This window comes from Chenopodium album, chromosome 18, assembly GCF_948465745.1.
Source record: "Chenopodium album chromosome 18, dcCheAlbu1.1, whole genome shotgun sequence".
NCBI lineage: Eukaryota > Viridiplantae > Streptophyta > Magnoliopsida > Caryophyllales > Amaranthaceae > Chenopodium > Chenopodium album.
The window spans coordinates 8,469,729-8,612,145 of record NC_137851.1 but is presented as its reverse complement, the minus strand read 5'-3'; the positions used below and the strand labels follow the sequence as shown (position 1 = coordinate 8,612,145).

The 142,417-nt window shown below is 34.1% G+C and overlaps 16 protein-coding genes, 1 long non-coding RNA gene, 1 other non-coding gene and 3 pseudogenes across 20 annotated transcripts; 10 read left to right on the top strand and 11 right to left on the bottom strand.

The window, feature by feature from the left end:
• Nucleotides 1-11,591: 11,591 nt before the first annotated feature.
• LOC145592986 (GATA transcription factor 12-like) lies at nt 11,592-14,131 on the top strand. The gene is made up of 2 exons (XM_081649501.1): nt 11,592-12,191; nt 13,014-14,131. Exons 1-2 carry the CDS (start codon nt 11,793-11,795, stop codon nt 13,782-13,784), a joined length of 1,170 nt encoding a protein of 389 aa, XP_081505627.1. The 5' UTR covers nt 11,592-11,792; the 3' UTR covers nt 13,785-14,131.
• A 10,275-nt stretch (nt 14,132-24,406) lies between these two features.
• LOC145592985 (protein NONRESPONDING TO OXYLIPINS 2, mitochondrial-like) lies at nt 24,407-28,352 on the bottom strand. The gene is made up of 3 exons (XM_081649500.1): nt 28,109-28,352; nt 27,888-28,006; nt 24,407-24,891 (listed from the first exon to the last, which is right to left on the bottom strand). The coding sequence occupies exons 1-3, from the start codon at nt 28,234-28,236 to the stop codon at nt 24,866-24,868; spliced, it is 273 nt and encodes a 90-aa protein (XP_081505626.1). The 5' UTR covers nt 28,237-28,352; the 3' UTR covers nt 24,407-24,865.
• A 4,399-nt stretch (nt 28,353-32,751) lies between these two features.
• Nucleotides 32,752-37,622, bottom strand: LOC145592984 (3-dehydrosphinganine reductase TSC10A-like). The gene is made up of 4 exons (XM_081649499.1): nt 36,994-37,622; nt 35,454-35,601; nt 34,192-34,482; nt 32,752-33,222 (listed from the first exon to the last, which is right to left on the bottom strand). Exons 1-4 carry the CDS (start codon nt 37,528-37,530, stop codon nt 33,215-33,217), a joined length of 984 nt encoding a protein of 327 aa, XP_081505625.1. The 5' UTR covers nt 37,531-37,622; the 3' UTR covers nt 32,752-33,214.
• Nucleotides 37,623-38,281: 659 nt separating this feature from the next.
• LOC145592983 (uncharacterized) lies at nt 38,282-42,681 on the bottom strand. Of its 2 annotated transcripts, none has more exons than XM_081649497.1 (8): nt 42,578-42,681; nt 42,299-42,493; nt 41,444-41,504; nt 41,314-41,350; nt 40,716-40,793; nt 40,568-40,640; nt 39,120-39,159; nt 38,282-38,722 (listed from the first exon to the last, which is right to left on the bottom strand). In XM_081649497.1, the coding sequence occupies exons 1-8, from the start codon at nt 42,602-42,604 to the stop codon at nt 38,673-38,675; spliced, it is 561 nt and encodes a 186-aa protein (XP_081505623.1). In that variant the 5' UTR covers nt 42,605-42,681; the 3' UTR covers nt 38,282-38,672. The 2 variants fall into 2 exon arrangements, with proteins under 2 accessions (XP_081505623.1, XP_081505624.1); XM_081649498.1 differs by having other exon boundaries at nt 42,299-42,490; nt 42,578-42,674.
• A 76-nt stretch (nt 42,682-42,757) lies between these two features.
• On the top strand, nt 42,758-42,830 carry TRNAE-CUC (transfer RNA glutamic acid (anticodon CUC)). The gene has a single exon. It is a non-coding gene; the product is annotated as a tRNA-Glu (tRNA).
• A 2,125-nt stretch (nt 42,831-44,955) lies between these two features.
• Nucleotides 44,956-46,486, top strand: LOC145592982 (uncharacterized). Its single transcript, XM_081649496.1, has one exon. The coding sequence runs from the start codon at nt 45,034-45,036 to the stop codon at nt 45,772-45,774; it is 741 nt and encodes a 246-aa protein (XP_081505622.1). The 5' UTR covers nt 44,956-45,033; the 3' UTR covers nt 45,775-46,486.
• A 2,044-nt stretch (nt 46,487-48,530) lies between these two features.
• On the top strand, nt 48,531-49,610 carry LOC145591729 (uncharacterized). The gene has a single exon (XM_081648233.1). The coding sequence runs from the start codon at nt 48,531-48,533 to the stop codon at nt 49,608-49,610; it is 1,080 nt and encodes a 359-aa protein (XP_081504359.1).
• Nucleotides 49,611-52,574: 2,964 nt separating this feature from the next.
• LOC145591728 (F-box/kelch-repeat protein At3g06240-like) lies at nt 52,575-56,920 on the top strand. Its single transcript, XM_081648231.1, has 6 exons — nt 52,575-52,613; nt 52,756-52,829; nt 54,184-55,344; nt 55,519-55,528; nt 55,635-55,697; nt 56,873-56,920. The coding sequence occupies exons 1-6, from the start codon at nt 52,575-52,577 to the stop codon at nt 56,918-56,920; spliced, it is 1,395 nt and encodes a 464-aa protein (XP_081504357.1).
• A 96-nt stretch (nt 56,921-57,016) lies between these two features.
• LOC145591727 (F-box/kelch-repeat protein At3g06240-like) lies at nt 57,017-58,147 on the top strand. Its single transcript, XM_081648230.1, has one exon. It carries the CDS (start codon nt 57,017-57,019, stop codon nt 58,145-58,147), a length of 1,131 nt encoding a protein of 376 aa, XP_081504356.1.
• Nucleotides 58,148-60,892: 2,745 nt separating this feature from the next.
• On the top strand, nt 60,893-66,992 carry LOC145591726 (putative disease resistance protein RGA4; annotated as a pseudogene).
• A 1,269-nt stretch (nt 66,993-68,261) lies between these two features.
• LOC145592981 (putative disease resistance protein At1g50180) lies at nt 68,262-72,547 on the bottom strand (annotated as a pseudogene).
• An 8,051-nt stretch (nt 72,548-80,598) lies between these two features.
• On the bottom strand, nt 80,599-82,567 carry LOC145591724 (replication protein A 70 kDa DNA-binding subunit E-like). The gene is made up of 8 exons (XM_081648229.1): nt 82,309-82,567; nt 82,101-82,203; nt 81,877-82,004; nt 81,699-81,777; nt 81,265-81,274; nt 80,996-81,174; nt 80,783-80,903; nt 80,599-80,703 (listed from the first exon to the last, which is right to left on the bottom strand). The coding sequence occupies exons 1-8, from the start codon at nt 82,565-82,567 to the stop codon at nt 80,599-80,601; spliced, it is 984 nt and encodes a 327-aa protein (XP_081504355.1).
• Nucleotides 82,568-88,179: 5,612 nt separating this feature from the next.
• LOC145591723 (uncharacterized) lies at nt 88,180-88,839 on the bottom strand. The gene is made up of 2 exons (XM_081648228.1): nt 88,519-88,839; nt 88,180-88,431 (listed from the first exon to the last, which is right to left on the bottom strand). Exons 1-2 carry the CDS (start codon nt 88,837-88,839, stop codon nt 88,180-88,182), a joined length of 573 nt encoding a protein of 190 aa, XP_081504354.1.
• Nucleotides 88,840-88,908: 69 nt separating this feature from the next.
• LOC145591722 (uncharacterized) lies at nt 88,909-90,600 on the bottom strand. Its single transcript, XM_081648227.1, has one exon. It carries the CDS (start codon nt 90,598-90,600, stop codon nt 88,909-88,911), a length of 1,692 nt encoding a protein of 563 aa, XP_081504353.1.
• Nucleotides 90,601-99,022: 8,422 nt separating this feature from the next.
• Nucleotides 99,023-102,740, top strand: LOC145592980 (ultraviolet-B receptor UVR8-like). Its single transcript, XM_081649494.1, has 6 exons — nt 99,023-99,341; nt 99,451-99,630; nt 100,669-100,704; nt 100,809-100,933; nt 101,027-101,504; nt 101,632-102,740. Exons 1-6 carry the CDS (start codon nt 99,242-99,244, stop codon nt 102,423-102,425), a joined length of 1,713 nt encoding a protein of 570 aa, XP_081505620.1. The 5' UTR covers nt 99,023-99,241; the 3' UTR covers nt 102,426-102,740.
• An 826-nt stretch (nt 102,741-103,566) lies between these two features.
• LOC145592979 (carboxylesterase 20 pseudogene) lies at nt 103,567-104,892 on the top strand (annotated as a pseudogene).
• Nucleotides 104,893-107,530: 2,638 nt separating this feature from the next.
• LOC145592978 (nuclear pore complex protein NUP85-like) lies at nt 107,531-116,387 on the top strand. Its single transcript, XM_081649493.1, has 18 exons — nt 107,531-108,031; nt 109,220-109,322; nt 109,492-109,602; nt 109,714-109,797; nt 110,036-110,107; nt 110,186-110,242; nt 111,960-112,079; nt 112,178-112,378; nt 112,475-112,585; nt 112,945-112,982; nt 113,254-113,410; nt 113,942-114,040; nt 114,117-114,173; nt 114,331-114,477; nt 114,611-114,681; nt 114,814-114,901; nt 115,351-115,407; nt 115,613-116,387. Exons 2-18 carry the CDS (start codon nt 109,281-109,283, stop codon nt 115,808-115,810), a joined length of 1,710 nt encoding a protein of 569 aa, XP_081505619.1. The 5' UTR covers nt 107,531-108,031; nt 109,220-109,280; the 3' UTR covers nt 115,811-116,387.
• Nucleotides 116,388-116,831: 444 nt separating this feature from the next.
• On the bottom strand, nt 116,832-123,442 carry LOC145591400 (protein unc-13 homolog). Its single transcript, XM_081647843.1, has 5 exons — nt 122,830-123,442; nt 120,478-121,344; nt 119,484-119,939; nt 118,137-118,326; nt 116,832-118,058 (listed from the first exon to the last, which is right to left on the bottom strand). Exons 1-5 carry the CDS (start codon nt 123,379-123,381, stop codon nt 117,124-117,126), a joined length of 3,000 nt encoding a protein of 999 aa, XP_081503969.1. The 5' UTR covers nt 123,382-123,442; the 3' UTR covers nt 116,832-117,123.
• A 3,831-nt stretch (nt 123,443-127,273) lies between these two features.
• LOC145592976 (putative disease resistance protein RGA3) lies at nt 127,274-131,543 on the bottom strand. Its single transcript, XM_081649492.1, has 2 exons — nt 128,074-131,543; nt 127,274-127,936 (listed from the first exon to the last, which is right to left on the bottom strand). Exons 1-2 carry the CDS (start codon nt 131,448-131,450, stop codon nt 127,870-127,872), a joined length of 3,444 nt encoding a protein of 1,147 aa, XP_081505618.1. The 5' UTR covers nt 131,451-131,543; the 3' UTR covers nt 127,274-127,869.
• A 527-nt stretch (nt 131,544-132,070) lies between these two features.
• LOC145592975 (uncharacterized) lies at nt 132,071-134,656 on the bottom strand. Of its 2 annotated transcripts, XR_014102511.1 has the most exons (4): nt 134,338-134,656; nt 133,679-133,793; nt 133,445-133,542; nt 132,071-133,079 (listed from the first exon to the last, which is right to left on the bottom strand). It is a non-coding gene; the product is annotated as an uncharacterized LOC145592975 (long non-coding RNA). The 2 variants fall into 2 exon arrangements; XR_014102510.1 differs by having other exon boundaries at nt 132,071-133,542.
• A 3,708-nt stretch (nt 134,657-138,364) lies between these two features.
• On the bottom strand, nt 138,365-140,287 carry LOC145591721 (putative disease resistance protein RGA3). Its single transcript, XM_081648226.1, has one exon. It carries the CDS (start codon nt 140,285-140,287, stop codon nt 138,365-138,367), a length of 1,923 nt encoding a protein of 640 aa, XP_081504352.1.
• Nucleotides 140,288-142,417: the final 2,130 nt, after the last annotated feature.

Genomic DNA, 142,417 nt, shown 5'->3' with positions numbered 1-142,417 from the left:
TCTTAACACTTTTAATTTCGGACCTTTTTACATTTAATGAATTGAGTTGAACTGAACTGATTGGAGCTGAACTGAACTGAATTGAACAAAACTGATTGGAGCTGAATTAAACTGAACTGAAATTAAGCTGAATTGAACAAGTCCTTCATTGGTCCTTTTATAAGCAAGTTAGGTATTTTGGAGTAGGGAAGAAGGCAATTAAGGTAAGCAATGTCTAAACCCAAGCATTTTCACTTAGCTTGATAGGTTTCAAATCTCAAATATCAAATTCGAGGTAAAACTTTTATCAATTGAGCCAAATCTTTCTTAATATAGAGTACAATTTAACTTAATTATATCATGTTTAAAAATTGATACGAGTACAATATAGTAATATACGCTTTTCCAAAAAGAGGGATATATATAGTATAAGAAATTAAGAAGTGCACAAAACGTATGAAGGTCAAAAGAAATTAAAGGGAGACAATAAGAGTATCGGAATAACATCTACGACTTCCACCGACGTGCGGGTCACAAGATACGCTAGTACGAGTATATGAACATAACAAAAAAAATAAAATAAAATAAAACGAAAAAAAAAACACACATCACGTGACAGCGTGGCACGTGGGCTCACGTTATATCGATCAAACCCTTCCAGATCAGAAGGTGAAAGAAAACAGAAAAGAAAAAGGAAAAAAAGGACCCACTGGTTCTTGCCACGTGGCATTGACCACCGTTAGATTTGGCTTTTTGACGGTATCTAAGACACTCCCTCACATGTGGGTGACCTTAACTGACAGTATTCTACTATTCTTAGCCTAATCACGTGCCGTTTGGTATTGGTACCCATCCTCCCTTCCTTTTTTAGTCCCTTCTTAAAATAAAAAGGGAAAAAAGTGCTATTTAATCAAAAATCATAACTCATCATTATTCCATAAACTTAAATTAATAAAGTGTATTATTATTTGATCTTATGTTTTTTCTCAAAAATTAAACCCTCTTCTCTAAGCAACTATCAATGGGAACCCTACGTTTGGTTCCTTTTAGTTTAAGCTAGGTCCATCATACTAAATTTATCAACTACCTCTCGTTTTTAAATATTTGCTCCACTTTTTATATTCGGTCGTTTTTAAATACTTGCTCCAATTCCTTATTTGAAAAGTTTTTACAATATTTAATTTATTTTTCAACTAATGGACTCAACATAAATCATATTTTATTAATTTCATATTCTCTCTCTTCCAATTTTTTCAACTATTTTTGCTTTTTACAATTTTTTATTCCTCCTCAAATCACACTACCTCTATATTTAACTACTTTCTCCAATTTCTTCTAAATCTCCGCGAATGGAGAAAAACACAAGTATTTAGAAACGATGGGAGTAATTCAAATGGAGATTGTGCTAATGCTTAATTTATATATACTATCGGCTCATTTGTTACTAAAATTTCTTTTTATTTTTTTTACAGGGTCATGTATACTATTGAAGTAATACATAATAAAATAATTAGAAAGAAATTTAGAAGAGATAAATAAAAAATAATAGTAATAAATAAAAAAAGATAGAAATTGAAGGAATTTAGAAAGGATAAAAAATTAATAGTGGTTTTAACTTTAGTAATAGATATGAATTGGATTATTTGATATTAAGTGTTAGCTTAATTGAATGGTTGTATTTTCTATTCAAAAAAATAAATAAAATTGAATGGTTGTATTTTAGGTCATTTTCCCAACTGAAACAACTTCGCAATGAGGAAGTCCCTTCAAGATTACAAATTTCCAATAGATGATTTAATTTTAAATTTCTTTCTTCTTTCCAAGTTTTAGGTCGTGGAAGAAGCAAAAGGCATATCATGAGAAACATAATTTTTCTTTAAAGAGAAAACATACTAAAAAAAAATAAAAAAATATCAGCATCTCTAGATTTTTATACATTAATCTATCATTCAAGCATAACCAACAAATATATCATCAAAAGTTTTAAGTTCAAGATTTTCTCGTTTGGAAGAAGGTAAACCAACTTTAGCAAGACACTCTCATACTTTCAAATAGTTAAGGTTAGGAGCGGCATAGCCTCTCCATAAGGCATTAGTTCTTAGGGGGTTATATCAACTATCAAGTACCAGTAGCTTTTTGTGGGCACTTTGTTCAACACATAAGTACAGTCATCACTTCAACCTTACATATTACTTATTATTACTCCCCCGTCCATTAACTACGTGTCTATTTCTCTTTATTATATGAGTAATAAATATTAAAAATAGACACGTAGTTAAGGGACGGAGGGAGTATTAGACAAGCGGGAACTAATTAACATTATTACATTTATCATCTTCTTAAGAGCTCTATTCTTCTTCAGCAAGCAATGCCATTTTGTTGGGGAGCTGAGTAGACTGTGTAGAGAGTTCATGATATAGATAATTCCATTTTTCTCACAAAGTTCTTATAAAAAGGTGCTTCCTACCCCCCCCCCCCCCCTCAGCCCCCTTACCAAGGCAGCAAGGCCTAAGGCTTTACTCACTCTGTTCCTAAATAATTGACATACTTTCCTTTTTCTGCCTTTTTTCAATAATTGACACATTACTAAAAATGGCAATAAACCACTATTATTTCGGTACCCATTTTACATTTCAATGTGTTAATTAACTGGGAATAGAGAGAGTCTATCGTATAAAGAATTAAAGATGGATCATTATTGGCAACTTGCAATTGAAAGCCTAACTGCATCAACTATATTGATCATTGTGTTTAGGCAAATCCTAATTTTATCGAGCTAGACACAACATGCTCATTGATCATCAAGCGTTGCGATCTCATGATTGTCCTTCACTCTCTATACAATTTTGTCCTTTTAAAACTTTTAAATGTATATATATCATGCTTAGCTTATGGAAAATAATTAAATTTTATACAAATATCCTCATAAACAATAATATCATCGCAAGTAGATATTTGTCTTTATGTTGCTTTCTTTTCAAAGCTTGCAATTAGTAATTGTGTAAAGTTAACTTTCAAACTTAGGCATTGTACATTTGTACTCTAATCTTCTCTCCCTTTGTTACCCATGCTTCCTACGTTTAGTCGCTAGTTTGTTGACTTTTAAACTATTTATATGCCTTCAATAACCTATTAATCGGGTTGAGTTCGGGTCGGGTCGCTCCGAGTCATGGGTCATTTCAGGTTGGGTCACGGATCGAGAAATGCTCAACCCTAACCCAAAATTTTAGGTTTGGGTCAACCTGGCGGGTTTTTCAAGCTCACTTTGCTTTTTTTTTAAAAAAAAAATTTTAATCGAACATATTCACCATATTATTTTTAGCCATTAAATACATTGTACATAATTTAAATCACCACCATTTCACTAAAGCTCATCAATTTCTAACTAATAAAAAATGATTATAAACTTAAATATAAAACTGTTAAACATCCCAGTATTTAAGTAAGAGACCAACATAATTATATACGTGGAGTATAATTTATATCTTTTGACATAATATCAGCACACCGTACCTGTCGATCGGTGGTATGACGGTGATGTGGGTTATACGGATGTAATTAATTAATATGGGTCGATAATTGGTGTAGGAGGTGATTGGTATGGATTTGAGCAAGTATTATATGAGATAGGTAAATGAAAAAGAGATAAAATGAATGTCCGATGGTCGATAAATAATCAATAAACTAATATTAATTTTCAAATCAATGTATTTGTTAAAAAAAACCATAAAATCGGATCGTCGGGTCGGGTTTGACCCACAAATTTACGAGTTAAGCGGGTTCGGATTATATCGGGTTACGAGTCAAAAAACTTTGTTGAAGACCCAGAAAAACGAGTGGGGTTCGGGTCGGATCGAAAATTGATAGGTCTAGCCTTCATATATATATATATATATATATATATATATATATATATATATATATATATATATATATATATATAAGTAAATGATAATAACTTGTAAAAGAGTGTTAAAGTATATATCTTTCATATATGTGATCAATTATATTATTTATTTATTTGGTCAAATAAAGTAATTCTCAGTTTCTCACTGCTAGTGTAAAAGTCAAACTGTTGTAATTAAAAAAAAAATAGAGTGAATATCAAAAATATGAGAAGGTTTTGCGTGAGACCGTTTCACGTGAGTCCGGTTTATAATACATACACTCATTTCCCACCCACTGCCATTGCCACTACCTAGTCACTTGTCGGCGGCCAGCAACCACCCTCCCCCTCCCATCCCTCGGTGCCGACGACCTTTCCCCATCCATTCCCCGACGTCGGCGACCCCACCCCCCTCCCTCTCCGTGTTTATGGTTGTTCAGGACATTGATGGAATGGGTATTTCTTCGAGAGGCTGCAATTGCTTCAACCTCAAGTTCTACTACTTTTGGGGAAGTTGGACCTGCAAGCACAGGAGATAGAGCTATGAAGAAAAATAAAGGGCCAACTCTTGCATCAATGTTGCGAAAGAAAGTGACAACAAAAGATAGATTAGCTCCCTATTTCAAATATTCTGATCAATAATATCTGATATTTATAAACTAATATCTAACTATTATAATCTAATTTTTGACACTTTTAATCTAAAAACTGATAATTATAATATAATTTCCAACAATTACAATCTAATATTTGATAATTATAACTAATATCGGACTATTATAATCTAATTTCTGATAATTAAAACCTAATACCTGACACTTATAATCTAATATCTGATAATTATAATTTAATACTTGACCATTATTATCTAATTTCTGACATTTTTAATCTAAATCTGATATTTATAACTTAATATCTGACCATTATTATCTAATTTCTGACATTTAAGAATTTTTTTTTCTGCTTGTATGACTGGACTCACGTGAGTCTATTCTACACAATACTTTCATCGAAAGTATAAACAAATTAATTAAAAAGCTTACCAATAATTATATCTTACTTACAAGTAAATACGCGCATGTGATCATCAACTGTCAACTAATTTACGATTAAGGGAGAATTACAATGTTTTCACTAATTAACTATTCATTATACGTGAATAAGCTTTGTTTACAAAATCAATAAGCTAATTAATTTTCTCATTTCATACATGCTACGGACTTACGGAGTGCATCGCATACACACAGCAAAAGATAATTCTTGAATCTTTTTACTAAAATGATTGGCGTGACATTAGTTGAATTTAGTAGCCAACATTACTAAATCATTATTGACAATTACAAGGAGTGAGCTTGCTAGATGCATGTATCTTCTTATGCCTTTTTATGATTTTGGTGTCACAATTGTTGAATAGGAACTTCAATTGGGTATTATTGAAGGTATTTGCTTGCAAATTTGGTGGCACTAGGGTCACTTGTGGCCTATGGCTACCAACCTCAATAAAATTTCTATCAAATGTGTTTTTGAAGGAGGAATCGTCATTAGATCGATCAAGGCTCAAATTAAGTTATCAATGCATAGCCTTATAGCAAAACAATCTGATGTATTGCTATAGTTATTAACCAACGTAGGTGCCAACTAACTTAGTTGATTCACTTGATTAAAATTTTGAGATTAAATTTATAAGCATCATTTGTTCTTTAATATAAGAAATTTAGTCGTACAAATCATACCAAATAAAGGTAAAACAGTAGTATATTCGAGACATAAAAAATGATAATAACCTTGTGAGGTTGCTCCAAACAAAAGGAAAAAAAGATTTCATAAAATATTGGGAATTGGGATCATATCCATCCCAAATTAAAAGGATTTTTTACATGTTCATGAAGTGAGTTGGATGCAATTAGTAATGAGTAGGTTGAATGTGTTTGCACTACACATTATGTTACCACTTAACACAAAACTATATACTAATCTTTTTCTTTTATTTTTTATTTTTATTTTTTGGGGAATTACTATTATTACATTTCCTTGTGTTATTAATGAGTAGCATACTCAGATTATTCCTTAAGATTATCCACATATTCTATACCTCGGGATTGACACTACATTGAAGGTCCCACTCACCTAGTCCATATCTAATCAGGTACTACCACGTGTCAGCTAATCCACTTATATAAAAATGTACTTTTTTCCTAGACATAAATTAACGTAATCAGTTAAATGTAAGTAAATATTAGTTAAGCCAATCATTGAATGACACGTCAGTGACGTCCCAACTGTTAATTTTTATAACATGGTGAGCTGTAACATCGTGCTTATTAAGTGGGGTAGAGCTTGAGATAATCCTAATTAATTAATTAACAAAAAAAATCAATTATTAAATGGATAATCAGACAAATTAAAAAAAATTGTAAAAAAGTAAAAAAAAAAAAAGATAAAAAAAAGGCACAGTTCCCTAAATAAAGGGAAATAAAAAGAAAAAAAATTAAAGATTAAAAAAATAAAAAATAAAAAAAAAGTAAAGGGGGAGAGAATCCGGCTGTAAACTTGGACGCTAATGCACGAGTCGCAGCGACAAACCTGCTAGATCGATTCCTAAGGAGTTGAATTTAAGATCAATTTTAGTCTTTTATTTTGTTATTTATAAAAATATAATTAAGAATTCGTAATCATCTTATAATTATCTAATTAAAAATAAAAAGAATAATGTCATAAGAACATGTACATTGTACGGTAGTCAGCCATTGGAAGTGATCCCAATATTACCGCTATTCCATTTATGTTACTTTTTGTTTGAAGATGGTTGGAAGTAGAGTTGGAATGTGGTTATATGAAACTTATTTTAAAGTATGGAGTACTCTCTCCGTTTTTTTTTTTAAATGCATTACTTGAGAATTTGCACTATTTATATATATATTTGACTTAATTTTTTCACTACTATATAATTTATAAACATGGTCATGTAATATATTGTTGGATTTGTTATAATGTCTAATATCATAATATAATTTTGTTATAATTTTTACTAATATCTAATTAAAGATATTAATGGTCAAAGTTATGTCTCGACAAGTGTGAAAACTCAAGTGATGTATTTTTTTAAAAAAAACAGAGGGAGTATTTTCTAGATACAAAACTTATGATGTAAAAATTGCGAATTATATTTATATGAAAATTATAGAAATTTACAAATTCCTATGTGATCAATTATACTTGATGGTGTGGCGGCTTGACATACAAGGCAATCAATTGAGTAGTGAGGGTTATAGCAATGTTCAAATTATGGGATTACTCAGGGTTAGATGGTTATATTATTTAACGAGAAATTATGAGCAAGTGGAGCTTTTAATTGTCAAAATAAAAGAAAATATATATATATATATATATATATATATATATATATATATTTTATGAACAATAATGGGATTTTACCTTTTTTTTAACTAATGTTTCTCATATAATGAATTATTAGGTTACTCTTATAAACAAAATAAGTTTCTCTTATCAAAGAATAAAAGGTTGCTCCTATAAATTAATTAAACAAATATGTTCATATCATGTAGCTAGCTAACCACACACAAGACTTGATGTACTTTATTTCATATATGTAAGATATTAAAACCTTAAAGTCTAGCACCATTTATATCCTTTAAAAATCTCTTCCAAATTTTGCTTATTTGGTATAATGTGTGTTATGCTAATGCTTATTTGACGTTGTATCATACACGACACTTGATGAAATACCGGAATTCCAAGTGTTATTGTCGCGTGGAGTAAAATAGCTCAACTTTATATATTAGAGTTCGTTTGACATCACTGTGGTTTTCCGTTTTTTGGTTTTTTGTTTTTTAAAATCATATGTATATGTCATATAATGAATAAAAAAAATTGGTCAAATTTATTAAACTCATAGTACTTTTGAAAACTGACAACAAAAAAGTGAAAATACCTTTTTCTTGTTTTCTGTTTTTGGTTTTTTGTTTTCAAAAAAACAGAAAACTGAAAACAAAAAACGATGCCAAACAAGTTCTTAGTTATTAGTTTAGCTTTATGTCTGATCAATTATATGATATTTAGGTCAACATGTTAAAGTCTTAAGCAAGATAGAAGTTCGAGACTTAAGAGTAACTGGTTAGCTTTACAAAGTTCATCAAATTCATTTTACATGAAAATTTTTGACGTACTCAATATTTAACAATTCTCCCTCTGTTCCAATTTACATACTTGCAACAAATGTTTTTATTTATTTATTTTTGTAATAACTTTTTAGTTATTTTCATCTCTCTTTATCACATACCAATGCATTTTTCTTTCTCCATTTACCACTCACAAACAAAATTTATCATAAGTGAATATCATATCAGGGCAAATTAAAATGGAGGCAGTAATAATATTATTATATGTATAATAATAAGTAACATTATTATAGAACATATCATGATCTGCTGGGGAGACTTTAGCATAGATAATTTGATGCAATTATATGTTTTGCTACAAAATTTTTAGGATACCTAATAAGGAAAATAAGTTAAACAGAAAAAGGTCATAAATTAAATATTTGCCAAATCTTTCACTCTAATTCACTCTGATTTCTAATAATCCATTTAATATTGTGAATTAATAGGTTTCACGCATCAATATTAAGATTAATATTAATAAACTTAGCACAATTAACATATACTAAAAGCGAACCTAAAATGACACTTGTCATAATATCATTAACAATTTTCCCGCCCATTTTACTTTCCGTTTTTACGAAGATTCTTTAAGAAAATCATTTTATAATAATGAAAAATATCTTTCTTCCAGTTTAAATTCTTAACAATAATAACTCTCCATATAAACCCAACTAATATATTTTTATATTTACTTTTGAATTAATATTATGAGTATAATTTTTTACAATAATAACTCTATAAAAAAAAATTAATAACAACCGTGCATTGCACGGGATTTAAACTAGTATTTACCTATAACATTTCATCTCCAAAATGTTTTTCGATCACTCAGAGTGAAGTCATGTCAAGGGTTTTTTTCGGCAACGGAGAGCATTTAACATTCTGTTTGTTTCATCTCTCAACAATTTCAATCGCGAATTGGCTTATGTGTTGAACTTAATGTCCATATTGAGGTTTTTAGGCTCCGAAATAAATGGAGGGACAAATGTTGTTTGTGGGTTTGTTTAGGTCATATTTTATACCGAAAAATTAAAGATTATCGCATATAACAATTTTAATATTGTTGAAAATACATGATGTATTTTTTTAGAGCATAAATAATTTGATATAACTGTATGTTTTCATACAAATAAAATTTCAACTAGCTATATAAGTTATTGATAATTATTGTTCAATTGCATTAAATGATTAATTAATATAGATAAAATTGCATGCACCACACGCACAATAACGATGCAATTCAAATTACACAAATAAATTAGTATAAATTATTTGTATTTATCTGAATTTGCACTTGTACATTAAGAAAACTAGTCCAACCCATATGATATCTACTATCAAATAGATTAGCCAATTTTCATTTTGGGTACGGTGTCTCAATTTAGTTGCCCTATCTTCTTTTCCTTTCTCTTGAATTAAGCTTCGCATTCCCCAACCTATTTTTTCCTCTACTATTTCTCGAAGTTGGACTCACTTGCTATTTATGTGGTCAAAATAAATAAACTTTGACCACATTATGATTCATACAATAGGAATAACTTAGCATGTATAATCTTATTAGATTTTCCTTATTATAGATTTTTCGTGTATCAACTTTTTATATTTTTGACCTATACATAGTCGAAAATATTCATGGTCAAAGATGTTTAATTGTTAGAGACAACACAATTGCAAAGTGGGTCGAACTTTCAGACCGGATAAAGTACATGCATATAACAGTAGGGCAAGTAAAAAGGATTAAAAGTATTATTAGTAGTAAAAAAGGTAGTTGTTTAGGCAAAGTCCATTGTCTTAAGCCCAATGACCTAAAATTACGAAAATACCCCTCTATGATCCAGCCCATCATTAATCATTGCAAAGTACAGATTCCCCCTAATCTGTCCACCTAAGTACAACTTTACCACCTAGAAGTATAACTATAAATAGCTCTCCAATCATTAATGATGGTAACTTCTTTCTAATTCTCTCTCTAGAAAGTACTCTTGCCGACTTAAGCATCGGAGGGGCTTTCCCGGGTTACATCCCCGAGGCATAAGGATGTCAATGGGGCGGGGCGGAGCGGGGCGGATGTTGGCCTTCCCATCCCCATCCCCATCCCCGCGGCGGGTCCAATTTTCATCCCCATCCCCGCCCCACCGGGTACAACTCCAAAACCATCCCCGCCCCACCTTATCCCCACCAAAGACCCGCCTAATCCCCATCCAAGATCCACCTAATCTCCGTATCTCAAATAAACAATCTTACATAATTAATACGAATTATAAAATAAAACATTCTACACACATTTTTGTGTTATAATATAAGTGTCATACAAAGTATTATAATTAATATTGTATTTCACGTAATTATTTTATAAATAGTATAAAAGTATGTAATTTTGCTTTAAAAGATATATAGATGTGGGTATGAGGTGGGGATGGGACGGGGTATGAAGTGGGGCGGGTGGGGCGGGGATGGGGCGGGTACAACTTAAAATCCACCCCCGCCCCATCACCCATGGCGGGTATGGTTTTTATCCCCACCACCCGCCAAACCGAGACCCATCCCCACCCCAGTGGGGCGGGTCTCCTACTTGACCCGTCCCACTGACATCCCTACCGGGGCAGTTAACCTTACTTGTTTTGCAGGCCGAGCTCTCAGACGTACAAGCGGAGCCCTCGGACTTACCTTAGCAAAGCAGAGCTAAATGACATTTGGGCAATCGAACACTAGCTTTAGGGCATCTTGATAAACCTTATAATATCCTAACACGCTTAGGAGGAGTCTGTTTTTAGAAACAATAACCACTATTATACTGGTTAAAATTAGTATGCAACAAAGGCATTATGCATACCAAAGGACATCTTACGTGTTAATTATGTTCAATTGTATAAGAGTAAAAGTTATATAATATATAAAAATAAAAGTTTATATTGTGAAAATTATGTATTGAGATGAATAGAATGGTAAATAGTGTAAAAATTCAAGGTATGGTTGCAATATTAGGAATATAGAGAAATACAAGTATTAAGACAATCGAAAACCGTTAAAAAAAATATGAATTTTATATTTCTTGCACAAAAAAATATGCTATCAAGAATTAAAGCTAGGCACGCACTCACATACAATATTTTTATTACAAAAAAATTAAAAAAATTGGAAGCAACAATACCTACTTGAAACTCAAGTTAACCCCTATTACTAGCTGTAAAGATAAACAAAAAAAATATGGTATTATGGTCCACTCTTTAACTATCAAAAGTACAACGTCTTAAAAATTAAAAAAAGTGTCAAAATTGAGACAAAAACTGGTAAAACAAGCAACCCTCCTCTCACTAAAAAGCACTTAAAAATGAAAAGGGCATCAAAGTATTTTCCCCCACTTTATTTTAAATAAACCTAATTAATTAACTAATCAAAATTCATTTATTAATTTAATTAATTCATATTGTAAGAAAAAAAAAATGTTATATTTATAGTAGAAATAAAGGAAAATGGAAGTAATATAGAGCAGCTGTCCACAAGTCCCTTTGAAACGCCAATTCACTCTCTTCTCTCTTCTCTCTTCTCTCCACTCCATAAGTCTCTCCTCACCACTTCAATTCTTTCTCTCTCCTCTTTTTCTCTCTTCCACAACTCTTGCCCTTTTTTTTCCCAACACATTTTACACACTTCCCTTCTACTTTCTCTTCTTTTGCTCTAATAAACCTCTCTACTACTATACACCACACCATTATTATCATTTTGTGTCGTCAATAACAACAACAATGGAAGCGTCTTCGGGTTCCGAATTCAGCCATTTCACCCCTTCTCACCACCACCTTATTAACACGCCCGAGAGGCGACTCTCTTGTAGTGGTGACCCTTTTATTGTTGAGGACCTTCTTGATTTTTCTAATGATGATAATAATATTAATGGTGGTGTGGTTCTTCATGATACTAATAATAACAATATTAGTAATAATAATAATGTTAATAATGATAATACTAATGTTAATGCCTCTTTTGATAATCTTCATCTTCATCATCACTCTAATAATTCCGATGATTCTACCGTTGTCACCCCCGTTGATAGCTGCAATTCTTCCTTCTCCGGTAATAATGACTCCATTTTTCCTCCTGCCGGGGATATTGGGTCTCACTTCTCCGGCGAGCTCGGTGTTCCGGTACGTTTTATAATTTACTCTTATATACAAGTTTGTTTTGTTTTTTCTTTTCAGACGGAGTTTTTTTAAAGAGGTGTATGAGTCATGTAGAATGGTACCCGCCCTGGAGTTCTTTTAGCCAGAACTCCAGGGCCGGCATTATAAGAAATTTTAAGAGTTCTAGTCATTATAACATGTTTAATTTTTATTTTTATTTTTTTTATTTAGTTATTTCACTTAAGTAATTAGTAATATGGAGTATAATTTATGAATTTCATAAAAGGGGTTTTTTTTCTGAAAAAAAAAATTAAATTAAAAATGATGAATCTTAGCTGATGTGAGGGATTATATAGCTAAGAATTAAGATTTGAGTTTGGAATCTTGTTTGTTTTAATTGGTAAAGTATATAGTGTTATATGGTTTAGACATTGACATTAAGGGGTTAATAATCGTGAATTCTTTAATGTTGGGAAATTTGGTTCTTTTTTGCTTTTATGATGAGAAATTTGAAATTAAGGAATTTTACAAGCTAGTTTTGTTCTTTGTGCCAATTTCTTTTGAAAAATTGATGAATTTTTCTTGTCCTTTAACGTCTTTATCTAGAAAAGGGTGGGGGTGAAGAGAGTCAGTGAATGCATTATGAATGAAGTAATCGTCGTGGGTCCATCGATTTTGTACTCCATGAATAAAGGGAGAAAAAGCCAACGAATAAATCAATACATGAAGCCAAAATTTTGATTATATGATGATCAATTTATACTGTAGTATTGCTTGTTTTTATCAATTTTAAGTAGTATTTTATTTACTATCAACTTAATTTATCTTTTGTTTTTGTTTGGGCAGTATGACGATTTAGCTGAGCTAGAATGGCTCTCAAATTTTGTGGAGGAATCATTTTCGAGTGAAGACTTGCACAAATTCCACCTCATTCCTGCCATGTCAGCAATGAAGACCCGAACCGATGATGTCTCGGAAACCCGTTATTACCCGACTGAACCAACCCGGGCAGCACCGCTCCCGACAAGCCCTATTTTTAGCCCGGAGATGGCCGTGCCCGGGAAAGCTCGAAGCAAGCGCTCCCGTGCTGCCCCGTGCAATTGGGCCTCGCGCCTCCTTGTCCTTGCCCCGGGTGGTAACGAGCAAGTCCCGGTCACAAAGCCGGCAAAGTCTGCCGGTTCGAAAAAGAAAGGGTCGAGTTTGGGTGGGGTTGGGTCCATGGTGGACCCGACCTCTGGGGGTGAGGTGAGGAAGTGTTTGCATTGTGCGACCGACAAAACACCACAATGGCGTACCGGGCCTATGGGCCCGAAGACGCTTTGTAACGCTTGCGGAGTCAGGTACAAATCAGGTCGGTTGGTGCCTGAGTACCGACCCGCTGCAAGCCCGACCTTCATGCTAACAAAGCATTCGAACTCCCACCGAAAGGTGATTGAGCTCCGAAGACAAAAGGAACTAATGAGGCAACAACAAATGCAACAACAACACCACCAATATCAACAACAACTCATTCATCATAATCCAAATACTAGTAGCAATATGATGTTCGACCCTTCTAATGGTGATGATTATTTGATCCACCAACATATCGGGCCGGACTATAGGCAACTCATATAGTCGAGTGATCAAATTATGCTAGCTAGCTAGGGAGGGGTAACAAAGAGGACTTAAAATTTTAATCTTAGACAAGTTTGGTAATAGTAGCTAGCATTTGTCTAGGTTTTTCTTCCTATTTTTTTCAAGAAACAATTTTTCCAAGTTTAAATTTCTTTGGTTCTTTTTGAAATTTTTTGAAAGCAACATTCGAGCAAGGGATTAAACCCTAGCTCAAAGAGCATAGAAGGAAAAAAAAAAATAGTCAGGGAGCGCATTGCTGTTTGCAAATTAATCGTTGGTGTAGCCTCTGTTTTTTGCCACATAATTATAATTCATAATCCTTTATTTCTCCTTGCCAAATTTGGCAAATTTTAGAAACATTATTTTCCATGTATTGGCAACTTTGTTCTCCGTTTAATTGATTCGATCATGAGCTTGACTAATCTTTGGACGTGCATGAGCATTAACATGTCAAGTGTTGCCACTTTCCCTTTTTTTTTTTTGTTCTTTATTTTATTTTTATTTTTTTTTGGGGGGTGGGGGGGGGGGGGTTATTTAGTAAATTAAAAAATAAAAGGAAAAAAAAATAGTGTGCTTCCACTAAGCATCACATGATCACTAAACCTAACCTAATAAAGAAAGCAATCTTTGATGAAGCACAACTTGAATTGCTAATTTAATTCTCTCAAGTTCTAAACTAGCGGGTAATTGACTTGCCAACTAAGCCCCTTGTGATTTCCAATTAACACTAGTCATAGTACTATAGCCTTTAACTAATCTTGTGAACAAGTGGTTGGTACATTATTGACACTATAAATCGTCAAAGTTTTATTGATAAAAGTACTCGTAGTTTTCAAAATTTTCTCACAAAGCATTACTATCATCTAACTTGTGCACAACACATGTCGGTACATGTTCCACCTTATCAGTAACAGAGTTACACATGCGTTAGATATTATTGCGTAATAATTTACTTTTAATAATTCGACCCGAGCATGTGAGATATGCAAATCCTATCACCTTACATATAATTTGAGGTTCATGCGCATAAGATATAATTTATAAATTAAATATCGTCGGCAAAGAATTGGTAGCTTAAAAAAATGAAAAGAGAAAAAAGAAAGATGGATGGTAGTGCAACACCTATCCATCCACATTCCGTTATGGTGACTTAAAGGGGTGATGGTAGAATCAGAGGGCAGAGCAGGGTGAAAGGGGCCCTTGTTAAGGGCGCATTGAAGCGACATCATGTGCATCTTCTTTAAATTACAAGGAAGTGTCCCTAAAGAAGTAAGTGCAAAGGGGACCTGCCCCCTCCCATTAATTATTATTTTTAAGTTTGAGATATTAACGGTTTTTCTTTATTTTCAACCACTTTCTTCGTTTCATAATACATGTATTATTTTAACTTTTTACTGTATTGATTTAAATGTATTTTATAAGTAATAATACAAAATAAATGTCACTAATTTAGGTGTTAACGAGTTAATTAATCTTGGTGTATATTTTCACACTTTATATCACACTTTAACCTGTATATAATTAATGTAATAAATAGTTTAAATTATGTGGCAACGTGAAAGTCAAAGTCACCGTGGAAGATGGCTAAATTAAATAGGGGAGGTATATATAAGTTGATTAGATTACAAGTCCAAAGATTTGTGGTCTTTTTATATTAGATTGGAATTAAGATATTATATATTTTACATTATTATTGTGAAAGAAAAGCATATGTTTAAAAGTACATTAAAGTGCCCCTTAAATAAGTGATGGTGATTAAAGAGGTTGCGCTTATTTAAACTTCAGAGGTGCTACTTGAGTAATTAAGTAACACTTTTTGTTTTGTAGACGTAGAATTGTACATTTGTTAAAAAAAAAAAAGCGTATTTCAATGTTTTTCGACTACCAAAATATGCATTATACAAAGTACTATTTGATAAAAAAAAGTACTATTTGAACTAGAAAATTGAAATGAGCGGGAGTTCTATTATAAAAATATTGGGTTTAGAAATTCGTGCCTAAGGTAGAGGTCATATCCTTATACTTTGGCAAAGTTGAAAACAAAAGTGAATGCAGTGAAAGGCATTAAGAAATTTTCTCTATGGTAAAGGTTTAATTTTTCTCACCCTAGAGTCCAAGTATTCTTAAACATGGTCATTGTACCTTTCTTAACACTAGAAAGGGAAAAAAAGAAATAAAAGGGACAAAGACATGTACCAAATGATTTGTCAATTCAATTGCTTGGTATTTTAATTAGAAGCAAGGGTTGGCGAAGAGAGTGCAAAAGAATTAAGGTTAGAAGTTCTTTTTCAAGGGTTTTAAGCTAATTAGCCAAAATTATTGCATGAAAGTGATGCATAAACTCCTGCAATCATGAAAATAGTTTGTAGTTAAGAATTGGTAGAAAGATATGCGAGACCTGCCTCTTGTAGCCGACTAAATTTGTTGAAAAATTAAACAAAACTGCTCCGTATATACATTATCCTCAAAACAAGTTTTTGGGGTCCCTCGTTTTTTGTAAACTAAACACTTTTTTTTATACTCCTTGAACTTTTAATATACTCCGTATTTATATTATTAAAAGTTATGATAAAAATAAAAAAAAACCTTCAAATATCAATATTTGATGATCATATGAGTGACAATTTTCGAACAAAGATTTCAAACCTTGACTTTAAAAAGTTAAAAGTAACCATATTTTTTTGTCAAACGAAAAGATTTGGTTTGAATACACCTTGAATCAGTTAGACTTAATTATTATACTAGCTACGATTTTATGTTTTTTGGCCTGTTTTCAACCTAATACTCTCTTAGGATTTTAACCTAGTAGTTTTGTAGTATATGGTTATGTTAAAGGTCAATAAAACTCTCCTCTCACCTATCAGTGAACATAGCTAACTTGTTTTTAGTGAATCATGTAAAATTTACGTCTTTTTATTATTTTTGTTAATCTTTCTTACATTCATCATGATAGGAAGAACAAGTAAGAATTGATGGTGTATATCATTCGATCATTAAACTAAGTACTAGTAGAACAATAAACGAAGCTATATGATGAAATATTGAAATAAATATTGTGATATAGGAACATATTTATCGATATGTGTAGACATATTGTTAGAGTACCATCACATCAAATAAAGTGTACGGAATCATACAATCGTACCGAGAAGTAACCGACTGATGCTTTAGAAGACCTAAAGGTTGTGATTGAGCTGATAAGTGGAGTGATATCACTTTATTCAAACAAAAATGATATACGCATAAACGGCATAATATATTGCCACATGATTGACCCTCAACACTTTACGGCATGTACTATCTCCCTCTCAAAATATCTTCATATTCAATTGTATTTTTTTTTTTAAATTAAAAAAAAAATTAACTGAGAGTAGGGTTGAATTCAATATAAGGTTTGAGCTACCACTAAAAAAAAAAAAAAAAAAAAAAAACCCTGATTATATTTGTTTGAGAATTAGTTGTTTGACATATCACTTATTCAACTACATGAGTAAAGAATTGTGTGTATTGATGGTTTAACTTGGTTATATGAGTTTGGTAGTAGGAATGGATATGTGTATAAACTCCAATGATATATGGTATACTCAAATGTTAGCTATTAGGGCGTGCTCTGATTTACTGAATTGAGCTGAACTGGACTGAACTAAACTGATTGGAGTTGAATTGAAATAAAATGAACTGAATATTTTATGAGAGAAGGAAATTAGAAACTGAACTGAGTTGAAAATAAGCTGAAGAGAATAGGCCCTTAGTTGAACTAAAAAAACTAGCACAAAATCCCGTTTTATGATGATTTTTCACTTTAACTGTACATGTTTGCCAATATATGCATTTTTTTATCATGAATATCTTTAACATAGCTAATTGCTCTTGCCAACTCACTTTTTTCGCCTCACTTTTAACTCTCTCCCTAAACTACCCTTAAAACCTTATACCTTAAACTTCATAGCTAGTAGAGTATATTCTAAAATAGAGGGAATATTAATTTTCCACACTATAATTACTACATTATAGTAATATGTCCTATTCTATATAATGTTAATATAGTCCATTTACAAAACATTTGAGTGATATAAAAACTGTCGGTGTAATTAATAAAATTAAAAGAAGTACATTGGAAAACTAACCCAATAATTTGTACATAGTAGAAAAACAAATAAAAATAAACTAGGAAAAAATAAAAATTGACCAATAATCACCTAGATGATGATTGATAAAAAAAAATCAGAGTTTTACCCCATGAGTTCAGAGAATGTTAGTAGCAGAGTTATTCATGATTAACCTCTGTTTTTAACATTGTTTTCCGCTTTCCAAATCAAGCTGCCCCAGTTGTTAGCATGATTAACCTCTTTACTTAGTTTACACACTTTTCGAGGTACATTATATAATTAATTTTAATTAAATTAAAGAGAGAATCAAATTAATTAATTAAATTAAGTTAGATTAATATTGGCAAATGCATGAGATGATGTGAGAAAGAGGAATATAATTGCACTCTGCACGGTCAGATTAATAATATAGTTTAATGTTAAAATCATATGACCATATCATGTTATAATCGTTACAGGATCCTAGGCAACAGCTACACTGATCCATAGGCTAATTCTTTATTAAGTATGTATAACTAGCTAATTTCAATTCTTTATTTTTATAGCTTTGTTATTATGTGGAACGTTTGTAGCTTCTTGTTTCTTGCTGCTTCATATATGTTTGTCCATATGATATACCAAGATGTTAAGTTGTTTGTTTTGTTTCAATGATTCCTAATGGAGCGGGTTATATTCATCTAGATTGCACTTATCTGAATTCAACTTATTAAAGTTTAAGTTTTCATTTGGAAAGAAGTTGATTATTATGTTGGGCTGTGGAGAATTTTTTAACGAAGATGGAGTCACTAGGGTTGAGTCGCATCAATTGGAGCAGAGCACTGTGATTGTCAAAACGAGAATGCAATCTAAGAAGAGGATGTAGTGTTGAAAGTAGGTCATACGTGATCCAGATTCATTTATAGGCCATAGAATAAAAATTCACCTTTGAGCTTCACGTTCGTGATCATTAAGCCACGCCACTTTCATTATCAATCGATCTGTCACGTACATGATTAATTTATCATGTCTAAAGTGACTCAACGATATGTTCGATCCACAAACCTTGACTTATCAATTACTATTGTCTTAGTCATTTTCCTCGTGATAAATACATGTTTAAGGGCATGTTTTGATTTACTAAATTGGGCTGAATTGAACTGAACTGAATAAAGCTGAAATGAATTGTTTATGAGAAGGAAATTAGAAATCGAACTGAACTGAACTGAAATTAAGCTAAAGAGAACAGACCCTAAATCGTTTAAAATATCAAACATAGTTTTCATATTATAGAGGTTAGAAAAACTTCCAAGAGAAAATTGAAGTGTTTTAAGTGATAATAAGCACCAAGCTTTAGACTCGAGAAACCTTGAATACATCGTCATTATCTTATTTATATATTCAAATTTCAATTACAGGGATAGATTTTTCCGTTCTTTTAAAAGAGAGATTTTCATGTAAAACGTCTATATTATAAGCTCCTTATTATTTGCTCTATGTTTTTGTATGTTATCTTCATTCGCATTATTATATCGTTGTCTCGTTGACACATAAAACGTACCCTCACCATAAATTGTAAACCATGCCATAAATAGTAGTCTCCATACGCGTATTACAAATCCTTCTATTATTTTACATGACCTTATTTTGTTTACTAAGACATACTCTTACCTTCTGAGCTGTTAATAACTCGTAAACTTTGATTGGTCATTGGCATTATATTGTAAAGTAATAAATTTTCTAACCTTAGATTTGTTTTTTAAAATTAATTTTTTGGGTGAAAATTTGGGTTGGGCGGGCGGGCCTGTCATATAGCATGTTCAATAAAAATTTCATAATATATTTTATAAATTAAAATATATATATATAAAAAAAAAATAATTAGGGGTGGCTGAAAATAAACGTAGATAAGTCAAAATTAATTAAATAATTAAAAAAATAATGCGTAGTTAGGCAGCAGACTTAACGGAGATTATCACATGGTCTTCACTGCATGCACCCATGTTCTCGTCACCAGTACTATCATGTTATTGCCTTAATTTTGCCCTTTACCATTCAAACTCAAACAACTAATACCTAAATTTAAAGCAAAGAATATTAAGTTTCAATGTTTTTTTTTTTTTATTATTTTTTATTTTTTATATAGAAGTAGATAAAATCTTTTACTCTTGAATATTTATATATTTCTGTTGATTTTTTTAGGTTTTTGTTTACTGATGATATGAATTTATTACAATTTGATGTAAGACATTATTGCATAGAATATATTCTTTACTAGCTTAGCTCCCTCTTAGGTACAAAGAATATCATTCTTGATACAATCGAGGTATGGAGAAAGATTGCGACCCTTGAAGTAAATACGATCTAATATTCCCTTTGACTAGGTACACCTTTGATCATTAATATTTTTTAATTTAATTACACAAATTAGTACTAGATTATACAAAGTTTATGTACTGAATACATATATGTATCATCTTGCAACACATTATTTTTACAGCTTCATATATGCAAGTATTAGTACCTCTTTAAAACTTATAAATCCAAAAAATCAGCTACATACCGAGTATGTAGGTATACTTCCTCCGTCACAGCTAAATGTTGGACTTTTTTCATTATTCATATATTAGCTTTGACCATAATTTTTAAATAACATAATAACAACATATTTTACTATAAATTATGTTGTTAGATAGATATTAACATAAAGTTTCATAATATACTTTTTAAAATAATTTTCATTAATATTTAATTATATAAAAATAAAGTCAAACTTGTACATTGACATGTGTGTAATGTTGACTGTGTCGGATATCATGAACGAAGGGAAATATATTTTATGATTGTTGGCACTTTTCTTTTTTAATTGGAAACCTTACTCTCATAGTCTATTGATGCCTTTTAGATGCTTCCTAAGGTTTGGGATACTCTTACTATTTTAGTTTGAAGTTTAATTCTAGTTTCTACTCTCCGTTTTTGGAAAAATATACCTCGACTGCTTTCTTTGGGATGACTCCATATATTTATGCTTGGTTCATTTCAGGAAATTATAAATTATCACACGACTTTATTTACCTACTTTTTTTTTCTTTTAAAATGTCACAGCTTTCCATTCATTAGTCTATACCAAGTACTTGTATTTTTAACTGTCTAAATGCATGTTCAACCTAAGGGTTTGAGAAAGTAACAAGCAGACGCACGCACACACAAACACACAATATCTCTATCTTAGAGTGTAGATAAAATTCAATGTTTAGACACTAAAGATTGATATTGTAAGTCTGTAGAGAGTAAAGCATAGATCAAGTGATTAGAGCTTTCCTCCCGATCTCAGAAAATCTTGGGATCGATTCTCATCACCTGTCCTTATGACTCTATCAACACCAAACAAAAAATATTCTCAGTCAGTAATAATGGGTTTGTAATAAAATTTTGATATATTGTACTATGAAAAGAGTTTGACCATAATACATGAGAAGTTTTAATAATTTCAAATTTAGTTTATATTAGAGTGGCTAATTAGTGTAGATTAATGAAGATTCATACATACAAGTATATACTTAGGTTTTTGCTTCTCAAATGATTATTCACTCCGTTATATCATCAATCTCAATTATCAAATATTCCGAGGGTAAGAGGCTTTTTTTTAAAAAAAAATTTTAAATTTTTTATTATTGGGGTTAGAGTTTAATCTATTTAACTTATGTTAATTTTTTATTTTACACAAACTTATTTTAATTAATCTAAAATTGTCTGAAAATAGTTAAAATAAGTTGGACTAATAACATGTAGAAGTGGGTTAAAAAAAAAAATGTAAAAGTCATGATAAGTCACGACTTACAAAATATAACATCTATAATGCATGAATATGATCGATCTTAAATGCAATTCGAAACTAAAAATGGTCTCTATCTCTCTTTGTAGATGGGTTTCCATGCATGGAGGATTCTTCCACGTTCATTGTAAAGAGTCTGTCCGTTATTTACATACATTTTTATTTCAAAAAATTATAAATTTTATTGGCTTAACATGTGCTCCATTATGCTAATTAAGGAGTAAGGACCCACTTAAATTTTCTTTGTAGAATAAAAGTACGGTATTATTCTTCCCATTCTTAATCAAAACTTATAATGCACGATAAATGTACATATGCAAATTGTCAGAATCAGAATACGGAGTACTACTCTACATTGATTGGGCTATTTAGGATCGGGTTGTTAAGTTTTCATCTATCTACTCTATATTTTATATCAAGCTTGTTTGGTATAGTTAATTAGGAATTCACCTTATATCTTTAAGCTCATAAGACCGAATCCTCTAATTGTACATAGTTCTTGGGGGGTGGGGGTGATAAACTGATAATCCCTTATCCTATCTCCTTACTTTTAAGTTTCTAGATCACGAACAATATATCAAAAAAATCATGAGACTTGTGGCTAAAGTGATATTTTTTTTTAAAAAAAATTGTCATTATTGTTGGATCAGGTTTTTGGATTGTAATATATATAGTATAAAAATCCCAGCCTGCACTTGTTAACATGTGTGTCTTGGTAGGAATGTAGGATCGTAATATCCTACTCTAGTTAAGATTAATTTATAATCAAGATTAGTCATGTAACTTGAATAATTTAGATTTTAAGCTTCTAATTAATATCCAATCGCAATTCTAAAAACTATACTGAGTAAAACATAAAATGAACCATTAAGGGCCTGTTCACATTTACTTAATTTCAGTTCAGTTCAGTTCAGCTCCAATCAGTTCAGTTCAGTTCCAATCAGTTCAGTTCAGTTCACTTCAGTTCAGCTCTTAATTTCCCTCTCACATAAAATATTCATTTCAGCTCAATTCAGTTCAGTTCAGTTCCAATCAGTTCAGTTCAGCTCCAATCAGTTCAGTTCAGTTCAGCTCAGCTCAGTTCAGTGAATATGAACAGGCCCTAAATGTACTTTAAGAGCCTGTTTTGTTCACCTTATTTACATTTATTTTAGGTCTAATGAGTTCAATTTAAGGAGAAATAAGTTATGATAAGGGTTATCCAAGTTTAAATTAAAACTAAAATAAGTTTTAATAAGTTTAGATAGTAAAAATCAGGTGAATAGATTACAACTTAAATTGACTTTTTAAGATTATTGCCACTAAAAAAGTGCATAAAAAATGGTTGAAATCCATAGACTAAAACACCCATCAAAGTAAAGCAACTTTGAATTAATAATACAAATGTGAATGACCAAAGATTGATGGCATAAAGATACATAAAAACACGTGGGGTACGTAGCAAGTATATCCGTACAAATTATGACATAAATAACGTATAAAATAAGGTATAGATACAAAGTATAAATACTTAGTACTCAATACATAACATGTGAGAGACATGAAAACGATGATAAAAGAGAGGAGGTTGTTGCTTTTATTAGAAAAAGATAAGGAGACAAATATTATCTCAATCAACCAAAAAACACATCAATACACTCGCTCTCTCTCACGTGCATTTCTCGTCTTCTTTAAGATACCTAACTACTCACTACACTCTATTCTCTCTAACTTCCCTTATTCCTTACCCCTTCTTTTTGGAGATCTTTTTGGGGGGAGTATCAATTGTATTTACTTCTATTCATCTTATTTATAATCCCAAGAAAGTATTTGACTTTACGGTTTACGAACTTAATGATTTACGACACGACTATACCATGTTAGCGATGCAACTCTTTCGTAACCCACATATCTTAGGGTATTGAATAAAATAGAATGATGATATCTTACCTTAGTTTTCTAATTCGCCGCGCTATACTTTGTACGTACTCCGTAATAAACATGTCCATGGAGGATTGGCAAAACTGGCTAACAAGAGCACAAATACCAATGCTAACTAAATGTTGTTAGGTACACTTGACATTTCAAAAATTAGTGGTTTAACATGTTTCTATGAAAATATTTTGATAGAATATAATAAGCTTGGTTTTCTTAACTTTCTTGTGAAAAGTACATGTCAACTTGCTAACTACTCCGTAGTGACTAAATTATGATTTAACTCAGTCAGCTGATGAGCCTCTTGGTCGTGCGAAAATGGGCCAGATCGTGCTACACTCTAAATTAATAACCAACTTATTGGGCCACACAACCAATAACCAAACCAACTCGTGCTACCCTCTACACCATGAAATGGTCCAACTTTCTGAATATAATTTTGCTAAACATCAATTACTTAGGGAAATAGATTAATCCTTATTTGTACTATGTTGTTGAAAAAAAAAATTGCTTTGTACTCCGTAATAAGATTACAAGCACTCAACAAAATCTACATCACACCCAAACATACCTAAAGATGGTACACCAGCCAATGTGCAACTGAGCATAAAGCGTAGGTGAAGCATTCGCCTTACTGCGGACAGTCACACAGAGGCTCTTGTTGTGCACTAATGACCAGTCACCATCGGTAAATGCAAGTGTATGACAGGTGCAGAAATCTCAAGTAAGTGCAGAAATCCACAGTAATTGCTAAGGAGTACTATTTGTTGTACCAAAAATCAGTTGTGTTACAAGACTGTCTAATCAGGAAGGTAAGAACTAGCAATTAGTTTATGAAAACTGAAAACTTCAAAAAACAAATTTATGACCAAGGAAATGCAGAACTCCTACAAACAATTAAGAATGCAATTTGACTAAATTGCTTATCCAGCAAAAGTGACTGAGTCAAAAGACTCTGTCACAAATATTTTACTTCCACATGAATACTTCAATTGGCCGAAAATTAAATGGCTGAGAAGAAGTTTTATTGATTAAAAAAATCACTCAACAGCTTTTCATCTGTTATGATGAAACAAAATTTGTCCGAGCAATAAACTTCATATCCACAACATATGATAACATTAAAGCATGGCAGGGTTTCATACAGAACTTGTCAGATCAAGCTTTGCAATGGTGAGGAGAAATGTGAAGGGCCATGCTGCAGCAACTTGTTGAAGTATGCTCTAGTTCCAAACTATGATCCATTCTCATCGAGGCACACTAAGACCAAGCTCTGCATACAATGATATGATCATCAGAAAATAAGCATTTTTGAAGTTTTGGAGATTAGCTAGCTAATGCATTAATTAAGGGACAAAGTGTCCGAGTAGAAGTTTTGGAGATTTGATTAATCACTTGAAAAGGCATTTAAATAAATGAACATGATGGAAATACTTTTACCAATGCCATCATAATCAACTAAATAAGCAACTAATTTTCATGTCTCCAGAACAATATGTTCACACTTCACAAGCCAACAAGAAGTAAAAATTTCAACAACAAAGCCGAAAAATGAAACTATCAAATGCATTGAATTTAATAAGCAGCTCAAGCCAGAAGCAACCAAGTTTCATAGGAGCACAAGAACACAATATTAAGCAAGATACATTCAGTAAGCTTCTTTCAAAGTAGGCAAATAAGAATTACAACATGAAATATCACAGCCAATGGAAAAACAGAGCCTAGCCTTTTAAAACCCAAATATGCATAGAATCCTAGCACCAAAGACTGCAATATGAAAAAAAGAGTGAAATTAAGGTGTGGTTTGCTAGGTTCAATACAGTGCCTCAAGCCCTCAATCATAGAGTAAATCTAAGGTGTGGTATGCTAGGTTCGCCCTTAGGTCAAGGGATCACTGCAGTGACATTACTAATGAAGTTTAACAATAATAATTTCCCTTTGGGAAAAATTGACTGAAACTGAAGCATGTACGAGTAATATTAAGTTGGACAACCAATTTTCCGCATTTAGACGAATTATGTCTATACCTATAATCTATCAGGGTATGAAGAATCTAACGTAGACAATAGAGCTCAAATGCAATATGAGAAACATATAGGTGCAGAACTACATTCAGGGGCATTTGGCTTAGGGTTTTTAATCACAATGGCTCATTACCTTGTGGTAGGACAATTTAATCACTCCTTTTACCCTCATCATTCCCCCAAAGTCTTTTTACCCCCCCCCCCCCTATCTCTCCCCACAAGGGTTGAATATTCCCTTTCCTCAAGCGTCCTACACTACAGACAACACCACTACAACGCCAACCACCACCATCCTATAACAAACCCACCACCACTTACCTATAACCAAATCCTCCACCACCACCCTAAACCCTAGCCAACCCTCAACCACCCAAAAGCTACCCTAAAACAAACACACACACACACACACACACACACCTACACCTGAAATCAACCCCCATCCAACCTGAAATTCGCCCCACCAACTTGAAAAGTCACTTCACCACCCCGAAAACCAATCTATTCATCCCCATAAACAACCCTAGTTATCGTAAAATTACTGAACTATAAAAAATAACCACCAAGCAACCAGATCTAGAAGATTTTTCAAAAAAAACCACTAGTTACCCTTTACATAATGAGCACTCACTTCGCGAACTGAAATATATATGCTCCAACAATGCTTTATTTTCTCAAGATCTCTTTATTTTAATTTTTTTTGATCCGACAAGAAATCCTCTCAAGATTGATGCAACACATTAAGTTTGCTCAGTATTTCACACAACAGGATTTATTTGACAAATATATTAGTTGCGTCTAAACTATTAATTTCTTCTCAAGCTTATTGAAATTTCTTCTACTATATTGTTTCCAATTTAGCTTTGATTGATTTCACTTTAGAAAAACTTGATAATGCAGCTATGCTCACTTCAACTGAAATAAGGTGTTCAAACATGATTATTCTAAGGTCTAGTCTGAATATTTTTGGCCTGGTACTTTCTAATTTTACCGTTTGTAAAATAATATAAGGTGAATAGAATATAGCCTCAACACTCCCTTTGTCATATCTCAGGAGCAAGTTCAGAGCTATATAATCGAGAAAATAAAAACCAAGACTTTTAGTAGCTATCGTATTAAAGCCTAGAGGTTTGAAAGAAGCAATGTCTAGTAGGCAGGTCCTGTTGTTCAGGTTTCATAAATGTAAAAAACTGGGCATAACATATGGCATTCAGTCTATCTTCCAAATCCACACATTATTCTCACTTGGGACATGAGACACTTAGAGGTAATAAGGAGAATTGGCTAAACTAAAGCATCACGATCTGTCTCATTAACGGTGTGTTTGGATAAAGAAAGAGGAAGGAAAAGAAGGGGAGGGAGGAGAAGAGGAGGGGAGGGAAAGGGAGGGGAGAGAAGAATGGTGAGTTTTCCTTCCAAATCTCTCCATTGTCGGAGGGATCATTTTCCTAGACTTTAATCCCTCCATTTCTCTCCCCTCTAATTCCCTTACTTCCTCATTTTGTTATCCAAATGAAAGATATTACATCTCTCCAATTCCCTCCACTTCTTTTTCCTCCATTTCCTTCCATCCAAATACACCATATATTTCTTCCACTGTCACCACCCTTGCATTGTTGACTTGTAAGTTATAAAACCCGTATCTAATCCAACCGCCAATTCAAGTTGAGTACATAGTGTAACACTGTATCCTTAGTCAAAACTCAAAACCCGTGAATGACTACTAACACTTCATCTAAAACTTCCAATATGTCAAAAAAGTACTCTTTCTGGCTACTGCCTTCCCTAATCCCTCCATATTTCCATGTTACACTACACCAACCAAATTATCCCCTTTACCTCATCTTTTAACAAGATGCATTACTAATTGACAAGGAACACAACAGAATCGGTCCATTTCATTCAATGCAACGTTGCTATCAATTATAAACATGTCCTATCTGCTCAGGAAAGTTTTAAATTGTTACCCCACATACAAGAGGAAGTCTCTTTGATACAAAGAACCTAAGATATTGAAACAAAGCCACAAAGGTCACAAAATTAATGCACAGATGATGATACCACAACAAACTAACAATAAATTCAGGGATCTTTGTTCTTATAATGCAATGCAAATTGATTGATGAAACAAAGAAAGAACTTAAACATGGCAAAGATCAAGTGCTTACAAGATGAATTGAAAAAAACAGATAATTTTTGGAGAGAGAATATATCTATCAAACTCCTGGGTTGGCACTGCAGATCATACCCTGAGACAACGACCTAGAACTGCTTGAATCTATGCCAAGACATGATGTGAGACGAGCTGATGACACTGCTGAGTGAAGTGGGAGAAGTGATTGCATTGCACCCATTTGAGATAATACCCTGAAAATTCAAAATCAATTGTCAAATTACACAATTTCTACGAAAAGATTCAAACTTGATAGAAAATTGAAGTGGAGTTTTCTTGATTTGAGAGGAAATTACCTGGGAAATGAAGGGGAGGAGAGAGAAGCACGAACAGAAGGGATGGAATTAGAAGTGGGTTTTTGGGAAAATGTAGTTTTGAGAAGATTGATTGTTGGTCTTGAGAGGGATCGATAACGGGAAGCCATTGGAAAGAAGGGAGAAGGTGGAACAAGGGTTGATGATGGATTTCTAGGGTTTATGTTTTATCGCAATTTGAGTGAGGGTTTATCAAGAGAGTACGCGTTTGTTGGGAAAAAAAATGTAATCCATAACTTCATTGTCTTTTAATCTTCCTCGTGTTTTTAGATGCATCACTTGAAATATTCTAAAGTTACAACTTAAAAAAAATCAAAAGTAGTATTCATAAATGCATAATCACAAGGATCCACATTAGGTTGCACATACTTACAGGAAAGACAACTATTCAGTGAATTGGTTGGCCAACTGCGATGTCATTCATGACTCTCGTTTTTCGATTTTAAATTCTGTCTATATTGAATTTAATCATATTTTAGAAGAAGATACAGGGGTGTGTCTTTTCCACGTCTAGTCCTTCCGTAATATTGTAATTTGTTTGTGTTTTTTGTTTTCTTTTCATTAGCTTGTTCCTATTCTGAATCAAAAAACAAAAAAGAAAAAAAATTGTGTTGCATTAAAGCACATTATGTGTTATATTTAGGGCACCAACGTTCATGGGTTACATACTTACATTTATATGTATTTGTTCCTACCCGTTTGATAATTTACATTGATGCAAACTAGGTTGGTTATCGCGACAAGTGTTATTTGACTTTAGGTTAGTGTTGTTTTCTTAGTAACAATCTTATTTCTTACTTCCTCCGTTTTTTTTTTTTTTTTTTTTTTTTTTTTTTTTTTTTTAGTTGCAACAGTTTGACTTTTACAGTTTTATACTATTCATGTGTTTTACTTTGACGGTTTATACTTAAGTAAAAATATAGTCATGTGAGATCTTGTTAGATTCGTCTCGGTTTATACAATTTTAATATCAAATGTTTATAATTTTTACATATTAATAATTAAAGATATTAACGATTGAAAACATACATCGTCAAGCGTGAAAAGAAAAGTGTTGCAACTATATAAAAAAAAAACAGAGGAAGTAGTTATTTAAATGTCACCCTACTTTATCGAAATCAAGTGCAGACCTTGAATATATCAAGGCATCACAACATTGTATTTGAGGCTTGTTAGCTACGACACAATGTCTTACTTGAGTTTTATTGTCCTCTTTCACAAGCCTACTTTAGTTTTTGTAAGTGACAATGCAATTTATATTTACTAGTTTAGGTCCCGTGCAATGCACGGGGATTACTAATAAAATATTTGAAAATAAAATAAGTTTTATTTCAGGTGTCATTTAACCTGATTTTGTCTATCTAATTTTTCAAGAAAATAGACTAGTAACTTACAAATCAAAATAGACCATTGAATTTAATTTGTCAAAAATGGAAAAAAAGACTATTGAAATTTATTACTTTTCAATGATTTTATTATTTCAATATATAAATAAGATCTTTAAAATTTGTATGCATAAGATATACTACCTTCGTTTTTTTTTAAGTTGACACCGTTTGACTTTTACACTATTCACACACTATCTGACTCGTTTTTGTGATTTATAGATACGATAAAATATAGTCGTGTGGGATCTTGTTTGAATCGTCTCAATGTATATTTTATTAATATCCACTTTTTATAATTTTACAATGTTGATAATTAGAGATATTAAGCGTTAAAAACATGTGTTGGCAAGCGTAATAATAGAAATGTGTCAACTAAAAAAAAAATGGAGGTAGTATATGTTTGTTTCCATCCGTCATTCTCATAAAACTGTTTTCACAAGCAAATACAACTAAAACTTGAATAACAAAGAATGTTAACAATTGATTTTATCATGCCACCCAAATACATAAAATGAGAAAATTATATACTTATAGTGGTTCAATTTAAATAATATATTATTATTTCATAGTAATAACAAAAAATGTTAACAATTGATTGTATCATGCCACCCCATACATAAAATGAGAAGATATTAGTAATACTAAAAATATTCTTGTAGCGGTTCAATTTCAATTAGATTATCTAAAAAAAAATCTTAGTTATTTTTCGCAGATATTCCGTACCATATACAAATACGATAAATATGAAAATATATTGTTGAGTTGTTATGGAAGAAATATGGTTGCAAAGTAGCGCTATTTGTTAAGTACAAAGTATTTTCTAAGGAGTCTTGACCCAAATAAATTGTGTGAAAAGATATGTCTAAATTCATAATTTGTACAATACATTTTTTCCAAATATATATCATATTATTTAATATAAATGATGTGAATAATATAAAAGAATATTAGTTTAATATATATGGATAAATTATATATGTCTGTAAAAAGAAATATAATATTATGTGTATATATGTAGAATATTTTCTTAGAAAACTCGACAAAATAAGATATTTCTTGTCGATTTTTAAGGAATAGTTACTATATTTTTAGGTTCTCTAATATTTGTATGTCTAATAAAAAAAAAACTAAAGACACATCAGGAGATGACACGTGTCATTGCTGGTGTGTCTTTTAGTATATAATTATTGATTGATGATTGATTGATTATTGATAGTAACCCATGTCAACATTAACGCACCATCACATGTGGAGATGAATTTTCATCTTGTTCGAGAAAATGTTGCATTGAGTTAAGTTCGAGTCCTACTACATGATATCAATTTGGATACTTTCACTGAACTACGAAGGCGGTAAGGCCTTCCAAACCTCCTTTTGGACTTCAAGTCTAGGCTTAGCATATGTCCTCTATCTAACAAGTAATTTACTTCATATTTATTTTCCACAATTATCAAATTTGAATTTTACTCCCTCCGTATTTTATTACTTGCTCCACTTTTCTTTTGCGGCCGTATTTTATTACTTGCCCCATTTTCTTTATTGTAACTTTTAGTAATATAATCATTCCTAAAACAAATATTTGATATATCTTTCTACATTTTTTTTGTCAAGTTTTCAAAGAAAATATTCTGCATACAATATTATATTACTTTTTTTTTTTTTTTTTTTTTTTTTTTTTTTTGCAAACACACACATATATATAAAGCTAAACTTTTAGCCAGGTCACGAGGCAGCGATACTTGGCGTTCTAACTTTTCGCTAAGTGTCGCGCCACGTCGGATAGATTTAAATAGGTTTCATAAGATAAAAAAGTTAGTTTAGAATTCTATTTGGATAGAATTTTACGATAAAATTGTTAATTTAGAGTTTTATTTTCGATAAAATACCAATATTTCAGAGGTACAAATTGAATTATAATTTTATTCAAAAAAATTATTAAATTATATTCTAAAAGATTATCATATAAATTTATTTTTTATATCATAATATTTTTTTTGGAGCGAAAGAAGTAGTTCAAAGCATAAAACATCCATTTATAATATATATACTAATCGGTTAAAATAATATACTTCACAATCTAATACAAGTAGAATTTTATAACTATGTAGACCTGTCAATTAGGGTCGGGTTATGAGTCATCTCGGATTGGGTCATTTCAGGTTACGAGTCAAGAAATGTTCAACCCTTACCCAAAGTTTTGGCTTCGGGTCAACCCAACGGGCGGGCATTGAACATTTATTTTATTTTATTTATTTATTGCTAATTTTTTTTTATTTTTTTTAATGTATTAAATCGAACATTTTCTCAAACATTATTATTAGTCATTACTTGCCTACTAGATAGAAAATCGTCACAAAAGCACATCAATTCCTAACTAATTTTGTATCAACGATATATTTTAAAATTTAACAGATTAAAATTTTATCTTAAAATTCAATAAACAACCCGGGCATCGCACGGGGCATAAAACTAGTATATATATATATATATTCTTCATCCATATATTTTCAATTAAATATTTTATAACTAGTATGATATATTTTTGCAGATAAAAAACAAGTACAAATTATGATTATGACATATATTTCACGATTTTTTGTCAAGACTTCTTAGAAACACTTCGTATGTATCCGCTATTTCATATAATTTTATTCCATATTACTTTGCAACCATATTTCTTCCATAAAAATTCAACTACATAATCCTTTCGTGTTAGGCCATGTTCACTTCACCTTAAAAAAATAATATTCAGTAAAAATAATTTCACTTCAGTAAAATTAAGTTCAGTTCAGTAAAAATAAGTTCAGTTCAGTAAAAATAATTTCAGTTCAGTAAAAATCAGTAAACTTAAAGAAGAAATATAATAGAAAATCAGAAAAAATAATTTCAGTTTAGTAAAAATAATTTCAGTAAAATAATTTAAGTTCAACAAAAATAATTTCAATTCAGTAAAAATAATTTCAATTCAGCAAAAATAAGGTGAAATGAACGGACCTAAGTAAATAAAAGAAGAGATGCTGGCAAAGTACATGCTTTTGAGCTTTTCAATTGCAGTTATGTGCATATAGAACAGATATAAGGTAGTGACAAGCAAAAAAATTGCCTATTACATGCTTTACTCGATTGCTTTGTGATAGAACAATGGAAAGCAGAGGACTGAAACCATTTGTCAGAAAAAATGGGCTTGAACTTTTGTTGGAAGATAAATAAAAGAAGAGATGCTTGCAAAGTACATGCTTTTCAATTGCAGTTGTAGGCCATAACATTATCGATTAATCTCTATGTCTGGATAAAAATTTTGTTACAAAATTACATTATAAGCTACATCAACTACAAGCTTGAATTCTTTGAGAGAGAACTGTAAACATTAACAAGAATACAATTCATACACACAACTCTGGCCTAACATGAATATTCTGAAGCTCTCTGGACAGAGCTCACATACTCTGCATCTCTTGAAAGCATGAATGCCCAGGAGCTAATCACTGGATCTATTACCCGAGTTACTTGCATAATCAAAACACCAGAAAAGTAGTTGCAACAATTTGTACAGCCTGACAATGCCAAGATGTTTGGGTAATGGCAAAACTCTAATACATTACCAATTCTTCATCAAGGAATAAAATATTAATTAACTTCAGCTTCGAACTTTTTGTCTTGAGCATACTCTCCATCCGCTCTAATGGATCAATTTCTAACTTCATGTCCCTGAAGCAAGAGAGCATAGGATTAAAAAACAAGATTTTACAATTAGTGGCAAAAGCAGTGCATCAGATAGGATGATAAGGATGAGTGAGCAGAACAATGTGACAAAACACTTCTGCCCGTGTGTTCTCCATTCTACCCAACTTTTCAGTTTCATACAATGGCAAAGATTAAGAATCCCCCTTAGAATACATCATACATAAAACTGCAGTAGACAAATACAAAGGAACCTAAATCAACCACCCTCCTTTTCTGATTGGTAGGCACGGAGGGCCCCTAGTCCAGCTATTTTGGCAAAATTGAGCTGACCCAAAAGGAGTAAGTCACACGGTGTGGTATTTGTTAAATCTCTCACAGGTAACAAAATATGTGATTTTGGCACCAAAAACATCTGGTGCAAAAACCACATATTTTGGTACCAAAAAAATTTGGTACATTTATGTGATTTTCTAGGTATTTTGGTACCAAAATTATACTTCCAAATCTCACACAGTGTGCCGCTAGGAGTCCCCGACCCAAAAGAACTTGACCTTGACCTAGATCTAATCCTATTCCTTTTCCTATTCCTAATCCCAAAGTGTACCCAAAACTAGGTATCTTGATTTTGACCAGAATTAAGCCAAGCCTTCGGTTTGGCAAAGGTTGGACCTTACAAGATATAGATTCCAGAAAACACAACATGTTTTCTTCAGAGCCATATGATATAGCTATATAAAAATCTCAAGGCTCCAGAAGAGAAATTTGGATTTGGACTTAAGTTGTGAGAGTGGAACTTGACACACAAGCATACAAATCAAATACTACGTAGATATGATACAGTATTCAAGTACCAAAAATTTAGGTAAATCAGAAAATATTTATAAATATTGATTAATATATAATTTCATACAGTCAATTACATTTTTTTAATGATTTGTACTCCACCAATTCAAGGGCAGATGTTAAGAATAAGACAAAACACAGCATACTTACTATTTTTTTTGGAGTTCCATTTTTCTATGCTTCCATACCAATTCCATTGAAAAAACAGACCAAGAAGGCGTACAGGACTAGCAGCAATAACTTCTAGAAATGCCATCAAATATGATCTCTGTGGAGACAGACCAGCAGTAGCTATAGACAATAATTCACCCTCAATGTTGCAAGGGATAATAAAACTGCCTTTTTTAATGCCATCTATGGTTTTCTTTGCAACTTCATCAGCTTTCATCATTCCTGAAGAACCTGCTATTATGCTTGTCAGCTCAGGCTTCCTTCTGTTTTCTGCAACAGAATTTGAGGTGCAAGGAAGGTGAGTCGTTAGACATACAGCTGTCGATTTGTCCAATAATGGAACTATAGTGTGTTTTTAGACATGAAAGGCCTTCTTACCAAATATATTCTTGAATGCTACTTAAAGACTGGGGGATTATATAAGCAAATGACAGTCTTATACTTTGGATTTCACAAGTGATGGAAATTCACCACCAAGTGCTTGCACAGCATATGAAACCTAACTCCAATGTAGTTTTTAGGGATGCTAGGGATCCAAAGTTTAAAGGAAACCAAAATTTTCAACAAAAGTCAAAACACTTGCTGGACTCAGTGAATAACTAAAAGTCCAAAACTATAGAACAAATGCCCAAGATATGATGCCATCTTGGAGTTGGACACGGAAGAAGTATCTCTTAACATCATGTTCAGGCATTATTTACGTTAAACGAAAAAAAGAGGTCACCAAACTGCACACCATTATCTTGTAAAGTGGAGCATGAGGCTGACCAAAATGCATACATGCAAGATACTAGGTCCAAGGATGTAGAAGCATAATGCCATAATCTAACTATTTTTGCACGCACTGCACTATATTTTGTAAGGATTGGATATGGAACAGATAACAAGATGGAAGGTATTTTATAATATAAATTGAAAAATAATCTTAGGAGGTTGAGACGCGTGCGCACACAAGTGTGGCAACAAAGTCAAATGTGCCTACCGTTTCACAAAAATAAAATAGCAAAGAATATTCAGCAATACTTGAGGTGAGTCCGTGATGCAAAGAAGCACGATGATTATGGATCATGACAACAAAATATTATCAAGAGATTCTTCACAAAATTACAGAGGATTATTGGATAGAACGTTTTAGTTATCAATAACAAACTAATTCTGTAAACCTTAATTTCTGAAACAAGAGAGAACTGATTTCAGCAAAATATCTGAAAAATTGAAGCAGAAAATAAAACTCTTCATACCTTCTTCCAAACCAGGAGTGTCAGTGTCTGGAGGAAAGATCAGTGACACATGTATATCATCTGCAATCACTTCATGCTGCAGTGCTTCTGCCAGGCCCCGGAGTGCAAATTTACTAGCCGAGTAAGCCGTGTAACCATAAATACCCACCTAGATGAAAAAATAATAACAAACTTAAAACAAGCATGAGCCATTTTGAACTTCAATATGTCACAACCATAATGCAAGAATATAATTGACCTAGAAACAAAGCAAAAGCAAGATGACAAGTACAAGTTATCAAGTCTTAAAAAAGAAGTATATTTATCAAAGGCTATACTTCACACCAGAGTGTTTATGCTGCTACTACTCAGAAGCTGGATTTATCGCATCCTCTGGAAGATAATCTTGCCCACACACCTAGTTTTTTTAAAGCTAATATTTGCCAACGTGATCAGCTTCCATAATAATACTGGTGGATGGATTGTGCCAAGCTAATATTGGCCAGGAGTTGTTTGGGTTTTCTGTCAACCAGACGAGAGTCAAAACAAGAAAGGGGTCACCATTGCCTTGCTCAATCTGCTCATTATGCTGAAGTTTGGCTCAATCTATGGCAAATACCTAGGTTCAAAATTATAAGCTGTTTAGGAATGATGTTTCAGGGGAATGTGAACAAAGATGTCTGCTTGCACCAGCGGAGGAGGTCAAAGTCAAACGCATTGGCAAGATCTTCTAATGGTGTGTTGTGCTAAAAGTGGATAGAGCTGAAGTTAGGAAGGTTCATGTTGTAACTAATACATCCCGCTCTACCCTAATAATCTAACATTGTTTTTGAAATCTATATACTAGCTTGTTCTCCCTTATCTAAAAAAAAGGGATAACTTCATCAGTCAATTTCTGGTGTTACAGGCAGAATAAGGCTTACAAAATTACTTCGAAGTCTTACAAAACAGATTACACTATGCACCTGGAAAAGGTCAACAGTAACAACGCCACTAATAGATTGCTTTGCAGAGCTTCAAATCACTAAGACAAGGAAATAAAATCAATAATGTGCGAGTATAACCATGAAAATTAACAATCAATGTCAATTGTTAATTTCTTATGTACTTATATACAGCATTTGTATGCAGTGATTACATGATACCATCTAGCTTAGTCAGTTAAGTCTAGGGGCAAGTATCAAATCTCGTCTACATCGTTACCCTTTTCCAAACTAATTTTTCATTGAAAGTCTAGGGGCAAGTATCAAACCCACATTTTACCAAAGCTGAATTTTTTCACTGTCATTATCACTTTTATGACAGTAAATTGTAAATCTGATTCGAATTATAATCCCTGCACCTCAAATTACTATTACACTACACAACACTATCAGTCTATCAACTTCAATTATCTTGCAATTACACCCAACAAACAACATCAAATAAAAGAAACATAACACCAATAGACACATGATGTTCTCATAAACTCCTAAAGTCGAAACATATACTAATTGGAACTGGTACCATTTTAGGAAATATATTTAATGCTTATAAAATCGGCCCGAAAAGATAATCTAACCTGACCAGCTTGGGACGACATGATAGCAATCGAAGCCGGACCACGAGACTTACGATCTTTCTTCATCAATGGCAAAGCAGCTTTAATCAAATGAAAAGTCCCCATTACATTAACATCAAACATAAACTTAATTTCATCCAAACTCTGAAATTCCAACTCCTGAGGATAAAAAATCCCCTGATTACACACCAAAACATCAATTGGTCCCGCATCTTCAACCGCCTTCTTGACGGCATCGAAATCCCTGACGTCAGCACTAAAGATGCTGACGTCAACGCCGGTGGAGAGCTGGATCGCCTCCTTCGCGGATTCGAGCTTACGGTGGTCGCGCGCTAAGATGGAGACACGTGCACCGTGGGATGCGAAGTGGTGAGCTAGGGATAAGCCGATGCCGCTAGATCCGCCGGTGATGAAGACGTGGCGGTTTTTGATTGGGATTGTGATTGTGCGAGGGCGGACGATGAGGTAGAGGATGAGGAGGAGAGAGAATGGGAGGAGGAAGAGGAGAGAGAAGAGGATTGTTGTTTGATCCGCCATTGTTGGAAAGCTTTCTTTTGCTGATAGTGTGCTTTACTGCTTATGGAACTTCTATTAACTCTTGTTTTGAAATATGGTGGCTTGAGTTTTTCAATGGGAGCCCCGGTCTATCATATAAAATCGGCATAAATTGACACGAGCAGTCCTAACAATCGATTAATTCAAAACGATATCCTATTAACTTTTAGCCGATTTGACCCGTTAATAGTGCCACGTGTGATGTGTTATGTTTCCGTTTGTTAAAAAAAAAAAAAAAAAATCTTTCACGACTCTAAATTCCCTCCCGTTGGTTCTCTTTACCCTAAAACAATAATGTACAGTAAAATAGACCAATAAACATTCAACACGTGGCAATTTTAATCGGTTAACCCGATCATTATAAGTTAGGGATTGTTTTAAGGACCCTCCAAAGTTGAGATTGGTCATCAATTAATCGATATTTGAGACTCTTTAAAGAAAGAAGTTCATAATTAGGACCGGTAGAGCCAATTTTTCCGGTTTTAGGGCAAAAATGGGTAAAACGGCTAGTTCTTTCCAAGGGATAAAATCAGTATATTTCAAGTGCCAATTTTACCACTTGAGATAAACTTGGATTTTTTTTTTTTTTTTTTTTTTTTAATCACGATAAATATTCTAAGATTACAGCGTGTCAAGCAAAAACTAAGATTAGTTGTCTATTTAATTGTGCGATGGATATCATACTCTGTTTGCTATTGCATCATGTTTTGTAGAACTGGACATAAAGATAAAGTAAAATGAAATTCTGCACTTCCAAATCAACAGAATTAAGCTTTCAATTCAATTGAATACTGCTTATGATCATTGTATTAAGCATGGCATTAATTACATTGTAAAAAGGTCTGTGACGCCTTAATCGACTACAATCAGAATGAGAAAGGTAAACAAATGAGTTTCCATGCAATCTTCACCAAAAGACTCTCCTCCTATGCTGACTATTGGCTTCTATCTGATCTACAATTAAAATTAACGGAAGCATAATCATCGGAATCATGACATGCACAAGCTTTTGCCAAGAAAAACTCATACTCGAGATAAAACCCTGATAGATTCCTTGTTTATCTGAAGGTAAGGCAGCCTCTTGATTGAAAGCTAAGCAGTAAAACTTTTGGCATGCTAAACAGTCAAAGAAGTCTTTGTTTTCCAGTGACGGAATCTACAGAATCTTTTTGTCCTGCAAATTGATACAAATAAAGGTCCTGTAAGTCTAAAGTCCAAAATTTTCAACTGAAAGCTCCTTCCATCCTGAAATATTTTTGCAATTCCAACTGCAGTGCATTTTACAGAGATAGTATTCTTGGATGTTTAATAAAGGGGCAAACTAGAAAAGATAATCATCAGAACATTTGGCCTAGCTTCTGTGTGTTTAATTTGAGTTTAATGTAAATCAAGCACTCAGGTACTATTGCCAAGAAACCGTGGTTTAATGTTAAGTAGTTTATGAAGAATTTCTCTATTCTCTAATTACTGAAGTGCAGATATGCATAGATAGCAGCCACACTTATTGTGGGAATGAAATAGCTTTCAAGAAAAGCAGTGAAAAACTCAAAATTAGAGGATATCAAACATACCAGGTCCAATTGCAAGTACTGTTTTTGAACCAGCTGCAACCTTCAGCAAAAAGTAATCAAAATTTTAGTGACACATGAAGCTATCATTCTAAGTCTTAGCTATTGTCTTAGAGGAAGTCAAAATGAAATTATCTGCTCAAAGAAAAAATCCAGAGAAGATGAAAAGAACAGGAGACTCCGATATTCCGCACAAAATGAAGATACCTTCAGAATATATGTGCTGAGTAATCTATCACAGAAAATTACACTCTATTACCTTTCCCTTCTCTCTTATCTTCTCTATGGATTCCCCCCCCCCCCCCCCCCCCCCCCCCCCCCCTTCTTTAATGTAGTGAACTAGTGACATTAGTTCAGAACTTCAGAACCAGGGAAGCATCAAGAATAGGTTACTATGAACAGGAAAATCGATGAATTGGATGTATATCTACTACTATTCTAAAAGACTGTTTTTGTTAATGACGCCTTCAGTTTTAACAAGGACACAAAAAAAAAAAAAAAAAAAAAAAAGGAAAAAAGGAGTACTACCTTTCTCAATTTTAGCAAGCTTCAGGTATGAAATGTTACATTACTGAGCAACATGACAGGCAACTTATCCAGTTCCAAGATAATGAGGAGATAGGCTTATATAATGGTCCCTCGGATTTCAGTAACTTAGACTACATATATCAAGTGTAGAGTGGGCATCTACCTTATATTGCAACAGAAATGAAGAAGGTTATAAAAAGATGAAGGTTTAGACTGGAAAGGCCATTAATAATGAAAGGGCTTGGGAGAGGAATCCTAAAAATCATCTCTCTATACGAAAAGTTCATCACCATTTGAGTTTCATTACATTTAAACTAAAAGTCAAAACCTTTAGAAATTAAATTTTTTTAATGTTTGCAGCAATACTAAAATGGTGATAAACTTTATGAGTACCCTCTATATTGGATTCTTATTGCCTAATTTCTATCTCTTCATGGATACCTAATTTTCTCCTTAAAATCCATGTCGAAAGCCACTGCAACTTAATCAAATTAATGCCTTTCCTGTTTTAAACTCAGAATGCTGCAATTAAAGTAAATTCTAGTGATGCAACTACTTACATGCTTCTAATACTAAAAAAGCCTTCACCGTAAATAACTAAATATCGTAAGTCATCAGAAAATCAGTCCAGAAAATTGACAGCTGAAGCCACAAAGTGGCATAAGGATAGATTGGCAAAAAAAAAAGGGAATGAAGAGGAAGTCGTAAGAAAGGTTGAAGTATATAATCAAGCTAAGCTCCTCGCGTCAATAAATATTACAATAGGAAAGAAGTGATAAGAAGAGGACAAGGAGGACCAAATACTGGGAACTGTTTCTTCAAGCAATATTATAACTGAATGGATTACAAAACAATAACTAACAAAAGAACTATAACATTAAGAATATTCATAGTAGCCTATAATGCTTACAGAAGAGGCATACCTGTGTGCGCCCGGCATCTGCAACAACAAAAGTTGGAAGGCCAATGTTCTCAGCATCTTGCTGCAACTTATTCCTAAATCAAGATACAAAATTTGTAAATGCTGCTGAGACAATGAAAGCCTGACAAAGAATAACAACAAATACTTACATTTCTTTTTGATTTTTGCATGTCACTACTATTTTAGCCTGCCCACATTGCTCCCACTGCCTCAATAGGGAACGCTGACTACAATAGATATAGTTAGTGCCCACTTTTGAGAATAATAGCATCAAAGCTTAAAGAACTACACTATAGCATTAAAGCATTGCTTATATCTTCCTGATCAATAGAGAACTAGGAAAATTCACCTTGCAACAAGCAGCCCGAAGTACAAAGTACACCAAAATAAATTCACAATTTCATATTATGTAAATAATCATACATATTGCTCTGAGAGGCCAAACAAATGCAGCTCACAAATTTAATAGAAACTAACATATGTCAAGTTACTCTTATAAGATGTGAAAAAACTATTGCAGGTCAAGATGCTCTTAATTCTCTTCGGTTTGCAGTGAATTAGGTTTAAAAGAAAAGGTAACATTCTGATAACATGTGCAATTGATTTTATATAGGAGATGATAACAGGATAGGGAATTATGGCGAAAAGGAAATGAAAGTACATCAGAAAGTTAAACAACACAGTCTATAAAACTTTCTGCTGAAGAAGGATGTTAGTCAGCTGAGAATTTGAGATAGCGGACAGTACCTTTGCATCAGCTCAGCATACATGCCTGTAGCAGCATCTGAAATTACAGAATCTTATCAGGAGACGACAAAGGCAAAAAAGGAAGAAAGTAGGTTGATCTCCAGTTACAATTAAAAAGATATAATCTTACGAGCACATTGAGCTGCAATCTTTCCATGTCCCATTTTCAGATCTTGTCTTACCACCAGAACCTGTAATCAACATCCTCAACATAAAATTAACACACACATATTACAAAACAAACATAATATAGCACCCATACTAGCTGTTTCATGGTCTCTAAAACATATTAAATGTAAAATGCCAGGATATCATGGAAGATGTATAATTAAGCCTAGTGATTAGTAGATTACCCTCCTACAAGGAATCTCTATCAAATCAACCGAAGCAGAAAATAAGTCTATAACAATACCATGAAGAATCACATATCAAAAAATTGACTACAATAGGATACTGAAACTGTAATTGAATAGTAACCAAAAAATTTCATACTCTATTCTACAGAAAATATCATATACGTAGTATTTACATATGGAAAATAAAGTCCATGACATTCTTCCTAAATTCACCTCCCATGTTAAACTATCCAGGAAAATCTGTTGAATAATTCATGAATTTTAACACACAACCTTTAAACCCCTATTCAAGTATTCTGTACACATCAAGCGCTATCCTTTCTGCTAAACTTGCCCAAATTCTCTTTAATCACAAATTTAATCACAAAAAGGGCTAAATAGAAAATCTTCATGATTAGCAAACAAAATAAAGGACCCAAAAAGACATGCTATATGAAAAATTGATAACACAAACCAACATTTCATCCTATTACATTATAAGAGCTGGCAAAAATTGACATGACACGATAACTCAACCCGAACCTAACCCGAATACTGAAATACCTCTACAACTTGAAACTAGGATATAACATAACAATCACAATTCACAATTTCATTTTAACAAGAAATTAAAGTATTCTGGAAAGTACCATCTTAAATTCTTCATCTGGGTTGGCTGAAGTTAAGGAATTCTTGGTTTGGTGAAAAGATTTAGGCGGGATTTTGGAGGGTTTAGCTAAATCAAGAAGAAACCCAAAAATGAAACCAATAACAACACCTGGGATGAAGTTTTCTGGCCTGAAACTCACTCCTATCCCTTCTTTCTCCTCTCTATCATTTTGCTGCTGCCATTAATTACACAATTTGTTAGTAAAAATAAATTTCAATTATAGATTAAAATAATTAATGGGAAATTGAAATTTTCTTACTTTTCCGAGAGGAATTGAAAAATTCATATGCACAATTAGTTTTTTGCAGGTTCAATTTCAGGGTGTGAGTGAGGAAGATTGAGTGAAGAAAAAACTGAAATTTAGCGTAAAAACAAAATATAAGAAAGACAGTAATTTTAAAGGATTTTATTCTTTCATTAAGAATACCATATCAACAAATCCGTTGTAGTCTAGTTGGTCAGGATACTCGGCTCTCACCCGAGAGACCCGGGTTCAAGTCCCGGCAACGGAATTTTTGTTTTGTTGGCCTTTTTTTTTTTTTGGTATGACTATTGCCTTTTGGAGGCTCTATTCAACTTTCAGAGTCATGTAAAGTTGTTAATCAATAAACCAAAATACCCTCAATATTAAAAGTCTAAGTCATAGACTATAGTTGATCAAGTTGTAATTTTTTTTCGTATATAAATTCGTGAATCTTTAACAGTATGGGTGTAGATAAATTAGGTTTAGATCGGGTGGAGCATCAGGTCATCAACCCCCGTCCATTTAAAACCCAAAGAAGTCACCACACACCATCTATCTATTCATTAAAGCATTGGTGATTTATCAGGTCAAAAAAGCCTTAACAATATTTTAAAATCTATAACTATAACTAAAGAAAAAACCGCTTATATCACCTGTGTATACATGTCATTTTATCATTAAAAAATTTCTCTTCAATTTGCTTATGACATCATCATTTTTTTCCCCTATTTTTGTCTTTCGAAATTCAAAATTGGAAAAAATAATTTTTAAAAATAAATAAAAGTGTGAACATCAATTAATCAAAAACATATTAATGATTTTTCTCTTTTCAAAAACTCTTATTTTGTGATTAATTATTTTACGCTCTCTTATTGATTTTTTTTTTAATTAGTTAAATAGTGTATCGCACGAGTACTAATCTAGTAATAGGAAAAAAGAATAACCAAACATGCTAGAAATAGAAAATTTGGATTAGTAGTCATAGATAATAGATGAATATAATCACTTGTACATGATAATGTTATCAATGAGAATTCACGTCATAATCTTAATTTCGTATAGATTTTGACATTTAGGAAATCTAATATATATAAAGTAGGCATTTTTCGGGAGCATTTGGCGCGCCACATAAGAAAATGTATTATTTTGTCCAATGAAAAATTAGATTAATAATTTATTTTAGAATTAAAAAATCTACTTGCCACCTAAGCAAAAGTGACGAATAAGATTTAAGAATTTTGACACATAGGTAAAAACAACGAATAGAGAATAGTTAAAATTTAAATTATTTTTAAAAACCAATAATTATCTTCTCAAAAAAAAAAATTTATCTTTTTTACATATATGGATGCAAATTTTTTTATCGCAAATATCTTTAATCTCTCCATAACAAATATTATAAAAGTTTGATTTTAATAATATACTAATCGAGAATAAAACTATATCTCATATGACTAATTTCCCATAATTTTTAATAGTTAAACGATTATAAATAAGACTAACCTTTTAAACCGAACAAGTATATTAAATAAACGCGTAGGCAAAAGACTTATTTTGATCAATAAAAAAACGAGATTTGTCATTTCTTTTTTGAATTAAAAATTTAAATTGTCACATAAGCAAAATTAGTGAATAAGGTTTGGGATTTTAAATTTAAGCATCACATAAAATAAATAAAACAACAAAAGATAACTTTGGGGTTAAAATTAAAAAAATTATCTTATGATATTAGGAATTTTATCCATATATTTAATGAATGATCTTCATAAATTTACAAAATTTTAAATTAAATAAAATGATTTACTAGAACCGTGCATCGCACGGGCTTACATCTAGTATAATTTAAAGAAGGATATATTCATATTGCAACTGAGTACTGACACCTTTTGAATTAAATTTAATTAGAAGTTGATAATTTTCTATTAGTTAAACTTAATCATATATTTAAAAATCCAAAAAAAAGAAAAGACAGAAAAAATTAAAAGAACTTAATGGCACATTTTCGTTAAAAATATTAAACTTAATCTTAGACGAGTATGAAAAAAATATTATGTGGATCATCTTCTTGGTTTAAATTCAAAAGTTAAACAAATACAAATGGAATCATAGAAGTTTCCAGAAAATCTTGTTCAAAACTCTACTACTAGATTTAATTGGGAATGAACTTCTTATGCAAAGGGTTTAGGGAAGTTAAACGTGCCGTAAGGTTAACTTCATTATTAACACACACAAGACAAAGTTCAGAATTTTCCCAACCCAATTACTTGTTTATTACTTGTTCATAGTATTACTATTTTGCACTTTATCCCTTACCTTACCCTTAAGTAATTCCAACCACATGCTCTCCCAAACTATCCAAAGTATCTCTTTCACAACAAAACATAACAAGTCTTCAAAAACTCCCTTTATATTCTTTTGCCTCATTTGCATATCTCTATAGGTAAGACAATCTTCTTGAAATTGCCCTACCCATGGAGCCAAGTCAGCCACCACCGGCGGCACCACTACGACAACATGACAATCACCAAGAAAGGCGGTCCACCCCACGATTCCATCCCTCACAGGGTTTTGCAGATAGAGTCTTAAGGGCTCTTGGGCATCGTCTGCTCCTCCTTCATAGGTCGGACCCAAATTTCTACATCCTTGGTGCCACAGGAAATGTGTACATTGTTAACGTGTCAACAACTCTTGCGTGCACGTGTCCAGATCGGACAACCCCTTGTAAACACATTTTATTTGTGCTTATCAGGGTCCTAGGAGTCTCCTTAGATGATCCTTTTCTAAGGAGACGGACCCTGAGGTCTAGTCAGGTGACTCGTCTCTTGGCTAACCCAACCTCAAGTGATTCCCTTGCAGGCCCAACCCTTCGTGAGAGGTTCCATCGAGCATTCCTCCAGAGGGATGTTGGTGGGGCTGCCCAAGCCCAACACAATGTCGTTGAAGAGGGTGCTATGTGTCCTATCTGCCTTGAAGAGATGGGAAACTCAGGGGAAAAGTTGGTGGCTTGTGCAACTTGTCGAAACTTCTTGCATGAAGAGTGCTTAATGACTTGGAAAAGGACTCAGCGAAGAAGATCTGTAAGTTGTGTGATCTGTAGATCAAGATGGAAAGATAGGGCGGATCAAGAGAAGTATTTAAATTTGGCTGCCTATGTCGGCGAAAATGATCATATGGCTCCTGAAAGTGCAAGAGGAACTATTTGTCGCGAATAATGACATACTGCTCAAATTTGGATATTCATCTAGATCACCCCTTGAAAGTTTCATGATTGTTGATGCAGACCTGCATTATAAGTTGTACAAAGAAGTGTACTGTTAGATATCTTCATTCTTTTCTACTGAAAATATTTAGGTTGATCGTTTGTTTTAGAAACACTTGGGTTCATGCTACAGAAGTACGCAGTAGTATTTAGCCTTTACTCTTGAATGATATTACAGTAGAAGATTTGACTGTTAATGCTATAATTATCCTTAATCAGACGTGCATTTCATTGATTTCAATATAGTTAATCAACTTATCATATATAGGACCCAATTTACCTCATGGTAGAACAGAGGAGTTTAGTTGTTGTCTTGTTGGTTATCACTCTTGCATTAATCAATGCGAAACAGTCAGCTGCAGATGAACCTGCATAAGCGTTAACCTGCAGAGATGACAGTACGATGCTCGGCCGTGCTTGTAGCCTTCAAGAGCTATATATAGATATGTACAGTATAGTTTCAATGAAAAGGCTAAATTAAGGACGCCGGTATCTGTAGCTGAGAATTCAATGGATATGAAGGTTAAGTTATAGTATGTATTTTTCAGTTGCCTGTAAAAGACTATTCTTAGGCTCTCAGCTATGAAATACAGTATACTAAAAGCTACTTGTACATTTCTAGTGATGTTTACATGTATCCAGAAATTCTGGAATGGGTTCAGGGATAAAATTATGTGTTGCAAATTAAGTGAAATTGTAGACAAGAAATTTGTATTAATCCAGTTTTAGTATTTTACTAGGTAAGTCTCCCAATAATACTATCCTTAGCAATTCATCTTTAAAAGTAAAAAAATAACAAAAATCAAAGTAATTAGGGATGATTATGAATCTCATATTCAGGTTCAATTGGTTACAAATGAAATCTTATGATATGATATATATATAAATTGATTTAATTCTTGTTTTATTTTCTGTATTCGTACGTGTGTCAGAAAATAAAACAAGAATTAAATCAATTTATCAATCAAATTAAACTATTATAAAAGTAAATCCTTAATAAGCTAATCAGATTGAATTATAGAGCTTGAAATTGAAATCAAAATTCATTAAATTCAGATGAATCGATCTTTAACAAATTAGCTAATCAGATTCAATTATAAATTGCTAAAATTAAAAGTGAAAATTGAAAAAAAATACCGTGAGACTTCAATCTCTGATTTGCTTAATTGCTTAGCCTTGCTGGCTATTTTCCGTGAATTAAAACTTCCTTCAAAGTTTGAACCTTTAAAAACACTGGAGTTTTTTTCACGGAGGGAGGCGGAATGAATATTTAATTGTTTAGTAAAGAACATACAATTATTTTGTAAAGAACATCTAGCTATTTTATAAAGAACATCACATATAGTTGTATTGTAACGAACACATAGTTGTTTTGTAAATAACATATAGTTGTTTTATAAAGAACATATAACTATTTTGTAATAAAAAACTTTCAACTTTATGTTATTTATATATATCTAAAGAACATCTGTAATATTAATAAAGAACATAATAGCTAGAGGTGATTAACTTCGGCCGGCCCGATTCGACCCGAAAATAGGGCGGGTTTGGACAAGCTTAAAAATGCATTTTTAGTTAAAAATCCAAACCCAGCCCAAAAAGCCCACTACATTTTTCGGGTTTGGGCACGAGATATTATGTTAAGGCCCGGCCCGATTCGAATTTTTGATCACCTCTAATGATAATATAATAATGAACATTATTTTTCTTCAAAAAAAAAAAAAAATAATAAACATTATTTTTATTCAACCACCATAATCTAAAGACAAAATTCAAAGAACATTTCAAAATAAACAATTAACATTATGTCACAAATAAAAGTACATTATACTGACAATTAAAGAACATGAAGATAAAGAACATTATTTAATGACATGTTATGTTTTTTACAATTCTATAATATGTTCTTTTCACTTTAAATGAATGTTCTTTACAATTTTATAACATGTTCTTTTCACTTTAACTAAATGTTCTTTATATTTCTATATAATGTTCTTTCCACATTTTTTTTTTTTTTTTTTTTTTTTTGAAAGGATGCACCATGCGGATCGTGCATCCACCTGCAGGAACCACGCATTGTAAAAACACTACTACTACTTCGTATTAGGTTTTTTTTTTTTTTTTTTTTTTTTTTTTTTTTTTTTTATTGAATTTGACTTTTATTAACTTATATAAATCATGAATTATTTTTCCTCTTCAGTTTTAAAATATACAAATATATATATGCACTTATGCAAAATTCAACTCCAATCCAACAAACTATTGGATTTTCATCCCCAGACTCCAACCCTATACGACTCCAATTTTATTTTGACCCTATCATCAATAGAAACCAATATATAATCAATGTCATGGAGCAATAAATCCATGAAATGAATTTCCATCCATAACCCCCCTAGAATTTCCAACGCCTCATAGCTTAAACCTACTACAGTCTGTCTATTGTGTGGCTGGCCACATTATGTGGTCACTTGTTAAAAAGAGTAATAACTCTTATAACATCCGGGATACAACACTGACCGATTAACCCTGTAAACAAGTAACACTAATAACAAAGTAACCCATGATAGATTTCAAATTATTATTAGATATGCATGCTTTTCAAATCAATATGATAGATTAGTAAGCCTCAACTATTCAAGTAAGCAAGCTTTAGTATTGAAAAAACTTAAAAACCCTAAAGTTCTACTCCAACAAACCGTATCAAAGATGGAGAAACTCGAATTTTCCGAGAAACATCGCATAATTCCAGATGATATTTGGTGTTTTCCCTATGATATAACCTTACATATCTTACTCTTACTTCCTCTAAAATCACTAGCAAAAATGAAACTACTCTCCAAAACCTGGTATTTCCAAATCTCTTGCCCTAAATTTGCAAATTTTCTTATTCAATTCTCAAACTTTGTTAACCCTCAAACACTAATCTTTCAATCCAAGAATTGTATCTCTTCATTAAAAGCCGAAGATTTAAACAAATTAGAAATAAACACCACTCTTTTAAATCATCCATTTCCTGATTCACGAACAGGAGTTTATTACTATTGTGCTGGATCTTATAATGGGGTTGTTTGTATCCATATTACTACACCTGATTTGCAAGAACAACTCATTGTTTTGAACCCGATTACGCAGGAATGCAGGCCTATTCCACTGCCTCCTGCTCGCGTTGATGATCCACCTATTACACCAGTTTCGTGTCGTCACAAAAGATATTGGTTCGGTTTTGTCTATTTGTTGGACGATGTTATCTTTCACTTGAAGAGAAAACGGAGTTACTTGTACTCGATGAAGGATACTTCATGGAGGGAATTAATGTATTCGAATCGATTTATTATCGAATATGAGACTATACCTTGTAGGAGTCTTGGAACTAGATTTGTTCTTAAAGACGGAGTGTTACATTATGCTGTTGGTCTCTATACGATATTTAAATTTGATTTGGTCAATGACACATTATCAAGTGTACGTCACGTAAAACAACGTCCTGATGTCGACAACAATGTTTATCGTATCATTGATGTTGCACTTGGTGTCACACAAGAAAATAATCTGTGTTCGGGTCGGGTCTTTCAACATTGGAGGAAGGAGAAGTGGGTTTTGGAGATATGGAACTTGATTGAACGTACAAATTCGAGTTCATGGAAAAAGTTGTATAGGATTTCTTTGGGTGAAGAAACACCCCGCCCATACCCTTGGGTAATTGGATTTACATATCAAGCAGGGCCGTTTCAGAAATTTCGGTGGCCCGGGGCGAAGACAAAAATTGGGGCCCTAATTCACATATAGAATTTTAAAATAAAATAAAATTTGGGTGGGCAAAAAAATACATGTTTTATTACGCATAATAATCTTTAATAACATCAAAATATCAAATTTCCTATAGATAAAACATTGAAATCAAAGCCTAAGCGTTCATATGAAAATATTTCTACGAGCCTTTCTAGAAGCAAAGTCACTAATAATAGTTTCTACATTGATATGTTCTAATATATTTTTTTCAATACATAAAGTAGCTAAACCATTCAACCTTTCTTGTGACATTGAAGATCTCAAGTAGGTTTTTAGTAACTTCTTAGTATAATAAGCATATGAAAAATGCCTTAATTTGTTATCAATTGGAAACACAAGGTTCAAATCTCTAATAGGTCCTTTTTCTATCAAAATATCCCTTCCTTTAATGTCAAGATTACCCTAATTTTTAGGATCATAAATATCTAAAGGAGGGACTACTTGATCATTGCCAACATCATTAACATCGGATGTATTTGGTACATTCGTTTGTTCATTCATATTAGTCGCATCCTCATTAGGCTCATTTGCCTCATTATCAATATTTTCATTATTTATATTCTCATTGAATTGTTCATGATTTTCATCTTCACCCAATTCATTAGAAGACTCTTCTACTTGTACTACTTTAGTAAAAAATTTGTCAATGGAACCCTTAAGAGATTCTCTTAACTCTTCTGTCCGTTTTCTTCTTTTCCTCTTATCATTACCAGATAAATATTTTCTGGGCAACATTCTTTCAAACAAAACCAATAATAAATTAATAAGTATAGAATAGAACAAAAACACCTGATTATTGAAGCAATTGAACAAAAGACTTAGTACGCTCAATTTGCACTCCAAACAAATGTTATTTCAAGTAATCAAATCTGAAAAATACAAAACAATTGAAACAAAAAAAAATTAGTAAAATTAACCAAATAAAAATAAAATTACATAATTACATTATGATTTAAGAATGAAAAAGTACAAAATTAAAAAGTTAGATAAGAAATTACCTTAGCAAACTACTCCAGTACTCCGTAGCATTGAATGATGAACTCGTAGGCCGTAGCTCTCGTCAAACGAGTCGAAGCAATTAGCCAATTAGCACAATTAATTGAATTAAACAACCAATTCAACCAGACAAGTAGACAACACCAATCAATGACTTAATATTTTTCCCCCAATGGTACAGATGAAAACTTAATAGAAAGAAAAGATTTAGATGAATAAAGTAGAGTTTACAAAGAGAATTATATATAAATTTCCTTTGAAAATTGAAGGATAAAATTACCGTTTATCATAATTATGTAGAAGAAGGGATTAATCTGACCGAAAATTGGATTGAGATACATATTGAAAAATAAATTTACCAACAAAAGGGGATAAAATTAAATTTATGGCAGTTTTTTTTTTTTTTTTGGATAAATCAAATTCACTTAGGAAAGTGAATATTTTGGGAGAAAAATTAGGGAGGAAGAAGGTTGAACAACGAAAAATATGGAGATTGAATTTCTGAAACTCACGCTTCTTCCTTAGTTTTTCTTTTTATTTTTTATTTTTTTTATACATAATTATTTTGGGGCCTTTTCTTAAACAGAAGTTGGGCTTTTGGTTCGGGGGCCCAGGGCGGTCGCCCCACCTGCCCTGGCCATGCTACGGCCCTGATATCAAGGAAAAATATTTGTTGGAGGAGAAAAGCTCGTAATTGTTGGTCCAAATCGGGTTGCTAGTGATAATATGCAAGAAGTTAAAACGAAACATACTGCCATTTACACTATGAGTTATGTTGAAACTCTTTTATCGCCTTATTCACTTCATAATTTAGAGTATTTGTGAAATAATCAATTTACTACGAAGTAGCTTTGTGTTTGGGTAAATCTTGTATTTTTTTTTATTTTTTTTTTTTATTTTTTTTTTTTATTGATTTTTGAATAAGCCTCTGAACATCTTACCATGTTGGACCTCAACTAGTCAACTATATCTAAATTTTCTTTAACTACTACGGAGTAGTATGTATATAATTGTGTTTTTTTAATTTAGCGTTTTTGTAATTGTTGAAAAAAAATTTAATGTTATACGTTCTTTTATCTCAAAACATTGTTTAATTTGACTTCTTATGATTAGAGTTTGCTAATAAGGTGCTATTAATGTGTTTTAAGCTAAGATTTTGTATTTGACGAAATTATAAACTTGTAATCATGAGTTGTGTGTTAATGTGTATTATTTCCTGGTTGAATTTGATCTATTTTTTAAAGGAAAATATAAACCGCCAAATATGAGGTAAAATTGATCAACTTAAAGCCATAAACAAACATATCCTTTATTTATTTTTATTTTTTTTAATGTATCAGTTTGACTTTTACATTATTCACATGTCATATTTGACTTAAATTTTTTGCTATCATAAAAATTAACAAATGTTATTATATAATATATCATTAGATTAGTCACAATGTCTACCTTCATAATATAATTTTGTTACAATTTTTAGGAAAATTTGCAAATTGCAGTAATTTAAAGTTCGTATTTTGCAAATTGCAGTCATTTAAAAAAAAAATTGCAAATTGCAGCCTAAAAGTTCGTATAAATTGTAAATTGCAGCCCGATTCAATTATTTCATCGGTTTACATGTTGAAAAATCTTCGTTTAAGGTTTTAGGGGTCATTTTAGCCTTAAGGGCCCGAATTGAGCTCTGAATTAATAAAAAAATAACGTGTCTCATTTTTACAGTTTCCCACAAATCGATACATTTTTATTACGCAAAACGAGACACTTGCGTTATTTTTTTGCTAATTCCAAGCTCAATTCGAACCCCTAAGAACTAAAATGGCCCCTAAAACCTTAATAGAAGATTTTTCGACTTGTAAACCGATGAAAAAGTTGAATTGGGCTGCAATTTACAATTTATACGAACTTTTGGGCTGCAATTTGCAATTTTCTTTTAAATGGCTGCAATTTGCAAAATACGAACTTTAAATGGCTGCAATTTGCAAATTTTCCCAATTTTTACATAAGGTATTGATGATCAAAGTTACGTCTTGACAGATGTGCCAGTCAAACTGATGCATTAAAAAAAAAAAGGAGTAGTCTAGAAAGACAAATGCACAAGGCCATGACATTGTTGTTATGAAATTGTTAGCTCCACACCTCCACATAGGTAACAACTAACAAGGATCCTTTCATCCTTTACCTCTTCACTATTATTGCCTGCTTCGACTTTGCTAGCTCACGGTAAAGCTAACAACTTCCTCGCACTAAAGCCACAAAGTTGGAGGATTTTTATTTAGATCAAAAAGGAAAACTTCCCCATCATAGCTAGGTTTACATAAGGATCTTGCCAGATTTCATAAACCCGAAAGAAAAAATTAAGCTCGAATACTTATGATTGATCTCACAAATGATGAAGCATCAAGCTTAGCTTGAACAATATATAGGTCATTGGACTTGAATTAAATTAAGTACTTTCTCAAACTACTACTAGTGCAACATATCAATGTATGTCATTGGACTTGAATTAAATTAAGTACTTTCTCAAACTACTACTAGTGCAACATATCAATGTATGTCATTGTAAAAGCATGAATCATAGACAACGATATGAAAGAGGTATACAACATTATTATCTAATCTCATTAACAATGACCGTGGTGAATAGTACGTAGGGAGTAGAAATAATGATTTATATAAGGTAATTGGAAAAGTGAACGTCAATGAATCCCGAAAAGTTGAAATTAAGCTTTGTATTTCATGAAGTGAGTAGAACTACTTGAAACTAAGTAGCATATTATTAAAGCAGCTAACGTTCTCATTTCTAACAAATTACAATACTGCCTACATTTTAATACGGAGTATATGAAAATACCTATGTACCCCTCTGTATAATCTTTCAGTTTCATGATAATCACAACATAATATAATGTAAATATACTTAATGATTAATTGAAGAATATTTTACAAGTGTTATGATTATTATGAAACGGTAGAAAACAAATCCAAGCCATTCACATTTATCAACTTGATATTTCTCAACCCAACAGTCCAACCCAACAAGAATTAGAGAGGTTTTTTTTTTTGGAAAATTCCGAGAGTTTTTTTTAAGGAAAATTACGAGAGGTTTTTACAACCAAATGCATCAAAAGATTCAAAACAATTCAAAATTACCAAAAATATAGTTGGCTTCCATGAGAAGCTTTTTATTGTCTTCTTCATCAAATCACTTTCTTTTTTCAACTTTTCGTCTTTTCTTTCCAATTTCCATCACACATTCGTAGTTAAAGGTATAATCTTTCTAAAGACCTTTTGTATTTTACTCTAATGGACTTCTTACTTTGCCTTTTTGTTTATTTTCTTATTATATAACTGTATTCTCTTCAATTTCTCTTAATTAGGGTTTTCTTTCAATCTTTAGTCTGTTCTTCGTATAATTGCTTCAGTTTTGGTTATTTCTACATATTTTCATGTCAGATTATATACCCTTTTCGAATATGTTGTGGTAAATTGTAATAGGAACTTGTATTAAATTGTTTTTGTTTTATGAGTTGTTTTGTGTTGTTTTTGATGTAGTAATTTCAATTTTGTTCTGCAGATTCTTTAATAAACCTAATATGAAACGCTCTAAAAATGAAGAGTGCCCTTTTTTGAGGTTATCTGAGAAATTGATCATTGAAATTCTGTGTCGATTGCCCGTAAAATCGTTAGGAAAGTGCAAATTAGTCTGCAAATCATGGAATGCCTTAATCTCAGACCCTGAATTTGCCATGTCACATCTTGAATTTTCGAAGAGTAATAATCAACCTTTGACACTAATTTTGCAAAAGAATAATATCTTGTCTCAACTAAAGTTTCGTGATTTGACGGATATTAGTAAGGGTGTAACCTTAGCCCCATTGAGGCACCGGTTCCTCGAGGATGATGTGTTTGACCCTAGGTACTATTTTATAGTCGGGTCTAGTGATGGTCTTATTTGTGTTTATGTTAAGGAGATGGGTAAGAAGAGACGTCGTGATGATTCGATGTCTCTTTGGAATCCTTGCACCACTGAGGAGTTGGAAATCTCATTGCCTGTTGAAAGGGGTTCGTTTTATGTTCATATTGAATCTAGTTGGTTCGGATGTGTTCCTTCCTGTGATGATGACTATAAGATTTTCTTAGTCTATACGATGCATAAGCAATCTCATGGAACGTGTATGTATCTGTACTCGTTAAGGTTTGATAGATGGAAAAGTGTACATGTTTCTGATGAAGATTATGAGCGCATTTCTGAAGTTGACTCTGTATACTTGGATGAGGCGTTGCATTACCTTGTACGTCGCAAATGGATTGTTATATTTGATTTGGTTTCAGAAACCTTTAAGAAGGTGCCCTTCTCAGTTGAGGCTGACCAATTACCAGACTATCATCAGCTATCGCTTGGTGTGATTGGAGAATATGATTGTCTATGTGGTATGTTTGTACATCGCTCTGAGGAATGGATGGTCGAGCTGTGGACCTTGGAGGAGTATGATGATTGGGATTCTTGGGAAAAGATGTATCGAATTGAATTGAAGGAAAATATTGTCATAAACTGCATGAAATTTTTGGGGTTCACTTACAGTGGTAATCTTTGCATTCAACAAGCAAATGGACTTGTGCTGGTTGACACGGATGATGATCCTCCTTCACATGTCGTGGCTCGAAATCCCTCTTTTGAAAAGGTCTACAAGGTGATGGATTATGTGGAGAGCCTTGTGTCTCCTGATTCTATTCCGTAAGTTAACTTTGGTGGCAGTCGAACCATAAGAGCATTACAAGGGACCATGTCAAGGACGCGAACAATTCTAGCTGGCTAGGTGTATAAGGTTTTGAGATGTGGGTTGATGATGAAGAATTGAAACTGTGATGTTTGATTACTACTAGTAATAATCCTTTTGTTGACAATCAGAATTGAAACTGTGATGTTTTATTACTACTAGTAATAATGAGAATCAACTTAACCAAAAGTTTAAGTTAATGGCTGAGATTCAAGAATATGTTTAATACTCTATCATTTATTAACAGGATTTGGTTAATATGTTGAAAGCAGATAGGGATGAAGAACTGAAGAAGAATACTAGAAAGACGGTTAGTTTTATCTTAACCACGTTAATGGCCGTCTTTGTGCCGTTACCCAAGTCATAAGGCCAAAATACAACTTACCCACATGGTTTAATATATTGCCTCCGTTTTTTTTAGTTGACACGTTTTGACTTTAACACTATTCACATACTTTCCTTTGACCATATTTTGTGATTTATATGTAATATAAAATATAGTCATGTGGGGTTTTGTTAGATTCGTCACAATATATGTTTTCAAAATATCAACTTTTTATAATTTTTGCTTATCGAAAATTAAAGATATTAACGTCTGAATTTATGCATTGGCAAACGTGATTAAATAAACGTGTCAAATAAAAAGAAACGAAATTACTAAACTAGAGTAGTATAAACTTGGAATTCCACGAGTAAAAAAGAGAGGAATTATTACTGTAACCCACAACTATTAAAACAAGACTTCAATAGTTGAATCAATCAATTCACACAGTAAAAAACTACTCCTACTCCGTAAAATACGATTTGTTATCTTCCATGAGAAGCAAAACATTTGTAAAATCACCATCAATTTTTTTCTTCAACCTTTTGTCTTTCCTTTCCTTTCCCATCATACTTGCTCATCTCCTCTAAAGGTATGATCTTTACAATTTCCCTTTATTGTTTTCTTTATATATGTTGATTTCCTCCCTCTTTAGTTGTAATTCTCTTCTTTTTTAATTTTCTTTAAACTTTACTCTGTTGATAATTTTATTACATTGTGTTATTTACCTATTTTGAACTAATTTTTACAATTTTTGATAATTTGCTTTTATAGGATGTGTGTGTTTTTTTTTCTTTTTTGGAGGAAAGTTCAATTATATAGGTCTAATAAGTTCAATCAGATTTAATATGTTTCTATTTTAGATAATGTGCACTTTTATAGGATTTCAACTAGATTAGTTGGTTCTGTAAATTTTTTTTTTTTTTTTTAAAAAAAAAAAAAACTAGATTAGTTGGTTAAATTACCCAAGATATGACATCAAATCACGTTCGCATTAGCAACAAAAATTCCTAATCAGGGCCAATAACTTCCAATCAAGGCTAAAAAGTACTCGTATGGTTTAATAAGTCGAAAAGAACACACCCTTACTTTGGTTTTGATTTTGAAGTGAGAAATTGTAGTAAGAGATTATGAGCTTGTTAGAGAATTGTTCTTTCTAACAGTGGGATGTTAGCAAGTATGTTGATTATGTTCTTAATAGTTACAAGTAGGTGTTAATGATTGTATTAGTTGAAACTTGAAATTGGGTTTATAATGTAGTAACATCAGATTTGTTTTGCAGTGAAAACTTGAAAGCCTAATCTAATATGAGCCGATTCAAATATGAAGATGACCCTTTTTTGGGGTTAAACGAAGAATTAATACTAGATATTCTGTATCGACTGCCTGCAAAATCATTAGGAAAATGCAAACTAGTATGCAAATCATGGCTTACCCTCATCTCAGACCCTAAATTTGCAAGATCACATTTCGATTATTCGAACATTGATGATCAACCCTTGACCCTCATTGTTCAAAAATTCAATACCCTTTCCACCCTGAAGTTTTCCAATACTACTGAGGGTGTAACCTCAGACATGTTGAACAATCAATTCCTTAATAGCTTTGTATCCAGTTATTATTATTGTTTCATTGTCGGGTCAAATGATGGCCTTATATGTGTTTATGTCAAGCAAATGGAGAGGGGTAGACGCGGTCAAGATTCATTGCATCTTTGGAATCCTTGCACCACTAAAGCAAGGGAGATCTCATTGCCTGTTAAAAGGGATTATTCATCTTATGTTCATATAGACTCGAGTTGGTTTGGTCGTGTTCCCTCCTCCGATGACTACAAAATCTTCTTAGTGTATTCGGAGTATTGGCCCCATGAAAAGGGCATGTATCTATACTCGTTAAGGTCTGGTAGATGGAGAAGAATACAGGTCTCTGATGAAGATACGAGCTTAGTCTCAGAAGCCGATTCTGTTTTCTTAAATGAAGCGTTACACTACATTGTACCTGACGAAAGGATAGTTATAGTATTTGATTTGGCAGCAGAGACCTTTAAGAAGGTGCCCTTCTCAATTAAACCTGATCAAGCACCAAAACATGATAAGCTTTTGCTTGGTGTCATTGGAAAATATCACCGCCTATGTGCTATGTTTTTAAATAGCCTTGGGGAACGGATGTTCGAGCTGTGGACCCTGGAGGAGTATGATAATTGGGATTCTTGGAAAAAGCTGTATCGAATTGACCTGCGGAAGTATATACTCAGAAATCGTATCCAATTTGTAGGGTTCACATACAATGGTTATCTATGCATTGAAGCAGATGGGGTTGTGGTCATTGACCCAGATGATGATCCACCTTCACATGTCGTTACTCAATGTCCCAGTGTACAGGTTTACAAGTTTATGGATTATGTGGAGAGTCTTGTCTTCCCAAATTCTATCCCATAATTTAATTTGGTGGTAATCGAAACAATATAGAAGGGTGGGTGTCAAGGGACCTTGTCAAGGTCACAAACAAAGCTGGCTATGGTTCTGAGATGTGGGTTGATGAAAATGTGATGTTATAACTACTGCTCGTAATAGTAATCCTTTTGTTGACAACCAAAGTTCATATTGTATGAATTTGTGGTTTGCAAAGCTAGTGGCTTCTATGCGGCTATGCATGTAATTCTGTATATTTAACTGTTGGTGCTATGCTCTGTGCCTCTGTATTTATGTACTAATCTACAATGAGTTGTAATATGCGTTATTTTGGATCAACTATGCAAATGTGGAAATTAATCTTTTATATTCTGCAGTTGATATATTCTACAGGGGTGGTTACATATGTTTGTATTCTTATTAGTTAGTCTTTTATGAGCCTCAAGAAATGGCTCTTTCAACTCTGTAATTGTGTATCAAGCATAGCTTGGTCTAGTAGTCAAGTTTATATTTCACAACCAAGAGGTTGTGGAATCAAACCCAATAAGAGACACTTTGGGGGTGGGGATTCCCTTACCCTTCCCCCTCACTTCCAAAGTGTCTAGCCTGCTAACTCGGATTGGGAGGATCTGTGAGATTTCAACCCGGTATGGCCCTTCTCCTTACCAACCAAAAAAAAAAAAAAAAAAAAAAAAAAAAAAAAAAAAAAAAAAAAAAAAAAAAAACTCTTTAATTGTGCAAAATTTCCCTCCATCTCTTGATCATCACACTGCTCAAAATAGTCAGAGGCCTAAAATTTTTCAGGTGATCAGGTCAGTCTTATTTTCCTTATCAATGAACTGATGCGTTATATGATGAAATCAACTAATGGATACTAGAGGTACCATAATATTTAAATTTAACATGTTCATACAATACAATTTTTATTGTTGATTAAAAGAGGAAAAGCGAATGATAATAAGCCGGACCAGTCCTATTGAAACCAGGTTTTTCATCCTTATGCATGCAGCTGGGAATTTAGAAATTATGGATAGGCTAGGCTAGAATTAAATACTTGGATTTCCTCATAAAAAAATCTTTAATACTTTGTTACTATGATTTATCACTTTATCATTAAACTAGTTTTTGGCCTTGGACGAGTCCGGATCATTGCTTGTATTTTGCTTGTATTATCATTATAGTTAATTTTTTTTTTTTAAAAAAAATTCAATATTGAATGTTTAATTTGTCAATTTGATTAAACATTAGACTATTCGAGGGAGGAGACTAAGAATGTTAATTGTGGGAATATTTGATGCCCATCAACAGTTACAAAATTTTAATAGTGAATTAAGGTTGAAATTAATAAATGAATTTATGTTAGCTTATTAATTGAATATTAAATAATAGAACAATAATGTATTGAGTATCTCATACTCCGTATAAAGTTGCAAAATAAAGAGGGTTGTCAAATTAGAAAGCTATAAGGTGTAAGTTAAATCATTCTATTAAGCACAATAAGTGTTAAGAACATTATTGATAGTTTGATGGTAAATGTGAAATGTCGTCCTTAAGTTTAGTGGTTCTAATTATAACTCAATCATAAATTATTAAATTTGCATTATTGTATTGATTTTTGGTACTCCCTTTGTTTCATAATGTTAGTCCATATACTATTTTGGGCGTTTCAAAAAGATATACTCATATTGAATATATTTTATTTATAACTTGATTTTTTTTTTTGGAATTAATAAGTTATGGATTGATGACATGGCTCTAAGTAAGGAAATCTATACCTTAAATTATGCAATTATGACTTGTACTTTCCTAATAAAAATAAAAAAAGTTAAATAAGGTAAACTAATTATGAATTATGTTGTACTTTAATGTTAAATTCCAAATATATTTCTTTTCTTATTTTATGTGATTGATTCCATATGAGACTAACATTATAAAATTGAGGGAGTATTTACTATAGATGAATTGGTCTTGATCTGTCATTAACATTGCTCATGTGTCGCCAAATATATTAAAGGAAGAGTGACACATGTCGATATCATACTATGTATCCTTTTGACGTTTAAAAATATTATAGATTTTGAGAGATATTTATTTTATTTTTTTTAAGAACTTAGGTAGTGATTTGAAAAAAGCTTTAATGAAAATTTGTGTATGTTAAACGAGTAGGTTGATGAGGAATTTTCCTTAGGATGCTAGCGTAGACTCGTCACTCGTGAAATGCGTGATTGAACACATTGCATTATTGCAAGGGTTTTGGTAGGTCAAATTGTCAAAGTCAATAATAATACCAAAGAAAAGAGGGAAAAAAGAAAAAAAGAAGAAAGAAATTTTAAGAAATTACTCCATAAGTGATTAATGGCCGGATAATAAATTTGAAATAAAATGGCAGATGTCACTGCTAATCTGCTATAGTACATAACTACGTATAAAAATAGAATAAATGAATTGACTAAAAAAAGAGTGGACCTATAGTTTTACTTGTATAGTTTTATACTCCCCTTTTAATTATAAGTTTAAGAGATCTCGAGGTTGTCATAATTAAAGCCTTGTTTTGGCCACTTTCTCCTTAAATTAAACCAATAAATAAACACATTCACTCATTGTGTAATACCAACCATTGTTACTGTCTTACTGATAAGCATTGGTGGCCGATACTACATCACATAACTGGTCCAAAACACAAGTTCCCTAGTACATACCGATAACAATTACATTCCATTATCGTATTTCACCCTACGTTACTTGCGTAACTGTGAGCGTGCACGGTGCACCATGGAAGCTTATCCGTTCGCGGGTGCATTGACCTCGGCCTTTTCGAGCATGTTATCGACTAGCATTCAAGATGGTCTAAGGCAAGCCGGGGCTTCGAAGGCTCAACTCCAAACCATGACAAAGAAAATCATTTCCATCCAAGAGTTTTTGGAAGATGTACGCAACACAAGGCAAGCAAGGGGTGAACACTGAATGTATCACCCTCCAACTAAATCATTGGTGTAAAAAAGTCAACGATTTGACTTTTTTTGTTGAGAATACTATCGATAATATGAGACCGTTCGTAGGAATAATCGATCATCGTTCAAGAAGACGGCTTTGTTATCTCTTGCTTTTTGTATGTCTCGTAGGATTAGCAAGATCCTCTCTTTGTTGGATGAGCTCGTAAAGGAGACTACTAAGATGAATACAATGAGGGGCCGCACAGTTAATGTAACGACCCCTCGTTATAGTCGTAACGGCAGTGATCCATTGGATCAAACTTTCGTGTTTGAAGGAAGGAAAACCGATGAAGAAACAATTGTAAACAAATTGCTTAGTTCAAACGACGCTGGAGGTTACTTTTTCACGATCGCAATAGTCGGAATGGGAGGTAATTCTTTTATTTGCGTACTCATGATTCATGAAACACGTGGTCCTACGTTAGTTTTTAAATAAGTACTGTTCTTATTTTAGACTTAGAGCAAGTTTAGCCCCAATACTTAGGGTAACATCATCATCTTGAATCTTATGACTTATGTTTAAAACTTTTCCTATTTTTCTTCATAAATCTCAAGTAAGTCTCAAGTTGAGTCTTGAAATTGCAAAACTCAACTTAAGACTTGAGATTGAGACCCACCTCACTTTTATTTTTATTATCCTTTTTTTTTTTTTTTTTTTTTACACTTTTCTATGTATGTCATATATGTGAGTCTTAGGGCTAAAGTGATAAATTTGTACAAGTCTTAGTGAGACTTAACAAGAATTTAATGACATCATTTTTAATGGGAACTGCCAAAAATGATGTCACATCCAAGTATTAAGAGTTTGGGCTAAATTTACTCTTAACTCTGCTATGTTCTTTTCTAAGTTATTTTTGTTCAACGAAAATTTAATAATATCAATTACTTCGTTTCACAAAAAAAAAAAAAAAAAAAAGCTGATAATAATACTCAGTATATTTTTCTACTTAGGTTATTAGCAAAATAATCTCTATTATATGAGTTAAAGAGGCGAGGAGAGATTTTTACTTAAATTTAAAATTCTCTGTTTTTGCAAATGATCATGCAATTAAAAAAAAAAAAAAAAAAAAAAAAAAAAAAAAAAAAAAAAAAAAAAAAAAAAAAAAAAATTACATATCATTATTTGACAAATTAAAAATATATATACTTCCTCCATTATGAATTACTCACAACAAAGGGGTATTATTTGTGAGACATAAAATATTCCTTTGTTGCGAGTAATATGTAAGGGAGGGAGTATATAAAAAAGTAAATATAGTCCAAAATCATGAACCCAAAATAAGTCATAATTGATTAATTAATAAAGCAAAGCATCAAAACAAAAAGGTAAATATATATACAAAAAGGCAAAAGCTAATAAACGCCCCCGGACGTTAGATAAGAGAATTAAAATGGAAATATTAAAGCAAAATTAACATTAATTACACCAAACAACGCGTGATTTTGCCATGCATTCCTAACTTAATACCATTTCAACCAATATAATTATTCTTTATCTAACGCCTCAGGGCGCTCGTTAGCAAGATCCATGCAAAAATTACCAAAAATATACAAGAAAACATTAATCAGACAATTGTGATTGATGATCCTTTAATAAGCTCTATTTTATTAAAAATGTTAAGGTTGGTGAGCGCACACAATGGATGCAAATTAAAGATGTAGAGATTAAGTAGTAACAATAAAGAAGAATAAATAAAAGCAAGGAAAATAGAAAAAAGAGCCTACCGTAGGAAATATTAACTCTGATCTATTTTATTGAAAATGTTAGGGTTGGTGAGTGTACACAATAAATTAAAGTTGTAGAGATTAAGTAGTAACAATAAAGAAGAATAAATAAAAGCAAGGAAAATAGTAAAAGGAACCTATACGGTAGGAAATATTAACTCTAATCTATTTTATTAAAATGTTAGTGTTGGTGAATGCAGATAGTGTATATAATAATTTTGATCATAATACTCTGTAATGAATAACTTTTGGTTTGCTTGACACATGCAAAATGAGGCATTTTCGATAATTTTTTGTCAAATTTGTCCTCATATCGTATTCAAAAGCGAAGGAAATAAATGACCCCAAAACCTCTACAAAGCATGTGGTGATTTTTTTTTTTTCTTTTCCTTTTTGCTAGTTTGAGGGTATTTTAAAATAAAATTTTATATGGAGGGTAATTTCAAAAAGTGGGTTATTTGTGAGTGGTGAAATACAAAATTTCTTAAAGGAACAATGCATATATGTGTGTCCTTTTTAAATTTAAAAAAATGCATGTATGTAATATGTTGTGTGGCCACTTGAAAATTAAAATATTGTTGTATGTACTGAAAATGATAGTGGTTATATCATTATATGCGACTAGACGACTAGTCATTCTCCAATACTTCTACATCAATTTTGGTAATCACAAGGCATTCATGTGACCTTTTGGAATTCATGCTTGCAGGTATTGGAAAAACTTCCCTTGCTAAAAAGGTATATGAAGATCAAAGAATTCTGGATCATTTCGCGAAGAAGTTTTGGGTAACAGTAGGTGAAATTTTCGATGCAACAAAGATTTTGAAGGAGATGTTGCAGTCTGTTGTACAAGCTCCTAGGCAGGAAGAGGATTCAACAGACACCGAGGTGTTTGTTGATTTCATGAAGGGAGAAGAAACTCTGATTGTACTGGATAATGTCTGGTCTGTGAAGCGCGAGCAGTTACATAAACTGTATGGATTGCATAGCGGAGGCAATAAGATCAGTATTCTGGTAACAACCAGGAGAAAAGAAGCTGCAAGGACTATTAGTGCTTCCTATGTTCATAATTTGGAAAGATTAAAGGATGAGGAGAGTTGGGAGTTGTTTAAGCTGGTTGCAGCTGCCGCAGAGCCGATGGAGGAGGACTGCGACTTTGAGACATATGGCAGGGAGATTGTATCAAAGTGTCATGGTGTTCCCCTCATTATTCGGAACATGGGAGGGTTGTTGCAGAGGAAAGCGAATGTGCTGCAGTGGAAGACAGTTGCAGAAACTAGATTAAGGGACTTGCCCAGCTTGGAGATTTTGTCAGCTTTGTCAATGACTTATGAACACTTGCCAAACGCTGTAAAACAATGTTTTGCTTACTGTTCTATATTTCCGAAAGGTGCCACTATTCTGAAATCTGATTTGATAAGGCTCTGGCTTGCCCAAGGCTTCCTGTCTGCGGAAGCTGCAGAGAAATACTTTGACATTTTGTTGAACGAGTTACTTCTCCAAGTGTCTAAGCAGGATGAGGATGGTCATGCCATAGAATGCACAATACTAGACTTGAATCATGACTTGGCAGTGCATGTTTCTAGACACGAAGGGTTGGTTTTCGATGGCCAAGAAGAAAATCAACCGAGTAGTGTTTCCAGTGTCCAGCATTTACTGATTTCACCAGGAGTAATGGAAGAAGCAGGGGAAAGTCATTTTAGACTACGAACAATGTACTCAATGGTTGAATTCAATGCAGTGCAGGAGAATTTACTCAGTCAAGCAAGATATATGTATGTATTGAAATTAGATGGCATTGGTCTGAAAGAAGTGCCAAAGAGTATTGGAAAGCTGAAATATTTACGATATCTTGATCTGTCAAATAATCCAATCAGATACTTGCCAGAAACAATCACACATCTCTACCTTTTGCAAACTCTACTGCTTGTTAACTGTGAGGGTTTGGAGCAGCCCCAGGGGCTACAAAATTTGATCAACTTGAAACTTGTCGATGCTAGACCGTTACAGTTACCTAACCAGATTGTACCCCCTACTGCTCGCAGAATACAACCCCCTATAAAGCTGAATGAAGTAGGGGGGTCCAAAAAGATTTCTGATCTGGGAAGTCTCAATGATATATCTGGTCCTTTATTTATTAGTGGCCTTGAATACATAAATGACAGAGAAGCCGCCCAGGAAGCCAAGATAGGGGTGAAACACGGTCTTTCAGCTTTGGAACTGCATTGGAATAGAGAAAGACTAGAGACGGGTGACAGCCAGCAAAGTCCGAATGACCAAATTCTAGATGGTCTTCAGCCTCACCCAAATATTCAAAGGCTTAAGCTGATTAACTACGACAGCCAGCAATTTCCAGAGTGGGTGAAGAAGATGAAGGGTGAAGGCAATGAGAGACTTAATAAATTAGTGAAGATCGAATTAGTTGATTGCAAAAGATGCCTGCAACTCCCAACACTCGGGCAATTACCAAATCTTTGGACTCTGATTGTTGGTGGCATGGACAACATTGAGACAATAGGTCAAGAGTTTTACAGTAATGTCGATGATAGTGAAGAGGAGGATATGCTGGAAGTATATTTTCCTTTCCTGAGAAGGCTAGAATTGCGAAATTTCAGTAGGCTGATAAACTGGTTGCCTTCCACCACAGGTCAGATGATAGATAATAATATTTGTCAAGCATTTCCGAGGCTTGAGACATTGAAAGTTGTCGATTGTCCCAAGTTGACGAGCATACCTACTGATTTCCCACAGCTGAAAAATTTAATGATCCAAGGGATTACATGGGGTAGTTGGTTGAAAACTATCATAACAGACAGCTGCAAGAATCACAGACTAACTTCTCTCGTCTTGTGTGAGATGGTGTCCGAACCAGATTGTTTTTGTAACGAGCTATTCTGGTGTACATCTCTTGAAGAACTCAGCTTACAAAAGTGCAAAAGGCTGGCGAAATGGCCAGCTAAACCATGGAACCTCACTTCCCTCAAGGAATTGTGCATAAATGACTGCCCTCTACTCACATATCTTCCACGTGTTGATGATCTTACTGCTCTGAAAACATTAGTCATTAGAGGATGTGATCGCTTAGCAGGACCTCCAAAATATCTGGAAATGTGCTCATCTCTCACTAAATTGGCAATCACTGACTGCAAATTACTGACAAAAATTCCAGATTTACAGCAGCTGACTAGCCTTGAAGAACTAGATATATTAGACTGTGTGAGATTAAGAAATCTACCTCCAGGGCTTGATAAACTTACTAGCCTTCGAACTGTGAGGATTGGTGAGGTATATGACAGCTTTATGCAATTTCCAGAATGCAGCTCCCTGAAAAACCTCGAAAGAGTCTGGTTAAAGGGCACCTCAAACATGAAAGATCTTCCTGAGAAACTAAAATGTCTCCCTCAACTGAAAGTATTAAGAATTTGGAGATTTTCATCCCTGGAAATAGTTCCTGCTTGGATTTGTGACCTTAAGGACCTGGAGATCATGATATTTGAAGAATGTGACACTTTGAAGGAGCTTCCTTCACGGAGAGAGATGCTAAAACTTAAGAAGCTACGATGCTTGCGTATTGAGAAGTGTGCCAATTTAGAGGAAAAGGGTCTTGAATGGGAAAATATTCGCCATGTATCGCATATAAAAATCAAAGGCCGCTGGTATCAGGAAGATAGAAGTTCATTATTGCAGGTATGCATGTTTAATTTTACAGTATTATTATTGAAACTACTTTGCTTAGCATAGTTCTGTTTTTTTTTATTTTTATAAGTATATGGTTATCCATGTGTTGCAAAGGAAAACTAATTACTACATATGTACCTTAAATATTTCTAACAGAAACTGGAAATTGGAAATGGCAGGAAATTACTGAACCTGAAATTGATCATTATCCTACAAATTCAGATGATGAAGAACCAAATGACGGGAATAGATATTATGATGCTGAAGAAGATCCAGGAAGAAAAGTCCCTAATTTCAACATCCTGGTCAGTCTATGGAGAAATTTAATAATTTACTTACGAAGATTCTTGAACTATCTGCAAGCGAAGCTAGATGCAGCTTCACCCAAGTAACATCTGTAGGGCGTGCAGTTATATGTTCTTATGCAGTGTTTCAGTAAAGTTGAGCACTTGAGCTCTCTAGTTGATTCCACTTGAATATGCATATATGTATATAATTAATTGGTTCGTCCCTTGGAGCAAAATGTCAATCTTAAATATCTCAATTTTATATTTGCCAAACCACCAGCCAATGTATACTGACTGCAGATATTCAGCTCCAGATATATCTTGATCTGTACATTTTTCTTTACTGTGATAGTAGTTCATCATCATCAGCATAGCTTAAGGACTTGGCAGTTTGTATAATATATATATTTTTTTAATTCATATTATTAAAATTTCAAGTTGATGATGTACAACCATGCCAATGAAAAAAAATAAAAATAAAGTAAAATCTACATGTTAAATTTAGAAACAATATGAAATGAGTCTGGGCAACCCGAATAAGGAGGAGGAGAGTTAGGTCCACAAACAAGGCTTTGGAGCTTCCATACTAAAACCAATTGGCAATAGTAGGAGTTACTCCTCTACCTTATAAAGTGGAACCACCTTTCCTCTTTCTCCAATGTGGGACACTCACAAGTGATACACATTGGGTTCCAACACTCCCCCTCACTTGTGAGTGTCCTTAGAATTAGAGCACACCAGAAGGTACATTATAAATCCTCTTTGGGAATGAACATCCAATAGAGGCCCCTTAACCAGTGGCTTGACAAATACCCAGTTATAAACGGCCCAACAAACCTGGGCTCTGATACCATGTTAAATTTAGAAACAATATGAAATGAGCCTGGGCAACCCGAATAAGGAGGAGGAGAGTTAGGTCCACAAACAAGGCTTTGGAGCTTCCATACTAAAACCAATTGGCAATAGGAGTTACTCCTCTACCTTATAAAGTGGAACCACCTTTCCTCTTTCTCCAATGTGGGACACTCACAAGTGATACACATTGGGTTCCAGGCCCATTTCATATTGTTTCTAAATTTAACATGGTATCATAGCCCGGGTTGCGGGTTTCTTCTAAACTGGGTATTTAATCGCTACTGGATAAGGATTTACCTCGACAGGATGTCCAGCCCCTAAGAGGATTATTGATCTGGCCTTATCCAGTTAGCTTTGAAGTTCTAAGGACACTCATAAGTAAGGGGGAGTGTTGAATCCCATTGTAGCCCACTTATGAGTGTCCCACATTGGAGAAAGAGGAGAGATGGTTTCACTTTATAAGGTAGAGGAATACCTCCTACTATTGCCAATTGGTTTTAGTATGGAAGCTCCAAAGCCTTGTTTGTGGACCTAACTCTCCTCCTCCTTGTTCGGGTTGCCCAGGCCCATTTCATATTGTTTCTAAATTTAACAAAAGGGATTCTTTCTCGTGGGTTAAGCTAGGGGAAAAAAAATACAGTACACGCAAGGGATTCTTTCTCGTGGGGCTAAGCAGGATTCATGAAAGATACTTGTTGCATTGTCGGGTAGCCAAGTCTTCATCATCATCATCCACAAGCGCAACTTTAATGAAAGGACAGGTAAAGTACTTGTCAGTTCCTTCCACACAAGGTTTGCAGACAACTTCAACTGATGTAGGCAATCCATCAGGTATCATTTGTAGCTTATTGCAGTTGTATATCTGCAGGCGGTGAAGTTTAGGCATGGATCCTCCTACTGCCCTCCAATTCTCTAAGATGTCTATATTACTGAGCTTCAGATCAACGAGCTCCTCAAAACCTCCCTCTGTGCATTCCATAGAGGTTCCTGAGAATGAGACTGTGTCCAGGGAAAGACTTCTTAGGTTAAAGAGGTGCTTGAATTTTTGCATAGGATCAGCACACATTAGTTCACAGTTTTTGATAACTAAGATCGTCATGCTTTCTGGAAATTTAATGCTTCCTAGCTTCAGTTCTGTCATCTCTGAATTCGTACCTGTCATTTCCAGAGTACGAAGGCAACTACAGGTTGACAAAATTTCCGTTTCTTCATTAAGGCACCGTGAATCTTAAGGGACAGATGCACAAGATTTTGACTTTTTATTCACTTTTATGCACAAGACCGTGAATCCATAATGGTCTTAAGAGTTTCGGTCTGGGATACCACATTCTTGACGGAAAGTTTCCTCAAATCTCCCAATTTCAGTAGGTCTTTGACTTGAGATCTGCTTGTGTCAAAGTTCTTGAGTATCTCCAAGTTGCTTAAACCTTTGGTCCGTAATTTTTGAAGGTAATGAAACCACTTGACTTTGTAGGCATGTGAAGGGAGATACAACTGCTTTAGTCTTTTCATCCTCCACAAGACATTTGGTATTCTCATAACACAATTGTCTGGAAGACATACGCGTAGATCAAGAGTTTGAAGGCACCTTAGGTTGCCTATGGATGATGACAACTTTCTTACTGGAGTTCCCATGATGCTCAAATATCTCAAGTGAATCAAGTTGCCAAGCATTTTAGGCACCTCATTGATGCCAGTAATTTCAAGAAGCAATACACGAAGCAGCTTGAGGTCACTTACCAATGTTTTCAACCAACTTTGATCATTATTGTGAACTGGACCACTTCTAAAGAACATCAGAGATCTAAGGTGTGAAGCCTTGTCAAATCGGGAGGGAAATTTATTCAGCTGACTCTGCCCAAAATGAATGGCAACACGATGCAGTTTTCTATCTTTAAATGTAGAAGCATTGATGTATTCCACATTTGTATTCTCTTGACGAACTATGGAGAGAAAATTTTCCTCTTTTGCCTTAGAAGTACACATCTCCCACATTAAGTCATGAAGGCGACATGTTTTTATCTTTCCTGCTGGCCCTATTCTTCCAACTTGAACAATACATCTTTGCACCAATTCCCTCAAGTAGCTATTAGCAATGTTCTCCAAATTCACAGGATAATCATCACTTGGTACAACAATACCTTCAGCAATCCACATACGATACAACTTTTTGGTAGGTATTTCGAAACCTTCTGGGAAATTTCCTAGATGAAGGAAACAAGGTCTTAAGTGATAGGGTAGATCTGTGTAGCTCAACTCCAACACATCTGTCACTCCGATTTTATCATTGCTGTTGACTGTTAAATATTTTTCGACATTCCTTTGAACACTTTTCCATTCCTCTCTTGTTTTTTTTAAGAGCTAGAAGTCCTCCTAGGACAACTATTGCCAAAGGCAGGCCCTTGCATTGAACAACCATTTGATCTCCTAGTATCTTCATATCCTTTAACAATTGCTGCGCTTTAGGGTCTGCACACGAAGATACAGTAAGATCCTAAATCAGGCATGACAAGATTTTAATCTACAGTCAAAAGTCATGGGTATATTATACAAAGCAGAGAAGATCATAGCAATGTTGGTCAGAAGATATTTATCCAAGCCTTAAGACTCTACTATAAGAATACAGATTTGTCTGTCTCTTAATCTGTTTGAAGCTTAAAGATCAGTTGTGTACAGCAAGTGCATATTGCTGACATAAATTGACCCTAGGTAAAGATGGAAATGAGTTCATGACCATAACTTAATGTGTTAAATTTGTAGACCATGTGAGTACAGAACTCCAGGATAGGGGAAGGGTCAAGGTGTTAGTTATGCGGTTGAGTATGGACTCGGTTCAGAGTTTTCAAGACCTACGACCCTACTGTGGACTAACCAAACTTAGATTCACAAAAAGTCAAAAATTCAAAATTAACAACACAGCAATATGCACTACTCATCAAAGTATGTCAGTATTACACAAAACATTAGAATGTCATCATTTCACTTTGCCCAAATCAGACATTCATACTCAGACCTTAGTCACCTATCAAAAATATACGTTGTACAAATAAAATCAAATTATGTGTATGGTTTTACACGATCCTAGTCATTGCCATTTTTATCCCAAGGCAATTGCTTTACATTATCTGCAATTAATAACCATGTGTTTGGAAAATAAACTTTAATGAAATTTTGGTAAAACTTCGAAATTTTTAGACTTTGTTGTCATAATGATAGTAAGAATGAAAATTGTTGAAAAAGTACTTCCTCAATTGTTTTAAAGTGATACACTAACCTTATTAAGCCAATTAAGGCATTTTATTTAAGAGACAAACTTCCACTTTAGTAATAATACTTCCTCTGTTTTTTTTACTTGACACCTTTCTATTATCATGCTTGTCAACGCATATTTTTAACAATTAATACCTCTATTTATCAACATTGTAAAATTATAAAAAGTAAATATTAATAAAATATACATTGAAACGATTCAAACAAGATCCCACATGAATGTGTTTTATCGTATCTATAAACCACAAAAGCGAGTCAAAGCGTGTTGTGTGAATAATATAAAAGTCAAACAGTGTCAACTAAAAAAAAACGGAAGACCTCCGATAATAACACGATATAATTGGATCATATTGCTGCGGTGATGAATAATTATATGAAGATAAATTTATTGTTCTCTTCACTTGCACTATAGTCTACACCGCTATACGGAATAATATAGTTAATCATTTATTTTCTAATAAGAACTGATTTTGAATAATACATAAATAAGAAGGTACCTCTAGTTCTGGTATCTTTGCCAAGAAATGCTTTCTTGTAGAACAGCTCCAAGCTCTCAGATTCATCAAGAGGTTCAAGTTGACGAGAATATCCTTGAGGATCAACATGTAAGATCAAATCCTTGTTGCGTGTAGTGAACAACAATTTGCTGCGAGAATCACTGGGTTTTGGAAAACCATCCTTCAAAAAATTCCAATCACTTACTTTCCATAAATCATCAAGAACCACCAGGCACTTCTTCTTCTGTAAGACTCTATAAAGTCTTCCTTCTAGCCGTTCTTCAATTTTTCGGACATTTTCCCTCTCTGTTTGATCATCAACTAGCCTAAGCAAAATTAATTTAATAATATCCCTTGAATCGAACTTCTGAGAGACATAAATCCAAGGACACTTATCAAACTGACGCCCTTTCACTTCCTGATATACTTTCCTAGCAAGTGTGGTCTTACCAGATCCTGCCATCCCACTTATGGCAATCACTTTGGTTTCTTTGTTCATCAGCTGTTCCAATAAAAGTTTTGAGTCTTCTGTCAACCCAACTATGTCATCCACCGGGAGGTGGGAATGAGTGCGTCTCAGCTCTGCCTTTTTCGACTGCAACAATGAACCTGAACTTTCCTTTTCTTCTCCGTAGCTGGCAGGCTTGACTCCATAGGTAACCATTCGTGTCGATAACTTTGAGATCTTATTGGTTAGGACATCAATCTCAGACCCAACTTGATGAGTTGACGTTACATCTTTATTAGCACAACAAAAAGTCCATTTAACCAAACTCCAAAAGATTATCCCTTCTTTTTTTCTAAAATCATACGATACTTTGAGGAGGTACTTCTCAAGAATGTCCTCAGCTTCATATGAAAAATCGTTGATTTCAGATATCCATTTTTTAATCACTTCATCATCTCTTTTCTTCTCGTCAGCACTTCGTAGGAAGCATTGAATCCATTCGAGCTCACTTTGGAGCCCCTCAACCTTGTCTTTCACAGCATCTAAGTATTTTGCTTCTTCCACCATCCATTTTCCTAGCTGTTGAGCAGCTGATTTCAGCAACGCCGCTGCCTCCATTTTAACTAATAATTTTGTTTCTTCTTCGTTTTAAAATATATTTAAGTGGGTGATGATCAAAATTAACCTTCAGGGAAATCAAAGTAGAGATTTGTCTAGTGTAAGTTGTGTAACAAAGGATTGATTACTGCTGCACAGCAAAAGATTTTGTTTATGTTTTTCAATACTAGAGTATTGGTTGAGAGGAAGGTAATAAGTACCATCTTTAATTAATTTTTTATATGCTAAAGATATATGATTTAGATATATTTAATGGTCTCATATATTTTAAACTGTCAGCTAACAGTCTTCCATTGAAGTCTATTCACCAAACTTCTTGAATTTGGGGTTGGGTTAGGGCCCAAAGACTCCCATGCCTTTCTTGGTCGGACCAACCCAACCGGTGATTTCGGGGGAGGTTACAGTCTTTGTTCTATTGTACTCCTTAATATGTGCATTATTGTCTTGGAGTCTTTGTTTTAAGAAGGAAAAAAAGTCTTATATATCTAGGCGATTTCGAGATCTGATATAATACTAAAAAAATTACATAGATAGAAGTCTTTGAGGGTGTTGCCGAAAGTTTTGGATCATATTCCTTCTAGGAGTGGATCATCTAACTATTTTAAATAGATATAAGTTTTTTAATATAGTTACATATGGGGAACTATTGATTTATATATTTCGTATTTGTTAAAATATTCACGTAACTTCGTAAGAAACACCACCAGATCAATTGGAGATGCTGCCAAACCCCAAAATAATATAGAGAATTGAAGACTGAAGTGAACATTGCAATAATGGACAGCATTCAGTTGACTGGGAAAAAAAATAGCTAATTATTTTATTCCCTAAACCTTAATTAACGGGATATTAACCTGTTAATGAATTAATGGTGTTATTTATACTGTTATTATTGGGACGGAGTATATAATTGAGCAAATAATATAATCCCAAAGAAATCATTATACGTACTGTTTAATAAAGGTTACATTTCCAAACAAAAAAATTCCCCTGTTTGAGAGTATTAATTGCCCTTATAGTGGGATTAGTAGTGTATGTAAAATTTATTAAAACATAGTCTGACGACTCATCAGAAAATTTGATAAAATTTGCACAAAAATAAAGAAAATAATAAAAAAATTAAATAAATAAAAAAAAAAAATCATACAATCAAGTCCTTTAAATATTTACTCAAACTTATAAAACAGAGAGTTTTTTTTTTAATTTTTTATTTTATTAATAAAAAAAACTGAGTTAACCGTAGATTACCAAAGTGAGCACTAATGTCAAACCCTTAAGGCAACAAATTGGCTTACTAAACTACATTGCATAAAAATGATAAAAGCTTAAAACTTGGGACACACTTGTGTAAAATTGAGTTGTTTTAAAAAGCATAATGAATTATAGCCCTAAGGTAAGTTCTATGGAGAAACAGTTGATGGTTTCCCTGTTAAGTATTTTATATATACTGAGAGGTTAAGCAACAAAGGTCTCCGGGGACATGCTCGTTATTTTTAGCCTAGATCGAAGACTAGAGTAGATAGTACTGTGATTCCTATAGCTGTATCAGAATCTCTGAGAAGGGTTGCACAACTGAGGCTCTTCATCATATGCAAAAAGTTACCACTATTGTTCTAATGTTGTAAACCAATAGCTATCTATTCTCGGAAATGGAAACAAGCTTAATAGCATCATCAGCTACTCATTTAAAGAGTATGGTCTTGTCCTATTGATCTTTACCAATGTTGCCATGGTCTAAATCAGCTTAAATTTTCCTTACACAACTCAATTATACAATGATATTAATCTTTTTGCATTGATGACAATTGCATAAGTTTACATACTTCTCTAGAAACTTCATAAGAGAACCTACATGTTAATTTAACTTTAATAATTAATTATTCATAGTCTTTTGCAAATAAATAGCAAGGGATGGAACAGAACTATATAAGCACATATGCATGATGCAAGTAGTTTACTCATAACTAACATCAACATTCCACATGATGTGCAAGCATAGAACTTCAATGTACACTCGTGTCCACGATTAGGATACTTAAATCATACAAAAGCGCAATAGGGTCTAATCCTATTTTGTACCAGTCTTATATGTTAGTCATTCGTATGCTCCGTGTATGTGAGATTGTGAGGTAACTAGTTTCAACTCGCACAAAGGGGCTTTAATATTTCTTCTACACATGTTGTCATGGTGATGATAGTAAAAAATGATAATTGGCAAGTCATATTAAAAACATAGGAGAGGTTTTGGGAACGTACAGCAAATTTACCATAATTCCAATGTGTTAGATTTGCTTCATTGCTTGTACACCAAGCTTCACTTCATCACTTGCCCAAAAAAGCTGATCGTCTTCTGGTCGAATGAGAACGAGCAAAGGCATGGAATGACATAATTGACGCAGCAGCAAATGATGTCCTTGTCTAAATCAGTAGAAAGACAAGAGGGTATCTGCCGTATGCAAGTATGCTGTTAGCTTGGCATAGTCAATATTACTTCAGTGGGGCATTTCGTCGAACACTTTGCGTGCATTCAATATTAAACACGACCCATGTATAATCAAGGGCAAATTCAACAAATGCAACCTCAAAATCCATGAAACTTTGAAGATTTCTTATCTTGGAGTTGCATCTTATCTTTTTTTTTTTTTTTTTTTTTCGACTTTTTTAGAGATAATGCTCTGCTCTGGCTCATTCTGTTTGTTTTTTCGTGGGATTTTTATCTGCATTTTTCGGATTAACTGTAGCATCTGTGCTCTATATAGGCAATATAGCTGATAGATATTGGGATTGTCTAGGCTTTGTGTCCCTAATTTCTTGGACTTGCTAATGAAATTTTTACAATTTTTGGGATTGTCCTTGCCAGTTGCGGTTAGGGATATTTGATGGGTGATCTAAAATATGATTGCAGTTTGAGTTGTTCACTGTTTGACATGGATAGGGGCTTTTTTTTCTTGTTTTTTTGGTTGTTGTTGTTGTTGTTGATGCCCGGAATAAATGATACTAGTATTTAGCCCACGGATTAAATTTTTTGCTAAAATGTTTATTAGTACGGATTTAATTGTACATTGAGAATGCTCTTTAGTTGGAATTAAACTAAAATGTTTATGAATACAAAAATGGTATATAGTAGTAAAATAATGAAAGATTAGTAGTAGTAAAAATAATGATGTTATTTCATATTTTCAATTTTATATTTTTTCACGTAAAAAAGATACATGAAGAGATACTTAATAAGAATTAACTATCTCCTACTCCATATAAGAAGTTGATAGAACCAACCAAGAGACGAGAGTGAACGATTATTTTTAAAAGAAACTAACTTCATTAGTTGAAGAAGATAATTACAAAATAAAATTGACTCTTTAGTGAAATGGCATACAATAAATGAAGGAATAAAAAATTAAAAGAAAAAAATAAAAATAAAAGTGTACCAATAAGAATGTGACACGTGACAGTGTATATTGTTTGCAAAAGTTCATGTTATTAAATATTAGTATAGATGTACGAGGTATAACCGTATAGAATTGGAATGAGTAAAATTATACGGAGTACGCAATGTTTGTTTAAGTAAGTTTCACTTAATAAACTCATGAGAGTACCAAGTATAGCTTGGTCTAGTGGTAAGCTTTGCAACTTTACATCTCACAATTATAAGGTTGTGGAATCAAACCCCATTAGAGGTACTTTGAAGTGATGATTCCCTTACCCTTTCCCCTTACTCTCAAAGTGCCTAGTTCGCTAATCCTCTTGGCCAAAAGTACTTGGTACCATTGGCGGATCTATGTGGCCACCAAGGGGAGCACTTGCATCCCCTTTATTTTTGCAAGAGAATTATGAAATTTAAGGTGTGTTAAAAAAAATCTATTTCATATTGTAGTTTTTGCTCTCCCATTCTAAAATGTTGATTTCTTAAAAGATAAATCATACATTATTTCTCCACATAAAATTGCAAATTATATATTATTTTCGGATTTAAAATATTGCAACGTTTGTGCTTTCCCATTCTAATTCTATATGATTTATACATAAGGAAAAATAATCACTTGGGGTTATTGTTATTGTTACATACTCGTAATTAAAGTTTTTTTTAAAGGTTAAAATCCATACTAATATATTAAAAGGCGCTCCTAAAAACGTTGACGTGCCACATAGTTTTTATTTTGTTGCACCACGTCATCTTCCCATCATCTCATGATGTCACATTATCACTCAAACAATGCCACATCACCCAAGCAACTAACATTAGTCCATATAAAAACATAAGGATAAGGAGGTTCGAACCCTCAACCTCTAATAACACATATAACTATTTAACCATCTAAGCCAATATCAACTATATTATTTGTATGGAAAAAAATTCGTATAAGTACAAATCTCTAATAACTCAATTTTGGTTTGGCAGTGATAATTGCAGTTTTAAAAAGCCTTTTAAAAAAATTACCGATTGTACGTCTACAACAATAGCAACCCAGGGCAACGCCTGGGGTCATTCACTAGTTGTGTATTTAAAAAATGAAAAGAGTGATTACTACCCCCATGTTGCAAGGTTAAAGGAACAAAAGATGTATGTAAACTTACAGGCTAAAGATGAATTAGAAAGTAAAAACATTAGCAAAATTGAAACATTAATAATATCAATGTTTCCAATTTTTTGGGTTACTAGTTGTGCCATCGCGCGCGATGCACGTGATAGCCCAATTCACACGTATTGGATTGAGATAAATCGAAGGTTTCAAAGGATATGGATTAAGGAGTTCTGGTGTTTGGTACCATAGATGGGTGCGGTTGTTGCTATCTAACATAACATTTGGTAAGAAGAAAATGTTAAAATTGATGGACAGTTTTGCAATTGCCACAATAAAATTGTAGTCATTATAATTTTTCAATCTGTACCTTTAAAATTTGGTATTAAATCTTGACCATTCATAAAATTTAACTACAGTACATAATTATTAAAATGATATATTTGTATACAATAAAAAATAAATAGTTTTATTTGAAATTAAATTAACGATGATAATGGATATCACTTTTTAAAAAGTCGATCTTAAAATTTGTTTTCAAATCCTTTCTTCCATTGATTTGTTTGATACCAAAACTCGATTTCCGTAGGATGTATTTCGTATGACAATAGTGTTAGGTTATATTTATTTTTGTGGAAAAGATGATACGGAGTTAAGGATAGAATGTCTAATATTTTGATTCTTGATGAGTATACAAATTTAACAATGGTAGTATGTTGTTGTACCATTAATGGAGATTGAGAGATTTGCTTGGTAGAGGAAACGAAATTGCTTGATTTGGCGACAAAAAGAGGATTTTTTTTTTAAACTTTTTTTTATAAAAAATAAAACAGTTTTATTATTCAGTCAAATATTTCATCAGTCAAATAAATAAATAAATAGGATTTACCCTTAAAATTTTAAAGGTTGAGATTGAAAACAATTACAATGGCTACATTTTTATTTTAGCCATTGAATAGCCTTCCTAGAATTGATATGGAACACAATCATTAGGTAAGTGGTTATTCGGTTAGATTATGTCCTATTTTGTCTTTGGGTTATCTAATACTTAATAAAATTAGGTTTAGTAATTGAGTATTATCTTTTTAAAAATTTTAAATTTTTGTAAGTCGTGTCAAAAAAAATGATAACTCGGTAAAATTATAAAACTAACTCGGTAAAATTACAAAACTGTTTAGACGATTGACATATGTGTATAAATGTCGTGCATATAAGGAAGATTATGAAAAGCCATTTTCTATTTTTAGAATTTTTTAACGCACGTACACTAAAGCTGTACTTTGGAAGTCTTAAGGTCTATATTCTTCAACATTTTGTCATGATTGTTGAATTTCCTACTTGATTGGTCAATTGAAGTACTTGGATTGCGTGGTCCATAAATTGTGTTATGCCTTTCTTGTCTGCCTTTCATGCTCTTTTTTTTCTTTCCTTTTTTCTCTACAAAGCTATTTTCTTTCTGTGCAACAATGGCTAGCACTGACAGCACTGCCACTTTTGGAAGGGTATTTGCACCGCCAATTTGGAGATCGAATGAGTCAAGATCTCAGGAAGAGAATGCTGCAAGCTTTCGTGTGTATGTGACGGATATGACGAAGAAGATGAACAGTCACCTGCAATTTTTGGAACAAGGAATTTCAAGAGTGGAGAAAGGCAAAAAAGAAAAAGGCGAATCAAGCAAGAAAAGAAAAAGAGGAGTTGAAAGGGATGGCTGCGGAGAATGGCCAGTCATCATTACTGATTCAGAGAGTGACAAAATGCAAAACAATCAAACGGATGGAGGTGAGACAGAAGGGAAAGGGGAGGATGCTAAAGAAGAAAATGAGGCTGAAAAAGCTGTTGAGGAAAAAGCAGATGAGTCAGAAGAGGAAGAGGAGGATACTGCAGAAGAAGAGGAGACGGAGGAAGATGAGGAGACTGATGAGAATGCTGAAAGCGATCTGAATTCCGAGTCCGGAACTCGTAGCGAGGAAAAGATTGTTGTAGAGTCAGATGCATCATTCGAGTCAGAGAGTTCTGACTACGACGACGATGATGATGATAGTGGTGCAAAGTCTAACTCTGGGAATTATCACGAAGCAAATGAAGAAACAAGTAAAGACTCTTCCATGTTTGCTATGAAAATTCCTGATTAAAAATTGGCCATGAAGAGTTAAACATTACTGGTGTTTTTTGTTTGTTGATGGTGGGGTGGTTTTTGGATGAATTTTAGAAGTTTTAGGTGATTTAAAGTCTGTTAGGGGGTTTTTTTGAATGATAGTCTATGGTAAGTCTATTAGGGGTTAGTGTCTTGTAAATGTAATAGGTAAGCAAGTAAGTAGGTTGTAATGATATATTATCTAATAAAATCTGAAAGCATGATGTATTTTGAAATGCTGATGCTATTTCCTTACTTGCTCAAAATTGAACAGTAAAGAAGAAAAACACTTGAAGTTTTCAACTAATGATAATAATTATGGACATCAAAGAAGAAAAACACTTGAAGTTTTCACTAACCATAATAATATTTTGCATTATATTTACATAAAAAGCCTGAATTTATTAGGTACAATACTGCAGTAGTAGTAGTTGGTTTTTTCATAAGTACATAATGCCTGATTAATTGTTGAAGTTCATCTAATAACCAGACTGCAAAAGCTAACTAATTACACCAACTTTCTAATTTTATAATCTATAAGAAGTGGTGTTACATAGGAACATGTACTATGATGGAACTTGTTCCTATTCAAAACCACATTTTTCCAAATGGCTTAATGATAATGCATACTCGTTTAGCTGAGATTGCACTATCTACTAAGAAGTAGTTTAAGAATATCTATTTTTGATGTAAGCCATAGGATGCAAAAGATATAAACTTCTCATCTAAGATGGAAGTAACATGATCCAAAAAATTTAACCTTGAAGGCTAGCCGCAATGAGTAGATATATTAGGAAACATTTAATAGATGAAGCTGTTACCCAACTGATCTGCCATATATATGGTTTATTGCTTCTTATATGTCTTCATCAGACTCATCATCTTGAAAGACGAGGGCTCGACGCATGGTCTGCTTTTCCTGCTTAATGACTTGTGCTTTCTCTGGAACAGCTGCTTCTCCCTGGATGCTAACAGCTTTCCCCTTAAGAACTGCACGAGCGACTTTTTCTGCTTCCTTAGCTTTGATGGGGTCTGGAATTTTCTCTGTTGTTTCAATGACATCCTTTGCTGGTGTGGTAATGGCAGTTTCATTGTCAACATCAGATCTCTTTCTTTTGTGTCCAGAGTCTCCACTCTAAGATTGAGCAGGTTGATTTGATGCAACCACTGTTTCTGCTAAAATGCAGGCATCTTCCTCTTCCTGACTGAAGGCTAATAGATCAAGAGCCTGAATAGTCTCTTTCTTGATGGTTTTGCTTAAAACCTCTGCATCAATTGATTTATTGGTAGCACTTGTGTCAGTCTGAGCATGTGCAGCATCACTTGTTGGCCCTGCAACTTTGGTTGTAGGTGCAGCAACATTAGCTGCAAGTGTACCAGGGTTGGCTGTAGAGCTGCTCCCTGCACCAGCATCTATGTTGGTGTCTTCCATTACAACACCTTTCAGACCCCACTAGAGAACCTTATTCTGTTCCAAAGCAGTAGTAGGGCCAATCTTAATAAAAAAGTAAGTTGTTGCTAGTTTTGAAGCAATTTCGCTAAACCTGTCGGTTTCTTCCTGCAATAGAAATAATATTGCCTTGGTCTCAAAAAGAATTGCATATGCTAGCAGGATTCAAAGGTGGTTAATTATTTACCAGTATCTTTATCTGATAAAGATCCTCAGCTGACACTCCAAGTAATGGAATGCAGTTTTCAGTAAATGCAGTAAGCTGCAGGGTCCCCGTTCCATCTGAGACATTGAAAGTGATTGTTGCCCTGCAAGAATTTATAAGTTAGTGTATGGTTGCTATGGTTATAGAAGCTTAACATTACAATAGTTTAGTAGTGAAGGTCTCCCTTTTTTTTACCGGTGTGTGGCAGATACTTCATTTCGTCCACAAGCTATGCAGTTAAAACTTTCCCCAACAATCAAGTGTGTGTGCTTCCCACAGTGAGAACATCCAATGTATGTCCTGAGCCTTTCAAATGCAAGGTCTGGTGCTACAACTCTCAGCCAGTAGATTTCTTGTGGAAGGGTTGTTGTTGCCTACATTATGATATAAGTGATTACATTGTTGTGTGCACATGGGCCAGTTTCTTGTGAAATTCAAAGTGTTTAAATGCAGGGAATGTTTACAATCTGGAAACTACAGGGAATACAAAAACATGCTCATTATTGAGTGAAAATGATTTTTGCCAATACATGATTTTCAATTTAAAGGTGTTAATGTGTAATTCAAATATTTTACTTCAAGGCTAGCTATGACATGCAACTAATCTAAAGCCTCTACTACATTGACAGTGTAAAATCAAATGATATTACTTGTATATTACCAGGATAATTTAGAAGAACAATAATATGTATACCTTCTTTGTTCTGATGCGATCTATGGTTGTTAAAATTCTTTCGGTAGGTGGATTCCACGCAGCTGTAACTCTATTTTGCTAATCAATTAACACACATCGATGTTTCCTTGCTCTATTATTAAAACGTATGATACTTATTATTGAAAATATCATTATAAGATTTTAAATGAAATTTTGAATCTAAAAAGGTTTGAATTGGTATACCACTCGGCCAATGCAGCTGCTTTTTCACCTTCGGGATCCCTGATTATCTCAGTAGACGTGGTTGACTCAATCTGAAAGCCTGTAATTTTGATATATTATTAAGTGTATATCATGTTATTGATAGTGTCTAAATTAAGACAGTTACGGCAAACACATTGCAAGCTATATCATGAGTTACCTTTGCAAGTGATAGGACGTAGGGCTGTTATTCCTATAACCTTAAAGAGGTCACTGTCTGATACCAGTGTTTCACATTCTGGTCCAGACAAATCATTCCATGTACAGACTTTCACTGGCTGATCAGTGCTGAAAATACATGGATAGATATATAATTTTTTGAATATTAGGATAAGTGACTGTGGAATATTCAAGCTTATTTATCTAAATAGTAGATGCAATTACCTATGATCTATCACCATTAAGTCGCGTACAAAAGACTCCTTATTCATAGTTGTCACAATCTTCCTTGGTTCTCTAGCAACATACAGCACAATAACAAGTATATCTACAACAAGTGTAAGTAGCTTTTAGGTGCCAAGCACAATATATATATATATATATATATATAATTGTATATGGATTGAAAAAGCAGTTGAAATTTGTTGAATACCATGTCTAGCATCATCATTAGCAACTCTTGGAATAGAAGCAAGTGATTGGTACTTTGGAAAGACTATTTCTTCTTCAGGATCTAAGGATTGGATGACAGTTCTACTACCTAATACCATCTGAAATTGAAGATCTGATTCTTTCTGCCTATATTGTGGATCAAGTGGTCTGATCAAGGCATTAGCAATGTCATAATTGCCTCTAAACAGAATCACATTTTTATATGCCTCAACTTGATCACCAAAGAGCGTGAGCTTCATGCGATTTTTCTATCATATTATATAAAACACAATAAGAATATGAGATCATATATCTACACATAATGATTTATAGAAGACATAATTTGCATTTGCATATGACATGTTTAGAATATACCTTGTCATCCTATAATATTATATACTGGTATATGATCTTTTTTTTCAGATTTTTGTGGCCGACTTTTTTCAGCAATATTGACCTTTACTTTATACGATTTACTCGATGCATTGAGTTCATTAAGAAACCTTCGTTGGGGTGCCATAATAGAACTGGCTATTTCAAAAAGACTAATTAGGTATAAAAAATTGAAAGAAACAAAACTTTTTTACAACTTTACAGAAGGATTACTAATAGTTAAGTAAAATGCATGTGGTACAAAGATTACTACAGAATCACAACCAGCTTAGGCATAACAATAGGCTTAAAATTACCACAAAGACTAATCCGTGTTAATAATTAGAAAAATTGGCTTGCTTAGCAACTATAACAATAATAATGCTCATATTTTACACAAAAGTTGATTTGTTTATAATAATTAGTTATAAATATCCCCTTGTTTTTTTTTTTCTGGTTATTGTATCTACTCTATAGCAAAGCAATTTAGCACACTGATCACAAAACCTAACTCCTAGCTTCTTAAAATAATCTAGCCTTTAAAATTTTCCTTGCTTTTTAACAATGACAAAGAGGAGCTTAGCATTATTCATCTTGAAAGTAACACAGAAATGGTGGACAAATTGGTAATAATATGTTTCATAGGCAATACTATTTGAACACACTGGCCATTTGTACTGAAATAATTAGTAATTCAATTCAATTTGGCAAGCATAATACAACAATTAAGCTAGTAATTCATGGAAAAACCAAGACTGATCATCACAATAATTAGATCAGTGTTAATGGGTAAAGATATGAATTTAATAAAATCAAAGTTTAATTATAAAGGTATTTGTAGTATTACATGTAGAACATTGGTAAATCAATTTACATATATCTAAATTAATTCATCCTATATACTACCATTTTCCATACCAATACAGAACTAATTTTCTATTGCAAATTTTAGAGTTTTAGAGTTTTGTAATAAACTAATTATTGTCTAAATACATGGTGTATGTAATTTGGAATTCCAATTGATAAGTAACAATAACATTTTCGGTTAAAGCATAGGCAATATTAACAATGAAATCACATAAACAGCTTGTATTCTGACAAAAAATGCCTTTTTCCTACTTATAGTATCTAGTGTTCTATAATAAATGCTATCATGTTTATAAATGTGTAGATTGGTATTTAGCTACCATAATATTTGGTTCTCAATTTGACTATAAATTTCAAACAAGGAAATTGAAAAGTAAATAGAGTTTTCATACCTGACAGCAAACAGAGTCAAAGAATGTGACAGCAACGTTGGTGTTGGAGAATTGATTATACTACTGAGTTCCTTCTTCTTGCCTCTTTCCTTTTTTTTTTTATAAAAAAGGAAAAGTTGCTTTAGATTAGATTATTACTCTAGCTTATGATGTTAATATGAGCTCAATTGTAGCAATGAATTTATAGGGGCTGGAATCTAGAGGAAGCTTAGCAAAGATAAGTGTATTCAAAGTTACTGTGTGTGTAAATAGTGGTCTTCTTTATTTTTTTGCTTAAAATCAGCATTCCATACTCCTAGAGTGACTAATATGATACTCTATGGATGAGTAGTATGTACTTTAACTGAATATTTTACCATGTACTTCTGTGTATTTTGTTTAGGCTATTTACATCAAAAAATTATATCTTAGAGTAAGTTACATTTAATCTATATTATTAATGTGTTGTGTTTTAAAATACACAACTCGCTATGAGCATACGTTAATTAGTAAATCTCGATTTATAATTCTAGTTGCCCTTAATTTAAAATTTACCATGATTAAATGTATAAAATTTATGCTAATCATTTACACGTATTTCATGTTATTACTTTATCGTAAAAAAATAGGAAGCTTAGCAAAGATAACTGTATTGAAAGTTACTATGTGTGTAAATAGTGGTCTGCTATATTTTTTTGCTTAAAATCAACATTCCATACTCCTAGAGTGACTAATATGATACTCTATGGATGAGTAGTATGTACTTTAATTGAATATTTTACTATGTACTTCTATATATTTTCTTTAGGCTATTTACATCAAAAAAATTATATTTTAGAGTAAGTTACATTTAATCTATATTGTTTGTGTGTTGTGTTTTAAAATACACAACTCGCTATGAGCATACGTTAATTAGTAAATCTCGATTTATAATCCTAGTTGCCCCTAATTTAAAATTTACCATGATTAAATGTATAAAATTTATGCTAATCATTTACATGCATTTCATGTTATTACTTTATCGTAAAAAATGATATCACTTTATCGGACTATACAAACACTATCAAAAATTTTAAACTATGCTTGTACATGACCACAAACCTGATAAGGTCATTTTTATTAAATTTTATTGCAATTAATCAAATTGTATTTTTATTTTTTCAAGGGTACCTTAAAAGTTCATAGTCAAGTGGTTTCCCTTAATCTCCTCTCATTCACTTATATTGTCTTTTAAGAAAATCTTATAGATGTTTGTCAGTAGATTGCACTTCAGTGAAATTTATTCTTCCTTTTCTTTCCATTTTTCTTTTTTCTATTTCTTTGAAAACCATGTAGCCTTATGTGAGCATGCCACTTAGAAACTTTGTCACCACATTATTAGGTGAGACATGTAGCATGGTTAGAACAAACCAACATTATCACAGCTATACTAAAATAAGAGCTATGCACTTATAATAGGAAAGTCTTAAAACAAACTCATATGTGTGTACATTTATCTAATACAAGCAGCTACTATTAATTTTTTCAGCAGGCTATTTGCTGTTACATAAGAACAAAAGATCATGTTGTTTTGCCATTCTAGAATCGTAAATTGGTTGCTGTGCCACTGTAGATTAGATAAATACTCCGATCCAGCTTGATCAATTTCAGAATCATCAACTCCTTGCTGTAACGCAGAAATTTAGATATACACTCTAGCTTGAGAAATACATTACTACAAAGCTGTAAATGAATCTAAGAAATTTGGCCAAAAGAGAAAAATAGTGTATTTCCCCCCCCCCCTTAACTCTGAAACTATTATAGCATACCCTCTTTTTAGCATGATTATATGATAGCATATTGTAGGAAAATCTTTTTTAAAAAAGAAAAAAAGAAAAAGAAAAAAAAAAACCCAGGCTACAAATGGCATGGTATTGTATCAGACAGGGCTTAGGATGGGAATGATTAGACTTATAACAGATTGAATGTTGGCAAAGGGAATAAATACCAGTAGTATGGTAAAATATAAGGAGTCAGTGTCTGATTTCCTGATTATATAGCTGATTAAGTGCAAGCAATCTAAGTATGTTACTATAATGGGAGCAGAAAGTGCAAAACAGGATATGTCAGAAAAATTCCCCTGAATTCTTTATATGAATCATTCATTTATATTTGGAAATTATATCTCAATTGAATCTGAAGTTTTATAAAGTGGCGAATAACGCCAAAACATAAAAACCAGGCAGCCTTGAATGATTGTCCTATTATATCAGTAAAGATTATGCTATTTATTGTTGTATCTACATACTATATAGTATATAATGAAGGGCATAAATACTGTAATTAGGACACAATAGAAGATATATTATTCATTACCTGCTGTAGGGAATATTTCAAGCACTATGATCCCAAACTTGAACCCCACTGTGATCATACACTAAAGTACGGTGGCGTTCCAAAGGGAAAGAAAAAAGAGCAAAAGAGTCGCCAACAAGTTTTAGGAACTTGTAAACCCAAAAGACAATCCAAAAGGACCATCAACTCCATAAGGTCTTGAACCAAACAGGGTCCGGGGATGAGGGTACGAATCCAATCTACAAAAGAAAGGACCCGCCCTATAAAATAGGCCTCTACTTTGTTCTGCTCGTATTCATGCGCGCTTTTCGAATAACATACAAACATTATATTAAACCTACCCTGTTTATCTATGTTGGTTGAATATTAATGCACAAATAAGACTATTATTGGCGATCACTTGAGTTAAAATCACATTAGCCTAAACCAAATTAATAAATTATCTTATTAAGCGTGATTTCAAGTACAAATTCCCTTTAACAACCATAAAAGGTGTGATCAAGCAATGACAATATAATATATATCAAGCAACATAATAATAAACAATAACAATGATAATAGCATGATAAGGCATAATAAAGCTTGAACATAATAGCAAGATCCTAGGCATGATACTAACAAGATTAATAACAAACCATAGCATGTCACTAAGCAATAAAGATCAAAGCTTTAAACCTAACATGGTACTAACATGATATTAGAAAGAGTAAAGGCACCCTAAACATGATACTAGAAAGCATTAAAAACATCCTAACATGATACTAGGAATTAATCAACATGCTTTCTACATTGAAAGAGAGTAATAAAATTACATACTTTGAAGCCTCGTACCTCTTTCTAATAACAAAATACACAAGTTAGTAAACTTCAATGAAAATAATAAAGAACAATTAAAGAATTAAATTGAAATCAAATTAAATAAAGTTTTGACTAGTTTTGGACCAAACCCTCAGAAATTATCAAACCTTGCACGTCTAGGGTGAAGGCAACTTCGAACTTGGCTAAGAGACTCTAAGTCTTGTGAATGCGGAATATTGTGTGTAAAAAGCTAGTTTAGAAAGAGAGGGAGAAAGAAAGAATATATTGCTCAAGAGAGAATAGAGAGAATTGAGGAAGAATTGATGATAATTGATACAGAGAATTGATGATGAGAGTTGATTCTGAAAACAGGGATTCGGACCCTTTTTATAATGAAAATAGTCCGGAAAAACATAGAATCCGATAAGGAATAAAACTACACGCTGTCGCCAGGAATCGACTCTGTCGCGACGCGTCAATGTCTGTCGCGCGGCGACAGACTTGTCGTTTGGCGACAACCTGTATTAGCGCGTTTTCTTCACGCGTAATCCGATCTTTAATCAACTTGATCTACGGAATCCGTACAGAAGATAAAATACGTATTTTTAAGATAATAAAATAATATTTTACTCCAAATAAAAGTCTATTTTAAAATAATTAATTATTAAATCTAATAATATTAGAATTAAAAAGAATCTTCTAGAAACTTCCAGGAAATTATAATTAATCCTAATAATTTTAGGAATAATAATTAACATTGGGCCCTCCTCTAGATCATTGGGCCGTATTTAAATAATTAACCGGGTCCAGTTTAGTATATTGGCCATAACTTCCTCAATATTCATCGGAATCGGGCTTACAATATATCGTTGGAAAGGTCTTTTCGAGCCCCATCCAACTACACTATTATTAGACCTTAATTATGGACCAAACTAAACTAGTTTGGCTATTTTCAAATAAACAGAGTTATTTTCAAAAACAGAGAGAAGAGAATTTTAATTAAAACTAAACCGCAACACTTGACTTTCAACCACTTTCACCTTATTCGATTATGGTTCGACGTGAAAGGCATTCATCACTGGGTTTGGTTTTGGGGAGACACAAATGGGTGTCTACACCTGCTGATGTGGCTATACAATGCCAGCCATTCTGAGAATGTCATAAGATATGACATTTTTGACCTGACCAGAATGTTGCTGATCATAATGTGGTTCAATGACTACACTAACATTAGCTGCCTGTTGAGCCCGCGAAAGTGCAACATACAGTTGTCCATGTGAAAAGCATGATCGGGGGAGATAAATTGCAACCTTACTAAGTGTTTGTCCTTGTGCTTTGTTAATTGTCATTGCAAAACTAAGTTTCAAGGGAAACTGTTTTCGCTGAAATTGAAAAGGATATTATGAAGATGCAGAAGGTCTTAAGTTTATTCTCGGTATTAACACATGCTCTCCTTTGTTATGCCCAACATCAATCACACACTCAATGAGATTAGGAAAGAAGCGCTTGCATAATAATCGTGTTCCATTGCACAGGCCTGATGATGGCAAAATGTTTCGCAGCAAAATCACTGGACTATTTATCTTTAGCACAAGTTCGTGGGGACTCATACCTCCAGGACAAAGCTTATTTATAAATTCAACAGGATAGATAGAACAATTGTCATCAATCACTGAATCATAGCTTCTATATGTGACTGCTTCACTTGGAAATTTATCAATCAACACTGCATTTATAGCATCTGAAGCTCTTGTCGTAAAAATATCTTCATTGAATGGAGGCATATCCATTTCTGGAAAAGCAGCTGAAGTCGGTTGCACATTCTGTGGTACAGCAGCATCACAAGGCTGGATAATTTTTTATGGCAACTCAACAAATTCATTTTCACTTTCTTGCAGCTGACCATTTCCAAGAGCCAATAAAAAAGAAGCATATGTTGGATCATGCCTAGCTCGGATATTTTCTGTTAGCTTGAATTTCATTAGCTTTGGCCACAAATTAGAACAAACTAAGCTGGCTGCAACTGCTTCCCGTTGGGTTTTTTGTGGCACAACAGGTAAAACCTGCCTGAAATCTCCCCCAAATACAACAATTTTGCCACCAAACAGCAATTCTGGGTTGCATATATCCCTTAGCAACACATCAAGAGACTCAACATTCTCTTTTTTTGCCATCGAGGCTTCATCCCAAATGATAAGCGTTGTTTCTCTGAGTAATGCAGCAAGGCTTCCCTGCTTAGGCACATTGCATGCAAGAGATTCATTGGTATCCAGGGGGATTTTAAAGCGCGAATGTGCAGTCCTTCCTGAAGGAATGTTGGCTGCAGCTATACCCGAGGTTGCTGTTGGTAGGACAATCTTATTCATGAGTCTTATTTCTGCATACAGAACATTATATAAAAAGGTTTTTCCAGTTCCACCAGGTCCATCAATAAAGAATGCTCCAGGCTTTTGTTTTATAACATAATCCATGATGACATCAAATGCTTCTAATTGAGCCTGGTTCAATTTATCTTTACATTCTAAACACTGCTGCGGTATTGGAGCATTTAGTGCATCCTCAATATCTTTTGTCCTGCGTATCTCATCATCATCTGGTTCTAGTAACTGGTCTAATCCAAATACAGCAAGAGAACTACCCATTGACTCTATAAACCATTCAAGCGATTTTACAGTAAGATGTTTTACTTTAGCTGGATTAGAGGCATGCTTGTGTCTAAAATCTTCAGACAAGAAACTATAGTATTTCATCCATAAAGAAAGAGGGTCGCTAGGCTGACAAAAGATGAGTATAGTAGCAAAAAGCTTGCGAATTGCATGAGGCATCTGAATGGCACAACCTTCCTGTAAACATCGATCAACTGAATCATCTTCCTCCAACAGTCCTAGTTTCAATGCAGCTTGTTGAAATGTGCTACATAAATGGCCATTTACTGTTCGCAGTGCTTCAAATGATGTAGGACCCTTAACATTGTGCAGCAACAACCTCAAAAAATATCTCTCACCTTCAGATGGCCCAACAAATGCCAATCTTCCAACGCAAATCTTTTTGTTCTGTCTTTTCTTCCAGCGCTTAGCTGATGCATCCCATACATAATGTTCACAGAACTCATTATACAACCAAGTTGCTCCAGAACCTAGCTTAATATTCATCTGGAAAAATTCTGTTAGGCAAGTTCTTGAACGCCTATCATCTGACACCACTGATGTTAACCGCTCATGAGCCCTGACACTGACAGTCTGTGAGTTAGGTAGATGTATAGGAAGAGGCAAAACCGGAGGATGCATCTCATACAGATCAAAACCAAATAACCGCCAAGCAGCTTCACAAGGAGAAACCCATCTACCAGACTGATACTGCTGTATTTCATCATGAAGAGGTATGTCATCTCCGGACTGCACAACATTAAAGGATATCTTATCATGCCCCTTATAAACATACTTATATAGGTACTTAACTGCTGATATTGTAGAGCAGACCTCAACATTTAAATGGCAATCAAAGTAGGATAATAAATAGGGATTATATGGAATCACCCATCTATCATCCATAGGAGTTTTTCTAACAGTGACAATCTGTCCTGAATTCTGTCTTCAATACATTGGAAACCCATCTGAGTTATTTCTCGTTTCATCAGAGAATTTCTTAGGATAACCATACTTGCAATGACCCGGGCTCTCTTTGTGTTTCATACAAGGACACTCTGGATTGAGGTGACCACAAGGACCGTGCATCATATGCTTGAGCACAGTTTTCCTAAGATAACTATTGCTAACAGGAGGTATCTCAGCACACACAAACTTGTAAAAGTCAGCAGGGCATTTGATCTTATAGTCTGACTTTAAAATAATGAGAAAATGGGCATGAGGTAAGCCCCTTTTTTAAAACTCAATAACATGGATCAGTGCAACTACTTCTCCAAACACCATTTTTTTCTTAATCAAGTGTTTCAAAGCAAGCACTTTTGCTCTAAAGACTCTTGCAACAATATCCGGTCTATCTTGTGCATCTTCTCCTACAGCAAGCTGTTGCCTAATCTCATACCAATTAGCATTACATGTCATTGTCACAAATAAATCTGGCTTCCCAAATCTCTGAACTAATGACATAGCGTTTAGATATCTCTTTTTTAGATCCCGAGGACCACCAATAAATGTTAGAGGTAATATCACTCTACGACCAACATTTGCTGCACAATTTTCCCCAGATTTAATAGTATCAAGTATTCCTTGATAAAGATCAGCTCTTATGGTTTGCTGATTTTTACGAAAAAAAATCCAAACGTGTATTTTCTACCTTAACATACATATCGACAATATACTGTTGGAAGCACCTCCCTGCTCTAAGTAGCATATTATTGGGACGACACTAAAGCTTGTACGCATAATATTCCCTAGCTGAAATCTGCCTATCAGATTTTGATGAGCCTCCATTGGCACCTATACACAAAATAGCAATAAACAAGACAAGGAATATATAATCTCAATATATACCTTCCATTGTTGCATTTCATGTAACGACCTTTCATTGACTTAAGGTGATTCATCTCTTACCTAACATATAGTATTCCTATAAAAGGCAAACATCTAGCATTCTTATAAAAGGCATCAGTTGTAGAAGGCACTTACGTCTAGCCTCCTCTTCCAACAAATCCTCAGTGGAATGCACAATGCATGAAGAGACATGATCTGGCTGAGTTTGCAGCTGTTGTGCTCCACCCTTAGACATTTTTTTAAGACCCTGAGTCCAACCACAGTCACCATACGGAAAAAGCAGTGGATATTGCAATGGATCGTAGCATCCATAATAATGCATAATCCTATGTGATGAATTTTTTTCCCCTGTAACCAGAATGTGAAGACTTTCTGACTCACTCGAAGAAGTGTTCTCTGGCCAGATGACAGCAACTTCATCAGTGGAAGAAGCATTGTAGACGCGCTAATCTGGTACTGTTGTCTTATTCAGCATAATCTCTGTAGATTCAGTAATTGAAATGTCTTTTAATGATCAAAAAAATCTAGCATAGGGATTTAACTCGGTGACTTTCATAAGAACAGCCAAGACATCTTCCCTTAGTTCTGGAAAACAACGCAGACATTTTTCAGCTTCCACCTGACCATCATAGAAATAAAGCTGCATATATTTTGGCCCTTCATCCCCAGGAATTAAACCTGAAAGGTTATGATAAATTTGGCCATGCAACTTAAACACATAGATTCCCTTTTTTTTCCTGGCATCCGTTTTTCCACCCAATGATATGAAAGCAAACGTGTTGTTATACAACCGTATATATCTTCTGAAATGCTTTGCATCTTCATCCATAGAGGTGAAAAGCCTCACCAACTCAGGAGGGTACTCATTTGTTGCAATCTTAACCTCACCATCACAGCAGCAGAAATGTAGTGTCTCAAAGGCAAACTTAAGTGCCCCACACTTGCAACACTGAGTAGGCTGGGGAAGCTGGTAGGCCTCTACAGGAAGTTTCTGGCCAATCACAGCATCAGGGACCTCTGTTTACCATACCATATTTAGAAATAATCATATATGTACTCATGAATTTGAAAGGCAAATATTTAGGCAAGACTGTAAAACTGATATTAACTGCAATTACTTGTGATAGGATGCCTGGTATGCGGTATCTTTGCACGCTTAGAAGCAGGTTGTGTGTGAATCCTAGAAAAAGTAATTCATATGATTAGAATCATTTCTTTACTTGTGAATAACTTACATCACTCACTTTACACAACTCATAATTCAGATGAAGCTATCTATGATACTGCATACCTTGTTTACATAGTCCTAAATAAATATAGAACCTATAGAGAGTTATTCAATTTCAAGACTAAAGGATATGGACCAGTTAATGATGATAACAAAACGTAGTGATTCCCATTGCTACCTAAACAGCCGCAAACATTTAAATGCAGGACCAAAAAACTGCTCATCTTAATTCCATATCCATGATATACCTTTCTATTTCACTCTGAGTTTCGGTCTGTAAATTCCTTAGACGTTTAGTGTTGTACCCACCCAAAGATGATGGTTCTCGTAAAAATCGATCAACAATACCATTTTTTCAAACAGAGGTTATAAAGCACATTACAATATCATTGCAGTAAATTAAAGACATATTACAGCACTTACTCATATCTGACTTAATATGCTGGTTTCATCTACTCAAAACCATAATTGTTTAGTGCAACTACTTTTAAGAAATCCCATGAAATAAATGACTGCAACAAAACAACCTCTTTACTTACTAAACAAATCAATAATAAAGCAATCAACACTAACTTAAGAAATCTTGTAAATACATTGTAAAATAACATGACATATATTTTATAAAGGCAAATCGATTACCGAATCCATACGAAGATAGAACTAACTATATTATATAATTCAATATATAGTTAAACTTAGATGCATAATCCATACAAGCGAGGCAATTATCAAAGTCATTACATTACATAACTGACTATATACGTAAACCTAAATTGATAGTTGTTACTCCCAACAAAGAGTGAGTCATATCAAATACCATAGTCTACTAAAGTAATATAACCTAATAACCAAGGAAAATAAGCCAAACAACACACATGCACCACCATTATTTCCAGCCCTACACTCAAACCATCTAATCCTTAACAAACTTTACACGCTTGAAACAACCATCAAAATCCTCTGGCACTGGAAACACTGAGCGCATCTCACAATCAGCACCAGCAACAGGAGATGTCTCTACATAAATGTGGCGCAGAAGACGCTTCTTAGGAGGCAGAACTGGTGGAATAGATACAGGCACCTGAAACTCTTGTCTAAGAGGAGTAAGATAATCTTGCTCGACAAGGACTGTAGAGGGTTCAAGCTGTTCTTTAATTCCAAGCACACGCTCCTTCACACTTATATAGCCCTCCCTTTCCAAGGTACACAAGACAGCATCAAACCTAGTCGTTTTTACCTTATAATTAGCATCAACTATGACAAGATTAAAGACATCAGTGAGGTAGTCAACAACCTTTCTAGCAAGGCTCTGCTTAGCTTCAGCCACTGTTGAGCCATGATCACTAAACAAGCATCGAAATCCTATGCCATCTCGATGAGGCATAATAGTGAACCATGAAGTGTACTGCTTGGAAGAATGCTCAATAGTCTCAATCGGAGTACACCTTATATCAACAACTCTAAAGATAGCTCTTAGAATAACAACAAAGTCAACAACTATCTTCTTATGTTTGCTTCCAAGATCAATAGGAACATCTTCATACATATTGATTTTGGGCTCTTCCCTCTCAAATACGCTCAAGCTCCTCTTTCTTAAACCAAAACAACTGACCACAACGCTCATACATTTGCTTCCTTAAATAAGTCACATCCTCAACAACTATGTCATATTTCTTCATAAGATCATAGACAGCCTTTCTAGCAGCCACCTCATAAGACTCTTCTATACTATTAGTATACCCACCAATATAAACAGAAGCGATGGGACCACGGTCTGTCTTAATAACCACACAAGCAATGCTTCCAGGTTCATCAACAAATTGGTAATCTGGATCAGGGAAGCTCAAATAACTGGTAATCTGCTTCAGGAGAGGACAGAAAGGCATCACTACTTGTGTGGGTGGTAAATCCATCACCTGTAAATAGGGGGGAATTCTTAATTTAATTTCATAACAGTAACCATTACAATATAGCCCACACATGCAAATCAAAGAACCATTTTCCTAGTAGCATCAATTAGCTTCTAGACTACACATTACAAATAACTTATTTTTGTACAGAAAGAGCAATAATTCTTCTGATCATCTTCAAAATTAGTATAGTGTTGATGAGTAGCTCTCTCATTAGGTCTATCATCCAATTAATCATCTATCATAGCTATAACTATATATCCTATTGTTAGAAGGATTTACATAACCATACAGCAGCATACAAATACCTACAATTGTAAACTATAACTTAGGCAACGTATCTATCACTCTATATCATAAGTCCTAAACTCTAAACCCAGCTTCCTATTCCTCTACTTTCTCATCCCTCCTCCAAGCCCTCCCCTACAACACACCAAACACACCCTCTTTATAACATGAATCACCCAACATGATTTAGATCAAGCTATGTGCAACTACTATGATATAAGCACCATAGACAAATAGAAAAAGCACAAGCAAAACATATACCACCAATAGGACCTTCTCTTAAATAAACATAACATAAACAAAGCACATGTCAATACAAGCTAAACACCATCAATCACAATCAAACAACAAAAGCAAACGCAAAATATCCATAACCACAGAAGAGCAGTGTATTATGCTAAGTCCTTGTCATACTCCTGTAATGCATAGGAATATTCGATGTCATGGATAATCAGATTTCTATAGCAAATACTTGGCAGCTCTTGTATGACAGAGTCCATATGATGATTGTTGATTAAGCAAAGACTACATCAAGAAGAATATAGCTTCCAAGTAATTCGCAATAGCTAAGTTACCTGATTAATTCTTGGCTAGAACTAAGGATTTGCTGTATATCTTTTCTATCAAGTTTGAGTGAGAGCAAATTACAGAACATTAAATTCGAAAACGCAAAGAACAACTTTTTTCTAAAAACAAGGCTGCCCTATAAATATGCAAGCACCCACAAACTTGACTCCCAAAAAAAAAAAAAAGGGAAAAAGAGCTAGCTAAACTCCTATATACTAAAGTAAATTAATAAGTAATACTCATAATAACAATAACACAAAAGACCATAGTACATATTCAAAGCCATGCTTGGATGGTCAAATGACCAAAATAGTAACACATAACTTGACCCCCTAAAACAAGGAGGACCATATCACCATAAGCAAGCAATTTCACTGACTTCCCCCACTACCTTCCATTTCCTCCCTCTCCCCTTTTTTTTTTGGATTAATAATAATCAATTTAATAAAAAGGTATCCTGGTCTTAAAAAATAACAGATTTAAAAAATATAATCCACCTAATTTCCTCCCTTTTTTTTCTCAATAATATATATATATATACAAAATCCCTTAAAAAAATTACTACCCACCATTTCTCTGTGAAAAAATCAAGCTAGACAAATATAAATCTAAACAAAAGGATATCCCACACATCTAACTAATCCAATTTCCCTAATAGACACTAAAAAATGGCCAGCCTAAAATAAAAATCTCAAACACCCTAAAATTTGACTATGAATTCGATAAATAACAGTTCTTTATGACTTTTACACAGATATAAATCAATAGAAACTAAATTGCCAAAATCTGATTGTTAAAATTGCCAGATTAAATTGCCATGGTGGTAACTACTCCTTAATAGACCCCCGTAATCAACACGCTGTATAATGCCAACGATATTAGCATTATGGTGCTAATTAACAGAACATGAACATGCATCTATCATCAACGTTAATTAATCACTATGCTTCATTAATAAAACCAGAACATCTATAACTAACTATCCCTACCATAACAAACACAACAATTTGATTAATCTATACCCCACACAATACAACGGAATTAGATAGCGACTAATCTAGAAAAGCTTTCAATCAACCAACATCTCTAATTTTTTTTACATAATCGAATCCAACCTATAGAGCATAACTAACATACATCCTAGCTCTTCTAAGCTTTCCAACTGAGCACATAAAAGAACCACACGATCTCCGTAGATGACATCATCCACACACAAATCAGAAGAGCTATTGAACCTGCAAAATACACCCATAACACAAAGTCAAATACAACAACAACAAAGAAGATAGTATTTAAAAGAACATAAAAGTCAACAAGAAAAGGAACAGAAAGAGGTTGATATTCCCCTCTTTTTTTTTTTTTTTTTTAAAGGAAGGACATTAAAGCAATTAAATAATAAAGAACGAAGGGTAAAAGCGTCATTACACTATTAATTTGGAATAGTAACACTTGTTGTGGCTTTTGAAAGGGTTATAGATATAGTTTAAAAATTTTAGACCCCCATTTTCAAATTTCTGGATCCGCCACTGCTTGGTACAAAGTATTAGAAATCAAGTTTTAATTCCATATCTCTCGAAGTGGCATTTTAAAATCCAAATCCATAGCACTATATGAACAAAATGGGTCTTTAACTTAAGGGGTAAATCATTTCTCTTCTTGATAAACATGGAAATGATGGAATAAATGTATCTCATGGAAATTCTCATTATAATAACACCCCCTTCAAGTTGGCTAATTTGCTTTCAGAAAAAAGAAAAAAAAAAAAAAAAGTTGGCTAATATTTTTTCAAAATTACTGTAGAGTATATCATTTCTCAATCTACTTGTATACCACTCGTAGGTTGTAGGCCTCGTAGCTACAAGTCTAAAATTACTTGTTAAAAATAACTTAATTTCTTAATCTTTTTTCATTTGATTGTGTTCATCAACTACTTTGCCAAGCAAATTAGCCAAAATAAGCTAATTTATTATAGAAATTTCCTTATCTCTATGCTCTTAAAAAGTTAACTACTCATATTATACTTCATGTATATCTAAAATTCGTTATTTAAACGGTTATTATCTATCAAAAGTTCAAAACAATGCAGAAAAAACTTTTAAAGGCGGTAGGTGTAATAAGTGTATATCTCAAAGAAATCATTGTTAATAATTCATTACAATTAAAAGATTAGAATTTAAAATAAAAATGTTACTCTGTACGTTCTTTGACCAACAAATAAAAGTTTGCTAACTGTGATTAACAGAATTTAAATATTGATAATGACATTTGTAGAAATGTCCTATGTGAGTTACGTCTATTCAGTCTATATGGTTTACGTTACACAAATTTTTTTATATCGATTACAATCCAGGTATTAAGATATATCCATTAACAACCATTATTAAACTCTAAGTCATTTTCATGCATCACTTTATATTAATATTCCTTTTACCAGGACCTTAAATTTGGAATAATTTGTTATCTAGCAGCATTGCAATTCAATCACGTTACCATTGTAAGCCATTAGCAACTGCACACCTAGCCAGATTGTATGTACAGAATACAGATTAGATATATAGTACTAATGTCAATTAAATAATGATTAGTTATGATTAACTGACCATTATTATTTCATGAACGACTTTCCCTTGTTTTTTTTCTTCTTTCACTCATAGGATATACTAAGTACAAAGTTTTAAACAAATTATATACTAAATATATAGTATTTTTTTTTTCCTTTAAAAGTTAATCCTGATATCCTATAGTAATGGCATGTAATTTGATTTCACACTCCCTCTCTGAAATTGTCTTAATTTGTGTACAAATAGCTATTGTTGTTTTTTTCCACCATAAATTGCTTAGGGTTTGATATCACAATTTCGGTGTTGAAATATTAAATACGAGTACTTTTTTTTAAAGGAGTTTACTTGAGCCACTTGGAATAGTACAAGTGTATAATTAATACTCTTAAAAAATACACAGAAGTGACAGAACTGTGTTTCTAAATACATGTAAATATCATTATGTGTTTTTCCATATCTATATGCACTCCAATTCTTCGTTCCAAATTAGTTGATATATTTTGACTTTTAACATTATTTACAAACTTTACTTTGACTCTTTTATGTAATTAATAAATAATACTCATAAAAACCGAGTCACTTATTGTAGATGTTGTTTGATTCCTCTCAATTTGTGTTTGTAAAATACCAATTTTTTCTAATTTTTACTTCATACTTCTCGTTAATTTGGGATATTAAACTTTGGAAAACATAATAGAGATGTGTAATAATTTAGAGGGGTTGTTTGGTTAACATAGGAAGTGCAAATTTCCATGAACTTCTATTATATGGGAATTAAATTTCTCAACCAAATTCGTGAGAATTTCTAAAAGTTGTTTGATTAGTAATGAGGGAAGTAAACTCCTATAAGAATTTCAACTTACCCAAGGGGATGAGATAAGTAAATTCCCATTTTTTTTTTTTATGTAAACCAAACAAAACACACAACAGTGGCGGTGACATAGCTAGAGAAAACATACTATATCAGTAATATCACCCCCTTTTATAAAATTGATCTACTACTCCAACATTCCAACTCAGTAGGTAATAAGCCAATTAGCCAAACTAAGTACTCCGTAATTTACTAATTTCATCTCTTCTTACGCCGTGTTGTTCATCACTGCACATTCACCTTAGAAATCAAACTCAAGAATAAGAAAGAGAAAATGGCCGATGTCACAGAAACTCCAGAATTACCAACACGCAACCCAGCACACAAGATCGTCGCCGTCGCCGCCGGCGAAGCTCATACTCTCGCACTTTCCGGTAACCCAGTTGCCATATGCTTTTCAATACAATTTTACTTTATAATATGATTGAAACTAATGTGTATAATATATGCTATGAAAATGGTGACCCAAATGAATTGGGGCAGGAGATGGGAAGGTATATTCATGGGGAAGAGGCACATTTGGGCGACTTGGGAATGGTTCTCAATCGGATGAGAATTTTCCTGTGCCAATTAAATGGGGTAATGATGCTGATTTGCAAGATGAGAAGTGTCCCAAATTTGTTGGGGTTGCTGCTGGTGCTTATCATAGTCTTGCTCTTGCTGGTAATACTACTATGAAACACCCCTTTTTAAGTGCTTTAATTTGTTGCTTACTCAAGAAGTGAAATTCTTCGTTCAGAACTTTTCTATGTGTTGAGTGTATTGGTTGATTGTGAACTCGAGTTCGGCTAGCTTAATTGGTAAAGTCTTTGATTGCAGGTTTATGGTTTTGGTTCGAAATTCGGTTGTAGTGCCCTTAGTGGGTTTATATACACCCCACTATGTACCCTACCCTAGAAAAGAAATGAAAAGAATATTTGTTAATTTGGGTTTTGAACTCTGAAGTTGGTATATGATTGGTAAATTTATTTTATTGTACTATATTGGTTTGTGTAGGAATTTCTGTCATTGAGAGAATATTGTAAAGTATTTCCAACACCTATATTGATAACTGTAGTCTTTCAGTCCTAAATTTAGTAATATTGAAGAGTTTCTTGTTGTTTCTTGTGTTAGGAGAGGGAGTTTAAGTTGTTTCATGGTTGTGGAACCTAGAAGAGGCAAAGAAATTGACTTGTAAGACTAGACTATGAAAAAGGACCAACAAGACTAAAAAGGTATATAATAAGAAAAACACCTACAAGATTATGGCAATACTATGGGATCTAATTCTATGGTCAAGCCGGTTTGCTCTCTTGATAGTTGCTTGCTTTAAAGAATGGAAGCATTGTCGCTAAATTGCTAATATTGTAGAAGAGGGATCAGTTTTTGCTTTGAATATTTTAAATGTAAGGATCTGGGTGTCCTGCAGGTCTGCCCATATCTTTCCTTCTTGTCATTTTCTAAATTGATTATTAGCAGGAAGTAAAGTAAACCTTATGTGATCTAGTTAGTTGGAACCTATCATGCTAGACACCGCTGCTCTTTTGTTGGTTGTATTTTTTCTCCGGATTATATGATTTTTTCATAGTTGATTGAATTTAACCTGTCTGGATTTTAAATCCAAAGTTACACTTTGGTTTTGAATGTCAATTTATGATGCTGTTTTGGGTTGCCTATCAAGAAGATACTCTATTTTTAATCCTCACTCTTTATTGATTGCAGATGATGGATCAGTTTGGTGCTGGGGCTACAATACCTGTATATTTCTCACCTCAGTCACTCATTTTAAAAGCTCTTTCTATAAGCTGCTATTTAACTGAAATTCCTTTTTTGGGGGGTTTCAAATTTTTTACATTTGCTAGATAGCCAACTTGGATTTGAAGGAGAAAATGTGTCAGTTCCCCATCAATTAGGTACGTTAGTTCAGTTGAATTCTCCCCGATCTCTTGGTGATGACTCAGAAGGAAAGAGTAAAAATCCACTGAAGGTAAGACTGTAAGAGTGAAACTCTAATTCATTTTTGACAAGGTGATGAACAATGGAGTTATGATATACACTTTTCCCTTGTTTATGATTACAGGTTTGTGCAATCAAAGCAGGTGGAATGATGTCATTTGCAATTGATAACCTTGGGGCACTCTGGATGTGGGGCAACATCCCACAGCAAAGCAGTCCTGATGACGATACATTCACACTTATTAGTGTTCCAAACCCAATTCCAATGTTCGATTTTTACGGTCACACAGTTGTTAAGGTGGCATGTGGAAATGAGCATGTTGTTGCACTAGTCAGTGCTGGTGAAAAACATGTTGGTGATGATCTTGTGTGTTACACTTGGGGTAACAATAATCATGGTCAACTAGGTTTGGGAGATACAGAGAGCAGATCACATCCCCAGGCTGTTGCACAGTTCAGCGAGGGATCTGCTTGGAGGGCTTATGATGTGGCTTGTGGATCTTTTCACACTGTTGTACTTACTTTCAAGAAGCAACCGAGTGATACATTAGCTAGTGTCTGTTGGACATTTGGCCTTGGAGAAAACGGTCAGCTCGGACATGGTATTGTTGATTACTTGATTTGTAGGGATTATTAATCTTAAAATCATTTTTAGTTTTGTGTCTTATTATTGCTCTTATGCTTGTTAAAATAATGAAAATCTGTTCTGTATTTGTTTATTTGTAATAGGTACAACCCAGAGTACCTCACTCCCTGAACCTGCTAGAGAATTGCCAGAAAATGCTTATTTTGTTTCCGTAGACTGTGGATTGCTTCATACAAGTGTAGTTTCATCTGCTGGGGAAGTGTGGTCATGGGGGATGGAAAAGGGTCTAGGGCTTTGCCCTGATGTGAGTTTTTCGGGTGTAGATCATGGAGATGCAATCTTGCCGCTGCAATTCTCATGCAATGGGAGCAATTTTCCTGATCCTGTAGAAGTTGCATGTGGGGCAGCTCACACTGTCCTAGTTGCAGATGATGGTTACAAGCTCTGGTCCTGGGGACGAGGAAGGAGTGGAGTTCTCGGTGATGGTAAGGTTAGTGATTCTTACTCTCCGACAATGGTTTTGTGGCCCCCGCTATCAGAAGATTTCAGCGATGGTTTGAACATAGAGTCAAAGAAGCCTAAAGAAGGAGGTGAAAAGACAAAAGTTGATGAAAAGTTGTCTTCAGCAATGGAAGAGATGAAACTCTTGCAATCAAAACTTTCGGTGATGGAGCGTTATGTAAGCATTCTTCATGGCTCACTCTTTGGGAAGCCTTTTGAAGAGAGTGATATTCCAGCCTCATTGATCAAGTCTGATTCTTTTGACGTTGGAAAAGCATGGCAAGGTATGTTGGAGGCAGCAGATGGTAAAGAGCTAAGGCGTTTAGAAATGTTCTATGGAAATATGCTAGACGGGGTCAAGGATAAGATAATGAAGAGGAAAATTCAAGAGATTGTGAAGGAGCACCTTCAGTCTTCCAGTACTACTCAATATTGATTTGCTGTGGGATAATTATACTCACAAATGCAGGGATTACTCTGTTAATATATACTTCGTACAAAGTATGATCAATAAGTTGGCAAGCTTTACTTAACTATAGAGGATTTTGCAGGTATGTCAACAAAAATTTCTGTAATTTGTGAAATCAGTACAGTATGTCAGTATGTATACAATACAGATTACTACAAATTTTTTTTTTTTGGGTTAATATAGAAGTTTGTTGAAATTTTACATTAAGTTGTGGTGGTATGTAAAAATATAATTGGTGTTTTATGACTTACATCGGGTGATCAATCTGATTTTGGAGTTAAATTCTATAGTACTACTTATTCATTCGTACAATGTCAGTTTCTATGGATTCTTTTAGCAGGTATAATTTCATTGACACAGTATTTAACCTTGAGGTGGCGAGTTGGAATGCTATTAGTACAGGCAAGACAAGCCGCAACAAAGAGGATAGAACATGGCTGGGGTCACTCAACAAAGTTCATCAAAGGATGAGGTTTATCTTATTCAACATTAATTATCATTTATCTATAATAATTAAATTAAATATTGCATAAAGCCATCTATAGATGCTTATGGTGTGTTCCATTCTATTGTTCATCTATTAGAACTGTACTTACTAAACCTGATTTGATTTGATCAGCCCTGATTTCACCGTATATTTACACCTAATAAAAAATGATTAACTATGAAGTTTTTTACTTTAACGACAAAGAGAACACGCCCTTATTTGATATGTTTGAGCTAGCAAACAGGGTAATTTTGATAAAGCTCATTCGAGTTTGAGTCTTGTTAAAGTACACTACATTTGAGTAGGATCGTGTTCTAAACCAGTCTATCTTGGGGCAAATCCAAATCGAGATGGTTTAGTGTTTATAACTTTATTACGGAGTATGTGAATTTTCTATTGGTGTTATTAATGTTTAGTTTTATTTTCATTTCGATCAGTTATAGATTCGATATGGGTCGATCTAAACCAGTCAAAATCAATTATTCAGTTGTTCACACCTTCACGGGTCATCTAATCATCCGTGACCTTAAAAACAAATCTCTTTCCCTGGATCTTATCATCACAAGTCACAAGACTTCAAACTAGTACAACTTTTCGCAGTTGAGAACAATAATGAAAATGTGACCAACTTTTAATTCACTGCTTTTTTATCTCATAAATTTGGAATTTTTCTCTGCATTCTCTATATTATTATTCAATCATATCATAACTAAAATAAGGCAAAAATGGAATCCATTAAGGTATACCCAAACAAACTACCATTCTTCTTCTTTCTATTAATAGTAATTTTACTATTAGTAGTCCAAATCCAAGCTATTTATCCAATTAACTATAATTTCTCTAAATCATCCATTAATCCCGACAAAATTGATCCTTATGCATTTCTCCACATTATTCCGAACTCGGACGGGTCAATAACCCGAATCAAAGAATTCTACCCGACCGTCCCGCCCAATACTTCTACTTCCCTTGCATTTTCTAGAGATGTCCCACTCAACCGGGTTAAAAACACATGGGTTCGGGTCTACTTACCCAACAGGCCCGGGCCTGAGCCCGTTACAAACCTCCCCATCATGCTGTTTGCCCATGGTGGGGAGTTCATTCTCCTTAGCACAGCCACCCCTCAATTCGACATGTTTCTCTCCAACACCGCGAGCAGCCTCCGTGTGCTAGTGGTCTCGGTCGAGTACCGCCTTGCCCCCGAGCATCGCCTCCCTGCCGCCTACGACGACGTCTTGGAGGCATTGTATTGGGTGAAGGATAAGAAGGATGAGTGGGTGGCAAAATATGGGGATGTTTCAAGGTGTATCATTATGGGGGAGAGTGCAGGGGGAAACATTGCGTACAACGTTGGAATACGTGCTTCTGAGTTAGTTAATGAACTAAAACCGTTAGTTATACGAGGTTTGGTTTTAATTCAACCGTTTTTTGGGGTAACAAGTCAAACTCCTCTTAAACAAGGTGGTTTTTTTCCTTTAGAGGTGATTGAGTTGCTATCTAAGTTATCTTTTACCACTTGGGACTAGTAGTAATAATCCTTATTTTAACCCGATGTTTGGTGGCGGGTCGAGTAGTTTGAACAAAATTAAGGATTTAGGTTGGCGGGTTGCGATTGCGGGTTGCGATGGGGATGGACTATTTGATAGGCAAGCGGAGGTGTTTGGGTTTCTTAAAGATCGAGGGATTGACGTTAGTAGTTATTTTAGTAATGGATATTACCATGGTGTTTTTGTTAGTGATTTTATTGAATCACAAAAATTGTTTGAATTTGTAAGAAGTGTATTTTCTTATTCAGTAGTTTATTAAATGTTTGTAAGCAAGTACATTATTTTGAGTTGTCAAGCAATTATTGTGAAATTGCAAGTTAAATATGGTTATTGTAAAAAGTACAAGTTTAATCATTGTTCAAATGAATATATATACGGAGTATGTAAAGTTGTTACATCATTTATTATGAGTTAAGCTAAAATACGGTGCTTGAACTTTGGTATTTGTAGCATTTTAATCCCTCAACTTTTAAATGAGGCAAAATGGTCTCTCAACCACCAATGACTCACTTTTCAGGTACAAATTATCTGACTAAGCATAGTTTAGACACCTTCGTGCACATGTGGCAATAAATTTCATGATTTTAAATGCAAAGTTTATGGACTTTTAGCTGATGAGTTGACATTAATTAAATTAGAAATGAAAGTTTAGGGACTTAAGGGTGATGTGGCTAATGTAATTATTATAGGCCAAAGTTTAGGGACCTTTAAGGGACACATGGTGCTTCCCATACAAGAGTGATTATAAGTTTTAACCCCTATATGTAATTTAGTTCAATTAAACTAATTTCATTTCAACTAAACCAATTTAATTTCAGTAAAAATTATTTACTTTTTAAAAATATATAAGTGAGATAATTTAAGCGTGAATGTATGGTCATCGCCATTTACTTCAGTTAAAGACATTTAGTTAATAATCTAAGGCATTTATTATTTTCTCCTAGAAATTAACACAAGAAAAAAGAAGGAAAAAAAAAGGAAAGCCCTTAAAATTGTCTCACATAAAAACCAAAAAAATTGAAAATCATTTAGAACACAAAACAAATAGAAAAAAAAAACTTTGAAATTGACACACAAAGACCCAAAAAATTGAAAACCTTTTAGAATATAAACTCATGAAAAAATAAAATGTCAATTAATGAGAAAAATGGGGTGGTATATATTTTTTTTATTTTGGTTTCATGAATTTATTTAGTTTTATATTACAAAGTTTGGGTTTGTCTTACTCACTCACTTCAAAAACACATTATATTTTTGGTTTTATTTATTTTTAGTTAAATTTATTTTGGTGTGTGAAATATATAAAGGGTTAGGAGTTAGGATTTGAGGATGTGTATTTAATGAGTTTAGGTGGGATATGTTGTATAAATTTTAATTAAGAAAAAATGGTAGGGAGGTAAAGGAATGATAAAAAAATATAAAATATATCATGATTATTATGCCAACTCACTTTATAAACATTTGGTTAAAAAAACTCACTTTATGAATTCCTAAGCTTTTGTTTATATTGTTTCCAAAAAAAAAAAAAAAAAAAAAAAAAAAAAAAAACTTTTGTTTGTATTTAATTTAATTAATTGACTTATGATCTAACAAATCCCTAAACTTTTGCTTGAAAAAAACAAGTATAGTCTCTAAACTTTGTTGACTCATCACTGGAATTAAGTCCTTAAACTTTAACTTAGTTGGCATTGACATTCCTAAACTTTGCCGACTAAGAAGTTCCTCCACCAGAAATAGTGAGGCAAGGGTGGTTGAGGGACCTTTTTGCCCCATTTCAAAGATAAGGGACCAAATATGCTACTAATGGCAAAGTTGAGGGACTGTATTTTAATTAGCTTAACTCCATTTATCATTATGACCTTATGTAAAGGTTTTTTTTTTTTTTTTTTTTTTGTTTCCTCTCTCTCTCGACAAACTCTCGCTCTCTTTCATATGGTGTAGATTATAATTTTTTTTTTTTAACAAATGTAAATTATAAATTTATGATATGTATAATAGACTTTCTCAATTATTTAATTTTATTTTTATTTTCTTTAGGATTTTGGTTCACTATTTAAGAAGTAAAATTTGCTAATTAAAAGGTTTTAAGAAATTTTGTACTTGTGTCGATAAAATTGTATTCTGTAGCATAAGAATTATCTAATACTTTGTCCCCCAACCCCCAAAATAAATTGATGTAGGTTAGGTTCGAGAAGTGGATCAACCTAATTTTTTTTCATGTGATAATGAAAATAAAAAATCATCACAAGAGGTAAGCACATGAGGCTGATAATAATATAAGATCAAATCAACCATGAAATATGTCGCTTGATTAGCCTCAAGCTAAACCTCCCCAATTTTACACAGTGTGAGATAAGAATATGATTCAAATAGAAGAAAATTCACCTTCGCTTCAATGGCAATGTTGTAGATAGGTAAAAAAAAAACTTTCATTGTCTTTTCATAGAGTTGGTGATGCAAAGATTTTTCTTCCTTATTAACATCTATTTTTAAATTTTAATATCAATGAACAATGATAATTTTATCAGTTATCTAAAAACCAAAAAGAATGATACGAGTAATTCTATAAGTTATTTTTCAAATTGACACCACTTCACATATAAGGTAAAGATAAAAAAAAAATTATCATACATAAATCATTTTCAGCGATCAATCTTCTCAATATACGTAGTATGACATTTTAAATAAATTTTGACTACAATTATATTCCATAATGAAGTAAGTAAAATATTGTTGATTTCCTCCAAAAAAAAAAAGTTTTTTATTTATTTTTTTCTTTTTTTATACACTATTAAAATATTAATCAATATGATTTAGGGCCTCTTTTCTTCGACTTAATTTCAGTTCAGCTCAATTCAATTAAACTTCAATCAGTTCAGTTCAGTTCATCTCCAATCAGCTCAATTCATTTCAGTTTATTTCAGCTCAATAAAAGAGAACATGCCCTTAGATTACACCGTGTGAAGTATTTAAAAAGAGAGTGAGAGCATTTCGTAATGTCAAGTGAAAAAGTCCATATTCCATCGGTGCAAGTCAAAGTGTCAAACACACGAAAAAACAGTCCACACTCTCACTCCCAATTTCCCTCCCTTAAACAAAACCCCCAAATTCCAAAAAAACCCTAACTCAAAACCTCCACCATCAAACATGCCGGCGTCGGCATCAAATTCCGACGACCAACTCTCTCTCCTTCCACTTCCACCATCTCCTCCACAACAACCCATAGTTTACCCTCTCCGCCATTCTCTCTCCTCCCCAATTTCTCGCATCGCCATTTCCTGGTCTCGCGGCAACTCTCTCCGACTCTCTCTCCTCCCTCAACCTTCCTCTAATGGCGGAAACCATGTTAATGGCGGCGATGATTCTTCCGGTGGTGGTAGTGTCGTGGAGGTGAAGCTTTCTGCTGGAAATAGTGGAATTGATGATGATTCTCAATGGAGGAGGATTGTTTATGGTTCTGTTGCTCCGTTTGCGATGTTTCAGAATCGGAAGAATTCGGTTTTCGCTTTGTCTAAGCTTTCTTTGCCCAATGTTGATTGGTAATTTTGACTTTTGATGATTTGCATTTTTTATTTCTGTTTGATTGAATTATGATTATTATTTTTTATTTCTTATGCTTGAATTGTTATTTGTTATCTAATTTTGTGTCATATAATCTTCATGACTTATATACATACTAAATCATCCGAAAGTTCGAGCTTTGATTATGGTTTGGTTTACTTGTTTACGTTTGTTAGAATCTATGATTTTGGCATGGTACTGGATAGTGTTCATTATTGCATATGATGGAGAGATTATTATAAGGTAAATCTAGGTTGCTATACAATCAGTCACGATTACTGAACAATGTTAAGAGTTTTTTCACTTTTTGGCACATAATGGAAAAAAAGTTGAGTCAAGCTCAAATCTTTTGTTTGTGCATTTTGTGTTCGTTGTCTTGGGAAATTTGCTTATAAAGCTTATATTGGTTTCTAGTATGAGTTTAATTGCTCAATAACGGTTTAAGAGTTGACAAAAGATACTTAAATTGAGTGCCACAGTGATATTATAATAGGATTTGGGCCATTTGGCAATGCTTATCGAGGACCTCCTTACTTAACTTATGATAGGTGAATTTAAAGGATGACTTAGAAGTGATGTAGTGATGTAGCAAATGGAAACTTTGGTTTTTGATTGGTAATACTTTCAAATTTGAGTCTATGGGTGGTAATTGGAATTATAGGAGGTGAAAGGTTTCAAAATCAAAGCTTGATTGCAAATCACTAGTAACTCTATATGAATTTTTCCTTATTAATGCAGGACAATTGGGCTCCAAGTCCTTTTTGACTTGATTTACTTTCAGAATGGGGAACAGACTCAACAGAGTCATAAATAGTAGTAAGAAAATGTTACATCGAAGCTCTTTCATGTTCGCATCTTCTTCTAAGCGTGGAAATTCGTTGTATTAAAATATTAAACGATGGATCCTGACATCTAGTTATTGAACACAACTGTAGTTTGGTGCATCAACTGCAACTTTATCGTGTTGCTTTTGTTTCTAAGAGCTCTTGAATTCTTGCTGTATGCTAGGTTGGAATTTGCTGTTTTGTCTGTGCAACTGTTTTTTTTGACTCATTGATTAGTGTTAACTTCATTAAGTTTTTACATATTTTTCTCATTTAATGCTTAGTAAATTGCATGCATTATATCTTTTGGGATTGGTCATTCACAATGTTAGAGATGACCAGGTGGGATTATGTCATGGAGTAGAGCAAGGAGATAAACTCACTTCTTGGTACAACAAAGTCAATGGCTAGTTCAATTGTTGAAGACCCTAGAAGAATTCTGACGGTAATTATGTGAAATTATTTTTCTATTTGAATTTTTGTGTGGCCACATTAGTGGAAGTGATTAAAGAAGTAATATGAAAATGAATGTTCAATTGTCGCCACTAGTCCCTGTTGTTGACACTTTTCAATTTCAATTGAATTTGTGCACTCTTATGTCCTTGATTATTTAGGTAGATGAGGAACCAACAAGTTTAAAGGCTGCATGGGACCTACTGGAAATCTTTTATGCTGACAAACAGTCTCAAACTTGGCTACCTGAACGTCTTGTTGATTGGCTAACTGTAAAAATCTTTAGCTTTATTATGTTACGGTGTTTCAAATACTAGCTCCTTTGCTTTGTGTGGTGCTCAAATTCTGGCTAATTATTATTATTTTCTGTTTTGTTCTGCCAGGACTATGATAACCTCTTTTCAGAAACTCAACATACGGTGTACTCAAAACTTTTGGATTTGCAACATCATCTTTTGCATTTCCAGGTAGTTTTCTTATGCTAAAACGTTCCTCCTAGCTGTTTTTTAAAATAAAATAAAATCAAATATTGTAGAGGACCAATGTACAAATTGGCATTGTACAGGCTCTTCAATCTAGCATGAGTGTTCCTTAAAAGAGTTAATTTAGCACGAATTTTGCTATTTTTTGTTGGATTAAGGCTAGATAGCAAATACACCTTGGGGTTTGAAAATGTTTTTACATCCTGAAATTATCTATATGCAGGTGGTTGAGGATGATCCAAAGTACTGGGATTGTTTGTCATCAGCGCTAGCTCTTGGCTGGTTGGATATTGTGGTATGTGGATGTGAAAGCAGTGTGACATGAATGCCTTCGATAGAACTTGATGTTTGATCCCTTAGTTGTTGCTTGCAGGTTAAACTACTACGTCTACACGGGTCATATGAACTTGATCAGATTGGAAAACGTGAGGTAAGGAAATCCGTTGTTCTTTCCTATTTCGTGTCCGTGGCTCTTATTAAAGTTCTCTAGTAGTACTTCAGTGTTTCCTTCACTTTTAGCTTGTTGTCTTTCTGGTATCAAACTGTTTCCTGCTGCATTCCTTATAATTTTCGTAGAATGAAGTCTTACTATGTATGACAATAGTTGTCATATCACTTGAGGAAGTGTTTTCTTGGTATGACAATAGTTGTCATTGTTGCTTTAGTCGTGTGCTGACTGCTCAGGGGACTGGAAAGTTAGCATTCTACCCACTGCACAGCTAAACTGCTGAGAAGAAGCTTAGACTACGATCTTGAGACATACTCAGGAGTCTCGAAACACACTAACGTTGTGCTTATCGCTTGAGGAAGTGTTTTCTTGGTATGGCAATAGTTGTCATTGTTGCTTTAGTCGTGTGCTGACTGCTCAGGGGACTGGAAAGTTAGCATTCTACCCACTGCACAGATAAACTGCTGAGAAGAAGCTTAGACTACGATGTTGAGACATACTTAGGAGTCTCGAAACACACTAACGTTGTGCATATTCTTCCACTAAAAATAAAATATATGCGAACATTTTTTATTCAGCTGTTCAACAGCTTATTATATGAGATGGCTGGAGATGGTATTTTGTGGGACTTTCAGTCTGCTACCATATTGATATTTGATACTGGACATACTTTTCTTAAAAAACTTTCTAGTCCTGTCCCTTGGGTCAATGGGTAGATTCATCCTAGGTGTTACGACCTGTATGTCTTAATCACTTAAAGTATAAGCCCTTGCAGAAGTTTTTATGCAATTCTCACTTTAGGAAGAATGATCGGCAAGAAATGATCACTCTATCTGCTTCCTCTGTGTGAACCTGCCTTATCAAAAGCAGTACTTGTCATGATGGATGAGGATTACTCTGCTTGATTAATGGACCTTGGAATTAAGTGGTTGAGACAACCTTCATGGGTTCGTGCTTCACCAGATGATTCTTTGCGTACAAATCTTCTAGTCTTGACACTTTGTAATTTTTGTTGCTGGGACCCATTTCTTCGATGTGAACACCTTCCCATGTCCCATGTATAAAAGGATCATTCTACAAACTCTCTGTGGTGGCAAATCTGTTGATCAACGCATGTTATGCATCTGTATTAAGCTCAATTATTGCTGCTTTCATGCTTGTGCGGTTTTGCTATTGGATCTTACCAATGAATGTATACTGTAATTAATCTGGGCTGTATTGGGATCTGCTGGAAATTATCTTTATTTTGCATGACCATCTTGTATATGATATATCAAACATCATATGTTTTTCCTTTCACATTTCTCGACATGCTGTTTCCATTCCACAAGTTATTTGGGATAAAGAAGCTGCTGATGGTCTATTCTGAAAGCGCTAAAAATCTCTTGTTAACAATCTGTGTCCTAGAATGAATGTCTTCATGCTGTTTGATGTCCCATGGTAGTCACTTCTTTTTTATGTAGTAAATTCATTTGTTTACTTTTTCTTGGCCCCTCTCTGAATGCTAAACCTTCAATTTGCAAGTGCAAATATTAATTTTAAGCTGGTATATGAAATAGAAGATCCTTTTGTGCTCATACATTTTATGTATAAATCACTCTTGTTTGTTTCTGATCAAATAATGGGCTCACAATTTGATTTTTTTTTTTTTTTTTTTTTTTTTTTTTTTTTTTTTTGTTTGTGCCTGTATTTGGAATAGACAGAAAATGGTCTGGTTGAAGCAGTAGTTGTTCTTGTTTCAAAAATGCCACGTCTACGTCCTGAATTGCAAGCTGGAAGATTGGGGGAATGCTATAGAAATAAGTCTGACTTCATCAAGGTATATCAATGATCCTTTCATAGTTTATTCATAGCTGCTTCTAGGCCAATTATGACACATGTATAATGGGCTCTGTTTTATGCTGATGTTGTACCTAGGGTTGGGAGACATGGCGTGCACGAGTTACTAAGCTGGAGTGCAGTTCTTTCTGGGTTGATTGTGGCCACCAGAAAACCAGAGAGGGTTTGAGAAAAATTCTACAGATTATGCTGGGAAACACTGAACATCTTTCTGCTACAACATACAATTGGGTTGAACTTTACATATCTCACTTTCTATACATTAGGCCATTCACAGTGGTTAGTGTTAATGATATGCATATATAAATACTTTTTCCTTGAAAATCTTGGTGATCTACTGTGGTAAAATGTAGTAAAGAATTTCTTTTGAATCAGGGGTTAGAAAGTTTGTACGGCCTGGCCCAGAAATGCATACAGTTGAAGCCTGTTTCTCATCCTCATAGTTTGATGGGACTTATGGTTGGGATTCTCGGAGAAAATACTGAGGTGGGGCATGTGATGCTAGCATTTTCTGAATTCTTTGTTTTCTGTATGATGTATTTTTTTAATCTCTCTTGTTCAAAATAAAATATAGGTTATCTATTAATACATAGTTAGATTTGGTCAAATCATCTCGGTATTGTGAAATGGCATTAATATTCCGTTGATTATATAAAATGGTCAAAATATAATATGAGTCTGATGTTGCATTTGTAATGTAAAAATTGGTTATAATGACTGTTATTTTGGATTTGAAGCAGTTAGTAATTCAGCTGTTAATATTCTCTCAAGTCTGAACTTACTGAAAGACCTCATCTTTGCTGCTTCTAATTATGAATTTTGTCTTCTTCTTCTGCTTACTTTAGGTTGTCTTGGCAGAATGCTCTAGAGCTTTTGGCCCTTGGTGAGTAGCTATGAGCATATTATTATCTGTTTGTCTTTATTTTGTAGGCTTCACTGGAATTGTTTGATTCTTTCTTCAATGCAAACATCAAACTATGATCCATGAAAAGACGATTGCAATTGAATTTCAGTATAGTCATTTCTTCTTGAGTTGCATCCTTTTCTTTTCCCTTGTTGATTTTGATGTTAATCAAGAGGCAGTGACCCCATTCCAAAGCATGATTCTTTCTTCCAAATTTCAATCAGTGATAGACTAATTTGCTTACTTGTAGGATGGTGACCCATGCTATAGAGTTGTTGACTGCTGGAAATGATCAGTCAGAAATTCTTTTGCATGAAGTGCGCCAGAACCTGGGAGGGGTTAGTATCGAGGAGCTCCATCGGCTTGTATATGCTCAAGTTCTCGCTTCTCATCAATTAACTTGGCAGGTGATTATATGCCTTGCTGATGAACAACTAAGAACTAATCTAATGTGATGTTTGCATTTGACAACTATCTTCTGCCTTTCCCCCCTTAATGTTGTGATCAATAGTGTCTTAGTGGGGTATTGAGCAGAAAAAGACTTAGAAATTATCAGAATACGTTAGTTCAAATAAGGGCCCAATGCTTTAAATAATTTATGGCATCTTGTATGAGGAAATTAAAGTAAAATTTAAGAAGCCTTATTGTTTTTATTTTGTATTAACTGTTTTAGTCAATGATGATTAGTTTACAGCTATAAATACCATAGAGTTGTAGTTTTGTTTGCTGATTTGGACTCTAATTTTTATAAGTTCTGGATTTTTGGACTAGATTTGAACTCAGCCTGTTGGATTTTAAAGTCCAATTTTGACTCCTAAGTATCTATCCATCCAGTATACCCCTAGTCCCCTAGAGGCTTGTGACCTTGTGTTGATTGCATTCTTGTATCTTTTGTTGGAGCATATTTGCCATTCTAATCTCATCTGACTTGTTTCCAGATTGCTCCAGTATATTTGACATCATGCAAGCCAGGAATAGGCATGTTAGAGATTTTACTTTATAGGCAACCTGTACACTTCAAGCAAGGATTGCTCAAAGTGAGTATCATGTTGGATAATTAACCTATGGCCTCCTTGACTTTTTGCTGATTTCTGATAAGTTTAATTTGAACAGAGCCTAGAGATCTGCCGTTTATATGAACTTGATGATGTCAGCTCAAATATCATGAAGGTATGCCTTGATTTAGTTATGCTTTGATTCTGTGTATTGTTTGAGTCCCTGAAAGGCATGCTATTGCTCATTGATTCTATTACAGTACATTAGTAAATCCAGGAGAGATAATCCTTGCGTAATTCTAGAATGACATAGTAAATCTGCCCCATGTCAGATTGCTGGCATACATCACTGGAAGCATGGTCGAAAGGGGTCTGGTATCTTCTGGCTCCAACAAGCTCAGGATGAAATTCGTCTCAATAAAATAGCTCAGCAGTTGTTTGATTTTGTTGGGAAATCAATATCTGAAGAGAGCTTCAAGGTAATAATATTTTAATTTGGCCTACTAATTAAAAATATTCCATGCCATTAGTATTCTGATGCTCATGTACTCATGTGGCCTTAATCTTGAATTTCAATTTATTCGAAGGACTTTTATGATTTAATTTTTGCAGCAATGGGAAGGATTGATTGAATTATTAGGTTCTGACACAAGAACTGCCGGGGGTCTGGAGTTTCTGCACAAGTACGTTGCTTACCTAGTCCACATATTCAGTTCATACATGGAGGAGAAATGTTGACATTTTATTCTTGTAATTTGCCCTTGATTTGCTAAGTCATTTTTTCTAATTTCATATATGCCCTTTATTTCATTCAGGTACAGAGATTTCAAAAGATCCCTGCAGCAAGTTGTTGATGGAAAGGCTACTGATGCTGCAAGGCAAGCAGTGGAATCCCTCATTATGGTATAAATTGTTTATAATTCTAAATCGCCTTACATCTGGAAACTAGTTCTTTATACATGGCAGGCCCGTTTTATTTGCTACTTGGCTTTTACTTTTACATCCATATTAATGGTGGCTACTTGATGTACATCATACCTGTCTCTTTAGTATTCTTGCTAGATCTTATGGAGTAAATGCCCTGTATTAAAACTTCTGACCCGCTATAAGTAGTGGATTGACATTCATCCTTAAAAAGGAAGAAATAGTTGTACATGTCCCCATTATTGCCATCATTTAGGAGATCTTCTCACTAAATGTGCTTTCATAACTTTTAAGTTTTACAGAGTGACCTTGTCATGTTTAGTAGATCTCAATCTATAATGAAGAAATGATAGTCTTCAGCGGTTCAACCTCTCCTCCTGATCTCTCTTCTTTTGGCATTTACAAAAGTTTTTGTTACTATTTTGCAGCTCATGAAGAATTCATCTACGCCTCAACGATTCTGGTTATCTCTTCTTTATGACTCGGTAAGATAGCTTCTAATATGTCACGTCTAGGATTGTGAGGCTACTGTATGAGCAAAGTTTTCATATTTCTCTGACTTTGTTCTGTAGAGGAATTATAATTATGTAGCTCATAAGCTGTTTCTCTAATAATGACGTGATCTTTTATGTATGTAAGCTTTAATGATTTTGTTCATCACCATCAATTCATAATTGCTGTTATTGGCAGTTGAAACTGCTCACGTGGCGAGAGGGCCCTCTTCTTGATGTTGCGCAGACCAACCTATTGCTGAATAAGTTGCAAGAGTTGTCTATTGCGAGGATGCGCCCTGATTATGTCGAAGCTGACCTTCCAACCCAAGCATTGAGTTCAGTCCGGTTGGCTCTTGCTACATATCTTGGGCGTGCTATTCTTGAAGAGCAGTGACATTTTGTGTAATTTTGAATGAATTCAGTCATGCATCACCACTTTCCAATCGGTCTGAAAATTATTGGCATGAAGCCATCAACAGATCAAACCAGGAATATTTGCACTCATTACTTCATCGCTGCTTTATCCTCGAAGTTTTCTGCAAGTGACAAGCCTATATGCGTGGAAAAGGTGTTCCATACCAAATAGTCATACTAAATTAATTGTGTAATGGTTCATCTGCTATAATTTATACCCATCCTTGCAGTTGGTAAGAGATGTAACACTCTCTGGTGAGGGGTGACAGGATTGTAGCTAGGTAAGGAATGTAACATTAGAGCTTTGTACAAGTAAATTAGTGGTCATAGTAAATACTGAAGAAAAATATTGTGGCGAGTGAATTGTTTTGACAGCAAAAGAGAAAACAATTTGGGCATTGAAGGGAATATAGATTTGTCTTTACATCACAGTGCTAAATAGATTGATTATGGGTTTGATAAAGAGTTTTGCTTTGTAGTTACTAATTGCTGTAATGTAGGGTGAATTTGTCTATTGAAGATGATGCAGTGCATGTCTTATTTGTTATTTCCTTGAAGCTATCTGGTATACCTTTGCTTCCATAACCATTAGGTTATGAATATTATTTTCCAACAAGTATTTTGACAACATATTCTTACTTGCTTATGGAATATTTATCACTATTGTACATTTGTACCAATGTCTAAGATCAACTGTTTCAAATCCCTTATTAATTGATACATAATTGGTAAGTGCTCTCAGAGAACAAGAATATGGTATTTTGGCAGGGCAAATAATAAAGAATATTTTTGATAAAAGAATTATAATTTCAATTACACTATAAGAATGAAATATGACTATAATACATGCATATAACAAATGACAGTATGAACACTAGTAGATCGTATCAAACCTTCTGTGCTTAAGCTACATACCAGAAGCAGCCAAGCATCTGGACCAAGGAAAACAACACCACAATGCGCAGCACAGAGCTATCGAATGCCTGCAAACTGAGCAAAAATACAATAATAATATGATGGATTACCATAGAAAAGGCAATAATAGTCTACATATAGTGACAATCATCTGCCATTGCTATAATGCAAGCCTATAGGAGCTTCCGGAAGTCATTTGTCCTGCTCCAAATACGTGAAGCTTTCTGACCGGCCAGGTTCACATTTGTGTTGAACTGCTGTTTAGTTAAAAGATGTACAAAACTTTACCAAGCAATTGAAGCTTGCTAGCCAACCTAGAACCATGGTGCCATTCTGCTGAAGCAAAATTTGACAATAGAGTGGTAGCCGTGTAAATAACTACAGTTTTTTGGGCAGATTATACGTTCTTTTGAGGAACTTTGAAGCAGCATCATCATTCCTGTGACACAGAACACGCAATAATGTGTTTGGTTCAGTAGGGTTCCATTGGCCTGATGTAGGAGGTAACGGGAACCCAAATCTAGATTTGGCAGACGAACCATAAGTTTCAATAGTCACTTGTCTAAAACGCTCAATGAGAGATTCTGTATCAGTTCGAAAGAGAGGAAGGACTTCTCTTGGTGTAGATGTATATTTGTTAATCAAATCAGTGGACAACCCATCACCATTAGCCCAGAAAAGGTCTTTAAGGGCTTTGAAATCATCCTCTATGATCTGTGAATCCTTCTGGGAAAAGGCACGATAGGGCCCTCCAGCAAGCAGAACCAGCAAGAATCCATCACATGATGCTTTCATGATGTCAGTAATAATCCGAGTGCGTATTCTTTCATTCACAGTGTCTGATATGACCAATAAATTCTGCTCCAACTCCTGTAGAAAAGGTTCAATTCTTGAAGACGATGCATCTCCAACATATAAATTATCCCATAGAACATGGCTTAGATCATGGAAGACTAGTTTATAACCTACAGCCTCAGAAAGTTGATGGATTGCTTCAAGGCATGCTGCTGGTGTCAACTCAAACTTCTTCCCTGTACCATTGGAAAAATCTTCTTCTTGAGCAGACTCACAATTCCTCAAATGTGTGATAATTCTTTTCTCTACAGCTTCCAACTCTGCCCGAATTTTGTGTAAGGTATTTATACGCACACAAAGTTGTGGCACCCCAGAAGCAGTATCCCCATTCACGGCAACTTGAGAGCTCTTTCTCTGAGAATTTACTGGTTTATCTTTTTTCTTAAATACACCTAATTTAGACCCTATTGGACACCTGGTTAAAGCCGGCATTGTTGGCAGAAATGTACTACGTGTTCCTGTGACAGAGGGAAAATATTGAGATTATTATGTCAAAAGTAAGAAGTAGAAATAGCCACAGATTGGTAGGCACGTACCACAGCCAGATTTTGCTTTGCTTACAAAGTACTGTAAGCATCGGTCAAGGCCAGCTACTAAGTCAGGAAGCAGTGCTGGATGCATTGGAATAGGTAGCTGAAAGAATGCATCCAAAATTTCATCAATGACCCGCAGTACCTCAATGGCTGATGGTGCAAGTCCCTCTTGACTAGCGCGTGGATTCCAAGCCTAACATTTTTTTGAAAACAAGGTTAGCTTATACCAAACAAAAATTCAGGTAGTATTACAAAAAAAACTTGCTGCAACGGGAGAGATTCCAAAAATAACAACTCAACCACAGAATTTAATCTACACGGGAAAATACATGTACCAATATACATCTATAAGCTACACAATAACACAATGCATATTTTTTTAATATAGTCCTGCCCCTGACTCAGACATGCCATGGCATACCTAGGGCATAAAACATCTGTTGTCATAATTTAGCCTATAACAAGCTACATGAGTAAATTTCTGTAAAACTGTCTAATAAGAGCTAACAAACGCCCTCCATCCAACAAAGATGTCACATTTACTGAACTTGGACACAAATTGTTATGTCACAGTAGTCAAGACTGACAACCTTTGTTGGACTGAAATTCTTAAATATGTTGGCAAATGTTTATAAAACCACAAGGATTGATTAAATCAACAAGTGATTAGCATAAAGAATCCTGATGTCTCGCAATAAAAAATCTTCATGTCACAACAAAATTAGGAAACTCAGATGCCAAAGTTGGCCACATATCCACTTTGTTGGCTACAAAGAGAGAACTCTATACTTGAGTTTTTTTTTTATGATGTAGCCCATCAGTCAATGCTAGCCAGATCTCTGACAATCAAGGGCTTTAACATACTCCATGCAATTACAGGGGGTAAATAAACACACTTGGCATCATCAATCCACCATAGGTGAATCAAGACAACAGTGCAATGGTAATTGTTTGGCAAGACACAGCGTCCCTTAGATGAGTACAAAGCAGGTAGTGCAGTTTACAGCAATTTTCATCCCATAAATAAGCACAGAGTTAGGATTACAGATACGTGTTGGAATGTCAATGTTGGGTTAATATAAAAGTCCAGCATGATAGCCATTTTGCTTGGCAAAAAAGAGTCATTGTACAGTGGATCACATGAAAGATGAAACTACTCTGGCTTCTAAAACTACAAACTAATAGGCTATCTTGTAGAAACTTGATGTTATAGCTCTAAGTACGAAGGAAATATCGATATTTTTGGTGAAAGTTAATGTCTATAATCATCATGAAAGTGTACGACACCATGACTCGTAGAAAAAGTAAAATAAACCAATTTCTACCAAAGCAAACTTAGATAGGTTATACCTCTTGTTGTATGTTTCTGTCAATTCTTTCCTTCATTTTATCTAGTCTCATCTTCATCCAAACTTTGACCAAATTGGCTATGGCAGCTTGAGCCTCATATGGTGGCATCTCACGGATAATTCCTTTGCCACCATCATCACTATCCACTGAATCCTCAACTGCTGTCTGCACAAGATCTTGCTCCAACTTGTCAGCTGCTCTCAATATTTGCACAGCATCAGGTGTCAACTCTGATATGCTCGAAATGAACTGCTTCAATTCATTTCCATAGCAAGCATGTAAGGTAGCAACTGCCACACCAGCAGCCAAAGGATGCCATCTCTTCAATATTGGACTGAATACTTTCTTCTCATGAGAAGCAAGTTCACCAACATCCTTAGCCAAGATTACAAGAACTGGAAGAGGGTTCGGTTGATTCTTTGATGCTCTCCGGCTTGAATCTGCCTTCTCCATCCTCTGCAGTTTTATAAACGAAATTTATCTTTATTGTCAGTGGTTAATACAAAAATATATATTAGAATTCTGAATTAACTGGGCTATCAATTCCATGAAAAGATAATTTTGCATCTACAATCAGCTCTGGACATAATAAATCAATGATTGAGAAACACCACAACTCTTACATTTTCCTACAACCAAAATGTAGATTGCTCAAATAACTGGATAAAATCCACATACACCAAACCAACCCAGCAAATCTAAATAGTAACAAATTTCCTCAAGAAAAGTATATTTTCTACCCATCTAGCAAATCCACACAAGAGATCATAGTCATTATGCACAGTATGAGAATACAAACCCAGATGTTCCTCCATGCGTCTCACAAAAAATAAGAGTAACATATCCTATCATTATAGGCTCCATGACAATTCCCCTAGAACATGTATGTCTCCCAAAACATAAAAGAAATTGAGAGATCTGAGTTGAACTTAGAAAGAGTAAAAATAATCTAAACAAACCTATACAAACAATAAACAACTACAGATAAACTTGCCTGAGCGAATGCAGTACGAAGTGATGACCGGATGTATGTATCAATTCTACTACGAGCCACATCAACTTCGCCTTTCCTCTTTCTACGATACTCATGAGATATATCTTCAACTAATATTTTTGCAGCTGATATCCCAATTGAAACTATATGAGGCATGGTATTAATATTTACACTATCAAACGTGTCATGATATGCAAGCAGTCTTCTTTCAACACAACTCAAGATAGAAGTTAATGTTGCACTCAGAAACTTAGAGTATACCGAATCCTTTGTCGTCTTTGCATCCTTTGCTACTTCTTCTAGCTGACCATCAACTGCAGATAGGAGTTCATTTTCCACTTGACCAGTAGCAACAAAACGATTAAATAGAACCCATGTAAAACAGAGGTTATGCAACATTTGGTTGATGCCAAGAATAGGCCAGGTTTTCTTGATAAGTTCCATAAGTTCATCAACCTCTTCAATAATCGTTGATTCATCATTAATATCAAAGCATGCTTCCAGCAACATCTCATAGAGACAGAGATTGATAGGGAACCCATCAGCCCAGTGACAAGAGTCCGATAATCCGTCAGCAGCTCTGCAAGCCAAAGCCACAACAGCACTACGGAGAACTTGCATTGATTCATTATTTTTTCCAGTCTCTATAGGCCTCTCCAAAGCTCCTCGAATAATCTTTTGCAGTCGTTGGGCAGCAGCATCAGCTTTCCCAATTGGCTGATAAGGATGTAAGATAAGCCCAGCTTCAAGAACCCTCAAATTTCGTTTTTGCCATGCATCATATTCTTGTTGATCAGTAAAGTCTGATGACTTCAGCTGTTGTAACAGCTCAAGTGGAAGAACCAGGTTATCAATACGTTTTCCAAGCTGTGACAAGGACATAAAAGCAGTAACTGGTTCAGTTTCTTGAAGCATAGTGTATCTATCAAACACATCAAACTACAAACAAATTTTTATTTGTGATATTGAAAGTAGCAAAAGAAAGAGGACTGATCCTTGGGATACACAATCCTAAATTTTATTTTCAATAAGATTGGACTAAAGGTTGCATATATCAAGAATTCAACGATTATTCAATAAACATAACAATTCCTCATGTTTGTAGTGTCCAATATAGCAGTTCCGAGGAAGTTAACAGCTACCATAGTTGCTAACTTGCTACAATTTTTTTTTTTTTTTCCTACAACAATTTTGAAAAATCCAAACATGCAGTCTAAGAGGGATGACCGGATGATCAACAACTCGGTTTAGAAAGATTTGCACTTGGGAGGCATTAAGATGTCTAGTGGCACTTCAATAAATTTCTTGACTAGTTCATTTTGGGTACTTTGGTTCTGATTTACACTTTAAGTAAATCTTCGAGATCTTTTAACAATTTCTTGACAGCCAATAAATGTTAAATAACACTCATCCTTTCCTTTCATGGGAAAAAAAATTCCTCTATTCCTCAGTTCCTCACAGACTAGAGAAAGCTGAAACTTTGAAGTTCAATTTAAAAACGAAGCATATAAGAACTCAAGATTCATTAACCCAGTTCTGTGCCATAACAGTTTTTACTTTAGTGATATCAGTGCTAGAATAGTAACACCAATGCACCATATAAATTCAGTGCATCAAAGAAGGTCATAACATAGCAGACGTGCTAATAGCACATTGTAAACTACAAGCATACATCTACAGTATATACAAATATATACTCCGTAGTTCAATGAAACAAGTTGATGTCAACTAGCTTAGCTCTCTCTACACAAATAAATAAAAATATGATAAGAAACATGATTCGAGCAAATGAACCTAATCCCTCTCCTTGCAGGGAAAGAAGGGAATTAAAGATGAAGAATGCTTACGCAGTTACGCGCCTTCCAACAAGTTCCAATACCTCTCACCAACCAACCTAATTGATTATCACGCATAATAATACAACAATTAACAACCTAAAAAATTCCAAAAAAGCTCCTTTTCCTTTTAAATCTTTAGCGTGAAGTAAGATAGAATCCACCGACAAACATGCCAATTAAAAGCTCAAATTGATTAATTTTCTCATACTTACCAATTTCATCATCCTAAGCTGACCAATACATCGGATCACCAATTAAAAAATTATTTATCAAATTCAATAATCTAAAATATACTGAAAGATTTATACATTTAAAAATAAAATCTAACTTAATTTCCAGCAAATCGTAAAACTGTAGTAGAACTAATTGAGAAATTGAGCTCAAATTCTTCAACAATGCCGAAAATTCACAACAATTCAAGCAAAATTCACCTACATTACGATCTACGAACTCCGAAAACTCGAAATTAAACTAAAATTTCAACGAAATACTAGAAATTAAAGCGAGATCTGACCTGAGAAGCAGCGATCCTAAGAAAAGCTCGGCGAATTCTAGAATCAACAGTCTCAGAAACTCTCATCTGAACTCTCATAAGCTCACCAACAGTCAAAGGCTTACTCTTAGGGCTACTCTCACCAACCTGAGACCCAGGACTACCGCCATTACTACTCCTCCTCAACCCTAAACTCGACGCCCCGGAAGATCTCAACCCTAACGCCTTCTTCATTCTACTCGCCGCCGTCGACGTCAACGACCGCTGCAATCCGCCGGAGTTTCCACCTCCGCCGGAGTTTGCGCCGCCATTGGAGGAAGGTGCGGCCGAGGTAGGGGAGGATGAGGAGGAGGAGGAAGCTAAGGTTTTGCCGGAGGAAGTGCGGCAAGCGGCGACGAAGATTTCGTAGGCGGTGGAGCGGAGGTCGAGGAGAGAGAGGGAGGAAGTGAGGTCGGCGGCGAAGGGAGAGGAGAGAGAAGATGACGGTGGTTGAGAGGGTGGTTGGTGTGGTGGTGGAGTGGTTTCGCGCTTGGAATCGCCGAGTGAGCTCCTGTCTCGGAAGAGGAGCGACATTGTTGATTGTTGAGAGAGAATGACTGAATGAGTGAGGAGAGAGAAAGAGGAATGAAGAACAAGAAGGGGGAGGGAGGAAGGGAGAGTGAAAAAGTGAAGGATATTTTGGGGAATATTGAATTCAAGAATTTTTTTATTTTTAATTTTTACTTTTTGTCTTTCTTAATTTAGAAAAAAATTGAGAGTTTAAGAGAGGAAATTTGATTTTTAAATTTGAAATGGAGTAATTTGTTGTCTAATTTAAAAAAAAAATAAATTTTTGTTAAAATATATATATATATATATATATATATATATATATATATATATATATATATATATATATATATATATTAAGATGTTTGTATTTAAAGTAAGTTTTGAATTTTTGATCGTTTATTTATATGAATTATATTTTTGGATCTCTTAAGAAGGATAGAGTATTATGTATATATATAAGGAAAAAAATAGACAAGATGCGTTTATAAATGTGTAATTAAAAAATATTTTTGTATATAATAATGTTAATATTATGGATTAGAAACAGATAAATTGAATGGATGTTTCATGTTTATTGAACTTCGTGATCTAAAGCTTAAATATACCTCTAACTGTATAAATGACACTTTATCAATATAGTGATTATGGATTATGAATGTAGAAGGTTTCAAATGAAATCAAGAATAAAAAGTGTTTGGTTGTAGGCAAATGTTAGATTGTGCTTTTAGGGTGTACTTTTGGGTTAGTTAGTAAGCTAGACACGACAGGGAGACTTACAGTCATGATGTAACACTGATTGAGTAGTTTTGAAAAATTGATGTAAACATAGCATTACTCATATGCCATATCATGTTGGGCCACATGTTATGATTGTTATCTATTTTCAACGCTTTTTTTTTTTTTTTTTTTTTTTTTTTTTTTTTTTTTTTTTTGGGGAAACCATCTATTTTCAACGCTTGAACTTAGGACTCAATAGCTATTTTTTCGGTCTTTTAAGCAAGAGTGCTCCTATGGGCAAAAGATTAAGAGCGACTATCTCGGCACAATGGAACGTGTAACCTGCCTGTTAGTGTTGTCCCATTTAACTACATCTAAATTGATTTACTTTGCAACTTAATCTAGACATTATTTATGTGTCGAATTTTGTGTTGTATCATAGATAGTGGACTAGTTCCAATGTGCCATACCATTCAATATCCCATATGGCTAGTGACAACATTTGGTAGGACAAAATTCAAAATTCTTAATTCTTCGTGTATAGTTATATTATGTGTTGGATCGATTTATGATTCATCGTACTTCAATTCTCTCAATTTATATTTTGATTATTTTGTGTTACATTCAATGAAGTATGAATTCATAGACTATATATTGCCGAGATAGATTTATTTCCATAATCTTCATGTAACATGTAGATTTTTTTGATCGATAAAATTAGAGTTTATTAATTGAGTAAATAAACATGAATAATCCGTTAAAAAAAAATACGTACTATATAAAATAATAGAAATGTTTATTAGATTTTTTTTTTTATAAAAAAGTTGAGTTTTTGAAGTTGGACTGTAGTTGTAGGAAGTGTCAAACTGTCAACTGGCAGTAGTGTGAAACTGTGAAACATGGTGGCCGACTTCAACTAAACAAAGTTGTCTGGCAATTAGAATTTTCTCTTACTGACTTGAACAAGATCATCATATGGGATCCATCATTTGTGGGATACAGACAATAACACTACATGTTATGGTCTTCTTGTATTATTATTTTTCTTTATTTTTTTTGAGTCTTTTTTATTTTATCTTTCTTTTTACAAAATATATACAGTATACACCTTTATACATTATAATCCGTACTCTCTATGATTTTCTCAATTGAGTCCATATGAAACCACTAAAAAAAAATGGAAACCATAAAGAATTAGCCCGTCTGATTGTGTAAAGTCTTTTTAGTTTTTATATTGTGTTGCCGTACTTAACTATATGGTTGCTACCTAACGTAACATCACGTAGGGCCTGTTTTGATTTACTGAAGTGAGCTGAACTGAAAATAAGTTGAAGAGAACAGACCCTTACATTCATATATCTTAGATTTGGATGTAAAATATGTGATCTAAGATGTGTATTATAAAACGGCGATCTAATCTAACGTCATTTTAACTTGTAACATAACTTATATTTCTATCTAGATACACATTGAGCTTCATATTGACAATAAGGAAATAGTGGTAATAGAGACTAGAAGATCTGTTAATGTTGGCTATGACAAAAATTACATGGGATATAACGATTACAAATTTACAACCAACTGATTGACAATAATTACATTGCTTAAATTCTTGTAGTAATATTCTAATATATTTAATTTATGTTAGTGGGCAGAGGTGCGATATTAATGATAGTTGGTCCAATGATTAGGACAGCTTAACAAATTTGTTTACATAGATGCTGCTTTTTGTAAGTTTATATCCATCTAAAGAAAATGACCATTAAACTTGCATCTTATTCTGCCCCACATGGTCTGCCCTAGTAGCTTGAATATATAAATTGTGAGTGCCAAATTAATTAATTAATTGTAATTAATTACCCAAATGTATGCTAATTAAATCTAGAGGTCATGTGGATTGTGTGTGTACAGCTAAAAAGTAATGCAGATTATCCAAGATTAAAACAAATTATAACTAAACGGTATTAAGAATATGTCCAAGCACATGAGATAGAGCAGTCAGCACCAATGAGGTCTTGATTTAGTGGTTAAAACTAAGGGTCTCTATCATAAGTTCAAATTTCCCACCCATAGTTATACAAACTCGTAATTTTCAATACAAATTGAAAGTGCATCACTAGACAAAATGGTTAAACACCACTTTGCGATTTCTTTTGCTTTTTTGTGCTTGATGCATATCCAATTGCATCTTTGATGTGCATAATAAGGCATCTCTTAAAGTAGTCACCATTCTTCATTTTGGTGCATGCACTCCTGCACCAGGCCTTTTAAATTTGAAGGAATTGCAGGTTTTATTACAGTTATATTTAGTCTGCTCTGTCTGATTATATCCTTTCTGTTCAATAGCCCACGGTATGAAGCATCGCCTTATATGCAATGCAGGCATTCAGAAGTTAAGATAATCAAGACGGAGCAAGGGTAACTAAAATGTACAGAAGCACCAGTTACAGGAGCTGAGAAGCAGGGTACATGCTTTAGGACTAGTAGTCAACCTAAGCAGCTGCTAGCACTTAGTTCCTAGTTTCTTGGTTAGACAAAACATATGCTTAATTATTAATTAATGCAACATAATTACAACTTCAAGTGTTACATAGCTTTATATAAATTATGTGCTCAGACTTAGCCAGAAAATATCCTTAATGATTGATTAATACAAAGTAAGGCCTATATGTTTGATGACAATTATCCAAATGTGATGGTTGTGACAAATTTAAACTCTAGTTCTAAATTGCTGTAAAAGAACATCATATCACATTAATTTCACTAATGTATTTTTGTTCCACTGAGCTCTAGGTATGCTGAAGCAAGGGGAGTGAGGAGCTGAGCAATGAGGTACAGACGACATAGGATGGATATAGCTCTACTCCCCAGTTAATACACACTGATTTCGTTATGGAACATGGTATCTTTAAGTATTTCATTATGGGACATGGTATCTTATATCTTATTTCTTATTCAGTCCCGGTTAAAGTTTTTTCCAGTCATTACCTTGTCTCTTATACTGCAGTTGCTATCACAGCATCTGAAATAATTTGAATAGATACCAGCAAATAGCTTGATAAGTAAGAAAATCTTTACATTCAACTAAATAAACCAAACTCCAATCACCACTAGAATATTCACAATTGACAGGAAATAAATTGAGAAACAGAATTAAGCCTGTATAACATGAGAGACTTATTAAGTCGAAATCCTCTTTGGTGTGAAGAGTAAAACCACAGAAATTGGAGGAGTCCACCAATTTCTTCTATTATTATTAAAGCTCAAGGGTAGCAATATTCTAACAAGTTTCACAAAGGTTAACATAATAGCAACTACATACATAAGAGATCAACAATAAGAGGACAAAGGCGACAGATATCACCAGAAAACAAAGATCCTTTCTGTGTTTCCTGACAAGCTGGAGCACATCCACGATCACACCATCTGAATTGAAGCTCCATGTGGCCCAATAAGCAGACCAGATGTAAGCCCAAACACACCACGACAATCCCAACACTAGCCTGTGATTAGCATCACTGTGTAAACTTTCACCACCTTCTAGGAAGGGTTGAAAAGCTCCACCAATCATATGCTCAGCCCAATCAAATTAATCTGCTAAGACTTAGGACTAGCCGACTAGGCAAAAATAAACATTCTTTTTGTTACAAAAAAACTTGACAGTACAAATAAACATACTGTCTCACAATGTAGAAAACCTATAGCTAGGAGAGGGCTTGATTCAAGTCCTTGAGTAGAGATTTTTTAGAGTTAATAAACACGAAGTATAAGAAGGCAGAAGGAAGCAAGCTATCATTCCCATTCTGGAGATTCAATAAAGCCTAAGTCGTCGTGGTAACTTAATTCGCATCCTGTAGATCTGATGAAAAGGAAAAAAAAAAAAAAAAAAAAAAAAACCAATTAGTAATGCTTTCAAAATTTCTATTCACCACTATACTGCATGATTAACTGATATGATGTAGACATACAAGGGCTAAAGGTTTTTCAGAAACTCACATATCAGTATGGGGAATATGCTGAAGAATGTGGCAATCTTTGCCATTCGGCATCTTGTATCTTTTTCCCAAATCCGGACAGCCTCTAATGTAAAGCTTCTGTAAAGATGTAAGGCCTTGTAACGATGGTGGAAGTGAAGCCAAATTTGGACACTTTATGATCCGAAGCTCACATAGCAAGGAGAGGTTGCTGATCTCATCAGGGAGTGCTGTCAGATTCAGGAGAAATGTTACTGTCAGATGCTGAAGCATGATTAGGCAAGCAATGCCACTAGGGAGTTTCTCCAACTTCGGGATGCAGGATAATTCCAAAGAGTGGAGGCTCCTCAAGCCTTGCCAATCCGGTCTGGTGGTCATCTCATCTTCATCTTCTTCCTCCTCTTCCAACTCTTCGCAGTTTCGGATTGTCAGTGTCTCAAGGACGGGTAGATGTATTCCCTTTGATATGTTTCTCAAGCTTCTGCAGTTATAAATAAAAAGATGTCGAATGGAATTTGGAGAATCAAATATCAAACTCCAGAGTTTGTGGCAATGCCTTATTTCTAATGTCTCTAGGTTGCACAACCTACTACTAATAGACAAAAAGACTAGCCCATCATTAGTTTCACATATTTTCAACCGCTTTAATGATGTGAAAAGAATTGATGAAGATGGTACTGAAGATGAAGATGGTGCTTTCTCATCACCCCGTGACATCAGATTGGATCTAAACAACCTCCCATTAATGTTATGTACCTCCAATGACTCCAACTTTGGTGCAAAAGGCATTGACATCAACTTATTGCAACCATTTATTTTCAATTGCAAAAGACGAGGAAACAACTCCTTCCTTTGCTCACCCTCACCATTTGATGATCTAGTCCACCCCTTTAATCGTGGCAAATCCTCCAACTCCAAAATCTCTAAGAAAGGGAAGTAGTCATTGTGAGCTGTAGAATCAGAGTTTCCACCAACCCAACTAGTGGCCTCATCTTCTACATACTCCAAGGCATTCAGTGATTGAAGATAAAGAGATTTAAGATGAGGCAATTGTCTCAAGTAAGGGAGAACTCGGGAATTATTGCAGCACACAAAGCTAATGGAAACAAGCTTACGCAACCTATCAAACCAACAAATGGGCATCTCATCTCCTTTGTATCCAAGAACCTTCAGATATTTAAGATTTTGAGGAAGTTGCAAGCATGATATCATCCTCTTTAATTCATCAGAATCACGAGCAGATTCTTCTCCCCGAAAGCTCAATATAAGAGAAGTCAGCTGTTGATTTTCCTTCAAAGTTGCCCTTTGAGCTTCCATCACTGCATTTTTGCGCAACTTGAAAAATTGAATCCTCAGTTCTCCCCTAAGATTTAAGGCTGGCAGTGAGTCAATGCCAGTATTTTTCCCTTTTCCTACTATAAATCCATGTAACTCATGAAGAGTTGTCATTTTCCCAAAACCTGACGGCAAATCTGTCAAATTATCCCAATTGATCACCAAATGCCTGAGATTAGATAATTTGGCAAAATCTCTTGGTAGCTCCTTAAGGAAAGGACAACTATCAAGGTTTAATGTTTGGAGATTCTCTAACCGCGTTATGGCATTAGGAAGACATTCAATACAATTCCGTGCAAGATTAAGGTATCTTAAATGGCGCAATCTCCCTATAGAACTTGGGACAGTATCAATATTGTTCAAGCTCAAGACGCGTAAGGACTGGAATCTTGAAATCAACCCTTCAAGACTAGAAGGCCTTACAATAGATAATCCTAGCAATGATCGCATGTTCTTGGCAGCTAACAATGATGATGGAGCATCCCATCCATTCAGAGATACATGTATAAGCTCGTCAGTGACCTGCATTGAAGACTCACCCAACAGCATGATCTCAGCACCTGCTACGTGTTGTGCCAAGTCATGCACTAAGTCGTGAATTTTGCACGTTTTGACATTCCCTTTACCATCTTCTTTGGGATCTTGAAAAAAATTCATCCGTAACAATTCCATAAAATATTGATCTCCAATGTCTCTGTTCGATGGCTCAAAATATCCTTGTGCCATCCATAAATGGACCAAATCAGCCTTGCTAAACTCATAATCCTTTGGGAACAATGAGCAGTAGGCAAAGCACTGTTTTAATGCCGGAGGTAAGTAATCATAACTTAACTTTAACACAGGCATTAAGTTGCCGTCCTCCATCAGCTTTGCCTTTGATAGTTGATCATCTTTAAAGAGTTGCCACTCTTTCTCACTATCTTTAGAGTAGAGGAGGCTTCCAATAACTCTGATAGCGAGGGGAACGTTTCCACAACTACCAACAATCTCTTTACCGATCTGAGTTAAATTAGGATTACTCTCCTCTTGGTTTTGTTTGAATGCTAAGCTTCTGAAAAGCTCCCAAGACTCATCATCAGTTAGAAATCCTAATTTATAAGATTTAGGAACTGTGCCTACAACCTTTGCAACATTATCAGAGCGCGTAGTTACAATTACCTTACTCCCAATGCGACCACATTCCAACAAGCTCATGAGATCCAACCACCTATCTCTGCTATCATCCCATATGTCATCTAAGACAAGAAGATACTTCTTGCATTTTATAGAATCATGAATCTGCAATTTAATTTGATTCAGTGAACGGTCACCAGAATCCTCATCAGTGAAGCACCTATAAAGTTTCCCCATTACCGCCTTTTGATTGTCTACCTCAGGTACACAAACCCATGTAACAAGATCAAAATGTTTCTGAACTCTCGCATCATTGAACACCAATTGAGCAAGAGTGGTTTTTCCTAGACCCCCGAACCCAACAATTGGAATGACAGTAACCTTTTCATCATCATATTTGGGATCTAACAGCATCTCAATTATCATGTTTTTATCATTTTCTCTACCAATGATATCAACTGCTTTAACAAAAGAGGCTGTTTCCCTTCTCTTCATTAATTGGGCCACCGAACGTTGTGGGTCTTCTCTGTGATCATACACCCTCAAGTTTAAGCTAGTCAAACCCGAGTTGATGGCATCAAGTTCTTGTCTAACAGACTTGATTTCTCGAGCCAATTTCCAGTTAAGCCAAAGTATGTTTGATCTAGAGAACAAGACGTGTACCTGCATCCGTCGTCTCTGCTGATCAAGAGTGAGGATCTCATCAAACAGGTCACCAGCTCGGTAAAGCACCTGCCTAAGCATCCTAAGCCACTCTTTGATAGTGTCACTGCCTTCTGCTTCCTGGTACTTCTCAGCATCACGAACTCGAGCTTGGATCATCCTGATGGTTTTCTCAAGATTATTCAGATCATCTGGCGCACTCCACCAGAATCCAGCCTTTTGAATGGCTGTTTTGCCCAACGATTCCAAAGCTTTTGATGCTAATTCCCACACAATTCCCTCTGCCATTTTTTCAATCTCGTTTTTCTCTCTTTCTGCAAAGTCTGTGTATTTGATGATCTTGACCTGCTTAAGTCTTCAAGAATAAATATTCTCATTGGATTTTGGCCCACTTAATTCTTATCCAAAATACCAACTACAAAGCTGCATTAATGCTACTATTACTTTTCTTCCGTTTATTATTAATCTTCACAATAATTACCATTTACCTCTAATTGACTAATACTGTAGTTACTATTACAAATATTTGAAACAAATTGAATTTTAAGCCTGCAGGAAGTGTTACACTTCTGGCAGAAAAGATGTAAATTGAGCAATTTTGATTTTTTTTTTTTTTTTTTTTTGGGGGGGAAGACTGAACTTATCATTTCATTGAATTGTGCACTTTTTTTTTTTCTTTAGCTGTGTAAAGATTTAAAGCTATAATAGTTATAACCGAGCTACATCTCTCCCCTTTATGTCTGACATTAAATTTTCTCAGAAGCAAAGAAATGCAGGGCCAACAGACTTCTAACAAAACAGATACAATGTGCTCAAACAAAACGAAAAGAATACAAGGATGAAACTTAGAGAAGAACATTTATTTCTCTAAGCGGTATACTGGACAGATTGATCCACTAAATTGGTGTATCTTTATAAATCAATGGTTAGAACTTATAATAATGTATTACAAATTTCAATAATATTTGTTACCTCATCCTAACTCTGATGGTTACGAGTAATGACAAAAAAAGAAAAGAAAAAGAACAAAAGGCAGAATTAAGTATGAACAACATAAGCCCACTATTTGTTTATCAACATGGAAAACCTCTTCAATTTGAATTTATTATGATATGTTGAGGGTAACAAACCCCAAAACATATTTCACAAAGGTATGCAGAAACTTCATACATAAGATAACTACTCAAGGACAAAAGGAAAAAAATGTCACCAGATGATAACAGAGTTCTGTTCAACTGCATTTTCAAACCAGTGCTTATATCTATGATTACACTAGCCTTAATGAAGCTCCATATGACCCCAACAATCTGAACAACGATTACCCCTCAATCAAACCACAACAGCAGCAACAACTATAACTCTCTTAAATTCCTCTAGCTCCTCCGTCTGTCTTATGTGTTGAATTTTAGGATACCACAAAACACTTCCCAAACCTTCCTTTAGAATCACCAAATTAAAGTGGGTTAGCCTGTGATTAGCATCACTGTGTAAGCTTTCCCCACCTTGTAGGAAGGGTTGAAAAGCTCCACCAATCATATGCTCAGGCCAATCCAATTAAACTACCCGAAATTATAAATGTAAAACAAGGGCGTCAATTTCTTTTCACTTGTTTCATGCTTGGTGTATCTCCGGTTGCATCAATGATGCACATAGCCTGGCATCTCTAAAGAGCATCGAAATAGTCACCATCTTCGCTTGGGTTCAGCATTCCTGCACTACATCTCTAAAGCAAACCTCCTTCCTTAATTCCTAGCAAAGTTTGGTAAAAGCTTCCTCCCCTCAGCCTGATTACATTTATCCCACTCAATATTCACATCCTCTGAAAACATTGAGCAGTTACGAAATGTGATGTACCAAGGAGGAATAGTGGTAAGATGTGCATAGCACTTATTGAGGAGCTCCGAAGCTGTATACATGCTTCATAAATAGACAACAATTTCAAAATCATACTATTATTAGTAGGAAAGTTGTTATTTTTTATATGTAAAATGTCATGAGAATAAAACACCAGATATACAACCCTACATGCACAGAATCTGACTTAGAATGGCACAGAAAATAAGCTAAGGTAATTACAGATTCAATTTATTAACTTTACTAATAAGAAAGTTTTTTACTTTTCATTCAACAATAGCTCTTAATTTCTAACTCAGATAAACAACTTAGTAAATAGCAACCTATTGTACAAGTTAAACTAGAATCCCAGAATATTAACCAATAGAATTCAGTTTATAAAAGGTAGTGGGTGTGAAATTTCAGATACCTAAAGCTTGCAGGATCACCTGACTAGCTGAGTGAGATGATAGCATGGATTAGTTTTCCTCTGATTTGAGACTACGATTGAAAGTGGGAACCTGCTGTGATCAACATATAGGAAGAGCTGCAATAAAGAATAGCAGTTAATGATAAATTTCAGGAAACAAATCTACACAAAAAGCCAAATGAAAAAGGAGTAGGGAAATAATGCAATATAGCTACATAGGGTAATGATAATGATAATTCCTGCTTGGAAGTACCTGATGTGAAGCTTACAGCAGCATGGAATTGTTGTAACAGTATTCATCAATTGTGGTGATTCAGCAAACCAGATATGGAGGCAGACTTGATTTGGTTAAGTCAAGAAGCTAAAGGCTGTCTTGTGAAGATAAAATTAGAAATTGTTGATCCTTAAACAAAAATCCAATGCTTATAATAACAGCAAGCCAGATTTGTAACATGTTTTTTCATGCAGCTCCGTTTAAAGCACATACATCACATAAAATGGACTAAGTTTATTGTATATACCGCTGATGAATTCCTTAATGATTACTTGAATTATAAATACAAAAACAGAGTCTAATAATACATACCACACACACTCTATTGGGAAAGATCACAAATAATCTTGCAGCTGAAATAATTAACAAGAGTTTCACTTTGACCTTACCTTTTTACCAATATATAAAAACAAATCCTAGCATAGTATTTATGTTTAGGATTCATATTAATATATATATTGTTTCAACAAATCAACTTTTCACCTTACTATAAAGATATCAATCGTCAAATTTCTATTTAGTTGAATGTGTTATTAAAACTAATGTATTTGTTTTGAAACGAAGGAAATTATTATTTCCACTGACAAAAAATGTCATCACATATAATAAAAGAATACAAAGACAGTTGAGAAACTCACATATAAACCTTGGGGTTATGTTGGAGAAGGTGCCACTCTTGGCCATTCAACTTCTCACATCTTTCTTCCAGATGTGGACAACGCCAGATATAAAGTTCCTGCAAAGAGGTAAATCCTAGTAATAACTGTGGAATTGCTGCCAATTTTGGACAATCAACAATATAAAGCCGACAAAGCAAGGAGAGGTTCCCCACTGTTCAATAGTGAAGATATAATTAGAAATAGAAGATACAAAGCGGACAATCTTCTGGGAGTTGTGGCAAACTTCTTGAGACTTGTGAATTCAAATTCTACCTAGAATAGCGAGGATCCCCACTGTCCAATTGTGAAGATATAGTTAGAAATCGAAGATATAATTAGAAATCATTGATCCTTAACCAAAAACACAATGCTTATAACTAACAGCGAGCCAGATTTGTAACATGTTTTTTCATGCAGTTCCGTCTAAAGCCCATAATCTGGACCAAGTAACATGTATATACCGAAGCTATGCCAGATGAATTCCCAATTTGATTAGTTGATTGCTTAATTAGTAAATACAAAGGAGGGCCTATGTAATATAACATACACAATCATCAAAACAAAAAACATGGGTAACAGTTTAAATGCATCACCTATAAGCAAGTCTGACATTTGTACAAATAGTATAATTTGTGTTTAGGAAACACATTGTGCATCAACCAGTTTTTGGAGAAGTACTTATGTAAATTTTCCCATCTTTTTTTCACAAAAACACACTTTTAAGAACAAAATGTTCAGCGTGTGAGCCAACTTATAATCCATTCTATACGATGTATGAGTATTTCTATTCTCTTTTGCCTTATTGTATTTCATTTTATGGGACAATTACCTATTTCACCCCTTTAAAAAATAAGAAGGAACAAATTGATAAGATAACAAATACTCCCTCCTCCTGTTATGGATCCACTTATTCACTCCGTCTAGCACTCAAGAAGGGCAACAACATTCAAAACGGTAAAGAAAAACGAGAAAACAAAGTCAACCATCAAGGCCAGAAAGGGGAGAGACATGAAGAGCAGTAGCTTTTGGGTGGCAAGCCGAATTTGGAAAGAAGACAAGGAAGACAAAGCTGTGGACTGATACACTTTAATTTGGTGCCATGGCCTTGATATGCTTTTTGCTAGATGACTACTATAATTAATATTAGGGCATTGTAATTGCTTAAGAGTAGCTAGAGTATATATTATATAAGACATTTTGAGTAGTAGTAGCAACTATCCAGAAATTGAGTGAGCTCTTGTGAGATTAGTAGCCTCATGCTACCATGAGACTTATAGCCTAAAGCTATATTTATCTTCCCTTAATATGTGATTCAAATTATATCCAATCAATACTCAAGCTTTTGCCTTAAATTAGTGCGAATTAGTATAATTACATCTGAGTGAAATCTAGTCCATAACACCACCCTCAAGTAATATTTTTATTAGATTTGAGTCATTTGACCACACAATTGAGTTAGCTGGGTAGATATTTTAGTGGGGACATAGGAGTAAAAGATAGTGGGTACATAAGAGAGAGTGTATTAGAAAGATAGCTAGTCGAGAAAAACCATATAATATAGGTTGAAGAAGTAAATCTTCCAAATAAAGTGACATAAAGATTGTTTGTGAACATGTAATCAATCAAAGCCTTAATCCCAAAAGTGAGGTCAGCCTTTTGTGAACATGTAAATATGTAATACACAAAAGATTATTTGTGGATCGTATAAGACTATAAGTTTGACGTTCAAATTTTCAAGCACAACTTACAATCCACTATCAAAACAGCTTGTTCAAGAAGTATATATAAAAAGTCATAAGAGTTAAAAGAAAGAAACAACTAGCAAGTTGAACAAATTATATAATGCAATCCATCAAATGGAATTGAAGTTCATTTTTACTCTCTGCATTTGAATGCATCAATTGATCTTTTGTACTTTAATCAATGCCTCACTTTGAACACAACTTTTTACAAATACAGAAAAACAAATCTTGGCATAATAAGATTTTTTTAGTATGTTAATACATAGTTTCAACAAATCAACTTTTCAACTTAAAATAAAGATAGTAATTGCTCTTCAAAAAATATATACTCCGTATACATTAACGGTTTGTTTGGATAACAAAGTAGAAGAGAAAGCGAGGGGAGGGAAAAAGAAGGAAGGGGAAGAAATGGAAGGGGAGGGAGAAGGGAAGGTCACATTTCCCCTCCAAATCTTTCCAACATTTGAAGGAATTGTTTTATTAAAGACGGAGGGAAAATGGATCCTTCATTTCCCTTCCTTTCCCTCCAACCAAAAGGTATCCAAAGAAGGGAGGATGAATCCCTTCTTTTCACTTCTCTTCCTTTTCCTTCAATTCTCTCAATCCAAACAATGTGAAAGTATCAGACTTGTATTTTTTGCCAAATGTGTTACTAAAAGTCTAAAACTACTCATTTGTTTTGTAAAGAAGGAATTTTTTTTATTTCCCTTGACAGCAAATGTCATCACATATAATAAAAGAATACAAAGACAGTTGAGAAACTCACATGTGAACCACGGGGATATGTTTGAGAAGGTGCCAATCTTGGCCATTCGGCTTCTCATATCTATATTCTAGACGTGGGCAACACCTGATATAAAGTTTCTGTAAAGAGGTAAGGCCTAGTAATGACTGTGGAAGTGACGCCAATTCTGGACAATCAACAATACTAAGCTTACAAAGCAAAGAGAGGTTGCCCATCTCTTCTGGGAGTTGTGTCAACTTCTTGAGACATAAATAAAGTTCCTGTAAAGAGGTAAGGCCTAGTAATGACTGTGGAAGTGATGCCAATTCTGGAAAATCAACAATACTAAGCCGACGAAGCAAGGAGAGGTTGCCCATCTCTTCTGGGAGTTGTGTTAACTTCTTGAGACTTAAATAAAGTTCCTGTAAAGAGGTAAGGCCTAGTAATGACTGTGGAAGTGATGCCAATTCTGGACAATCAACAATACTAAGCTGACGAAGCAAGGAGAGGTTGCCCATCTCTTCTGGGGGTTGTGTCAACTTCTCGAGACTTCTGAAATCAAGTTTTTCCAGGACAGAGAGATTCCCCACCGTTATATTTTCCAAGATTTTGCACCGATTAATCACGAGATGTTGAATGGAATTTGAAGATTCTATCGTCAAACTTGTCAGTTCATTGCATCTGCTTATTCTTAAATTTTGCAGAGTAGATAGCCTACTACTGATTGTCAGATAAGTTGGTCCATCTTTAATTGCAGAAATACTCGCATCTTTCAAAGAGGTGACAAGTGTTGATGAAGATAAAGACGATGAAGATGCTTTTTCATCATCAATTGACATCAGATTCGATTCTAACACCTTCCAATTGATTTCTTGCACCTCCAAAAACTCCAACTTTGGTGCTAGAGGCATTGATGTCAACTTGGGGCAATTATATGATGTTATTCGCAGAAGACGAGGAAATAACAACTGCCTTGGCTCACCATCATCATCCTTTGCTGGTCTTGTCCACCCCTTTAGAGAAGTTAAATAATTGATTGACAAGGTTGTTAAGGATGGGAAGTAACCATTTTGGGCTCCAGAACCACACTTTCCACCTCTACTTTCCCAGATATCGTCTTCATCCTCTACATACTCCAAGTCATCAAGCGAAGCTAAATAGATTTCTTTGAGATAAGGCAGTCGACTAAAATGAGGAAGAACTCTGCAATTTCCGCAAAAATCAATATAAAAGGAAACAAGCTTAGATAACCCGTCTAACCATCTACGTGGCATCTCAACTCCTTGGTAGTCACTAATTGCAAAGTATTTAAGATTTGGAGGCAATTGCAAGAACATTAACATTTTATCCATTTCACTTATATCATGAGTAACTTCCATGGATCTAAATTCTAAGCGAAGGCAAGTCAATCGCTTATTATCCTTCAAATTTGCCCTCGGTGCTTCCATAACAGCATTACTTCGCCACTTCCTAAATTCAATACACAGATTCCCACAAAAATTCAAGGGTGACAATGAATTTATACCATGGCTTTTCCCAACTACAAATAGAACTCTTTCAAAGATGTCATTTTCCCAAATCCTAATGGCAAATCACTCAAACCACTATTAGCGATTTCCAAGTGCCTCAGGTTGTCCAATTTACAAAAATCTATTGGCAACTCTGTAAGAGAGCGACAATCAACAAGCTTCAGTGTTTGCAGGTTCTGTAATCTTGTTATGTCATCAGGAAGACATTTAATTCTACAATTCCTTGCAAGATTAAGGTACCTTAGATGTCTCAACTTTCCTATAGAATTTGGGATCACAGAGACATCTATACCCTCTAAGTCCAAGACGCGCAAAGACTGAAATTTCAAAATTACCATTTCAAGAGATGATTCTTTTATAGTCCATTTATTATAGAAACTAGACGGTAGCAATGATCGCATCTTCCTAGCAGCAAGCAATGACACTGGAGCTTCCCATTCAACAACTTCTAGCTTGTTAGTATTAAAACTTACATGCATAAGTCCATCAGTAGAATATAATTGATCTAAAGGCTCAACCTGTTGTTTCATCTCTTCACCAGCTATATCTTGAGCCAAGTCATGCACTAAATCGTGCATTTTACAGCATATTACGTTCCCTACATGATCTTCATCTGGATCTTGAAACAAATTCCTCCCTAACAATTCCAGAAAATATTGTTCTCCAGTATCTGTGCTTGATGGCTCAAAATATCCTTGTGCCATCCACAACTTAACTAATTTATCTTTCCTATATGTGTAATCCTTTTCAAACAATGAACAGTAAGCAAAGCATTGCTTTAATGCCGGTGGCAAGTAATCATAACTCAACTTCAAAACTTGCATTATGTTGTTGTCTTCGTTCCTCTTTGACTTCAAGAGTCGATCATTTCTAATCCGTTGCCAATGTTTCTCGCTATTTTCAGAGTAGAGAAGGCTTCCAACAACCCTAATAGCAAGGGGAACATTTCCACAGCTATCCACGATCTCCTTCCCAAGCTGAGTCAAAACAGGATTACTCTCTTCTTGCCCCAATTGGAATGCAAATTTTTTGAAAAAATTCCAGGACTCCTTTTCAGCTAGAAGTCCTAGATTGTGGGCTTCAGTTGTCCCAACAACTTTTGCAACATTTGCAGAGCGCGTTGTTACAATAACTCTACTCCCACTTGTGTCACATTCAAGCAAACTTAGAAGATCCAACCAACTATTACGACTTTCATCCCATATGTCATCCAAGACAAGAAGATACTTCTTATCCTTAATCGAATCTTGGATGCTTGATTTAACCTGACCAATTAACAGACTATTAGAATCTGTGTTACCGGTTAAGGATTGGTAAACTCGTCGCATTACAATGCTTTGATCACCTACCTCAGGTACACAGGCCCATGCAGCAAGATCAAAATGTTGCTGAACATTCTCATCATTAAAAACCAGTTGAGCAAGAGTGGTTTTTCCGAGACCCCCAAACCCCACAATTGGAATCACAGCAATCTTATTCCCATCATCATAACTGGGATCAAAGAGCATCCCAATAATAATGTTTTTCTCAGTTTCCCTACCAATGACATCATCTGCTTTCACAAAAGAGCCAGTTTCCCTATTCCTAAAGAAACGAGCGCCTAATAGTTGTGATTCATCTCTATGATCATGATAGGCATTCAAGTTCAAGCCAGCAATATCTGAGTTTATTTCATCAAGTTGTTGTCTAATAGACTTGATTTCTCGAGATATTTTCCAGTTAAAATAAAGAGTGCCAGATCTCAAGAAAGAAACACAAACTTGCTTGTTAACCTCCACCTGCTGTTGTTTCTGGCGGTCAAGAGTGAGGACAAGATCAAACAGGTCATCAGCTTGGTAAAGCACCATCTTCAGCCTCCGAAGCCACTCCTTGACGGCGTCACTGCCACCCTCTTCCTGGTACCTCTCAGCATCGCGAACTCGAGCTTGGATCATCCTGATGGTGTTCTCCAGCTTCTTCAAATCGGCTCGTGGCCTCGTGCACCCCACCAGGATGCAGCCTCTTTTAAGGCTGCTCCACCCAAAGCTTCCAAGGCTTTTGCAGCTAAGTTAGAAACAATTCCGTCTGCCATTTTTGCTTGCTCTGAGCTCTCTCTTTATGAGTTTTTTTGTGAATGATTAACGAGTTACAGACTCGGCTTTTTTGTATCAATCTCAAATGAATTACCAGCACTCCAGCAGTACTTTTTTTATCGAAATTATAATCATAAACAAATCAGAAATTAGCTTCACAACGGTAACTGTGAAGTGGCAGACATTTACCATGTGCTTGGATGTAAAAAAGACAATATTCATCTAACAAACTAACAAACATTTGCGTCAAAAGAAGAAAGTTAGATTACTTTAAAAGATTCTAGTTTTATGGGACAAACACAAAATGATTCGTCCAAGTTCACTGCACAGTGCAAATAAAAGTTCAGAAGTAAAGGCAGCCCCTATACTACTCTAGTATTGGCTTGCTAACAAACTACCACGTTAGTTATAATGTTGCGATTATTACAAAACAGATACGACAAACAACTAAGGATAGAGGGAATGATAACTAAAGTAGCGAATATTTGGATATGAAAATAAACTTTCTATAAAGAAATTAATCGCAGATATGCGTACCTTTAGAAAGTGATGTTGTAAATATTCAATTGGCGTTTCATCAAACACCTTGCGTGCATTCCTTTTTATGTTGTAAATCTCCAATGGCATTTCATCAAACACCTTGCGCGCATTCCTTTTTGATGTTGTTGGCAATGTTATGAGTTTAATTGACGAATAAACTTTTTGCTGGCCTTCACTTTTCCTTTTGTAAATCTTGCGACACAAAATACAGTATAATGTAATGTAGTCCGTTGCAAAATAGTGAAGTGTAAAAAAATTTCTTCCGATATCAATATACCATAAAACCCAATGTAAAGTTATGGCTTAAAGAATAACCGGAGGGGAAGCAAGGAGCAACGAATGAAGAGTGCATCACGTGGTACATAAACTTAGGCCCTGTTCTTTTGAGCTTCTCGGCAGAGCAGAGGGCGCCGAGCAGGGTCAGCAGAGCAGATTAAATTTCAGCAGAGCAGAGTAGAAAAAAACTTGTATGAACATAGTTCACAATAATATTATTGTGAACCCGAACTTCTACATGTGCGTAATTGGCTTTATATTGAATATAATGACCTTAATATTAAATATAGTAACCTTAATTTTAACATAGTAACCTTTAATAAAATTTGTGTGATTTTTAATATTGTTGCAAACCTGAAGTATGATATTATGACTCTAATTTTAGCCTAGTGACTTATATTATTCATATTGACCGGTATTTTAAAATTTTCATTTAAAAATTTTCATCTCTTATGATCTTTATAAAACGACCATTATCACTTTTATTTTAACATAATGACCATTATTTTAACATAGTGACCTTTTTTTTAAATAAGTAAAACGACCATAGTATCTCTATTATAAATGGTCCACAATAAATTAGTGTAAACCATGTCTATTTAAGAGTTTGTAGCAGAGGAGAGCAGAGCAGATTTCAGGATAACAGAGCCGAGCAGAACAGATTTCAACATTATAATTAGTACTATAATTAATACTATTATTATTATTATTATTACTATTATTATTATTATTATATTAAAAAACCTACAAAGTCAATTAATTTACAAGAAATTGGTGGGGAGCCGAGACACAATCTGGGCCCCCACCCCTCTACATATAGCGAACCCGATCCTGCTGAAGATGTGAGCAGCTGCACGAGCACCAATATCCTGAGTCATACCGAACGCTTGAACCCGCTTCAGCAACGCAACAACATCCTTCTCTAATTCCCCCAACGAAGAAAAGGAGAAAGGAAGAAAACCATAGCCAATAGCCCTGCAACGCGCCACATACTTGTCCCGCTTCCGCTAAGCCGCCGCAGACACAACACGACCAGGAACGAAGTCAGACAACCCCGGTTGTGTCAAAGGTGAAGACCCCGTCAAGTCAACACATACAACCCCGATTATTATTATTATTATTATTATTATTATTATTAAGTTCATATACCATTGATTTAGGTGAGTGAAAATATAA

What these genes read in the sequence shown, in the direction of transcription:
- LOC145591727 (XM_081648230.1), top strand. Translation starts at nt 57,017, where the DNA reads ATGAGCCGATTCAAATATGAAGATGACCCTTTTTTGGGGTTAAACGAA.
- LOC145591721 (XM_081648226.1), bottom strand. Translation starts at nt 140,287, where the DNA reads ATGATCCAAGCTCGAGTTCGCGATGCTGAGAGGTACCAGGAAGAGGGT.
- LOC145592980 (XM_081649494.1), top strand. Translation starts at nt 99,242, where the DNA reads ATGGCCGATGTCACAGAAACTCCAGAATTACCAACACGCAACCCAGCA. An exon ending in GTGCTGGGGCTACAATACCT is followed by an intron (nt 100,705 to 100,808) that starts GTATATTTCTCA and finishes TACATTTGCTAG; the next exon opens with ATAGCCAACTTGGATTTGAA. An exon ending in AAACGGTCAGCTCGGACATG is followed by an intron (nt 101,505 to 101,631) that starts GTATTGTTGATT and finishes TATTTGTAATAG; the next exon opens with GTACAACCCAGAGTACCTCA.
- LOC145592986 (XM_081649501.1), top strand. Translation starts at nt 11,793, where the DNA reads ATGGAAGCGTCTTCGGGTTCCGAATTCAGCCATTTCACCCCTTCTCAC. An exon ending in CCGGCGAGCTCGGTGTTCCG is followed by an intron (nt 12,192 to 13,013) that starts GTACGTTTTATA and finishes TTGTTTGGGCAG; the next exon opens with TATGACGATTTAGCTGAGCT.
- LOC145591724 (XM_081648229.1), bottom strand. Translation starts at nt 82,567, where the DNA reads ATGAAGCTCACGCTCTTTGGTGATCAAGTTGAGGCATATAAAAATGTG. An exon ending in TTAATGGTGATAGATCATAG is followed by an intron (nt 82,005 to 82,100) that starts GTAATTGCATCT and finishes ATGTATTTTCAG; the next exon opens with CACTGATCAGCCAGTGAAAG. An exon ending in TTTATCAGATAAAGATACTG is followed by an intron (nt 80,704 to 80,782) that starts GTAAATAATTAA and finishes TTTCTATTGCAG; the next exon opens with GAAGAAACCGACAGGTTTAG.
- LOC145592976 (XM_081649492.1), bottom strand. Translation starts at nt 131,450, where the DNA reads ATGGCAGAGGGAATTGTGTGGGAATTAGCATCAAAAGCTTTGGAATCG. An exon ending in CATATTCCCCATACTGATAT is followed by an intron (nt 127,937 to 128,073) that starts GTGAGTTTCTGA and finishes CCTTTTCATCAG; the next exon opens with ATCTACAGGATGCGAATTAA.
- LOC145592983 (XM_081649497.1), bottom strand. Translation starts at nt 42,604, where the DNA reads ATGAATTTTTCAATTCCTCTCGGAAAA. An exon ending in CAGATGAAGAATTTAAGATG is followed by an intron (nt 41,505 to 42,298) that starts GTACTTTCCAGA and finishes TGTTGATTACAG; the next exon opens with GTTCTGGTGGTAAGACAAGA. An exon ending in AGTACTTGCAATTGGACCTG is followed by an intron (nt 38,723 to 39,119) that starts GTATGTTTGATA and finishes ATCAATTTGCAG; the next exon opens with GACAAAAAGATTCTGTAGAT.
- LOC145592985 (XM_081649500.1), bottom strand. Translation starts at nt 28,236, where the DNA reads ATGGCTTCCCGTTATCGATCCCTCTCAAGACCAACAATCAATCTTCTC. An exon ending in TCCTCCCCTTCATTTCCCAG is followed by an intron (nt 28,007 to 28,108) that starts GTAATTTCCTCT and finishes TTGAATTTTCAG; the next exon opens with GGTATTATCTCAAATGGGTG. An exon ending in TTCTAGGTCGTTGTCTCAGG is followed by an intron (nt 24,892 to 27,887) that starts GTATGATCTGCA and finishes CATTGTATGCAG; the next exon opens with AGCTTGGTCTTAGTGTGCCT.
- LOC145591729 (XM_081648233.1), top strand. Translation starts at nt 48,531, where the DNA reads ATGGAGAAACTCGAATTTTCCGAGAAACATCGCATAATTCCAGATGAT.
- LOC145591728 (XM_081648231.1), top strand. Translation starts at nt 52,575, where the DNA reads ATGGCTGCAATTTGCAAATTTTCCCAATTTTTACATAAG. An exon ending in TTTCCCAATTTTTACATAAG is followed by an intron (nt 52,614 to 52,755) that starts GTATTGATGATC and finishes ACCTCCACATAG; the next exon opens with GTAACAACTAACAAGGATCC. An exon ending in AGAAGAATACTAGAAAGACG is followed by an intron (nt 55,698 to 56,872) that starts GTTAGTTTTATC and finishes TCTTTCTAACAG; the next exon opens with TGGGATGTTAGCAAGTATGT.
- LOC145592984 (XM_081649499.1), bottom strand. Translation starts at nt 37,530, where the DNA reads ATGGCGGATCAAACAACAATCCTCTTCTCTCTCCTCTTCCTCCTCCCA. An exon ending in TGTCGTCCCAAGCTGGTCAG is followed by an intron (nt 35,602 to 36,993) that starts GTTAGATTATCT and finishes TTTTTCATCTAG; the next exon opens with GTGGGTATTTATGGTTACAC. An exon ending in CACTCCTGGTTTGGAAGAAG is followed by an intron (nt 34,483 to 35,453) that starts GTATGAAGAGTT and finishes ATTCTGTTGCAG; the next exon opens with AAAACAGAAGGAAGCCTGAG.
- LOC145591722 (XM_081648227.1), bottom strand. Translation starts at nt 90,600, where the DNA reads ATGGATGATAGATGGGTGATTCCATATAATCCCTATTTATTATCCTAC.
- LOC145591723 (XM_081648228.1), bottom strand. Translation starts at nt 88,839, where the DNA reads ATGGATATGCCTCCATTCAATGAAGATATTTTTACGACAAGAGCTTCA. An exon ending in TCATTGAGTGTGTGATTGAT is followed by an intron (nt 88,432 to 88,518) that starts GTTGGGCATAAC and finishes TTTCAATTTCAG; the next exon opens with CGAAAACAGTTTCCCTTGAA.
- LOC145591400 (XM_081647843.1), bottom strand. Translation starts at nt 123,381, where the DNA reads ATGTCGCTCCTCTTCCGAGACAGGAGCTCACTCGGCGATTCCAAGCGC. An exon ending in TTAGGATCGCTGCTTCTCAG is followed by an intron (nt 121,345 to 122,829) that starts GTCAGATCTCGC and finishes TCCTTGTCACAG; the next exon opens with CTTGGAAAACGTATTGATAA. An exon ending in CAAAGCAAAATCTGGCTGTG is followed by an intron (nt 118,059 to 118,136) that starts GTACGTGCCTAC and finishes CCTCTGTCACAG; the next exon opens with GAACACGTAGTACATTTCTG.
- LOC145592978 (XM_081649493.1), top strand. Translation starts at nt 109,281, where the DNA reads ATGGCTAGTTCAATTGTTGAAGACCCTAGAAGAATTCTGACG. An exon ending in TCAGCTCAAATATCATGAAG is followed by an intron (nt 114,174 to 114,330) that starts GTATGCCTTGAT and finishes GCCCCATGTCAG; the next exon opens with ATTGCTGGCATACATCACTG. An exon ending in GGTCTGGAGTTTCTGCACAA is followed by an intron (nt 114,682 to 114,813) that starts GTACGTTGCTTA and finishes TATTTCATTCAG; the next exon opens with GTACAGAGATTTCAAAAGAT.
- LOC145592982 (XM_081649496.1), top strand. Translation starts at nt 45,034, where the DNA reads ATGGAGCCAAGTCAGCCACCACCGGCGGCACCACTACGACAACATGAC.